The following is a 143,271-nucleotide window of genomic DNA, read 5'->3' as shown; positions in this document are numbered from 1 at the left end:
CATGGTAATTATCCTTTATATACTTCAAATCAAAACTTTAAATATACAAATAAGGATAATACTGACCACCTCTTTATCCCATAACCCCTGCCGCTTTTAGTTCTTGTTGTGTTTTAATGAGATATCAGCCAGGTGTTGAACGTGCAACATGCTCAAAAAGCAGTATTTTCTGCCCCTGCGTTCTTGGCCGGTGTCAGACACAATGGTGCTCGGCGTTATCTGCAAAAAACAACTTCATACCGAGCTGTATTTTATTTTGCCCTGGAGCGAGAAAATGCTCACAGGGCTTGTAGGAAGCGCAGGTCTTCAAAACGAGCGGGGGAACTTTGAGCATGAATCCCAAATGGCTGCAGACTTGTGCACGCGTCCAGCATTATGGGGTTATCCGACAGCCTTTATGTATTCACATACATTGCAGACACAAATGGTAAATTCATGGAGTTTGTGGCTTGCGTCCTCTCGTGTAGTGAGTTGTGGTCGAGGGGGGGTGGGGGAGTGGGTTCGGCAGCGATGGGTTTATTGAGTTGGCAAAAGAGCAGTGGAGCCTCAAGACTTAAACACAAAGTAAAAGTGAAATAAGTGTGTGCATTTTGGCGTGTGAGTTCGGCGCTTTTCATTTTGAGCCGAGAAAGGAGCCGCATGCCGAACCCCTCACAACCAACAGTGTGACATCGCTCCCTCCCTCGGTTTCTAACTGGGTCGCTAGTAGACTCCCCTTTTCTAAATGTCTGTGTGTAAACACAGAGAGATCAAACACACACCTCCCTGCAAGTCGAGTTCACAACCTAACAACCACCTGTGTAATTTTCTCTCTCACAGTTTAGTGGTAATAGTGGGGAAATGCTGCCAATCACTGGGCCAACAGCACCAGTGTGAAAGGCCCCCTGTTGTGACTGAAGCAGCCCTGCTTTGAGGCCGCTGTGTCGGCGCGGCCGTGCTCCTCCTGATCCAGGAAGTCCATTGGAGTTCATGTTCAAAATAATCTGAAGCAGGATTCTGCAATTCTGGAAAGCTGTTCCCAAATAACCTTTCATTTGGTGTCAGCATTATAACTGAGCCAAGCTAAGAGCAGTTGACTGTTGCAGTATGAAAAGAGGAACCGCATGCAGTCAAACAAATAATGTACTAAGACAGGGCCAATTTACAGGCTTGTAGTTTGGCATCAGGGGAACGGGCATCCCAAATGTAGTCTGCCTCGGTGATATAAATGGGTTGGAAGAAATAGGAGGGACACGCTTCTGTCAAATACGAGACAAGCAATGGCACCACAGATGCAGTAAATGATGAGTCATGGTGTCAAGTGTCACTAACCCTTCTGTAAGTATACCTGCCATCACCTGTGGCGGCTTTGCTGCCCCCCTCACAGTGGAGGACCTTGATGACAACAAGGTGAGTGTTATAATTATGCCCGCCAGCCCTTTCTAAGATGCTGAATCTAACATAAGTGGTGGGAGACAGCAGGTTAAGAGCCCTCAGTGGGAGTACTTAGTGCAGATGTGGTCAGGTGGGTTAGTCGCTGCCCGCAATGAATGAGCGTGCAGATATAATGTTGTACACACACATCCGTACGCGACAATCCCTCACAGACCTATGCACGGTGCACCGACACACAAACCCAGAGGCAGTCAGCCAAAGGTTAGCTTGTTGATTTAGCTGAAACCAGCCATGAATAAAAACAGAAGCAAGTGAGACAGGATTCTGGATTTGCACCGTTGATCTAAATTTAGCACATTTGCAATATGTGTTGAATTTAAAACGGTGTTCTTTAAGGAGCGAACAGGAAGGTCAGAGAGAAGACATATGTTCACACTCAGGTATGCATGCATATGTATGGAGACTTTTTTTACCGTTGCAATTTGTGCTGTGACAGCTCCTCAGGAGACGGTTATGACCTGGATTAACCGAACATTTACACCCACCTGAGCACACGCACGTCATCCGTCACTGGGAGTCAGTGTTGACCCCGAGCACCGTGGGAGTCCTCGGCTCCACCTGAAAGGGCAACATGGATGACATACAGCCAGACACAAGCTACACTCCATCTCGCGATCATTCTTTCCTCCCTTTCAGACGCACACGGGGCTGAACCCCTCCCGACCCAGAACACACATTAAGTTATGGTTCCATTTTCTACGTGGGGAGCCATTTGCAAAATCCGTTATCCTAGATATGCTTTTGATTAATGCAGCCCCATTGGAGATAAGAGCTGAATAGCTTAGCAGGGCCTTCCGCGGCCTCCATCTTGATACAATTATCATCTAATGTGACAGGTGACATTTCCCTCCACGTTTGGCCAGCCTCTTGTTGAGGATTCAAATGCACGATATTAAAGTGTAACTGAGAAATAAATAAAGATTCTCCTGTCTGCACTCACAAACACATTACATGTGGACCTGCTCTCAATGCCTTGGTGAATGCCATGCATATCTGTATGCAAAAGAAGAGGAATGTAGGCAGGGAGGGTTATTATGCAAAATGGTTTCACACAGATTTAATGAGGTAATCGAAGAGGAAATAGAAATAGAAATATGGCTGTCTGGAAGTCGTCATTCCGAACAACCGCAGCTGCACTGAGCGGTCAAAGGACGGTAGTTATCGACTCAGTAAATGAACCCAGGGTTTCTCAAGCTAGCCTTGAGCGCGCTCACATGAGGGGCGCCGTTTGCCACTTAAGACCTATGGCAAACATGGAGCTTTGCTTTGTCCGTCAAAGCACTTCCATAAAGATAAAAAATATACAGTTATTCTGATTATTTGTCAACTGTCAACGGAGAGGCATATTTTACAAATGAAGAACAAACTATAACATTGGACAAATAGGATGAAGTTGAACACATAATCCAGACTTTAAGCAACATTTGCAGCTGACAAATGCAGGAAGAACATCTGTGAGGTCATCGCGGTGTCGCTTCAATCTATTCTTGTAGAATAGCAAAGAGCCCTGAAGAGAAGGTTGAACCTGAAGTTACCTCACTAACCTCAAATCCTGCTTCGTCGTCCAGGCCTCGGAGCCTTCATGGAGAATCTCTTCTGATGCTTTGAAAAGCAAAACAAAAAGAGGAAGAATTTTTAAACACATGCACTCACTCCATGGAAATAAAAGCACTTCACACTCCTGCATTATTTCCCATCACATACAGAGAATCGCCATCTTTAAGTATAATTATAAAGGAAAATCTGAATATGCAAATGTTTCCATTATGGTTACATTATTTTCCTTCCCACTGTATGCTGCAAAGTATTCTGTCTACCTCTGCATTCAATAAAAATGGACTCATTTGCAGCGATCGGAAATTAGTCCATTTCCTTTCTGTCCCCCACAGCGAGCCGTGTAAAAGCACATAATGGCTTGCAAAGACACTTGACAAGCCAGTCTCATGGTCCCTCTGTTCACATTAACACACGGGTCACCTCTGGCCCACACACAACCACATACCTTCCTAATTAATGTAACACGGGGTAGAAAGAGGGAGGGCACCGCTCGATAGAGAGAGAGAGAGAGAGAGAGTGACAACATGAGGCTGCAAGAGAGAAAGCAAATGTGGGAGTAAAAGACAGTGAGGCGAGAAAGGTCTCGCTGTACACGCGAGACGCCCTCATTACCACATAATCTCTGAAAGAAAGTGAAACGACAAAGACGGCGAAGAAACGAGAGGGATGGAGAGTCGGGGGGGGGAGGAGATTAAATTTGCATTGATGAGGTGTCAGCGGGGCTCAAGGTTAGTTGTGTAGAGCTGAGGCCGGGAGGCAGAGGTGGAGCGGAATGGAAAGGAGGGAGGAACAGGAGGCTGAAGCACAAGGTTAGAGGTGAAAAGGGCAGGAAAGGGAGAGACAGACAAGAGCCGAGAGAAAGAGGGCAAGAGGTCTCAAAAACAGTGGTCATTAGCAGGCTGAACACAAACCCCAAAGAAAGGCGCACACACACACACACACACACATACACAAACACAAACACACACACCTCTCAGTAGGCTGAGCACATTATAATTCATATTTCACAGACATTCCCCCGCAGGTGAAGGGAGATGGAGATACGCAGACAAATAAGCAAACGTTGTTTATAATGTGTGCATGTGCACATCTGTATGCGCTCACATGTACGGCATGCCTTGTGAACATTTGAACACATTTGTGCACGCATGGGTGTGCATCTGAATAATCTGCAGATTAAACTGGTGATCCATCCCGTAACTGTCGAGGCGGGTTGGATGCAAAGTTTAACACATTACTGTCCGTTTGGTTTGAATCGTATTCGCAGCGGAGCTTGAAGAATGTTGTCTGATATCTGCAGCAAAGTACTCCCCAATGAGGACAGCGACACAACCACACACGGCCCTCTTCCTCGGCAACATGCTCAGCCGCGGCTATTTCTGTGTCCATCAGTCATCCAAGTGAAAGCCGTGTTAATAAGCATATAATGAAAAACAAGTTGGCCGTGCAGCCACACGAGGGCCCGGCCATTCCACCGGTGGCTCCGCTATGTTTCCACTCCTTTGTTTTGAGCAAATTGTCGGTCGCTGTTCCCCAACGGCCACTTTCCTCCAGCAGCATTCATGAACGATTGACACGGTAGAGGCTGGCGGAGTGGCACGGGGTCTCCAGAGCAGCCGAGATCAATGGTTGTCCTTTGAGCTTTCCTGCTTTTCGTGAGACACGGGGACCAAAGAAGGAGGTAAAACCAGATTACCATCGCATTAATAAAACAAACTGTAATCCTGAACAAGAGCGCAAACAAAAGGCTGCATCCGTGGTTTCCCCCAGGAACAGCACGCCCACACTCGCTGGGCGCCGCGTACACACACACACACACACACACACATGCATCTAGGCTTGTCATGGTAATTGTTCCTCAGAAAGGTTCATTCATCCCAGTTCAGCACGACGGAAGAAAAGAGGGAATGTGACTAGAGATGAGGAAATGCAGAACGAGGAAGTAAAGCAATGCACAAGGAGGGAAGGAGATGCATTGGAGGTAAGGAAAAAGGAAAGGTAAGGAATCAATAGGACAGAAATGAATACGAGACACGCGGGAGGACAGAGACATGAAGTTCTTATGTTGGTAAATCACAGCACAAAGCACGTCCAGGAACACAAAGCTGAGTGCACAGGGGATGTGACGTCATAGGCGCTGCACAGTAAGTAAGTAAGTAAGTAATTTATTTTCCATAAGTACATACATAACGTGTACATACTGACAGACATTAACAACAGAACAAATGTACGAATGGAGGACCGTCCAAAGACCGAGGTCTGTAGGCTCCTCTGAGATGAGGAGTTGGACGGCCCCTCCCCTAACCCATTTAACCAAGACCAGAGAGATGGTGGTGGACTTCAGGAGGAAGGCGACAGCTCCTACACCTCTGAGTGTCCTGGGAGTGGACGTGGACATGGTGGAGGAGTACAAGTACCTGGGCGTCTCCATCGACAGCCGACTGAACTGGAAGGCCAACATCAACGCTGTGTACAAGAAGGGGATGAGTCGACTCTTTTTCCTGAGAAAGCTTCGATCCTTCAACGTGTGCAGCAAGATGCTGGAGTTATTCTACCAGTCGGTTGTGGCCAGTGTGCTGCACTTTGCCATTGTCTGCTGGGTGAGCAGCATCGGAGCCGGTGACACCAGCCGTCTTAACAAACTGGTTAGGAAGGCTGGCTCCATCATCGGCTGCCAGCTGGAGCACCTGGAACAGGTGGTGGAGAGGAGGACGTTGAAGAAACTTGTGTCCATATTGGACAACCCGGACCACCCTCTCCACCACCTCCTACAGGGACAGAGGAGGACTTTCTCCAGACGTCTCCTCACGCTCCGCTGCCACAAGGACAGATACAGGAGAACATTCCTGCCGACGGCTATGAGGCTCTACAACAGATCACCTCTTGCCAGATCATAGTGCAATAACTGAATACTTACACTATGTTGATCTGCACTTCACACATCTCATTTGTTTGCACTACACACATACACACACATTTCATTTGCACTGCACACATGCACACACTTTGCATTTTGCACACTGTCTATGTTTAATATTTTTGTATTTGATTTGATTTGTCATTGGTGTTGTGTGTTGTGTATGCATGTGTGTTGTATATTTGTATATGTACATATATATTTTTCTATTTTGTATTTTACTTTGTATACTTCTATATCTTTCATCCCTGTTTTTTATATTTTGTGGGTTTTATTTTATTCTTGTGTGTTTGGTTTATTGGTGCTGCTACTGTTACAACAAATTTCCCCTTGGGGATTAATAAAGTATATATCTATCTATCTAACCCCCCCCCTCCCAACTACACAAGGACACAGACAGTACACACACATATGGATGAAAACATAAAATGTCGTATAAGCAACAACAAAAAACCAGAACAGGAAAAAGAAAAAGAAAACCAAAAGCAGCCCCCTGCAGTGCAAGTAGGAAGACACTATCAACGCGATTGGTGCAGAGTGCACTGAGATTTGTTATCAATTTTAAAGTCTGTAAAGTTTGCTCAAGGGCGAGTTGGCCATCGCTGACCTTTTGTAGGCTGTCATTTGTTCCTCTATATGGGTAAATCCCAGCATACATTTGTACTCTGATTGTTCAGATATCTGACTGTAGTCACAAATATCTTGTCTGACATTAAAAGTGATGGTCTTGTTGTCTGTTCCAGGAGCACAGTAAGTAAAGAAAGTGTGTGAGTGTGTATGTGCTCTTCTCCCCTCACTTGGAATTGATTGATTTTAGTCAGTAAAATGGTGAACGAAGCGGTTGGTACTCGTCACTGTACGTAGGGATTTCAATATTTCGACTAAGGTATGTATTTCTTGATGAGCAAAATGTCATGGTAGGTTGCACAGACCGATCCATCCATTGGAGATATACATGAATGCACATAGGTTCTAAAGAGGACGTGTCAACATAGATTATGAGGTCTAAAAAGTAAAAACAGGATGACACTTTGTTTCCGTGTCCTGATGCTGCAGGCAGGCAGGCGGTAGTTGAGATCTTGAAAAATATGAAAACAACGCAAATAAAGACGAGCATTGCACCACCTCAGGAACATGTTACTTTCCTGGCACAGAGCTGCGTCTGGCGCTGCATGCCAGAACAGAAATAGAGCCCACATACAGAGCCAGGGCGAAAGGAGTCAGGCCTCCTGTGGTCCGGGTCATCCACTGTGAGCAGAAGGCAAATGAGTGCATCTTCATTGTGATGCAGGGCTGTTGCTGTGGCTTGCTGGGTTTCTGGGGTCCTCTGCCGTGACTGGAGCATATGGCCCAACTTCATCAAGCTAACGATTCCCTCTGCCCTTCTCGTTCAACACGGCCAAATACAGCTTTACTTCACACAAACATACTAGCAGATACAACCAGATTAATATTCAGCCCATCATTCCAAGCATAAACCAGTGGGTTGGTGGCATGTTCTGAACTGACTTGGCTAGTATTTACTCCCATCGCATAGGGGACCGGTGAAGACCAGGCAGCTGGTGCATCTAAATATGTGAGCTGTCTCTGGCTTCATTCTCCTTTAAGAAGCACACATGTACCCGTCATAAGTAGGGTTTCCAGTGGAACAGGAATGTGAATGAAATCAAAAGCTTTTCCAAAGAGACCCTGAAAACATGTCATATTACAGAAGCTGGAGCCGCTGTGTCGCTGCCATCCAGGTCTTTGTTGACTGTTTTTTAAATGAAATAATGATGTGCAAATAGGTTTCTGCTGAAAGCCAATGCAACCAAATGGTTCCCCAACAACCACAGTCTGCCTTCCAATCTTCCTCTCCTTTTCGGTTATTTAATCTGTTCATCTCTGTGGATGAGTAGCTCAGACTCTGGAAGCAGACACGTCTCAGTAAAGCGTCGCAAACCTCTTAGAAAGTAGAAACAGAACGACCAAATTCAGTCTGAAGAGAAAACAGAATAGAATGGTCAGACGCAGAGGAAACGGAGGAGCGGAAACACACCGACACCAGAGGAATGCGTTGGTCAGGGTGGTGCTGGCGGGAGGCAGTGATTGGGCGGGGGTGAGGGGGTGGGCACTTGGAAAGAGGGGGAAATTAATTTCGCCGCGAGTGGGCTGTCAGAAGTGGCGATAATAGCAGGAGGTGAGATGATGATGATGATGATAGCCTTGACATGAGAGGGCCTTGTGTGGGCCGCCACGTCTTGCTCCTGTGCACACATGCACGTGCATGCAACAAGATGGTTTTGGCGCATATTAATATGATAAAGTACTCACAAACTCACCCAGATGCATGCACACAAGCACATGAATACGGGCACATAAAAACACCGTTGCTGTATCAGTCCTCACAAGTAAGTGAGCCCTTGCTGGGATGTCATTTCCCCCATTTCACAGATGTTTCATCCAGTGGCAGCGAGGAGCAACATTAAAGACGGATCCAGCCAATAGGAGGCCCACTCTTCCTATTTCTGTGGAGCTCACAAAGCCTCTACTGGAGGCAACCGGTGCTCTGATGAGAGAGAAAAAGATGGGCCTGGAGCAAACACACAGAGATGAAAACACTGCACCTGTTGGGTTTCTGCTTTTCAGAATTTCCTTCTCTTCTTCGATGCTTTTCCAAGATCTTGTGGACGCAAACATAAATGCACAAACCCCGGAACATTTGGAAAAAACCCTTCTCTCCCCTCTCTCTTCTGTCTTATCTTTTCCTGCCAGGTCCCCCCCCCCGGATTCAGTGAGTGAAGGATGGCAAGTGAAGAGATGGTATCTAGTTTTCCAGAACATTAGCACCCGGCATGGTGTGGTGTAATGTTGCGTCCCTAATGCCCACAGCCCGTCATGTTCACTAATGATGTTGAATCACCACCGCAGGGTGCCTGCTAGTCACTCTGGTGGTGTCAGTAGTGATGTTTGTCATGGGCACATTTAAGGAGAACACTTAGCTGCTAAGCATGGCGACGCCATTGAAGGGTTTCAGCAGTCAAGCAGACCACGCCGTCCCCGCTCGCCTCTCATTCAGCCGCACACTTTTACAATAATTAGGTGTTTTTTTCAGCTGAAGATGATTTGTTCTCCGCCTGTAACCATCTCGTCTTTCTTGTTATCCTCGTCTGTCCTCATTCACTGAACCATAACTTGTTCACCGGTACCTTGTCTGCCCTTCTCTTTGTATCTTTTCACCTGTCAGCATCTTCTGAGCTTTTTTTAGGCTTGCAGATTGCCTGCAGTTTTCCACTCCACTGACTTATGCTATTAATGTCCCTATTGTCTTTCCCCTCTTGTCTTCATGTTTCAGGCCATTATCATCGCTTGTTCCAGTCTCATATCATTTCATTTTGTATTCCTCTTTTACGAGGCACCATTTCTAAAGCTGGAGAGACAAAGAGGAACTGAGGTGGCTTTGAAGTGACAAAGGTCTGGGCGCTGAGAGCAATCTATATTCCAAAATGCTGTTCAAAGTCAGACTTTCATTCGGGCGGAATAGAGAGCACCTCTTAACTCAGAGCCAGTACAACTGTCAATGTTCTTTTACTTAAATCTCCTAATCCCTTTTTAGCAGTCACAAAAACTGTGGAGGAGAAGTCTTTTGAACACAAGGAGGTATTACAAAGGTTAATGTGTACAAAATGCAGTAACCTCCGCTAATAAGAACTGTGCACATTACAACATACATGGATTTGACTTAATATGATTGAAATATTTAAGAGCTAAGGTAAGGAAACACAAAGAAGATTTTGTTTCAGTTTTCACTTTGATTCCTTTTAAGAGCAATTTCCCAATAATGTGCTCCATGTTTTTTATGGAGAAACATACCTTTATTGTGTGGGGTTATTGTTTGCAGTAAGATGGGGTTGAATTCCTTTCAGTCTTTCAGAGTCTTTATTAGTTTTTTAAAGTGGCAATTACCCTTTAAAGGTCAAACAGCCAACCAGGCCACTTCCCTTCACTGGCACTTTTAATGACCTTGCTGTGGCACACATTAATGACCACGGGTCTGTGGAACCCTTGTGAGAGATGCTTAATGCTGCATTTACATTCAACCGTTGAACTTCTATTTCTGTTTCCATTGCTCACGGATCCAGTGTTACAGTATTCTCCCGATAAGTAGGAGCAGATCATTTCCCTTTGTCTACTAAATGTCCCGATGCTCTTCTGACTACGTGTTAAATGACACAATTAGTTCTAGATCTGTCAAAATCAGCATGCTACATGCTTTATGAACACATGAACAGTCAATAAACAGCAAAGCAGCCCATCTTTAATTCATGGCGTTGATACTGATGTGGAAGACTTGTATAAACAGAAAAACTAGACATCAAAGTGTTCAGTCGCTATTCCCGAAAGGTTGCTCCGCTAAGAACAAAAGCCTCGCTTGGCTTTTCCTTCCCGTCCTCTGGAAGAGCACCAGCACTCACACCGCAATCATAATCAGAGTAAGGGCTAGGGGCACACACACACACACACACAGGTGTCCACACAGATGGGTAAACACACATGCATTACACTAAAGACAGCAGGCATGAGGCAAAAACACAAGCACACACTCACCCATACTCCTGCCAATCAGCAAGCTTGTCAGATGCAAGGAATGACAGCTCTGCAATCAGCAGGTAATGATGGGAGCCCCGTAGAGAGGTGGAGAGGAGAGAGAAGGGAGGAGAGGAGAGGAGAGAGGAGAGGAGAGAGGAGAGGAGATTCAAGATTCAAGATTCAAGATGTTTATTTGTCACATACACACACAGGGTGTGCAGTGAAATGAAAGTGGCAATGCTCAGCAGGAATGTGCAAGGGCAACAAGTACACACTATTTACAAAAATAAAAAACAACACAATATTTACAGTAAGTGTGTGTGTGTGTGTGTGTGTGTGCCTAAGAGGGGCAGTTGTGTGGGTCTATGTGGGGGTCCTGGTGAGGTCGGAGTTCACAATCCTGATGGCCTGAGGAAAGAAACTCCGTCTCAGTCTCTCTGTTCTTGCAGCGTGACTACGGAGGCGCCTGCCTGACCGCAGCAGCTGAAACAGTCTGTTGTTGGGGTGGTGAGGATCCTTCATGATCCTGCCGGCTCTGGTTCTGCACCTCCTGGTGTACAAGTCCTGCAGGGTGGGGAGTGTAGTTCCAATAGTGCGCTCAGCCGAACGCACTACTCTCTGCAGAGCCTTCCTGTCCTGAGCGGAGCAGTTGCCAAACCAGGCTGTGATGCTTCCTGTCAGGACGCTCTCTACAGCTCCAGAGTAGAAGGACTGAAGGATCCTCTGGGAAACTTTAAATTTCCTCAGCTGCCTGAGGTGGTAGAGGCGCTGCCTTGCCTTTCTCACCAGAGTGTCTGTGTTTGTTGACCATGTCAGATCCTCGGTGATGTGGACTCCCAGGTATTTATACCGCTCACCCTCTCCACAGTAGTCCCGTTAATCCCCAGTGGTGAGTACGTCCTCTGTTGTTGTACCCTCCTAAAGTCCACAATCAGCTCCTTAGTTTTGGTGACATTCATGATGAGGCTGTTGTCCTGGCACCAGAGTGACAGATCAGCAACTTCCTCCAGGTAGGCCTTCTGCCGTTGTCGGAGATCAGGCCCACCACCACTGTGTCATCCGCAAACTTGATGATGGTGTTGAGCTGAACCTGGCCACACAGTCATGTGTGTACAGGGAGTACAGTAGGGGCTGAGGACGCAACCCTGGGGGATCCTGTGTTCAGGGTGAGGGATTTGGAGGTGTCTGCCCACCTGACCACCTGTGGCCTGGCGGTCAGGAAGTCCAGGATCCAAGCACACAGGGGTGTTCAGTCCCAGCTCAATCAGCTTGCCGGCCAGTCTGGAGGGACTATGGTGTTGAAAGCTGAACTATAATCAATGAACAGCAGTCTCACATAGCCCCCTCTGGCTGTCCAGATGAGAGAGTGTGGTGTGCAGTACCTGGGAGACAGCATCATCCGTGGATCTGTTTGGGCGATAAGCAAACTGCAGCGGGTCCATGGAGGAAGGGAGGAAGGCGCAGATGTAGTCCTTTATCAGCCTCTCAAGCATTTCATGACCACCGAGGTGAGGGCCACCGGTCGGTAGTCATTCATACATGCTGGAGAAGCATTCTTGGGCACAGGGACAATAGTGGATCTCTTGAAGCAGGCGGGGACCACGGACTCAGCCAGGGAGAGGTTGAATATTGTGGTGAACACTGGAGCTAGCTGGTTAGCACAGGTCTTCAGTACTCGCCCAGATATGCCATCTGGACCTGCAGCTTTCCTGGTGTTCACCCTCAACAGAGCCCTCCTCACACTGTGCTCGGTCACAGAGAGTGTGTGTTCATCCCCAGCGGTAGAACTCACCTCGGCTACGCTAACGGTGTTGTTGTTAGCCGGCGAGCTAGCGCTGTTGTTGCTAGCCTCAAACCGTGCATAAAATGAGTTCAGGTCGTCCGCTAGGGATGCGTCGGCACTCACCATTGCGCGGAGAGGTGGAGAGGAGAGAGAAGGGAGGTGGAGAGGAGAGAGAAGGGAGGAGAGGAGAGAGGTGGAGAGGAGAGGAGAGGTGGAGAGGAGAGAGAAGGGAGGAGAGGAGAGAGGAGAGGTGGAGAGGAGAGAGGAGAGAGAAGGGAGGTGGAGAGGAGAGAGGTGGAGAGGAGAGGAGAGGTGGAGAGGAGAGAGAAGGGAGGAGAGGAGAGAGGTGGAGAGGTGGAGAGGAGAGAGAAGGGAGGTGGAGAGAGAAGAGAGGAGGGGAGAGAGGAGAGGTGGAGAGGAGAGAGAAGGAGAGGAGAGAGGAGAGGAGAGAGGAGAGGTGGAGAGGAGAGGAGAGAGAAGGGAGGTGGAGAGGAGATAGAAGGGAGGAGAGGAGAGGAGGAGAGGAGAGAGAAGGGAGGTGGAGAGGAGAGAGAAGGGAGGAGAGGAGAGAGGTGGAGAGGAGAGGAGAGGTGGAGAGGAGAGAGGAGAGAGAAGGGAGGAGAGGAGAGAGGTGGAGAGGTGGAGAGGAGATAGAAGGGAGGAGAGGAGAGGAGGAGAGGAGAGAGAAGAGAAGAGGAAGAGAGGAGAGAGGTGGAGCAGAGAGGAGTTGTCACAAGGCCCTTCAAAGCGGCATAGGGGGACTCAATCTGAAATGAATCTCGGTGTTTCAATGATAGCCTGTCAGCGGCAGGTGCCTGCTGACTGACGCCCCCCCACCCCACTGCGCACACACACACACACACTCATCTCACTTTGCACTCACTCACACCACCTGGCCCATGCCATCTAAGCACAGTGGGGTCTCTCCCTCTCCATTTCCCTCTTCCTCAGGATAAGGCAGATTTACAGTTCATCAGCCTCTTTTGCACTTCCACGGGATGAAGATCTGTCGACACTGAAATGGCTGATGAATGGCTGATTGGAGCGAGGACCCACGCTGAGCACACTCACAGACCAATATAGATATGCAAAGACATAGTCTACAATTATGGGCAGGAAACATGAAATGTGGTAATCATAAAATCAGAGGAGATGCTGCAGCTGCCTCACTGCATACACTCACACACTCATATGAACAAACACTAAAATCAAATGTTAGCCGTAGAACTTTCTAGTGTTTGCTAGATCTCGACTGTGTGTCTAACCTCACTTCCAACTCATAACACCTTCAGTACCTGAGCACATTTAAAACGTTATGTCAATAGGTGTTACTGTCTTAATAACACAAATAATAAGATTAAATCAATTGAGTGAGTAGTGTTAGAGCCTTGTTAAGATTATATTTCAGCGCCCAGGCACACAGCGCTCTGCCAAAATGAATATATTTGAGCAAAAGATATATTTGGACCTAAAGCTTTGAGGGATTTATTAAGAACACTTTGAGGGCCAACATGTTTTTAAGTTGACAAAACATTCCCCACATACTACTTTTGATCTGGGAGGAGCAGGTTTTACAGATGCTCACAGACAACAATTAAAAAGACAGAGGCTTGAATTAGTGAACACTTCTCAGTTGTGTTGTGTTTCAGTGATCGCAGACTCGTCTCTGGCCTTCTCCAACGGCTCAGAGAAACAACATATTGTGAACGTTTAGCAAGAGGTTTTTAATCAAGTACTTTAAACAACAAATGTCCACTTTTGTCTTTGTTCAAAGCAGGTTGCAGTTCAACAAAGGGATTCTCAGTGGAGCGCTGAACCCAAAGTCCACCGAGCTCATTCCCCTCGAATGTGAAAAGCTAGCACATCCCAGATGTCAAAGTCAAGGAGGACAAAATACACTGTCTGTGTGTGCATCTATACAAGTCTAAGTGTGTGTGTGTGTGTGGGGGTGTGTCTAAGTGTCTGTGTGCGTCTGTGTGTGTGTGTGAAATTGATTGTGGCTGGACAGGAGGCAGGCAGGCAGGCGTGTGGTGGTGCCCAAGGGACAGGGCAGTGCTGAGCAAGCAATACTTCACCTGTGCGCGCACACACACACACACACACACACACAAACACACTCTGACCATTAACATTTACTCCAGTCACCCAGCCCATTGATCTGAGGCAGGAACAAATAGAAAGGGAGAAGAGTGAGAGAGCGAGAGCGCTCTCGGAAGGCGAGACAGGCGGCGAGGTCTTGACATAAAGATTAACCTTGAAGCAACAGTGTAAATGTGAAATAGAGAGGATCAAGTCACCTCAGGCTGAGCTGGACACATCTTGATTTGTTTCTCCTGCTCAGACGCGGGGACAATATGGATTAATCCATATGATGAATCCATTCTTAAGTTCTAACACATGTGTACTTTGAACTGTAACAGATGATGTGAATATATCAGAGTGTCCTAAATGAGTCCTAACTCACACACTGAAAGCATTGCATATGGTAATAGAAATAGGAAAGGTACTGCGTTTGAGCCCCTTTAACAACAATAGACAGAATTAAAAAAGATATGATGATCAATAAGGGATAACTCATATCTCCTTCAACATGCAGCCTTAAGGCGAGACAAAGGTTCAGCGGGCGACCTTTATGTGTTAACATCATCTCTACATCAGACATGCAGAAAACATCTCACATCTTTGGACTGGTAACATTTCAGACTGTGCCACGGTATGTATGCGAGTGTGTGTGTCTGTGTGTGTGTGTGTGTCTGGGAAGGTTGATTATTTTGACCAACTCAATTTGTTCATGCTGTCCAGCCATATTGAATCAATTTAAGTCCTTTTCATTCACGGTTTCAAAAATGTCTATTTTGTAGCTACATAAACCACAATTTATTCTGAGACAAAATGAGATATGGAGGGCTGCTCCACCACAAAATAAGATAAATGCTGTGCAGTCTAAATGCATTCAATTGCAAAGGGCACAGCCCAGTAGATATTCGTGTCATCCTTGTGAAGTCGTGTGACTGTCCTCGTGCTTCAAAGTAACGTACGGCATAACGGGCATATTCACCTGTGAATAAGGAGGAATCTTGATTTTACAGATCACCTGATTGGAAACTTACTGACATGCAAAACAACCTGAAAAATGTGTCCACATATTACAGTCATGTGTGCTGATGTGGCACTTTTAATGATTGTGATAATGATCCTGAACTAGGGATGTTAATAGCTCATTGTTGACGGGCAATAGGAATTGAAACAAATAATGCTATCAGCTGAACATTTTAAAATATATTAAAGACATGTTTTGTAAAAAAGCTGGACAAAACTCCCACCGATAGTGAACCCTAAACCTGAGACGTTGCTAAATTCCGGGTTAACGCCTTTCATTTGAGTCAGCAGGTGGCGACAGAGACACAGGAACTTAGCTGAGGTATTAAGGAGTTGACATTTTTTCAACAACAAATAAACTTTAAACACAATGCTTTAAACGTTACTGATGTCTTCATACTTATTGGGCCTCTGGGCTCATTCATACATTCATGTGTTCACAACAATGCACGCAACATCCTGGCTATTGCCTCTCCGGCATCGAACAGGGTCCGTTGACCTCTTGGCCCCTAACACTGCAGCTGGTGATAAAAGATGGATTTGTGCATCAGTCGTCGTTGCAGCTGGGTGGCTCTATAAACTCCTCCACCCCAGAACACGGTTCATTTACCGGTTCACAAACTGAAAGTGATGGAAGATTGGTTTATTAAATTCTGCATAAATTCAAGCCCAGCCCAATTTAAAAGGAGCTCATGTCGGACGCTGATCAAAGCTCCAACCAGCACTTTGTACTAAACTATACAATGCTGTAGCCCTAACAGTTCAGCGCAGTCTCAAAAATGGACGGCGACAGCTATAACTGTCATTACACAGACATTAAACTTTTAGTGCCACTGTTTGTGTAGAATTTCCATCAGAACAAGACCAAACTTCTTGGCTTCAGCTTAAAATAAAAAAGCAGATGTTTTTGACTATTTCAAAACCACAACCTTAACTTCCCAGCCAGCATTGTTTCAATGTCAAACCCGTTTATAGATATGCCTCCTTCATGTAATACTTTCAAGGAGGGAAGATTGTATTTCTCTCTCATTTTGTGCTCGGAGTATGTATTTGCATTTTAGGACATTGTGCTCGTTCCACAAAATCTCAGGGGCCGGGCTGCAAAGTAGACTGACAGATTGTGCTTTTCTGCCTCATGAATTGCTTTGGCAAAAGGTAGCCGGCTGACAAGAAACACTATGCAATAATAATTACGATGAAGGGAAGTATTGATAGTTATTTATGAGACAGGTCTCACATTAAACAGTCTCATAGATTAGGCGAAAATGCATTTAGTCTAAATGGTGTGATATAGTATTCTTCAATACTGATTTTTCACAGATTTGCTAACAACCCAAAAGGGATAATAATTCATAAGGGGAGAGGGGGGGGGTTCTGAGTATACCTGCTTGTTAACTAGTTGAGCTCTTTATAAATACCACACACATCCTCTTTTAATTAAAAACAGGGGTTAAATCCAGAGCACCTGTGCATGCAACTAACAAACAAAACTGTAACGCCCTGTTCTGCGTCTCCTCTGTCTTGATCGTTTCATTCCCTGCACCTGCCCTCAGCCACTCTTGTCTCGTTAGTGTCTCATGCCGTACACCTGTTTTCGGCCCTCTGCCTTTCTTTCCATTGTCTCCTGTCGGATTGTTGTCTTCTTTAGTCTCCTTGTTTCTGTGTTTTCTCTCTTGTGCCAATTCGCCTACGACCAGTGTGTCTATGTCCTTTTTCTCAGTAAAAAGTGTTTCTTGTTTCACTCAAACCTGGAGTCCAGCTGTTTTCCTGCACCTTAACTTCACCCGTGACAAAAACAAACAAAAAACAAACACAAATTTGCTAAAAGACAGAGTCCATTAATATACTCGTCACCGAGCAGAAATAAAGATTCCACAATAGAAGAAATGTGCAAGAATAGAGCAGTGTGTCCTTTTATATTACTCCGTTTTGGAGCTTTGAGGGACAAAAGATTCAACAAGTTCTCTATTGTTGCTTTTGTTTGTTCCCTGGAAGGATTAACGAGTCTTATGCTCTCCTATTGTTCCCTCCAAACGCTACACAGCATGATGAACTTCAAGGCACTTAGCTCCCGACAGGTACGCACTACAGCATGCGCGCCCACACATGTACTTGTAAATACACACATATATATATATATACACATACCTATATATATATATATATATACATACGGACACCGACGAGCGAGAGAGACGACCAACGGCCGGCGAGCGAGAGAGACGCCCGGCGGCCGTCGAACGGCTATATATGAATACATATATATATATGTCAGAATCAGAATCAGAATCAGAAACAGTTTTATTGCCAGGAATGTTTACACAAACGAGGAATTTTTTTTGGTGGAAGGTGCAACATTTGGACATGACAAACAAACAACAATCAACACGACAGAAAGACAACAAATAATGTGAAAGTGTTTGGGTGTGTGCTTCAAGTGGTGTGTTTTAGTTAAAAGTGTATGTTACGCGTGGCGTGTGTTTAAGTTCAAGTGCATGCAAATAAAGTGGCATGTGTGTGGAGGAGGCCTCAAGTTAAAGTGCATGTTAAAGTGACGTGTGTGGAGGAGGGAAGAAGAAGGAGGAGGGAGGAGGTGGGAGGAAGAGGAAGAGGAAGGAGCGGGAAGAAGGAGGAGAGGAAGGTGGAAGAAGAGGTGGTAGTCCTGGGGTGACAGTCAGTCAGTCCGGGTTCCATTGATGAGCCCGACTGCCGACGGAAAAACTTTTGGTGTGGCGGGTGGTCTTTGTCATGATGGACGCAGCCTCCTCCCGAGGAGGGACTCGAACAGGAGTGTCCAGGGTGGGAGGGGTCAGCGACAATCTTTCTGGCCCGCTTCAGTGACCTGGAAGTGAACAGGACCTGGAGGAAGGCAGATTGCAGCCGATAACCCTCTCGGCCGAGCGGATGATGCTCTGCAGCCTGCACTTGTCTTTGGCTGTGGCTGCAGGGTGCCAGACGGTGATGGAGGAGCAGATGATGGACTCAACGATGGCCGTGTAGAATTGTACCATCATTCTCCTGGCAGGTTGAATTTCCTCAGCTGCCTCAGGAAGAACATCCTCTGCTGGGCCTTCTTGGTGATGGAGCCGATGTTCAGCTCCCACTTGAGGTCCTGGGTGATGATGGAGCCCAGGAAGCGTAAGGACTCCACAGCGTCGACGGGGGAGTCACACAGGATGAGAGGGGCGGGTGGGGCTGCATTCCTCCTGAAATCCACAACCATCTCCACTGTCTTTAGGCGTTGAGCTCCAGGTTGTTCTGGCTGCACCAGGTCACCAGGTGGTCAGTCTCCCACCTGTAGGCGGTCTCGTCCCCACCAGAGATGAGCCCAATGAGGGTGGTGTCATCCATGAACTTTAGGAGCTTGACGGACTGGTGACTGGAGGTGCAGCTGTTGGTGTACAGGGAGAACAGCAGAGGGGAAGAACACAGCCTTGGGGGAACCCGTGCTGGTGGTCCGGGAGCCTGAGACGTGTTTCCCCAGCCTCACGTGCTGCTTCCTGTCGGTCAGGAAGTCTGTGATCCACCTGCAGGTGGAGTCGGGCACGTGCAGCTGGGAGAGCTTGTCCTGCAGCAGGGACGGGATGATTGTATTGAAAGCAGAGCTGAAGTCCACAAACAGGATCCTGGCGTAGGTTCCTCGGGAGTCCAGATGCAGCAGGTTGTAGGGAAGGGCCATGTTGACTGCATCGTCTACAGACCTGTTGGCTCTGTGGGCGAACTGCAGGGGTCCAGGTGTGCGTCCGTGATGGTCATTAGGTGTGACATGATCAATCGTTCAAAGTACTTCATGACCACAGAGGTCAGGCGACGGGCCTGTAGTGATTGAGTCCTGTGATCTTGGGCATAATGGGGACGGGGATGATGGTGGAGGCCTTGAAGCAGGCTGGAACGTGGCATGTCTCCAGGGAGGTGTTGAAGATGTCGGTGAACACGGAGACAGCTGGTCAGCACAGTGCTTCAGGGTGGAGGGGAGACGGAGTCCGGGCCCGCTGCTTTGCGGGGTTCTGCTTTTGAACAGCCTATTGACGGCTCTCTCCAGGATGACGAGGGTCGTCGCTGAGTTGATGGAGGGTGCTCCAGAGGTGTGAGCCCCTGATGGGCTGGGGGAGGGTGGGCTGATGGTCTGTGGCTTGTTGATGGGGCTGTGGGGGATTGTCTCAGGACTGCTCCATTGTCTTTCAAAGCGGCAGTAGAACTCATTGAGCTTGTCTGCCAGAAGCACATTGTTCATGGAGTGGGGTGATTTGGGCCTGTAGTTGGTGATCTGCCTGAGCCCTCTCCAGACAGAAGCAGAGTCGTTTGCTGAGAGCTGCGGTTGCAGTTTCTCAGAGTACAGTCGTTTAGCATCTCTCACCGCCTTGCTAAACCTGTATTTGGACTCTGTGTACAGGTCCTTGTCCCCACTCCTGAATGCCTGGTCCTTCTGCAGTCTTAGCTTCCTGAGCTCCGCTGTGAACCAGGGTTTGTCGTTGTTATAACTCACCCTGGAGCTGGATGGAATACAGCTGTCCTCACAGAAGCTGATGTAGGAAGTTACAGCCTCTGTGTACTCATCCAGGCTGTTGGTAGCAGTCCTGAAGACATCCCAGTCAGTACAGTCCAAGCACGCTCGTAGGTCCTCCAGAGCCTCACTGGTCCACTTCTTGAACTTCCTCACCACAGGTTTGCAGAGCTTTAGTCTCTGCCTGTATGAGGGAATCAGATGAACCATGACGTGGTCAGAGTTTCCCAGTGCAGCTCGAAGGACGGCGTGATAGGCCCTGCTGATTGTTGTGTAGCAGTGGTCCAGAATGCTCTTCTCTCTGGTAGGGCATTTAATTAACTGTCTATATTTAGGGAGTTCGTGGCTGAGGTTTCCCTTGTTAAAATCCCCGAGTACAATAACTAAATAGTCCGGGAAGGTCCGCTCCACCCACCGTATCTGTTGAGCGAGGGTCGCCTGTGCCTCGTGCACGTTTCCCGCGGCATGTAAACTCCGGCCAGGATGAATGAAGCGAACTCACGTGGGGAGTAAAAGGGTTTGCAGTGAATGATAAAAGATTCCAGGTCCGGCGAACAGTGCTGTAGAATCACCGTTACGTCGTTGCACCAGCCGTTGTTGAGGTAAAAGCAGATTCCTCCACCCTTTGTTTTTCCGGAGAGCTCCGTGACCCGGTCCGCTCGGAACAGCTGGAAGCCAGCGAGCTGGAGCGCAGAATCTGGTATCGATCCACTTAGCCATGATTCCGTAAAGCACATATATATGTATATATATATATTCATATATAGCCGTTCGCCGGCCGTTGGTCGTCTCTCTCGCTCGCCGGTGTCCGTCAACCACACCCAATTTCCATTTCCCGAGAGGTTAACCCTGCCTCCCCTCTGCTCCGCCAATCACAGGCACGCCCCTCGACCAGCATGCACACTGCCACACCGTGATTGGCGGCTTATATTTCCATCTACACAGAGCCACTTTACAGGGTCGCTACAATACGTTCCTCACACAATCACACATTACTGGTGAGAATGAAGTACTGAGTTTATTAGGGAAATTAAAGCTCTCTGGGCCTTCACGTTGTGAATATCGACAGATTTGCAATAACAAATCACACAAAGGAGTGAAAACACATGAAGAAGACGGAGGAAAAGTGATAGGAACTGAGGTAATAAAGAAGAAAACATCCAGGGAAAAAAGATGCCTGCGAACCTGAGTCAAAAGAGAAAAATGGGAAATGAATGGATGCAGATGAGATGCAAACAGTCATGACATCAGAGAAGGCAATGCAACCGAGAGATGGAGAGACGATGGCATTAAAGGATGAGTAATGCTAAATTTATTCCTGTCCTCCATCTACTCTGTCTAACTTCCCTCCATTCTCCCAGAGTGCAAACAGCTCTTCGTCAACATGAGATGAGATTTTAGCATTTTCCCTGGTCACATAAAACAGATATACTGTTATAGCCTTGCCAATAGCGAACGGCATGTCTTTGTTCTGCTCGACGTGAGAATCATAGAGATGCAATTTCCTTGACCAATTTCAATGTTTAACTTCTGACCAGCCACTTCCGGTTTTCTTAGATGACAGCAAGACTGCAAACTAACTTTTTTCACAACCATCGCAATAATTTCAACCATCTCAACACCGTCAACAATTTGAAATGTTTGAATTCAATTCAACCCCGGGACCTCACATATTAAAAAACTGAACCCTTTAAGGGAGAAAAGATTGAAGAAACCGCCAGCAGAGCAACAGAGGAGGATCTCTCTCCCCGGATGGACAGAAGTACAATAGATGTCATGCGTACAGAATGAACATCATTAGGGGAGGCTTTAGCTCAGTGGGGTAAGAGGGCCGTCCTGCAACCGCAGGGTTGTGGGTTCGATCCCCGCTCTCCCCATTAGTTGCAAGTCGAAGTGTCCTTGAGCAAGGCACTGAACCCCCAGTTGCTTCCCGGGCGCTTCACCGCAGCCCACTGCTCCTTAATAACTAAGGATGGGTTAAATGCAGAGAACTAATTTCCCCTTGGGGATTAATAAAAGTGTATATTCTTATTCTTATTCTTATAACAGTTACAATACTTGCAATGCTTATGATGGGGGCGGAGCTTGTTTTTCGTGACGGGGGCGGAGCCTGTTTTTGTTTAAAAAATGAAAATGAGAGGGGGAAAAGTCAGACGAGAACAAAAGAGAGAAAGAAATTGAGAAACTAATGAAAGCAGTAATGTAGTGATTGAATAAGTATTTATGGAACACATATAATAATGCAATGGTATCGGCAATAGTTAGAGCAATGCAATTTATAATTCAAATGTATAATAATAAATCTTTACTGTTATTCTTTAACGGCTCATTTTGGTCTTTTAGTTGTTGGATCGATTGATGTACTTCAAGAGAACACACAAAAGCCCCACACACCTATGGACAAGAAAAGAAGACATAACTCCTCTTCGTTTTCTTTCTCACACAGAAGCATGCCTTCATATAAGCGTTCCAATCTCCCTTTATATCCACGTCATGTGTGGCAGAAAGCATTGTAGAGCGTTGTGCATGAATGAGCTTTACACTACTTTGAGCTCAAGTATTATTCTGCTTGTTAACGACACAATGACGTGTCACTTGTGTTTTTGTCTCAGTGGCATTTGTCAAACCAGCTCACACTTCAAACTCAACTATTACGTTGATAAAAGGGCTCGGTTTGAAATCCTGCCTCTTTCTGCCTCAGCTGATCCTCCTCTGCTCTTTAAAGTGTGCAGCAACATACGCATCATTCTTTCTGTCAAATAAAGTGTCGGGGGGAGGGGGGAGAATACACAGTCCTCATCTCCTATAAAACAAGATTGGCACCTGGCAGAGAAAAGAAAGAAAAGCCGAGAGAAAAAGAACGAGGAAACAAACAAGACAAATATTAGAAGGTAGGGAGAGGATCAACAAATAGAATGAGTTCAGGCAAAAAATGAATAAAAAACTGGGAAATAAAAAAAAAATTTAGATGGATGTCTATGTTATGGAGCCACGATGCTGAGGAAATGTTGTGCATCTTGAAGGCAACTCTTCAAAATCATCTTCATAACTACGGTCCAGAATATACAATCAAACATCGCTCCCCAGAGCATGCTCCTTTCTCATCATGGGAACAGTCCCTAACGGGCTGTGTGTCAGAGGACACTCCCTCATCAGCACAGCAGACTAAAGGGAAGCTAGATTTCTCAATATATCGATGTTATATTGATGTTGTCATATATTAGATGTCGTCTTAGATTTTGGATATCGTATTATGGTAACGTGGCATGGGTGTTGTCTTTTCCTTGTTTTCATGGCTGCATTTCAGTAAAGTCATTTGAAGTTCTGACCAGACTTTTCTCGCCGGTCTCTTATTTTCCTTTCGCCAGGTAGTCATTATTTCCACATTGCTGATGATTATTTAGCAACAATTATACTCTGTAAATATTTCATAATAGCAACACTGGTCAACCCAACAATATTGTCGCCTTATCAATATCGAGTTAAGTGGCCAAATATATTGAGATATTCCATATTCGGTATCTCCCAGTCCATCGATTCCCAAATGTATTCAAATGAATCAATGTTTAAATGTGCATGTGGTGCCTATATTCACCTCAACGATACAAACAGGACCAGAGTAAATCATGCCTACGTGTATGTTGACTCAGCAGAGATAACATTACATGAGAAAAGCTAAGCGACAGGACAATACACGACCCGAGAGCCTGACCGCAGGACATGAAAATATATATTGGTGGTCATAAAACCAAGGTCCTGGACGATGAAAATTTGAGGGATCACCAAATTTATTACATTTTATGGGGAGGTTGGAAATTAATGTTTGTTCCAAATTCCATGGCAAGCCATCAAATATTAGTTAGAGATATTTCAGTGCGGAACAAAGTGTTGGATTGGCGCCATGCTGCTTCGCTACGCCACACATACGGCCTTCTGATAGCATTGTCATCTAGCACACGCCTTCACGAGCAACGGGACTTCTTCAGTCTGTTGAGCTGTGTGGAAATGTTGCCAGGTCCCAGCAACTTAGAGAATTACTCCTTTTCAAACTTGACACCAGCATATTAAATTGACAGAATTTCAGAATTACATACAGAGCAAGAGGCTGAAGATAGAGACAGACTAATGTTAAGTACTGAGAGAGAGAGAGAGAGAGGGCCTGTGCTCCTACAGTAAATCAGGTCTGACAATGTGACCTTTGATAGCCCCAGACAGAAAAGGTTACATGAACGGTGAAGAAAATGGGTCCATCTGTCACTTACCACCTAGCTATAAATGATGTCGTGTGTGTGCATATGTGTGTGTTTGTGTGTCTGTCTGTTTGAGGTCAAACGAACAAAGAAAACTCGCTGTATCTACGAAATGTACAATAAAATGTTTTCGGCGGTGCTGCAAAGACCTGTTAGTCTGCTTAGGTCATCATATATAAAAGGCATTTTTAGCCAGGGAATGTGAAATAGACCGACAGTATATATATATATATATATATATATATATATATGTATAAGTAGGTTATCTGCTCGTTGAAGTGGCAAGATAAGCATCACGTTAAAATAAATAAATAGCCACTTTGCTTCTGTGTTCCTCTCAACAATACAACACAATAGTGGTACAACCTTTACCAAATTCATCAAAGTCGTTGTTGCATTTGCTGTGTTAAAACATCCAGTGTCAGGTAGTTCTTCCCCTGGAAGTGAATAGTTCTACACATTTGCATTGTTTAGAATAAAAGAGAACCGACTACACTAAGTCTGCTCCATGAACAGAATATGAGAAGTAAAACGCCTCTCTGTGTTTATGACCCGGTTTGATTGCACAGGGATGTCTGGAGAGTGCACCACCACAGCAACGACCACAGCCAAGAATACAACAAGTAAAAAAAGCAGATTACCACCTTTATAGCAGCAGCATAAATTTAAGAAGCATTTGTCGGGCGGTTAAAATCCAAGTTCCACGTAATTACATTCAGTCATCAGCAGCTCTAAAGCATTTTAATAAGTAAATGCTTTGTTGGAGGGCATGATGGCTGCGCTTAGGAGCACACCTATTATTTCTGGCAACACTAATTTACATCTCAAGCTACACCAGTTGTCCATGTCCTTGATACTTCCTTAAGTCCCCCCTGGCCCCCTCGTGCCAAATGTGCTAAATTAAGCATACTGTATTTTACAAACCTCAGCGACCCATGCTATCTAATAACTACTAATGGAGGGAAACACAGGCATCTCATTAAGAGACTGCCAAAAGACACAAACACACAAACACACACACACACGCACACACGCAAACTTGAAGCAACTTTCCTCCGGCTAAGAGCCGGACATTAATGATGTTCCAGCTGGTTTGAACAACTATTTATTTATTGGGCTAGTAATTTTGCAGTGCAGGGAACCTGATGAAGGTGTTTGGGGAATTCTGATGTATTAATCAACCTGCAGTGTTTATCTTTTTTTGGAGGAGAGGAGCAAGGGCAGGACTTTTATATTATTCACGCATGTACACACGCATGCAAGCATGCGCAATTTTTCTGGAGTAAACAGAGGAAAAGAGGCTATTTAAATGGCGACTTGGTGACAATGTGCAGTGATTGACAGCAGGAGGAGGGGGTTGATGGGAGGATTCTGTCAGCGACTGATAACAGCTGTCTGCTTCACTCTGAGAGAGACAAGCAGTAAATGAGAGACAGGGAGGCACGCGCAAGCACACACACAGACAAACACACACACACATAACTAAACAGAGTGACCGTAATGCACCATTGCATATATTTCCAATTAAAGTTGTTGTTTGTGTCATTCACAAGTTACCTAATGCAGCCGGAAAAAAGTAGAGAGTCCATAATATCAATATCCATCAACACAAACAATCCATCGTAGCCTGACACTGCTCTGTACCCGATGCTATACAGAGATAGAAAGTCAGTCGCACACACACACACACACACACTAAATATTAAACATTCATCGGAGTGAGTTTGGGGTAATGAACGGGAGTCAACAATGAATTATGGATCATATTCTAATGGTTGACTTACCCCCCTCATTACAGGGATGCTAATGTGATTGAGAAACAAATGATTATCAGCCTTATTAGAAAGGGGAAAAGAGCAGCGGCTCACGATCCAGAAGACACCCACTGCTGGTTCACCTGGAGGAACGAATGCGGTGACCGAAGGGAAATGAGATACATGGAGGGATGGAGAGGGCATTTGAATATGTTGGACACCATCCAAGGTCTTCAGACTAGCGTATATATTTTGAGTATTATTATTATAATTATTATCACACATAGCTCAGGACATAGAGTGCAAAAGCTCATCAACTACAAAACACAGCTTGTTACTAATTCATGCGTTTAAATGTTTTTGTTAGGGTTTCTTCTAAAGGAAGAAATGTCTTCCCGCAAATGTGTTGAAAATGACAACTATCAGAATGAAATCCTCTCTGCAACACAAAATGCATTTAATAACAGTAGTTCTGCCACAATCTGCAAAGACCTACAGCTCCGAACTGATGTAATACATTGGAGTGCATACATACAAACCCTCAGGCATTTATCACCGCACTGGTCAAGGTGGAGACATCTCTGGCAATCCATCTCTCGCTTATTGGCACCAAAAGACTGGCTTTTATGTTTTGCCCAGAGATTTACGGGCGACTAAAGGCGTGCGGGTGTGTGTGTGCGTGCATAAATGAATACATTAGCAGCATATGCACACCTCACTGTCTGAAAGGGATCAGGTTGATTTGCTTATTGACACCTCACCTCTCTCTCTCACTTCTTCCCCTCACAATGTCCCTTCTCCCCTCCACCATCCATCTATCCCTCAATCCATCACGTTCCTTTAAAAGCCTGTTAGGAAACCCAATACCTTTCATGAGCACCAACAGATTAGCTTTTTAGCAAGAGGGGTGTGTGTGTGTGTGTGTGTGTGTGTGTGTGTGTGTGTGTGTGTGTGTGAGTGTGTGTGTGTGTGTGTGTAGAGAAACAGTGTGTGTGTGTGGGATAATAATAAAATAATCAAAGATGCCTGTGCCAGACAGCCACTTAGCTTAACCTATGGTGAGCCGAGCGTGTTAAAACACACTCCCACAGTCACACACCTGGTTGCGAGACATTACACACCTCACAACGCAGATATTGAAGGTTTGGAGCAGTTGAAAGAGTCTCATTCCAAAATTAGATATCCAGCATTAGGGAGAACTGACAGTGACAAAATCATTGGCCACATGAAAGTAAAGCCGGTTGTGGATTGTAATTAAAGTTATGAGTCATTTTAATCCCTAAATACTTGTGGTTTTGATGATAAAATCATTTGAGTAGTTGAAATGTTAACTGATGAATTTTAGATAGCATTAAATTGGGGTGAAATAACATGAAAGACATAAAAAAAGCCATTGATTGAGAAGGAAATCATATTGTACTTCACATGCTCATTGCAACGCTTTTGGTGAATTACATCCACTGTGGGGGAAGACGGCTTCTTAACCCTTGTGTTGCCTTAGGGTCATTTTGACCCGAATCAATATTACACCCTCCCCCCGCCTATGGGTCATGTTGACCCGATTCAATGTTTCACCCTCCTGTTACCTTTATATTTACTAACATAGTTTACCCTTTGGGTTCAATTTGACGCCAGCAATTAAAACCTCCAGAAAATTATTAGAATTAATATTGTTTTCCAAGTTTAAGTGTGAGGCACTTTATGTTTGTTTGTTGACTACCGAAAGAACACCGACATTAAACATTGAATGGGGTCAAATTAATCCGAAGGCGGGGGGAGGGTGTAATATTGATTCGGGTCAAAATGACCCTAAGGCAACACAAGGGTTAAACATCAGCTCTTATGTTTGAGAACATATTGACCTTCAGCTGAGCAGCCTGTCTGAATGTCAGCTAACATCACTGGTTACCAGTGGCTGCCGCATCCGCTTTAAAACATTGGTTCTTGCGTTCTGTGCTGTGAACGGATCGGCCTCGTCTACATCCAGGACGAGTCCACCCTCACACCGCCGCCCGTTCACTCCGCTCGGCATCTAACAATCGACTCCGTCTGTGCGGGCAAATCATTCGGTCTGCTGTCCTGGCTCCTCAGTGGTGGAGCGACCTCCCCACGGACATCAGGACAGCAGGAAGTCTCCACATCATCTGCCGGAAACTAAAAACACATCTCTTCTGACTACCTTGAATAAAATCAGAATAGCACTTCAGCGGCACTTGAATGGCACGTACTTATGGTACTTTGTAGTTTGGCTTTCTTGAAGAAATGTTACTTTCTTCATTCTTGTTGTTCTTAGTGTAAGTCGCGTTGGATTAAAGTGTCAGCTAACTGACATGTAATGTAATGTTACGTAATGTAATGTATTATGAACGAGGCTCAAATACTGATTAGTGCAGCCTTAACTCTTTGCAATATACTGAAGCAGCCTGCATTTAATGTTTTGCTTTCTACAATATGGCATGCAGTTAACCACCCTTCCTGCTTTTGACTATCAACATTAACAATTCATATGACATTAGATGATATAGTTCTGTTATTTATAACTTATAAATATACTTTAAAAATGTCCAGTATATGTGCAAATTATCTTGCAATAAAGGTTTTCATTTATTCATAACGAGTGTGAGGTGCACGCACACACACAAACACACACACAGACACACACATTAGGCACATTTATAGTAATCTTGAAGAACTTGCCATCAGTAAAAACAATAGTACCAATGTATTTCCCCTGGGACAGGAATGCAGTCCTATTAATCTATCACACAAACACACTCTACAGCGCACGCAAACACACACACACATACATACACACAAAGTTATTTAACCCACTATGTCTCTAGAGAGAGGGTCTTTAACAGTAACAAAACAGCATCCAGTCACTTACCTGCCTCCCCCTGGTGTCTACTCTTTCCATAAATCTGGAGAACAAGATTACGCTTGAAAGAAACCCACACACAGACACACACACACACACACGTATGCACACACACACACGCCTTTACCTAATACCCATCAGCTTTTGGGACAGAGGAAAATCTATATTTAATCTGAGAAGCTGAGGTGTTGTCGTTAGGCCTAACCCCTGTGGCTCACCTAATCGTGTGTGCGTTAAATTCTGTATGAGGGTTTGAGAAAAGAGAGAATATGATTGTATGTGTGCGAGCAACAAGTGCAGATGCGTTAGAGGTGAGGGAGGCGGAATCGTGCTAACACACACTTGAGGCTGAATTAAAGTTATCGATTGACCATGGCATGCTCTCACACAGAGAGCAAAGCTTAACCCTGATCAATGACTAATCTATTTGTTTGTTTGTCTGTGTGTGCGTTTGTATCCTCAATACCTCAATTTCTTTCTTTCTTGACAGCTGCATTAATATGTTCAAACTTCACGTGTTTTATAAGCATCTTAACCATTCACGTTGATGGAAAGAGACTAAAGCCATGCTGGGGCCTCCATTAAGCTAATGTAACATCAGCTAATATGCTCATAAAGACAATGTTAACATGCTGATGTTTAATGTTTATCATGTTCAGCATCTTCATTCAGGGTGTTGGCATGCTAACATTTATGTATTTGCACAAAGTCAATCTGGAGTTTTGCAGGTTTATGGTTCTCAACCAAATGCATTTCTCTAATCATAATTCCTGATGATGGTAGAGGAAAGGTTCAGGGATTTCTTTTTTTAAGAATTATAATTCTTCTTGCGCAGACATGACATTTCTGTAAGAAGTTTCGTGACAATGGTCAGGGGATTACCAAAGTATTCAGGATCCATCCTCTGGGCACATATATCTGTACCAAATCCCATGGCAGTCCATCCAATAGTTGTTGAGACATTTTTCATGGTGGCGCGAGAGGAAAAGTCAGATAATCGCTCAAATCTGTAGGATCCATCCTCTGGAGACCATACATGTGTGTACAAGATGTCATGGCCATCTGTCCAACAAAGCTAAACGAGAAACATCGTCAAGTTGCAGTTTACATCCATGTCTGTCTGAAATGTCATCATTTCATCCTGTTAGACCGAGTCCTGACCCAGACGCCGTGGTAACCAGACCTGGACCTAAAACCGATAAATAATTGAGAATCAATACATTTTGACAGAGCGCTTCTATTTTTAACAGCGCCTCTTTTCTAGCCTTTACAGCACTCGTCCAGCAGTCCAGGAAACAGACCGACCCATTACATGCGTTGGAAATCGCTACTCGGCCAATCAAATATGTGTTTCAATAAGCTTCTTGGCTCGATGGAGATTTACACACGCGAGAGACATAGGACAGGGCAGTCGGAGAGTAATACGCGAGCCAGAGAAGTTATTTCTCGTGGCGTTCTCCAAAAAGAGAAATGTGGCCAGCGAGACCAGAGCCTTGAGCCAAGAGGGGACACACTTTACATCGCTAATTCTTCCCACAGGAAGTTAAAAAGCAGAAATATGTCTCAAATGTTCAGAGACCGTGACGATTATTCAAAGCGGTAATGTGAATTTCCGCTCCGGAAATTCTCTCGAAATGGACCTCGTTGAATTTGAATTGAATACCCTTGTATTAGACATCGTGAGGTCACAGTGACCTTGAACTTTGACCACCGAGTTCTAATCAGTTCATCCTCGAGTCCAGAGGGACGTTTGTGACAAATTTTAAGAAGATATAGTATCACGAGATTGGGACCTAGGTGTGGACAGACAAATGTACGGGCAATATTTCTATATTCGATACGATTGTGTTGCAGTTTGGTGCAGCGAGCAGAGAGAGCAGCCTTCCCACAGAGGGGCAGTGCGACAACAAGCATTCCTTCTGCTGAAGTGTCCTTGAGCAAGACATTGACTCCCTGCCAAAGACTCTGTGGCTGAGACATTTCCTCTTCGGTAGTCAACAACAATTACAATAACTCAGTGTTTCCCAAATCACGTCAGTGCAAAGCGGTTCACTCTCCACAGTAGCAGTGGAAGAACCAGTGTCTTTTTGCCAGAAAGGACATCGGACAGCAGCGCAGTTAACCTATACGCAACATTAAACTAATTAGTGGCCACTGCCATAATTGCAAATGGATGGCAGCAAAATGACAGACAATCAGACTCCTTGCCCTACGATTGTATTCATCAGAGTGAAACCTCAGTCTATCATTTCGCCTCTGTCTACCTTCATTAGCAACTATTCTCATGTAATGACCGGGCACTGTGGCGGCCAATCAGACAAAGTCATGTAGTCATTTGAAAGGAGAGTGGTGGTACAGTTCGTGTGTCAGTGTGTCTAATTCTCTACTTTGTTCTCGGACATACTTTAATGGAACCGTGGAGCCGTGGAAAAGTTTGGCTCCTTTCACCCCATTTTGCTAAATCAGTGAGTGTGAAAAAAAAATATTGGGTGCAATATGGTATTACTCTTTATCTTATCACTTCTTGTGGAGAGGTACATGTATTTGAGACGAAACGACTCTGCTCATGAGCTTCCGTTAGCTTGCTTCTCTTGAAAGTAAAAAAACAAAACAATGGCAGATATGGACATTCCCCTCGCTCTCAACATGTATCCCCCACTGTAGACAGCCACACATGTGCCACTTGTATTTGTTTAGAGGTTACCCTGCTGTGTTTCTATTCTCCATTATTGGTTTATGGTCTTAATATCTCTGAGGTTAGCAGAGAATCAATAGAAACAATACGGTCTCTCTGTGTCAAAGACCAAGGGAACACTTTGAATCTGTACAAACTTGCTTCTACTGGTGTGTGTGTTCTAGTATGTGTGCGTAGCATCGCAGTACGTTAGCTAGAGGCCCACAGAGTTATGCCACATCCAAATCAGCTATTGACAAGAAGGACACATAACATAGTCTCCCCAGAGTTTATATAGGTATTCACAAGCAACAAGAGGATGAGGCATTGGTGATTTGATTAATTAGACCATCTCGGGGATATTCTCAGAAGCCTGGCAGAGAAACAGCCCCATCTACAGGATTTGAGTGTGACCGCAAAACTAACACAAAACCTCCCCCCTCATAAAGGGTTTCTAGCTAACTTAAAATTCCAGTGCATCTCTTTGTCTCAGCAAAACTTAATGACCCTCTAGAGAGCCACCCCAGGTGAACTTGCTGTAAGAGGAAACTACCTGTGTCTACTAAAGTACAGAACAATGCTGTCTTTTTCCTTCTTTTTTTTACAGAAAACACTGTCGCTGCAGATTTTGGAGGAGACGCTGCAGTACTTTGCCAGTGAAATAAAGTGTTCTCTTACACAGAGTGTTGACTTAGTGAACTGTATCCTGGAAGTGGTCAGCAAGGACTCAGCATTTCTGTAAGCAAGTTGCTGGGGTCCCCTCAACTCGAAAACACAAACGCATGCACACTTGATATACCCAACAGGAGAGCAAGCTCAGGACTTTAAATCACAAACACACACAACCTGGGAGATTGGCCGTGCTCTCACACGGACCTGCCTCTCAAATATCACTGAGTCCAGACAGAGGGGAAAGACATTTGCAGAACAAAGGGGAGGTTTGATCAGGAAGAGCTTGCTGGTGACACTCTGCCTTTTCACCCTTCTACAAAGAGAGCCCCTGTTCCTGGTGACTCCTCAAAAATTGACCCCCTCTTGAATCATTCATTGTTGCAGAAAAACAACAAAGATGTAGAAACTGGGGGGGGGGGGGGGGGGGTCGATGGATGGACAGGAGAGGCGGCTATCTGAAGTGGGTCGGACTGGAGTGATGAAAGGGAGGAGAGGAACGTTGCAGAGTAGAGCGGGGACAAAGAGACCAAAAGAGGAGTCGAGCGAGGAACTGAAAAGGAGTCACCTCGACAAGGGGTCACGAGTCATCCAAACTGACTCTCTTTGTAAGGTGCCTGAAGTGTCACCAAGCGGTTTAGATTTTACCCCACAATAAAACAGCAAACTGCATAAAATGTGCATTATAATGGGGTTTGCTTGCTTTAATCAACTCACGGATATCATCCAATAGTACGTGTGCGTGTGTGTGTGCGCGTGTCCAAAAGAGCTGGCAGCCATGCAGAGGTATGAGACAGATGTGTGTGTCGGTCATTACTGTAATCGCTCCATTTACTTCATCTACCCTGGGAGGGACGGCTGGTCAGCGCCATCTGGACACACAGACTCACAAGCACAGACATGGCACTCGCCAGCCATAGTTGGGTTTCACGGCTCGCCAGCCAGCAACAGGAGGCAAGCTTTGAGACGATCATTATGTGTGTGTGTGTGTGTATATGTGTGTGTATTTGTGTATGCATTTGCCATCTTTGTCAACCACCCCTTCTTTGTCTCCATCCTCCTTTTTTATCCATTTCTTTGCCTGCCATGAATCCAACTGCTTCAGTAAAACCAGAATCTGTCATGTTCCCCAGGGACTACAGGGGGAAATGAAAAAGACTGTTGAAGAGTAGAGTGTGGACTTGTTCGAGACACCCAGTGCCCGAGGAGACGATGGCCGTCATGGTTGGTGTGTGTCTGTGTGTGTGTGTGTGTGGTGTAAGACAGAGGGACGTCTAGCTCATCTACATGTAATTCCCTCCCCTGACGGAGAGCAGGGTGGAGGCGGTGAGTTGATAAGGAGAGGAGGAGAGGAGCGGTTGAGGGGAGCGACAGAGAGCGAGCCAGGCTGAAGCTCTGGACTCCAAGAGCGGCAAAATTATCGTCAAGCAACACGTAACCATGGAAACGGCAAATGGAGAGCTCGAGGAGGAGAGGTGGAGGGACAAGGAGGAGGAGAACATGAATGAGGGTGACGCTTCAGGTTACAACTACATAGCTGAGAGATAATAAAAAGAGGAGTTTGGATGGTGATTTGCTACGCTACATTGGAGCATAACATTACAAGCACTTACGGGTGACATTTCAGTCAAGAGCTGGGAGTTTAAAGATTGCTTGCGGATAAAAAATTTTTCCATTTGCTCTTTTACTCAACCTGTTTACATTACTCAGCGATGACTCTGTTCAGAACTACACTTGAATATTTAACACCAAGAGCCAAGTACATGTCGCTATTCTGCTTTTGCTCCTCTACTCCTTCATCACTCTATTCTCATTTTTAATCTGTAAGCTTGCTGCCCCTCCTCACTCTCCAAACCGGCAAACGCCCTCCCCTTTTCCCCCTTTTGTCTCTCCATTGGCTCCCTCTCCTGCTCCACTGTCCTAAGATCTCTTTTTCTGGCCTCCATCCTTCTATCCCCACAGAGCAGAGCTGACATTGGGCATGAGGTCAGACAGAGAGATGGACCGTCATGCTCCAGCTGTCAGCGGGCTCAAAATGGGCTTACATATAGTATGTGTGTGTGTGTGTGTGTGTGTGTTGTGTAGACACCCTCACTAGCCTTGTGCTCTGGCTTGGCAAACCCACACAAGCCAAGTCACACACTTTTGTATCCTTGTAATACACATTAATACCAACATACCGCACCCTTACATAACACATAGAGGGCATTAATGCAAGCTACATCATGGTGCAGACACACAACAAAAAGTGACTAAAGAGCATTCACAAAGAATGCACAACACACACTCACACACAAAGAGGCATGGAATTATAGAATTCAGAAAGGACAAATTCCCTTGGAGAACTTCATGGATTATTGGCTGGTATGACCCATGTTGCCAGTGTTGTGAACAATGGAAATACTTTATGCACTGCTGTTAATGAATGCTGAACACTTTTATGTAAAAAAAAAAAAGAAGAAAAAAAGGAATAAACCTCCAAAGGTCATATTCATCCAATATATACATCATAAGAATTAAAAGAAATCGCTTCCATGAATTGCATCTAATGTTTACAGCAGACATTAAGCCAAAGGGGAGTAATTAGAGAACATGAACATCTTGTATAATCTAATGGGAAATGGTTAAACTGCATTTAGACTGTAGGAATACTAAAGATGAGGACATTTTACATCTAGTCAATCATTAGGTTTTAACAAGCCTTCTATTCATAGGACGCTTATAACATCCATGTGTAGGCATCGCATAACCGTGTGTATGGATCAAATGTATCACCATAAGGCTAGCAAGACACTCTGCCTTCTACGATCAGCCCATTTAAAATCATATGATTACATTCATGAATTAAGGGTAAAGTCAAGGTTAAAAGGGTGATCATTGCTGGGGTATTTTAAGTGACACAGAGAAATGTCCCATTTGCCCATGTTTTATATCCATATGGCATAACATGTGTAATGGGATGTCATGGCTCAGGTCACTTTGGATTATATTTTCAGGGACGCTGTCAGAAAACATTGTACCACACTGCCCCCATGTGGTGACGATACACATTGCATTGACTGGTAGGAAAGGGTTCACAAAAGACCTGTTCTACAGTATTTGGATAATCTTGACAGGAAGATCTTTCTCTATTTTTAACCGCAGTTACCACATTTTATTTCATATATATATAAAATCTGAAACTTTAAACAATGCCCTAATTACATATCCAACTGTTCTGCCTTCACAAATTATACTACTTGTTACCAATACAATTTAAATACAACTAAAAACCTTTTATATGCATCATAAGTGTTATATTATTACCTGTCCTGGAGGTGTCACTCTAGTTGGGTCTTCCTTGAAGGCTCAGGTTTCAAGGTAGGGTTGCAGGCCACACAGGCTACCATTCACAGCCTCGGCCATGCAGGATAATGAAGCCAGCCCATACTGCTTTGTAACAGTGTCAAGTTAACCTAGCCATCAAGGTGTGGATCATTTTTCCAGCCAATAGCCCTCAGAGCTGGAGACGAGAGAAGAAACACAAGACTGAATAGAGTGCATCATTGTTACGATTAGAGAAACATCCTGTTTGAGCTTCTGATCTTGCTAGGAAGGACTAAGGTGAGTTTTAAAAACGTTATCTTTTACTTCACTCTGTGTGATTCTCTTTTCTATTTTCACATTCCCAACACACCAAATCCAGTCGTATTTGAAGCCTTAAGACTTGTTTTCTCTGCCAGCTGAGTCTTCATGGCTGAGGCCACCGGCACAAGCAGTAACAGTGGAGGGGCAGGAGGAGTGCGTGCGGCCCAGGACCCGTCTCTCAAAGCGGGGGTGATGTTGTCAGATGAGAGGGTGGACTTCCTTCGGGAGCAGGCCTTCTGTGTGCTGCGAGTGAAGACGGATAAGTGGAACCGCTTTATTGGAGCAGAGGAGAACCAGAAAATCATACTGGATTTCCTGGACCACATCTGGAGCAACAGACTGCTGCTCTTCACTGGACCTGGAGGGACATTACATGCAGGGGATGCTCAGGTAAGAAATACACACAGGTCACAGGTAAATTAACATAGGCCTAAAAAGTTAGGGCACCTTCTTTCATTTAGATGGCATTTTCTTTTTCAGCTACTTTTCTTGGCTTGTCAATTTCGTGGGCAAAATCAATAACGGTTATAGCCTGGAGTAAATATTTAACGGCATAGTTCATCTATTATTTTCTGTATGTTGGAAAGTATGTTGACTAATATCGCCGAGGTAGATACTGTGCATACACACAGACTGGCTTATGAGTCACATTTCACGTTCACATTTCTATTTGCCTGCGTGGCATTTAGACACTGATAATTAAACACAGATAGCAGCAAAATTCCTCAGACTCTGATTTTTTTTTTTTAAACAAACACTGTCGTGCACACACAATTAGATAATAAAAAGTGTATTTTCCTATTTAACAAGACATTAAGTTGACAAGCAGAAATATGCATTAGGTCTAAGACACAATCTCCTGTGTTGAGAGCTACACTCCATCTAACATACACATCCTTTGAAATAAGTCACTACTTATTTCTAGTGCTTTCAATGCAGTTGAAAGCATTCCTACTGTGTTTGCATCTGTGAAGACGTCCCCACCATGGAAGACCAAGCTACTGTGTGTGCTCAAGAAGGGCGTCAAGAGAATTACCCGACAAGGATTCAGACACCAACTCCGGCTGGGGGAAGTGCCTGGCTACCCCATGGAGCACTTACCTGTTGTCATCTCTGAGGTGAGGTGCGTGTGTGTGCGCGCGTGCGTGTGTCGTACACGAGGACAGCCGTGAGTATTTGATAACGTGGGTTTCCCCAACTCAGAATATTGCTAGAAGAAAAGGAATGATGCACGGCGGGTAGGCAATATACCTCACGTGTTTAACTTACGGCACAGGTGTTGGTGTGTGTGCTGTCCAACGGTCTGAACCACGAGGACTGGCCGCGGGTGGTGTCTGACGACATCCACAGGCACCTGGAGAAGCTGAGGAGCAGGGTGGTGACGATGAGAGGCCGCGCGGAGGGACGAACCCTGCTGCCCCTCCCTCTGTGCGTGGAGAGGGCGAAGCCTCGGGACATTGTACTCGGGTCAGTGCGCGCAAGTGGCTAGTAGCCTAGCTAGCTAAATGTGTATTTTTCGTTGCACATTCCTGACACAAAAAATGGTGTTCATTAATTAAGTTCCCGGAGATGAAATGATAGAGTTTCTACTTGTTTTTATTTCTAGTAGACGGTTTTGGTAAAAACCCAAAAGCAAAATAACACCACTCACCCCATGTCCTGTTTATCAAAAGTTGTTCGAGTCAATTTAACTTTAACCCAACTTGGTTTAACCCCACCATGACCCTCAACTCAGCCGGAAGTGACTTTACTCCTGCTCCTGCAAGGAATAGCAACAAAATAAAAATAAATCCCCAAAATAATAAATAAATCATTACAAAATGTTTGTTTTACCATTAACTTATGCTCGTTATATGAATTTTTCTATATTTAAAAGATTTCAATGGTAAAAGAAATACTAGCAAGATCCGGAATTTTACAAAAGAAAGTAAATTTGCGATTTTTGGTTGGCATGTGACTTATTATACTAGTATACGATTATTACTTGTTAGCTGTTAAAGTGGTGAATGGATGATGTATTTTTACAGGCAAAGACAGGAAAGAAGCATTGCACTGGCTCCATCCACAAAGAGCCAATGGGATGTTTCCATTGGATTATTGCAGAAAATAAGTTTATAATACTTGCATGCTTTTTTTCAGCGAGATAGTCTTCACAAATAAACACCACTTCTATGATTGTTGAAGAGTGAATGCAATGGGCAGAAGTAAAAAGCTCATGTTCGGCTATAGACAAACTAAATCACGGTTGCGTCAGTGCACGTACGCACAGCAAGTCGGTAAAGACGGACGAGCCAGCGTAATAACATTTTACAGTCTCATTTAGCCACTTGTTAGCAGCTGCCAAAACACGTAAAAGCTTAAAAAATTATGTTTTGTTCACTGACGTATTGGAACAAAATATTACAACCCCTTAAAAGATCTAATTTCAGGCATCTAACCCAAAACCCTTTTCAAATGTCCAGGTCATCCCTGCAGTACAATATATTTGTTATAGTTTTCTGAAACTAATTGGTGGTTGTGTCCAACTAGCTGAAAATATTTAAATCCTATTTGCCTCCTGTACGTTTATCATCTAAAACCCATATTAGCCATTTTCACCCACACCATCGCCCCGCTCTCTGTCTCCCGCAGCCCCTCTGGTTGGCCACTGGACCATGGCCTGTTATACTCTATCGAAACTCTGATAGTTCAGTGGTCTGGACAGATATGGAACGTCCTGAAGAAAGACTCTGGTATGGTGCTGCACCAAGGAGACCACCCAGGCCCCAGCGTGGAGCTCCTGTTTTGGGCCACTCAGAAGGAAAACCTGCTGGGCATTCAGTCACAAGTATGACACTGGTTCTGTGGAAGTTGGCAGGGATGAATTAAAATCAAATTGACTTTGAGTTCCATTAATAGAGTGTTTGATTCATAGACCATGTTTTGAGTCAACAAACCCCAGATGTGTTTGCAAGACAAAGCATACAGTCCACCAATGACCCCAGTAATAAACATGTCATAAAAGTGTTCACAATGTCCAGGTGTGCCTACTAAAGTGGTCAATGAGTGTAAATCCTATGGTTTTCCTGTTTTCAGATCCAGAGCCCCAAAGCGCAGCACATCATGGAGATCCTGAGAAGAGTCAAGAGCAGTTACTACTCCTCCTTCAAGGACATTTGCATCAAAGTCAATGAGGGTATATTACTCCTCATTTAGCAGTGCTAATGAATGATTTTCCTCATTCTATCATCTCTCACAGCACAACCTCTCAGTCAGTTTATATGTACTGCTCCTTCATCCAGAGTGTACAGCTATTATTAATCGTTATTCCTCAAATACAAAAATAATGTATTTGTGTTTTTCTATGTTTGTCTGAATTGTATACATTTACTGTAATGAAGCTTTTTATTGCATTTTTTTGTGCTGCATCATTCTCATTTAGAAGTTGTGGTCAGCGAGGCAATCACATTGCCAATTTAAGAAGACGACTAAGATTTTTATTCTGTTAAATTACCTCTCTATTAGCATTATGTTATATATTACTGCTTCTCTATGTGATTATCATAGCGGTGCTGGAAGCGGAGGACATAGATCTGTATCTACGCCCTCTCAGGAGACTGATCAGCAACCTAGAAGAGAGGACTTTCCCACAGGTAGACACTCTACTGCCTCCTCTTTTCCACACACTCTGCCTCATCTGGAGCTGTTCTCAGTACTACTGCACTCCACAACGAATGGTGGTCCTCCTGCAGGAGTTCTGCAACCTGATCATTGAAAAGGTATAGTGATGCATCTCAATGTATGTGTGACAGAGAGGGAAACACAATATCTATAAATGATATTCTTGATATAATTGTGTGTCTGAATCCAGGCCGTTGCCTACCTCATCCCAGAAGAGCTGTTTAAGATGGAGCTCGAGGAGGGGGTGGAGAGAGTCCAGATAGCCATCTTAGTTCTGCGCACCTTCAAGCAATTGTTTCACACTCACCGGCAGAAGATCACCGAGTACTACAGGCACAGCCAGGCCATCAAGCTGTGGGACTTTCCGGCTGCGCTTGTGTTCCAGCGTTCAGAGCGCATCATGGAAAGGCTGCTTATGATCAAGGTGCATGAGTTGGTAATCATAGCTCTGTTAGTGTTAGTTTAGTAGGATAATGAGAAATGTCCACATCTGTATGTAAGAAGATGCCAGAACAATTTGCCCGAAGAAGACATGATTTCCATCAACTGCTGTATATTCATTTATATGTATAGTTTATCTGTAGAACTGATGGTTTTTTAATCTGAATACCTCCATCCTGTCACCCTGACCTACCTGTTGGTTTTCTTCTCTTATCTCTAGGAACTTTTTGCAACAGCGCTGGACTTTATGAAACTGGAGAAGGTTGAACTGGGTGGATCCAGAGGGAAAGTCCTCAGTGAAATGGTGTTCAGTATGAGCGAAGAGTTCCATGACCGCTGGAGGGCCCTCAGAGAGAGCAAATACGACCCCCTGGACTATACTGATGATGTGAGGCCGACGCCGTGGGGAAATTGTGGTGCTGTCCCACTGCTATGTCATCAATAAACCCAAAGGGGTGTAATTCACAGCAATATAATATCAGTGGCATTGGCAAGCACAGCCGAATAATACAAATAAATAATAATTATTTGTTTTTGCCCCGCAGTACAGTTATTGAAAACTAGCAAAGTAAAGTAGTTGCTAAGCAACACGCAGGCGTCAGTGACAGCAGTCATTTTCAGTCAGCGCATTAATTTTATTTAATTTACTGGATATTTTACAGCAATTTTTCATCGGCTTCCAATGTGACTGCCAATTAAAACTGGAAGTTAATCAGGAATTGATCTGTGTTACAGTATCATAGACTTTTGGCAAGCGTGTGTTATTCCAGCCAATACTGATCAACTCAGCTAAGAAGATCTTAGAGTACACCATGAAAATCTGATGGAATAAACATTCGACTCACAGTTTTTTAATCAGGAAAGGGACCTAAAATATCCATAATTTCCTGTCTAATGTCCTCTTATGTCCAGGATTTTGTGCGGCACTACAGACGTTTCATGGAGCAGAACAGAGATTTTGACCAGAGGCTAGGAACGGTCCTCAATCTGGCCTTCCAACACTCCAAAAACCTCAAGTCAAACTTTAAGGTTTGTCTTTCACTCCATGTCCCCTTCAACAATTACAATTTCGTGATATGCTCCCATGTGACTCAGGCAAAAGGTGTTGATCAGTCACATTTTCTATGAGCATGAAAAGAGCCGCTTAAGCATATTAGCTTACACTAATCACAAGTATATGTTCTTTAACTGGAATTTCAATTTGTTGGTGGTTTAGATTAAAATCCAGGGGATCTCTAAAATCAGAACTATATTGCTGAGCATCATACGACCTCAATGTCTAAAATAAACTGCAGTATCGTTGTGTCCCATCTAGTTGTTGAAGATTTTCAGCACCCTGCTCGAGAGACCTCGGATCCACCAGCTGTTCTCTCCTAACTACAATGTGTTGTTGGACATGTTCAACCAGGAAGTAGAAAGCTGCCAGATTATCCTTGATCAACACAGAGATGGGGTACGAGACAACAACAGAAATAAATACTTTCAATGACTTAAAAATCTGAATATTGACACACTTCCTTCAGAATATACACAAATACAGCTGTATGAACAGACACCAGCCAGCTGGCTGGATGCCATAGCTTGGATGTCTGAGTTTAATATGAACCATGTGTGTCACCTGTGCTACGAAAGTCTTTGGAGAAGGTATTAACTTAAAGTAATAAGGATGACTGTTAATTCAGGCTTTGTGTTTCAGCTGCGGTCAAGCTGTACAGTCCTGGGGAAGAACATGCCGTCTGTGGCCGGAAACCTCAAATGGTCCCAGGAGCTTCGGAATCGCATCCTCACCAATCGGAGCAATCTGTGCCAGCTGGCCCATATGTACGAACCCACCACACTAATCACGCGCAGACATCATTATCTCACGCAACAACTGTCATGAATCAGATATGTTGTTATTTATTTATTTGTATGCGTGTTACTCGCATAACACAAAAAGTATTAAACCGAATCGCATGAAATTTGGTGGGATGATTGGTTATTATCCGGGGACCATTTGATTAGATTTTGGGATCAATCGGGTCAAAGGTCAAGGTCAAGGTCATGAAAAGGTCAACATCTTTTTACGATAGGACGGTCAATTTTTATCCAATTGGCATGCAACTAATGCCAAAATGTTCATAATTCAATGCCCAATCTTGTGATATGCGAAGGTATGCGCTCTACCGAGTGCCCATTCTAGTTGACTGATGTTTTGAACCCTCAATTTGGGAATTTTGGCCGTCGCCATTTTGTTTTTTGTCCGTTGCCAACCAGAAGTGACACGAGAGGATGGAGCTAACATAATTCTTAGGTGACCAAAAGGTTGAGTAGAGTCACATCGGGTTTGGGAAATGTTGCAACAAATAAATTGCTTGCATACATACACAGCGCAAGACTACGGTTTATTTGTCAAACATTTGTGTTTGACTTTTTCTTTGGCTTTCGTTGCCTCTCTCTGCCTTCCAGGCCTCTGAGGTGTGCTGAAGCAGACAATGTCCTCCAAAAGTGTGAGCGTGTTCTGGAGATTCTGGACCAGCACGACGAAGAGCTGTTCTCAGAGTGGACTGAGGGCCTGGAGGACATCTGTCAAACACACCTAAAGGAACCACTGCTCACACTGGACACAGACACGGGCCTGTTCCAGGTCAACTTCAGTCCTGCAGTAAGAGCATGGAAGATGCAATCACCAAGACACGAATCACAGTCAAGTGTTGCATACAGTGGGATAGGCTTTCGACGACACAAGTCAATCCACATTTAAACACAAATATGAGGTTGAATCTGTTAAATGTGTCCATCAAGTATGATTACATATCACTGATATGACAAAATGAGGAGATATATAATTCATGAAAGCTTTTACATTTGCAATATTTCTTTTCTCGGCATCAAGTAGCTGGCGTGTCTCAAATGACCAGAAGTAGCAACAATGTTTTGTTTACAATTATCTGATAAACTCAAATCAAACAAACAAGAGCAAGTGACAAGAGAATGAATATGTATAACCAGCAACATCAAAAGCAGGCACTATAATCCAGGGATTAACAATGTATCTGATGTACTATGAGCATCAGATAATGCAGCGTCTATGTGTGCGTGTAACTTTGTTTCAATGTTAATGAGATTGCCACTTTCAGATGCTGATCCCATCTATACTCATTATAAGGAAACAAAACAATGAACTGCTTTTTGGATTCATCAAATTCTCCTCCCGTCTCTCTGTGCCTGTCCCCAGTTGACATCGGTGCTCAGGGAGGTGAAGTATCTGGGCATGCTGAAGAACCAGAACATTTCTAAAGCAGCTCTCCAGCTCTACTCCAAACGGGAGAGACTCTACATGGTTGGTAACTCCGCCTCAGGTTTTGCATTGAATTAGTGTAAAACTTGACCTGTGATACATGTAGAAAAAGAGCAGAGTTTAAGTGTTAACAACGCAATGTATCCTGTAGTACACACAGACTCTGACCTTGGTGACCCAATGGTACAACCAGCTCCACAGCACTATCATGGCTATAGAGCTGGGGTTGGTGAAAGATGAAATGGATGGGACGAGGCGACAGCTGGATCCGGCCCTCGGGGAGCTGAGCTGGGCTCAGGACGATCTATGGGACTACATCCAGAGCACACGAGACCTGGTCAAGGTGCTGACCATTTCTTGTGTATTTTAAGGAGATATTTGTACTTCATTATCAATAACAAAAGTGTAATGCTTGTGAGTTTTTGATCTGTGCTCATGTTGTATTTTGCAGCATATTCATAATATTCCGATTCTTTTAGAGAAAAGATCCCGTCTCAGTTGCATGTTGTGCCGGAATATAAAAAGTTATGGTTTATTTGAGAGATTGTTCAATAGCAGTACCAAAAGCTGAGATGAAACTGTTGCCTGCCAATGTAACATGAGTCCTGGCATTCTCCTGCTGTGGTCCAAGCCAGCTTTCTTCAATCATAGCAAACACTCCTAAAACCAAAAGCCCCATTCAGCTGTCAGTTGAAGGAATTGTGATTACTGGTTGTCACATGGTCTATCTTTTGTATTTGCAGAGCATTTCTAGTCGTGTCCAGAAGAGTAAAGCTAACGTGGAGGCCATCCAGGCCCTTATGGGGAAATTCAGTCATCGTGCCATCATCACCAGAAAAAGCCGTGGTTTTACTCTCCTCGTCTTCTCTGACATTGATGAGAGTGTTTCCAAACAGCATACGCTCATCACTAGCACAGGGGAGAAAATACACAAGCTGCTGCAGGTATACCCACCTTACTCTTGGTGCTGGAGAGAAGGACTTGTGCACTACAGATCTTTCTCATATTGATATATATATCATTATCATATTTGTGTTCACTTTCCACTGTGCTCCAGGAAAGCCAGTCTCTGCTCAGTGTTTCAGACCTGGACAGCAGTGAGTGGCGGGCCTACACTGACTATGTGGACCGCATGATCCTGACAGGCTTCTCTAGTGCGGTGCGCTGCTCGCTGCAGTACCTCATGGACAACACGGATGCAGCCCAGTGCATATCACCGCTGTTTGAGGTCCAGCTGGTACTCAACAGCAAGGAGATGACCTTTGACCCCTCATTAGACTCCAGCCACAGCAGTAACTTCTATGATATTGTGGATACGATGGTAGCCAACATCACCAACATGGCATCCTTCATTCCCAGAGTGGCAAAGCATAAACAGCTGGATAACTATCAGGTGCTGTAACGATTAGATTATAGGTTTATACGCAGAAATGTATCTGCACCCACACAGGCCCTTGTCATATGCTACCTCACTTCTTTATCTTCTAGTGCGACATAAATAAAATGGGAGATTTGTCAGAGATGTGCCATGTTATCCGCTCACGGACACGTGGCGCTATCGCTAAAGTAAGTTGTATGCCTGCTCATGGAGGCTCATATGATGCTGACAGTTGTAAAGATTGTGCTGCTTTTCAGGTCAAAGAATACCAGGGGTCGTTTGCCAGCTACCGATACCTCTGGACCGATGACAGGTCAGAAGTGTATGGCTCTCTGGCATTTTTTGTTTTTACTTTTATCAAATTGCTTTATCACTGAAAAATACACAAAGAAAAGTCACTGTGCATATGTCTGTTCAGTTAAAAAATTCAATGTATCCGTAATATGGAAATTCGCTAAAGGAAATAATTCCTCCTTTTCACATCAACTTTCACAGGTCTGAATTTATGAGGCAGTTCCTGCTGTACGGTCACGTGTTAAGTACAGAGGAAGCCGAGCTGTATGCCGACTATGAGCTGAAAAAGAACCCACCCACCCTGGAAAACTTCAAAGAACAGGTGTACTTCGAACAGCCTTTAACCTGAATGAACTTGACCCACAGTTTAGGGTTTTTATGGAGCCGGTCAACTGTGGTCTCTGGTTTTTTCCTCTGTGATCGATGTCTGTGAGTCACTGCATCATTTCTTATTCCAGATCAACCTGTTTGAGTCTCTCTATGAGCGAGTGAGCACGATGGAGGACAGGAGGGTGTTTTGTGGCTGGCTACAGCTCGACACCAGACCCTTCAAGCACACACTGATGAACGTCATCAAGAAGTGGAGCTGGATGTTCAAGGAGCACCTTCTCAACCACGTGAACCAGAGGTTAGACACTCATGCACTTTTGTAAACACACTGAAATGTTTATTTCTACAAAAACAGATAAGAATTACCGGAAGAAAATAGAATACCGAGCAGCAAATGATTGTTTGTTTAAAAACATTGTAGATGTGCACAACTGTTTTATGGCTGTGGTCTATATATGAGTCGCAATGGCAAAACAGTTTGAAGCAATCGGTCTGTACTGTTCAATTAAGGGGATGTACTGTAGTAGTTACTGAAAGAGATGCTTTTTTAATAATTAATCATTTAATCATCATTGAAGTGACTTGTTTTCTGTGCCTCACTGACATCATCCTTCTTCCTCTCTTTCCTGCAGCGTGAGAGAATTATCGTCTTTTGTCCAGGACACGGCCCACGGTCTCTCTAACAAGGTGTCCGATGGCGACTACGCAGGCCTCGTGGACATCATGGGACACCTCATGGCCATACGAGACCGGCAGATCAGCAACGAGCAGCACTTCAAACCCCTCCAGTCGACTGCGGAACTCCTGAAGACCTACGGACAGCAGCTGCCAGAGAGCGTCTACACACAGCTAGAAGTGTGGCCCAATGCTCAAATTACACACATTTCTATAAGTGCTGGCAGATGTATACATTTATCATCACATTACATTCTCTCCTTCTTTTACCACAAAACACAGGAGCTGCCGGAGAAGTGGAAGAGTCTGAGAAAAATTGCATTCACAGTTAAACATGAAGTGGCGCCACTCCAATCAAATGAAGTTTCAGTTATACGAAGGAAATGTGTCCGGTTTGAGGTGAGCCTGTGTGTGTGTGTGTGGGGTAGGGTATCAACCTCTCACAAAGAACTCGATATCTGAAATCGTCTCACTTTCTTTCCTGCATTATGAATGACTGACCCACCCGAGTGTGCACTGTTATAGATGGAGAAAGGGAGAGCGTGCATAGAAACTGCAGCTTCGAAGTATCTTGAATGCAGGTTTTTTTTCATATTTTAGGTCAAGCAGCATGAGTTCAGGGAACAGTTTCGTATTGAGCCAATCTTTAAGATCAATGTGGAGAAGCAATATAAACTAATTGACAAGGTGAGAAGGGGGAGACTTTTACCACCTATTCAAAAATATCACTTTAAAAGTCACGCTTTTCAATGTAGTGCCTTCCCCTGTATATTTGAAACCATAACCATTCAAAACTAATGTTGTGCCTTCAGGCGAATCGAACGGTAGCCGTGATGGAGGCAGAAATGAAGAAGCTGCAGGACACAGCTGATCTGTTCGAGGTCAGTTTCCCAGACTACAAGCAACTGCGCCAGTGTCGCTCGGACATCATACTGGTCAAAGCAGTCTGGGACATGGTCATCTTTGTGAAGGTAAATGTTAATCAGCACATTTTGATTTCGTAGCTGTGTTTGAGTTGAAAACACAAGACAAAAAGTACTGCATGGCGAGGCTCAGCGTTGGACTGCGAGTTTCCACATCAGAGCATATCTGTTGACGACCTAAAAGACTGGAAGGGGAAAGACTTTCCAGAACCACAAACTAAATGCTCCCATTCTCCTCCCCATGCCAGACCAGTAGAGAGGATTGGACCAAAACTCCATGGAGCGAGATCAATGTAGAGCAGATGGACATGGAGCTCAGGCGATTCGCCAAAGTATGACAAGCTTCAATGGCCAAACATTAAAATGATACATCTTTTCCAGGGTTGAGAATAAGTGAATTCCTCTCATACTTCATGACTATCTCTCCTGCACGTTGAAGGAGATGAAGATGCTGGATAAGGAGGTCCGGGTGTGGGATGTCTACTTGGGTCTGGAGTCGACTGTGAAGAACTTGTTGACCTCTCTAAGAGCTGTCAACGAGCTGCAAAACTCCGCTGTCAGAGAAAGACACTGGCAACAGCTTATGAACACCACCCGGGTACGAGACTATCCTAGCTGCTGCTTCGCAATGTTACACACCAGCTGATTCACTAATGTTTCATTAATGATCAGTTCTTCTTCACGTACTCTACCCTCACAACCATCCTGCCAGCTCATGTCCAGGCCTATAATGACCAGCACAGTTCAGTGAACCCAATTAGTGGGATCTGAAATCTGATCACACTCATGATCGCCGTGTGTTCCTGTTGGTCCGCAGGTCAGGTTTGTGATGGGGGAGGGCACCACCCTGGGAGACCTTTTGGAATTACAGCTTCATCGGGTGGAGGATGAGGTCAAAAACATAGTGGATAAGGCTGTTAAAGAAATGGCCATAGAGAGAGTAGGTATCATAAAAACCAACCTGTTGTGGAATAGTGTTCTGTGTGTATAATTTGTCGCATAAATGTTTTACCATTTGCTTGAAAAGTAGATATAAAGAATGAAATCCACGACTATTATGCAGAAATTAGATAAAAACATCAGGACAAGTTTAGATTTTTATGTTTTTCCTCATCTTCAAAGGACATTTTGTCAAGAAACGTTTCCTTTTATGAATTTAGGTGCTGGCAGAGATAACCCAGACGTGGAGTGTCATGTCGTTGTCATATGAGACTCACACCAGCACAGGAACCCCTCTGCTCAAAGCCGATGAGAATCTGATAGAAATACTGGAGGACAACCAGGTGAGCCTGATAACTAAACTGTGTTTATCTAAACTGATATATAGTAGATTAATGTGTATTATTACTAAGTAATGTATTTTAATACTGAACTGTGCTTTGATGTCCGTCTAAGGAGGAAACTAATCTAAACCGAAAATCCACAGAAACATATTGGAGGGTTATTAATAGTTTAATTTATCTGAAAATACATTAAAGAGGGTTCTTACAGATCATCATCCGAAGCTCCTCCCGTTTCTCTCTCTTCAGGTGCAGCTGCAGAACATCCTGATGAGTAAGTACGTAGAGTATTTCCAGGCCGAGGTGAGTGGCTGGCAGAGGAAGCTGATGGTGGCTGACCTGGTCATCTCCTCCTGGATGTCTGTCCAGAGGACCTGGGCCCACCTCAACAGCCTCTTCACCAACAGCCACGACATCCGCTGCCAGCTGGCCAACGATGCAGAGCGCTTCCTGGGAATTCACACTGACCTCCAGGTACCACGCCATGCATGAGAGCACTGGCCACCATGCGTCCACCTCACTGCATCGTCATGCTGTGGGGTTTCACTCCTACTTTTCCTGCACAGAACTTGATGACTGAAGTGGTGCAGAACAGTAATGTGCTGGAGGTGACCAACCGGCCTGGCTTCCTGGAGAACCTGGAGACCTTGCAGCAGAGGCTGTCTGTGTGCGAGAAGGCCCTGGCCGAGTACCTGGAGACCAAGAGACTCACCTTCCCCAGGTTTTACTTTGTCTCGGCCTCAGACCTGCTGGAGATTGTCTCAAAGGGAACACAGCCCAAACAGGTGACGGATTACGATTCGATTATGTTTTCCAAGAGTACATATAGAAAGATAGTCAGCATATTTTAGTTATGAGTTCATCATATGTTAATAAAGATAAGACTGAAAGAAAAAAAAAGTCATTTACTTTAAATTCCAGTCGAGAGATTGTGCTTCCGTAAACAACATAACCTCTAAAGTGTAAATGAGATTATAGTCCATGTGTGTGTTTTTCCAGGTGACCAGACACTTGCTGAAGCTGTTTGACAACATAGCAGATCTTCGCTTCAAGGACTCAGACAGAGGTGGAGGAGGGGACGGCGATGGGGAGGCAGTTGCTATCGGGATGTACAGCCGAGAGGGCGAATACGTTCCATTCTCTGAGCCATGTGTTTGTGAAGGACAGGTATAAAACATAAGAATTGGTGCGTTACACTGCTGTACTTATTATTCACTATGGTCTCGCTATAATTAATAACTTTCTCTCTATTATTTGATTTTTGCACAGTTTGTATGTGTGTACACTTCCCATGTGTAATACTTTTCATGCCTTTTTCAAATATATAGCATTGAATTATATTAGTCCTCATACTTTAAGATGTGTTGTCTTTCTTCAGGCAGAGTGTTGGTTGAGTGCCTTAGAGAGCACCATGCGTTGCACAGTCCGAAAAGAGATCCAGGAGGCCGTGGCTGCCTATGAGGACAAACCACGAGACCAGTGGCTGTTTGACTACCCTGCACAGGTATGATGATGGACCGTCTGTAGAATGATGGCTTTACCTCTAAGAACGACACACCAACAGTCTGTTATCTGCCATCGGTTTTCTTTTGCATATCCACAGGTAGGGTTGACTGGTAGTCAGGTATGGTGGGCCACAGATGTGGGCATTGCCTTTGAGAGGGTGGAAGAGGGATTTGAGACAGCTCTCAAAGACTACAACAGAAAACAGGTAGCGCTATCAATCCAGAGCGAGATATTGTGATGGTTGTTACGGTTCAGTGATGCATTCTGTTTTCTTGTCAAGATCACACAGCTGAACTCACTCATCCACATGCTGCTCGGAGATTTAACTCCTGGAGACAGACAGAAAGTTATGACCGTCTGCACCATTGATGTCCATGCTCGAGACGTGGTAGCCAATCTCATAACTCAGAAGGTAGGCTGAAGTGAAACATATCTGCTGGATTACCCCTTCCTGTTGGTTTTACTGTCTGTGTCTCTCAGGTGACAACCGGCCAGGCCTTTGCATGGCTCTCCCAGTTACGCCACTGCTGGAATGACGAAACCAGACACTGTTACGTCAACATCTGTGACGCCCAGTTTCAGTTCAGCTATGAATATCTGGGGAACACTAACAGACTGGTCATCACTCCGCTGACTGACAGGTACGCCTACTAGCACTGTATGCTCCACCAATGCACAGGTTGTACGCATTAGTAAAGATGTGTACGCATTAGTAAAGATGTGTACTTTGAAGATAGAGATGGTTAATGACCCCGTTTGAACAGGATCAAGATAGACATTATTAATGCACTCCCTGTCGAGTCCATTCTATTAATGTAGCCCAAAATAAAAAATTTGCCTCGGGGGGGGGGGCTCTGTTCTCTTAATCATCGCTTTTGATAAGGAGAAACTACCCCATATGAAACACTTTCACTGGGACATTTTGTTATCAAAAATCCATCAAAGAGCAACAGAGGAGGGATCCATCTCCCAGGATGGGCAGTCGTGTAATAGATGTTTGTACAGAATAAGCATCAGAATAAAATAAAATTAGTGGTTGAAAGTTGGTATCTCCCATGCAATTAGATGTAAAATGAGTCTAAAGAAGGAAACAAGTGTTGCAATGTCCTTTAATAAAATAATGGCAACAAATACATTAGTCCATTGAATCTAAAGTGTTACTATCAATTTGGGTCCTGACTTTTTCTGTCTTTCAGGTGTTACATAACCCTGACCCAGTCCCTACATTTGACGATGAGTGGTGCCCCTTCAGGCCCAGCTGGCACCGGTAAGACAGAAACGACCAAAGACCTCGGACGCTCCCTGGGCATCATGGTATATGTGTTCAACTGCTCAGAACAGATGGACTACAAGGTAGCACTGGCAATACAGATGTTCTCCATGGTGGCCATTTATGTCATATTGTCGTTTATGTGCATTACCCTTGAGCTTAACCCCTCCTGTCTCTGTCACATGTCTTCAGTCCATAGGTAACATTTATAAAGGTCTGGCTCAGACTGGGGTGTGGGGGTGCTTTGATGAGTTCAACAGGATCTCAGTGGAAGTGCTGTCAGTGGTGGCTGTGCAGGTCAAGACGATACAGGATGCTGTACGCAACAAGAAGCAAAGGTGCATGTGGAAATAATGACGTGCTTCATAAACAATCTAGATATTCATTACTTCATTTGTTTGCTAATCCAGTCTGAGATTTCTCTACTGACCTGTTTGGTTGTGTGTGTGTGTGTATGCGTGTGTGTGTGCGTATGTGTGTGTGTGTGTGTGTGTGTGTGTAGGTTCCATTTCTTGGGAGAGGAGATTGATCTGAAGCCCTCGGTGGGGATCTTCATCACTCTGAACCCAGGTTACGCTGGCCGGGCTGAGCTCCCAGAGAACCTCAAGGCTCTATTCAGGTCTGCTATAAACTGAGATTTTAACTGCAATAGTAAACAAAAAACCAAAGAGGACCAATTAGAAGCGTGTTTGCTTCCTGCTCAGGCCGTGTGCCATGGTGATCCCGGACTTTGAGCTGATCTGTGAGATTATGTTGGTGGCAGAAGGCTTCATCGACGCTCGTCTGCTGGCACGCAAATTCATTAGTCTCTACACTCTTTGTAAGGAGCTGCTCTCCAAGCAGGTACATAATGCCACTTTCTACTTAATGTAAAGGACACTACATGTATTCTAACTATTCCTTGTGCTCTTACATTTAGCACCTAAAGACTGATCCAAATCTAGTGTCTCTATTTTAAGCTTATAAAAAGGTATTAATCATCACAGCCCACTTATTCCACTATACTCTTTTGCACATAGTAAACATATATATATATGAAGTCAACTCATCTTACTTTTATTCAATATGTTGTGTCTTTGCGCTGCTCATTGTGATTTAAATATCATCTACTGAATTGGAAGAAAAAAACCCTCTAATGAAGAAAGTGCTTTCATTGCTTGAATTGTTCATTCCCTTTAACTGTTAGGATCATTATGATTGGGGTTTGAGGGCCATCAAATCAGTCCTGGTTGTGGCTGGATCTCTGAAGAGAGAGGACCGGAGCCGACCTGAGGAACAGGTAGAGTGTGGAACAATCATACGGCTCGCAACTGCATTTGCATCGTGGCATTCAAAATGTCCTTTCCTGCCCAGGTGCTGATGCGGGCTCTGAGAGACTTTAACCTGCCCAAGATAGTGACCAGTGACGTGCCGATATTCCTCGGGCTCATCAGCGACCTGTTTCCTCAGCTGGACGTACCCAGGAAGAGAGACCCTGAGCTGGAGAACGCTGTGCGTCAGTCAGTCAGTGAACTGCGCCTGCAGCCGGATGAGAACTTCATACTTAAGGTGCCTCATAAGTGCTCCTCTGCTTTGTGAGGAGTTAAAATGCCTCTTTTTAAGTCGTGGTGCCAAGAGATTTCAGTTGTATCATTGTGTTTATTAATATACTTATAGTATAATTATAGTTCTCAATTGTGATGCACAATATACTTAATTCTTTTGGGAACATGAATGGAGTCACCTGAGTCCCCTGACTCCTCACACCTGAGTCCCCTGACTCCTCACACCGAGTCCCCTGACTCCTCACACCGAGTCCCTTGACGCCTCACACCTGAGTCCCCTGACTCCTCACACCTGAGTCCCCTGACTCCTCACACCTGAGTCCCCTGACTCCTCACACCGAGTCCCCTGACGCCTCACACCGAGTCCCTTGACGCCTCACACCTGAGTCCCCTGACTCCTCACACCTGAGTCCCCTGACTCCTCACACCGAGTCCCTTGACGCCTCACACCTGAGTCTCCTGACTCCTCACACCTGAGTCCCCTGACTCCTCACACCTGAGTCCCCTGACTCCTCACACCGAGTCCCCTGACTCCTCACACCTGAGTCCCTTGACTCCTCACACCTGAGTCCCCTGACTCCTCACACCTGAGTCCCCTGACTCCTCACACCGAGTCCCCTGACTCCTCACACCTGAGTCCCCTGACTCCTCACACCAATGACGAGCAATAAGCATTACGAGCCAATCTTCTCACTGTTGGTCTCATCTACTTATGTAGATCATATAAAAGCATCAGTGTTGAATTCAGACGGTTTCATAAACTGTTAGTAATGAAAAGTATTGGTCCAGTATGATTCAAAGTTTGCGTTTCTTCAGGTGACCCAGCTGGAAGAGCTGCTGGCTGTCAGACACTCTGTGTTTGTAGTGGGCGGACCAGGAACTGGAAAAAGCCAGGTTCACTTCTAAATACTATATGCTATATGTTACTGTTCTCATGTCTAGAGACGATATTCTAGAGAGATGATACATGGTGTGTCTTATATTTATATAAATAATGTTTATTCATCAGATCTTGAAGACTCTCCATAGAACCTATGCAAACATGAAAATGAAGCCTGTGTGGAATGATATAAACCCGAAAGCTGTGACCACAGACGAGCTGTTTGGATACCTGCACCCTGCTACCAGAGAGTGGAAAGATGGTGAGGAACTTGAGGATTTCACTCGAAATTTTAATAAACTGTAAATGATGATCGAGGGAACCGATGTTTACTCCACATCGTGGATCGCTGTCGATCAGGAGTTATTTTGGTGCCACGATCATAATTTATTCCCAAGCCTCTTCGCTGAACTTATTTGAATTTATTAGAGTTTCTTTTTCTGATACATAGTTAGATCTTATTTGAACAGTTTGGGTATGAAATTATTTGACATGAGTTTGCTTTAGTGCAAAATAAAGTGATAGAATTTGACATGTGTTTTGCCCCAGTGATGGTGTGGTGATGGTATTGATGTGCCACTCTATGTTTTACTCTTTACTTTAGGTCTGTTCTCCTCTATCATGAGAGAGCTCACCTCAGTGGGTCATGATGGACCCAAATGGATTGTTCTGGATGGAGATATTGACCCGATGTGGATCGAATCACTCAACACAGTCATGGATGACAACAAGGTCAGAGTGCATCTTTGTTCTCTGATTGTTTCCATTCTTCTAATGAATGTATGCTTTACACAAAGGTTTGAACATCTGTCCATGTCTACATTCACCGACCCAAAGCACTAACAAAAGTTTGAGCATACATTTTTGCCAGTCCCTTGCTGCTGCTGTATATATTTCAATATTCTACTCCGTCCAGGTGTTGACGCTTGCCAGTAATGAAAGGATCAGCTTGTCCTCCTCCATGCGTCTACTTTTTGAGATCTCTCATCTGAAGGCTGCTACTCCAGCTACTGTGTCCAGGGCAGGGATCCTCTTCGTCAACCCTCAGGACCTCGGCTGGAGCTCGTAAGACACACACACACACACACACACACACAAGCACACCTGTGAAATCATGGACGGTTGTTTAGCGGTGCTGTCTTAACTGTATTTCCAGGTATGTGACCAGTTGGATAGACACCCGACTGGCCCAATCGGAGCGAGCCAACCTCACGATTCTGTTTGATAAGTACGTGCCGTACTGCCTGGAACAAGTCCGCTGCAACCTGAAAACCATCACTCCCATACCGGAGCACAGCATGGTGCAGGTGAGAGCACACAATATGCTCATTGTGTATCGACTGTGGCTCAGTGGTAAGCAGGGTCGTCCTTCAATCAGAGGATCGGCGGTTTGATCCCCGGATGTCGACGTGTCCTCGGGCAAGACACTTAACCCCAAATTGCCGACGGTGTATGAATGTGTGTATGAATGTCAGCTACTCCTGACAAGCAGGTGGAACCTCAGGCCCTCCCATCAGTGTATGAATGGGAGTGAGTGGGCGAGTGAAGACAAGTAGTATGAATCACTTTGAGTGGTCGGAAGACTAGAAAAGCTCCACACAAGTAGTACAGATCTATTACTCATCGACGGGCCAAAGAGTCTCAGTCAATGTGTCACAAATATGCAAAGCTCTTGATTTCTATGTTGTGCTTTTTGCATATTATCAAAGCGCAACGTGTCACTTTGTAACATCCAATCAGATGTCACATGTTTGTGTTTTGGCCAATCAGACGCTGTGTTCCTTGTTGGACTGCCTGCTGACAGAGGACAACACTCCTGCCGACTCTCCCCGAGAACTTTATGAGATCTACTTTGTCTTCGCCTGTGTCTGGGCCTTTGGAGGGGCTCTCTTCCAGGACCATGTGTGTGGTGACTAAATGTTTGCTTGATGAGCAAACTCCATTTTTACTGTAGTGTTTTACATGGTAGATAACTAAAATTGTTATGTTTCAAAACAATAATATATTTTTCCCCAAAAACTGGTCCAGCTGAATGACTATCGGGCCGAATTCAGCCGCTGGTGGTCTAAAGAGATGAGAGCCGTGAAGTTTCCTTCCCAGGGCACCGTCTTTGACTATTTTATTGACTCAGAGACAAAGAAGTTTACTCCCTGGAGCGACAAGATGGAGCCGTTTGAGTTGGAGCCTGATATACCATTACAGGTAATGATGAGTGTGGGGGTGTACGTCATGTTTCCCCTCATTACGGAGCTCGTTGTCAACAAGCCCTTTCAGTCAGGTCACCTGCTTTGTGTTTCAGACTGTTTTGGTTCACACTCCAGAAACCATTTGTCTGACCTACTTCATGGACCTGCTGCTCCTGAGAAGAAAGCCTATCATGTTAGTGGGCAACGCCGGAGTGGGCAAGACCATCCTGGTGTCTGATAAAGTTGCCAAGCTGAAGGAGGACTTCATGGTGGCTAAAATCCCCTTCAACTACTACACCACGTCAGCAATGCTGCAACGTAAGAAATACAGGAAGGAATACAAACACATTGGGTGGATTTGTGCTGACTCAAAATAAATAAATGATGTGCATTTTCTGGCACAGTAGTGCTTTGTGTAGTGTCACGTGTGTAGAGGAGTATATGGAGTTATTTTGACTTAACGTCTTGACGGTGCAGTATCTAAATTATTCCTGAAAAAGGAGCTCTTTTTTAAGTAGGGTATTTAACCCTTGCCCTGTTTCTATTTTATTCTATGTATTTAGGCATATGATTAAACAAAGAGAAAATTCCGGCTCCCAATAAGATTCTGACACTGCAATGTGTTTGCCCTTTAAGATTACTGGAAATAGATAGCATTCATTGGAATACCAACTTTCATTTTAAATCACTGAACTTTAAAATTGATATTCTCTTGTGTTTTTCATTGCCTGTTTCTTTACTGATGCAGACTGCATTTTGAAATCAATAACTTATTCCTCATTTGCTGCAAGCTCTGTGGCGCCCGCAGTTTTTTTTCTTGTCATTTTGATCGTCTGTCTCCTGCATTACGTGGACCTCAGGTGTCCTGGAGAAACCCCTGGAGAAGAAAGCTGGTCGTAAGTTTGCTCCTCCCACCGCAAAGAGACTCATCTACTTCATAGACGACCTCAACATGCCAGAGGTGGATATTTACGGGACCGTCCAACCGCACACACTCATACGCCAGCACCTTGACTACAACCACTGGTAAGACAAACGCAATACACACAAGAATCTCCTTTTGCATGAATGCGCAGTACAGTGACACACCAACATCTGGAACACATGTACTGTGCAGTGAAAATACTGAATTTAATCTAAGTAGACACAACCTTTGAAGGTATGACAGGCAACGACTGGTACTGAAGGAAATACACAACTGCCAGTATATCACCTGTATGAACCCAACAGCTGGAAGCTTCTCTATCAACCCCAGACTACAGGTATAGACGGTCACGCATACAGGCATATGGCACGTATACATACACGCATGTACACAAACTATTATTGCCATTGCTCTTTCTACTACAATTACTTAATTAGCTTTCTAAGCATTTTTACAAAGTAATTTACTAAGGTGCAAATGAAAATAGAATGGGTTTAATCAGCCATGAAAGCAAAAAGCAATTAAGTTACACCATAATTATAAACAAGCAAACAAAAAAGTAAAATCAAATTTAGAATGTCCTAGAAAGCTAATTGCTAATTATAAGGTTACATTATATAATTAAAAGTTACATTTAGCAAGTAGTTTGTCTCTGGTTGTCTTAATGGCTGCTTCACGTCTCTCTTTCATCCTTTCAGAGGCATTTCTCAGTGTTTGCGGTACATTTCCCGAGTGCTGAGGCATTAGCAACCATCTTTTCCAGCATCCTGTCAGCTCACTTCCTTCAGGGAGGATTCAGCTACGGTGTCTCCCGCTCAGTCGGAAGTCTGATGCAGGTGAGCTTACAGCATCACTACAGCATCAATACAACATCAATACAGCATCACTACAACATCACTACAGCATCACTACAGCATCAATACAACATCACTACAACATCACTACAGCATCACTACAGCATCACTACAGCATCAATACAGCATCATTACAACATCAATACAGCATCACTACAGCATCAATACAGCATCATTACAACATCAATACAGCATCACTACAACATCACTACAACATCACTACAGCATCACTACAGCATCAATACAACATCAATACAGCATCAATACAGCATCATTACAACATCAATACAGCATCAATACAGCATTACTACACCATTACTACAGCATCACTACAGCATCACTACAGCATCACTACAGCATCACTACAGCATCACTACAGCATCACTACAGCATCAATACAGCATCACTAGAGCATCACTACAGCATCACTACAACATCACGACAGCATCACTACAGCATCAATTCAGCATCACTACATCATCTGCATTGAAACCGGATTTCTACATTACAATCTATGAAAACATGGATCTACCAACATATCACTCTATCCATGCAGTAATAAGGTCCATATCCCAACTGTTTCTAAATCCGTCATCTGGTTCTGCTTATCCAGGCAGCTATCTGTCTGCACCAGAAAATCAGTCAGAACTTCCTCCCGACAGCAATACGCTTCCACTACATCTTCAACCTGCGAGACCTGTCCAACATTTTCCAGGTAACACACAAAAAATGTCACATGTTTATAACTGAATCACATGATTACTGATTCTGTGGATGCCGATGTGAAGGGTATCCTGTTTGCCTTGCCGGAGAGTGTCCGGTACCCCATGGACCTGGTTCACCTGTGGCTCCATGAGAGCTCCAGGGTCTACTCCGACAAACTAATGGAGGAGAAAGATGTGGAACTCTTCAACAAAATCCTGCTGGACACTGGCAAGAGATATTTTGAGGTAAGAAACAAGGTCCATACGGACCCTTTAAAATGTCAAGACATATCCAATGCTCGGCGATAAATGTCCGTGAATCCACACAGAAACCCTTTTTGGCAGATCCAAGAATGTAATAACACAGAAGATGTTTCTAGGCAATCTGCAGAATGTCATACTGTGTAGTTAAACATAATTGCTCTATTTCTAACCAAAGAAGAGCAGTTTAGTTGTAGCATGTTCTGTATTTTCTTGCATTTTTCATATCTCTGCTTCTTCGAATTTCAGGGAATAGATGAGTCCATCTTTATCCACCAGCCTCTGGTGTTCTGTCACTTTGCCCAGGGAGTGGGAGAGCCTCGCTATCACCAGGTTCGAGGCATTCATAAACACTCAAGCTAGCTACGATTTGGACTTTCAAGCATCCATTTATTCTGTATTAACCGTGGTAATAAAAGAGATGAGTTTAATTGTTTTGGACTTTAATCAATTTATTATGTAGATTAACTGTTGCTCACATCTTCAAAAACGTTATGGCACAAATTCAGCTGTCATGTCTAATCTGTCAGAAAATAAATGAGGATGAATGCAGTCATTAGCAAACTAATTACCTTTCTTCTCTCTATGAGGTTTGAATTGAAAGTTAATTGACTCAAGTCTTGATAAGAACTTCATCGAATGACGCATCAGGAAGTTACCACATCGTTACTTGGGCACAGCTGTCCGTACTCAAGAGCCAGGTTGCTTTATTTGCCCGTCTTGACAGGCTTCAGACTGGGAGAAACTCCAGAAGACGCTGGCTGATGCTTTGGAGCATTATAATGAGCTGCACGCTGTCATGGATCTGGTACTTTTTGAAGAAGCTATCCAACATGTGTAAGACACAGAGACGCTGCAGCTTTACAGATACCTTCTGAGCACATGTACAAGGGAGGATTGACACAGATTAGCTCATATGAAGCATACACACACGATTACATGTCCTTTGTTTGTGCTCAGGTGTCGTATCAGTCGTATCCTGGAGGCCCCTTATGGTAACGCTCTGCTGGTTGGTGTGGGAGGCAGTGGGAAGCAGAGTTTGTGCCGGTTGGCTGCCTTCCTCAGCCTGCTGGAAGTCTTCCAGATCACTCTGCGTAAAGGTTATGGCATCAATGACCTAAAGGTTAACATGCATTCACACACATTTGATATGAAATGCCACCCGTGTCTGGAATGTAAAACTTAGTGCTTGACTAACCAGTATTATGCCACACTTACGTTTCTTTTGTACCTTTTCTGCAACCCCCTCATCTCCAGAGCGATATAGCAGCGTTGTATATAAAGGTCGGAGTGAAGAACATCGGGACAGTGTTCCTTCATACAGACGCCCAGATTCCAGATGAACGCTTCCTGGTGCTCATCAACGATATGCTGGCCTCAGGTTTTGCTACTCTGACCTACAATTCCTGCTTTAGTGTGCAAAAATATATATACAGACGAAAAAAACCTCAGACAATTTAAATTTCTCAGCATTGTTTTTTTTTTTATTGAGAGCGGAGACAAATTGTTCAGAGGTTAGATACATATCAAAGTTAGTGGTGGGAAAAGTATCTGTAAATATATATATTTCATAACTGGGGTGGGACATGGATCATGATGATTCACTCCCAGGTTACACTGGCTTTGTATAAGCACTTTAATCTGATTTTAATGCACTTTAAATGAGATATAATAAATAATAATAAAGAGATCTTTAGTCAAATACACATTTTGAGCCAGCATTGTTTGTGTTATTTAGGGGATATTCCAGATCTCTTCAGTGATGAAGAAGTGGATATGATTGTGACATCGATCCGGATGGAGCTGAGAGGATTAGGACTCATAGATAGTCGAGACAACTGCTGGAGCTTCTTTATTGAGAGGATACGAAGACAGCTCAAGGTACTGCATCATTAATATTTGTGAAATGTAATATGACAGCTGCATTATTTAAACCCCTTTTTCTCATATCATTGATTGTCAAATACGTCTGTCCACCAGGTCGTCTTGTGTTTCTCCCCGGTTGGGTTCACATTACGAACACGTGCACGAAAGTTTCCGGCGCTGGTGAATTGCACAGCCATAGACTGGTTCCACCAATGGCCTCAGCTCGCCCTGCAGTCTGTCAGCACGACTTTCATAGAGAAGATACCTGGACTGGAGGTGTCAGCTCATTCACCCAGCATTCATATTCACTTTATTTAAAGATGAACTTCTTCCTCTTCTCTTCAGGAGTTCAGGAATAGAAACGTGTATCTTTAATAGTAGAAACGTAATGTGAAAATGTAGATAATACGCCAGTTGTATCCATAAATATTATTACATGTAATTATACAGCAGAAGGGAATTATAATAAGATGTGTTGATGATATTATGTATATTAAGAACAATTTAGTTACTCTAACTGATACCTGCCAGTGTAATAATTCCCCAAATGCCTGTGCGTGTTTATCCTATGCAGCCAAATGTGCGTGCATCTATCAGTGAGTTCATCTCCTACGCTCACACCAGTGTCAATGAGGTGAGTTGTTGCAAAGCACCTGGGGGATAACCCCTCCCGACACCTTCTCTGACATTGTCTCTCGGTCGTACAGGTGAGTGTCAAGTACCAACAGAATGAGAAACACTTCAACTACACAACCCCAAAAAGTTTCCTGGAGTTCATGAAGCTGTATGGAAACCTGCTGGGGAAGAAACGCACAGAGCTGACCCAGAAGATGGAGCGCTTAGAGAACGGCTTACAGAAACTGCAGACGACTGCGTCACAGGTCAGACAATATATCTACTTTGTCCGTCTCCATGTATTCTCCTGACCTGTCACACCATTTCATGTTGTTTTTGAACCCCTGTGTGTCTTGCTCAGGTAGAGGATCTAAAAGCCAAGCTAGCAGTGCAGGAGGTGGAGCTGTGGCAGAGGAACACAGACATAGAGGCTCTCATCGCTAAAATAGGACAACAGACAGACAGACTCAACCAAGAGAGAGCTGTGGCGGATGCAGAGGAGCAAAGGGTGGGTGGGTGTGTGTGTGTGTGTGTGTGTGTGTGTGTGTGTGTGTGTGTGTGTGTGTGTGTGTGTGTGTGTGTGTGTGTGTGTGTGTGTGTGTGTGTGTGTGTGTGTGTGTGTGTGTGTGTGTGTGTGTGTGTGTGTGTGTGTGTGTGTGTGTGTGGGTTCCATTTCTTATGTTCTAATGCAAAAGTAAAAATAGAAGTGAAGTCCTGGATCAGCAAAATCATTTTGAGTTTACTTTCATGCCACTTGTTTAGTTTACACCACAGCTAAACTTGCAACAATACGTTGGGAGTAAATAGTCGACTTCTCACTCTTTTGTGTCGTTGCTTTGTTTCTTCAGGTGGCGGCGATCCAAGCTAAAGTGACCAAACAGCAGCAGGAGACGGAGGACGACCTGGTCAAGGCTGAACCGGCCCTACAGGCAGCCAACACAGCACTCAATACACTGAACAGAGTAAATCACTTGTGTATACATACAATATACCTGAATCCAGCGATTTATTAGGGCCCAGGTACAGACAACGGAGGGCTGGAAATGCCCTATTGAAACTTTATTGAAACTGTATCAATTCGTATTAGTTTCATTATTCACATGAAGGGCCTTTTTGACAGACTTAACATGCTTGAAAAAAGTATTTATGAATGTTATGGTTGGCTTGGTTGGAGGCGTGAAATGCCTCAATAGCGCCCCCTACAAACATCTAACTTTCAAGAGCCACTGCCTCACTCCATAAACGTTAAATTGTTTTTGAGAAAAAATGCTTCTGGACCAAACTAGATTTTATTTAGAATTTTTTTGTAAACACATTTATTTTAAACTCCTCCTGTAGCGTAGGTCTTATTGCTCCCAAATTAGTTGTGCACCATCAATGGATGAAGAAGATTTTTATATGTTTCACTCCGTTTAAATCGACCACTACTGGGGTGAAACAGGAAGTAATCTATTGAAACAAACTCCTCCCACTCGCCTCATATTGACAAAACTCAGCACACGCATTGGAAAAGCTAAACTATGGCAAAGGTGCAAAGGCCTGCTCATCGCTGCTTGCGACTTTAATTATATTAGTTTTATGTCATTTCATTTAATTCATTTTATATGAACACTTTGCTAGTGATGCAAATATTTCAAAAAACTGCAAGGTTGTCATGTGAGTGTGTTTGTGTGATTCCAGTTGAACCTGACAGAGCTGAGGACGTTCCCCAACCCTCCAGCTATCGTTACCAACGTCTCAGCAGCTGTTCTGGTGCTCCTGTCTCCCCAAGGCCGAATCCCCAAAGACCGAAGCTGGAAGGCTTCCAAGATGGTCATGAGCAAGGTGATCTTTTACGGCCATGTATCGTAGAGTGTTTTTTTAGATTAATGGCTGGCAACCACAAAGCCAAAAAGTCCATTACAAATAAATATTCCCCTTACCGCTGAAATAACATTGTCACATTTTACACTACTTATTGCTGTTTTATTTCTCATGTATCTTTTTCATATTTTTGTGATGATATATTGACTGCCTTGTAGATCCTAGTTTCCTGATTTTATTTAAATTGTATTATTATACATAACATATTATCTATTTTTCTAAAAGGCTGTATTATACTGAATGTTTTACAACCTCTATATTTTATTAGATTTTTGATCTCAGAGAAGCACTTTGGTAAAGTCTCTTTTTCCGTTTTATATAAACGCTTTACTAGACAGTTGTCAAATTGTGTATTTTTACATGATTTAACTTTTAATAATTCCAGCTCATGATTTAAAATCATATATGGAGATCATGAAGTCAAACCATTTTATGTAATCCACACACACACACACACACCTCTGCACATGCAGGTGGACGACTTCCTGCAAGCTCTGGTGAACTTTGACAAAGAGCACATCCCTGAGGCCACAGTGAGATCTGTGAGAGACGACCACCTCAGTGACCCCGAGTTCAACCCCGAGTTTGTGCGACAGAAATCCTCGGCTGCTGCGGGGCTCTGTGCCTGGGTGATCAACATCGTACGCTTCCATGAGGTACACACATGTCACCAGCTGGCATACATGTTTAGTGTCAATCGATCTAAACCGGTGTGTGAGATGTTTATCAGTGTTCCTGTTTTTTTTTTTTTTTGCGATCAAATGTTTTTATTTAGCATAATCACACAGGATGGCGTAACACCAACACATGGTGCCCTTTCAAATTACAAACAATATGCTGAGAGCAAAGGAGTCTCTCAGAACCATAAAGCAGATAGGAAAGAGGGGGGGGGGGACATAAATATACACACAACACAAGAGACAGACAGACAGACAAATAACATTGATAGGGACCAAGGACATGTTCAATTAGAAGTAAGGGGCGATAGCACACATCTACAGCATATTTTTCAAAGAGTCAGCAATGTTGACCCAAGTGTCCAAAGTCTTTTCTGATGCTCCATTTATGCGAGCTGTAGAGATCTCCATATATACAACATCCAAAAAGGAAAGCATCCATGTTCGAACAGACAAGTCATGAGGTGGTTTCAACGGGTTGCAATCATTCTCTTAGCAGCTGTAAGTCCAGCAAATGCAACACGCATTTGGATTTTAGAGAGCTGAAAGTCTGAATCAAAACATTTAGAATCAAAACACTGAGAGTGACAGGCACAGTAACATTAATCAAGACAGATAACTTGGATGCAATATTGTTCCAAAACTGACAAACAGGGGAGCAATCCCAGAACATGTGAAGATATGTTCCTTGAGTGTTTAGTGGGCAGAAAGTGCATAAAGGACTGGTAATTATTTTCATGTGATGCATTTTCACAGGGGTGAGATACGTCCTATGAATGAAATTGTAGTGAATCTGCTGATGGTCTGGATTGCGTGATACTTCTGAGATATTAGACCATACATCATGCCAGTCAAAATCAGTGACCAAGTCTGGGCAATCACGTTCCCAGACCCTCTCAATAGGAAGGCTGAGGCGGCCAGGTGAGTGTTCCTGGTTTTTGATGATTTTATGTTTCTCTTCCCCCAACTATTGCTGCCCTGGATAGATTTTTGTAAGTACAAAGTTTACCGCTTTGCTGTGTTTATATATCAGAATATAAAATACACAATGTATGCATGATATTTGATCATATAGATAACGTTTTCTGGTTATAGTTTTGTCTGCATGTCTTACAACTGACATGGAAGTTTACTGATTGCACTATATATACATATATCTCAAAATGCAATGGGTGAAACTGGTCTGTGTGTGCGTGTTTGTTTTGTCTCAGGTTTTATGTCAGGTAGAGATGAAGAGGATGTGTTTGTCTCAGGCCAATGCTGATCTGGCTGAGGCGGCCGAGAAACTAGAGGCCATCAGGAAGAAACTGGCTGTAAGTCTCTTTAAATGATTGTTCCTTTTCTTTTTCTTTATCTTTCTTTCATCTTCTGTCTTTGCATAAAGTTAAATATATAAGCCTCCACTACCACTCCACATTCTCCTGCAGCAATATCTCTCAAATTCTGATTGCTCCTGGACGTATTTTATTATCCGGTTGAACTGGCGGTATAATAGCGGACCTTGCTAAGTGCATTCTAGAGAGGTTAATGTGTGGTTTCACAGTGCTATTTAAATTTATTCGTCAGGTCATTTACAGCATGCACACAGCATTCAAGATATTTTATTAAGGAACATCCAGGAACACAAATCATCATATTTTCTCTCTTAGGAGCTGGACTGTAGCCTGGAAACTCTGACAACAGCCTTTGAGAAAGCCACTTCAGAGAAACTTTGCTTTCAAGAGGAGGTCAACCGCACCAACAAGACAATAGAGCTAGCCAACCGGCTGGTCAAAGGCCTGGCGGTAGGCACAGCCAAGACCAATGGGAGTTTACTTTGATACACTTTTCTTAATGCTGAATTTAAACATTTTGTTTTAGTGCAGTATGTTGTATACCAAATATGTTGTGAATAAGAGTTGCTTATTGTACAGAGTCTCACTTCATGTGTTCTGTTTCTCAGAGTGAGAATGTACGATGGGCCCACTCAGTAGCTCAGTACCATGAACAGGAGGGAACTCTCAGTGGGGACGTCCTCCTCACCGCAGCCTTCATCTCATACGCCGGCTCCTTCTCCAAGAAGTACAGGAGAGAGCTGCAGGACAACCTCTGGATGCCCTTCCTGCGCAGCCAAAAGGTACAATCCTACAATGATGAAGTGTTGTGTTGTTCATTTAGACAAATGAGGTCATTGATGACACCCAAAATGCCAAAACAAGTATAAAAAACCCAAATAAAGGCTCCCCTGTACATCACTGTCCTAGTTATACAAGAACACTCCCTGCCCTGTGACGGTTAAACCACTGACGTCAAAGGATGGAGTTACACACATTTGATGCATTACTCACAAGACAATTAGTCATGGTTTAAATCATCTTGAATACATCCGCCTGTTTTACACTCTGTAGCAGTCTTGTGGGGACACAACCTCTCGAGAAATGAACCGTTCTGTGAACTAATTAGCTGGAACGCTTCGTCTCGTCGTCACTAGTTCTCTGCTGACAGTCGTTGCAGAAGAAAACCTTCCAGTACACAAAACACGGGCCTTCCTCAATTTGTCTGGAGAGTGAAACTGATCTTGCTGTCTTCCATGGTCTTTTAATTGGTCGTCAAATGCACTTTGACAAAAGAAATCAAATGTGGTCTGTCAAGAGGTATAATCAGGACATATTGTTAGTGAAGCAGATAAACATTGCTTTCTTTGGAAATCACTAACATTACAGGAGGAAACAAACAAATAGATTTTAAAGGTGATTCTACTCCTTCTTAAAGGATCGTGAAGGTCAGGAAATGAAAGTCAAAAAAGAAAACCTGTGTGAACAGAAAGACGAAACTAAAGTGAACAAGCATTACTAAAACATTACAAGACCACTGATCAGAGCATTTTCTTAACAGATGAGGAATGTGTACCTTCCTCTCAGCATGAAAAGCACCATTAACTCAAATAAATTGGACTGGAGAGGAGAAAATAGGCTCCATAACATGATGTGTCCATACGGGGATGATGTGCAGAGCTAACCACTGCACCGCCATGCCCCCACTCCCATGATGGCATCTCTTCTTAGTTTGCTCATTTCTCCGTCAGATGCTCATCCCCATGACAGAAGACTTGGATCCAGTGTTGATGCTGACTGATGATGCGATGGTAGCCCAGTGGAACAATGAGGGCTTACCGGGAGACAAAATGTCAACTCAGAATGCGTCCATCCTCACAAACTGTGAGTAGTGGCAGTAAATATACAAATACAATAATACTATATTACATCACCATGGTGATGGGAGTCAGCATCAATACAAAAGTGCAGTGCTAGGTTTGCTCAATAGTTGACTGTGGACGTGTGGACCATGTGTCGCTTCAGGTGAGCGCTGGCCTCTCCTCATTGACCCTCAGCTGCAAGGCATCAAGTGGATCAAGAGTCGCCATGGCAGCGGCCTCAAGGTTGTCAGTCTCGGGCAGAGAGGGTGAGTGTGTCCTTATTCCTATCTTACATCCTCAGGTAGAGATAAAAGCTTTCTATACAGACCCTGAATTGCTGCTATATATCAGATGCTCTAGCTCTTAGTGCCACTTTTATTTTCTCTGTCTGGGAGACCAGACACTAATTGTTGACTTTTTCTTTTTTCATTGTTTAAATGTTGTTCCAGCTATGTAGATGTGATAGAGCAGGCTGTCGTGGCAGGGGACACTGTGCTCATAGAGAACCTCGAGGAGACCATTGACCCTGTTATTTACCCTCTGCTGGGACGGAACACCATCAAGAAGGGAAGGTATGGACACACACACATGTGAGCATGTGTACACACACGAAACAAACCACCGTTGGTTCCTCTCCGCTTGGGCTTTACACTTCCTCCCTCTGTACCGCTGTCTCACAGTTGTATAAAGGTTGGGGACAAGGAGTGTTTCTTCCACCCAGGCTTCCGACTGATCCTCCACACCAAGTTGGCCAATCCTCACTACAAGCCAGAGATTCAAGCCCAGACCACGCTCATCAACTTCACTGTGACCAGGGATGGTCTGGAGGACCAGCTGCTGGCCCAGGTGGTGAATCAGGAGAGGCCAGACCTCGAGCACTTTAAGGTGGGCTCAGTTAGTTATTAGGATCCTCTTCCCCTTTGTGCAGTTGAAAAATTGTTATTGGTCCTAAAACATTAGGATCCACTGTTTGGCGGTTTTCCCAATACAATATACTGTATTATGAAAGTAGTAGCATTTTTAAGATTCGATAACTTTACCGCTTCAATGGACACTTTTCACTATAATATTAAATACAATCCAACGGTACTGTTGATATGTTTTCTATTATTGATACATCTGTTTAGTATATGAAGAGGGATGAGTAAGCAATTCTTCAAAATGACCCCACCTGCCCGTGTACGCTCCCTGCAGAGTGAACTGACCACACAGCAGAACATGTTCAAGATCGAGCTGAAGCTGCTGGAGGACGAGCTGCTGTCCAGGCTGTCTGCTGCAGAGAGTAACTTCCTGGGTGACAACGTGCTGGTGGAGAAGCTTGAGACCACCAAGCACACAGCTGCCGAGATCGAGATGAAGGTAACGGGGCAAGTGTGTGTGCCCAGTCGTTACAGCCTGACGTGAAGGTCACAATAAGTTCACTTGTTTTGAATACTTACCTCAACATGTTCCTGTTCTCAGGTCCTGGAAGCTAAAGTCAACGAGGTGAAGATAAACGAAGCCAGAGAACTCTACCGTCCGGTGGCCGTCAGAGCTTCGCTGCTCTACTTCATCATGAACGATCTCAACAAGATCAACCCCATGTACCAGTTCAGCCTCAAGGTCAGCTCTCAACTGAGAGACCGAATTATAAAGAAGCCGACATTCATATTATGATGAATTTATATACAATGAGCATCACCAACTATGTCATAATTCTTGTTCTCAGGCCTTTAACGTGGTTTTCCACAAGGCGGTGGAGATGGCCGAGGCTTGTGAGGATGTGAAGAGCAGAGTAAACACGCTCATAGACGGTGTTACCTTCTCCACCTTCAACTACATCAGCAGGGGTCTATTTGAAAGAGACAAGCTCACCTTTACTGCACAGCTAGCGTTCCAGGTGTGTGTGTGTGTGTGTGTGTGTGTGTGTGTCAGCGTCAGAGAGAGTGTGTTCCATCCCTGACTGTCCGTTCTCTTTCAGTTGCTCCTGATGAGTAAAGAGATAGATGTGCGAGAGCTAGACTTCCTGCTGCGTTTTAACATTGACCATCACTACGTCAGCCCCCTGGACTTTCTTTCCAACTCAGCGTGGAGCGCCATCAAGGTGCACGCACACACACATCCACACGGGAGGGTTTTTTTGCCCGGCTCAAATTTGGAAATGGAATTGTGCCACTGCAACCTGCTGTGTCATGTCGTTGCCTAGGTGATGAGTTTCACTGATGAGTTTCGTTGTCTGGATCGGGACATTGAAGGTTCTCCGAAGCGCTGGAAGAAGATGGTGGAGTCTGAGTGTCCTGAGAAAGAGAAGTTTCCTCAGGAGTGGAAAGGGAAAAGCTCGCTGCAGAAACTCATCATGATGAGAGCCCTGAGACCTGATCGGATGACCTACGCCCTGAGGTGAGGAAGGGTTGTTCTCCTCTTATGTTAAGTGTGCTTACTCTTTTTGGATTATCGACTTTTCTTGACATTTTCCACAAACCCAGACTATTTCTGCTCTTCCTGTTATACCGTAGGAACTTTGTGGAGGAGAAACTCGGGGTGAAGTATACAGAGGGCCGAAAGACTGAATTTGCTAAGTCATTCAGAGAAAGTGGTCCAGCCTCCCCCGTGTTCTTCATCCTGTCCCCTGGAGTGGACCCACTTAAAGACGTGGAGTCACTGGGTACTGGAAAGAGAGTGGAGTCACTTGGATGGATGGATGTAGTATAATCACATGAAGATTGTTCACAATGGGAGGTTTTTATCTACATCAACACATTTCTGTTCCCAGGGAGGAAGCTGGGTTTCACTATCGACCTTGGGAAGCTTCACAACGTGTCCTTGGGCCAGGGCCAGGAAGCTGTGGCTGAGGTTGCCATGGAGATGGCTGCCAAGGAGGGCCATTGGGTTATATTGCAGGTCTGACTTGAAGAGAGATATGTTTATAGATAGAAATCATATTTATTTTTCTTCTAGGTAATCAATATGTGACTGAATCATTCTCTCATGTTCCATGCTCCCTTTTCATAAGAATTCATTACTGAAACTCTCAATACTCAAAGTTCACCCCGTCACTGCCCTGCACTTGATTTTGATGATGTGTTCTCATTCACCTGCCTGTAGAACATCCACCTGGTGGCGCGCTGGCTGGGTTCACTGGAGAAGCTCCTGGAGCGCTGCTGTGAGGGCAGCAATCCGGACTACAGAGTCTTCATGAGCGCTGAGCCGGCACCAACACCCCAGGAACACATTATCCCACAGGTAGGGATGCAGTGTGCATGCGGTAAAGTCACCAGTGAACCAATCATTTACACATGGAATGAAGGCAGGCGCCCATGTATATTTGATCTAGGTGCTACAGTTCTACACTGTTAAGTAGTGGCATTACATACAGATTGTATGTGTTTTCCTCAGGGCATTCTGGAAAACGCTATCAAGATCACCAATGAACCTCCGACGGGCATGCATGCCAATTTGCATGCTGCGCTGGACAACTTTGACCAGGTGAGTGTCGACGGAGCGCTTTGTGCCACAAGTGCCGTTTGTTTCTTCATTGCCCCATCGGTCTCTTTCTAGGACATCCTGGACCAGTGCAGCCGGGAGCAGGAGTTTAAGACCATCCTCTTCTCTCTGTGTTACTTCCACGCCTGTGTGGCAGAGAGGAGGAAGTTTGGATCCCAAGGTTGGAACCGAAAGTACCCCTTCAACACCGGAGACCTGACCATATCGGTCAACGTCCTCTATAACTACCTGGAGGCTAATGCACAGGTGGGCTGTGCTGTTGATGCATGTGAGTGAAACAGATGATGATTGTACAGCAGTGGCTTCCATAATGATTGTGATAATAAAAGGTGCCGTGGGAGGACCTGAGGTATCTGTTTGGGGAGATCATGTATGGAGGACACATCACCGATGACTGGGACAGACGGCTCTGCAGAACATACCTGGAGGAATACATGCAGCCCAACCAGGTTTGTACTTTTGTTTGAGAGAAAGCCAAAGCGATTGTCTGGATGATTGGGGTTCAAATGCGGCATGCTCAGCTGTGTTCTAGCACAAGAGCACCAAATGTGAAATGTGCCAGGTGTAGCTTTTCTATTTAGTGCAAACTTGACGTAGTTAGCCGCAATTTGGCTACTTTTGGGCCAGATATTTCACATGCAGATGAAAGTTTGTCTGGCAAGCAGTCATGCCTGACGTAGGCCACCGAGGACCGTTTTAGCTTCTAAGAGATCTCAGGCTAAACATTCGTCTCTCTGTTGTTTTCTCTCAGTTTGACCGGAAGCTTTCTTTGGTTCCGGGGTTTGTTGTCCCCTCCAACCTGGACTACAAGGTAACTAGAGGTGGATATCTTCACACAGTTTAACTTTCATCCTCAGCTGTTCTTCAGTTGAACACGTCACTGTTCTGAACACAAGTGTACACAAGCAGTAAAGCTGTAAAACACTTTCAATAAAAGTACAACATTATTAACATTGGCGTTTGTGATAAACAAATGAAAAAAATAGATGCCATTCACTTTTTATTTTTCTATATGTCCAGGGATACCATGATTTCATCGATGAGATGCTGCCCCACGAGAGCCCAGTGCATTATGGGTTGCACCCCAACGCAGAGATTGAGTTCTTGACAGTGACGTCAGATAACCTTTTCCACACTCTGCTGGAGCTGCAGTCTCCCGACGCCGTGATGGGGGAGGGGGCCTCACAGACCCTGGAGGAGAACGTAGCTACGCCATCAACCCACACATCTAAAATAATGATAACACTAAATCATTTTTATCTATACTCAATATACCACGCCCCCTCAGGTGAAAACGATTTTAGATGAGGTGCTGGAGAAGCTGCCAGAGGAGTACAACATGTCCGACATCACCTCTAAGACAGCTGAACGGTCCCCTTACATTCTGGTGTGCTTCCAGGAGTGTGAGCGCATGAACACACTCATCTCCGAGATACGGCGCTCGCTCAAGGAGCTGGACCTGGGACTCAAGGTATGCTTCAAACCAGTGGTTCTGAACTGGTCTGGCTGCGGGACCCACCATCGCCCCACCATGACTCGCCCCGACCTTAATCAAGGATCATTTCCAACTTCTCAAAATGATTAAATAAAAAAATGGTGCAGTGGGAACCTGAGAGAGTAAAGAATATCTCAGTAGAACAGCACAACAAAACAAGTTAGAAATATTCCCTTTTACACAGAATTAATTTGAATTAAAAACCTAAGTGACTTTCATACACAAACAGAGAATAAAAAAGTCCAACCACTGAGAAATTGTTTCAAAAATACCCAAATAATGTTACTTGCTGAAAATACACACTGAATCTATAACAACCAACGCTGCACTGTGGAAAAATTCAGGGTCTCGAGGGGCAGCTCAACTCAAAATAAATTAAACAAAAAGTGCAAAACAAAAAGATTTAAGTTTACAAAATGTACTTTTCTTCTGATTACCTTATCAGTGGGTAAATAGTGAAAAACATTTGGCTTTGAAAAAAATAAAGCAGCACTCACTTCAACCTGAGCTGTAACGCTGACATAGACCTGAGTCTGGAGGAATTCATAATGGGAGAACTGGGGATGTTTTTTTGCTCCTGATAAGAGTCTCAAAGTCTGGAGTTGGAGCGGACGAGGCCACCTGAGGTCATAGTCGTGTCGTAGTGAGGTCATGCTCAATGTCCAGTCTGACTCTTTAGTCTTCAGGGAGAAGCCACGCCCACAGAGACAGGTGCTGCTGAATGGTGGGAGTGGCAGGATACTCGCTTTGCTGCACCAGAACGTGAGATTACTCACGCTAGTGAAGCGAATGTAAAAACCTGTGTGTGTCTCTATGTTTGCGTACAGTACACCCCTCTTGGTCTGACCCACCAACCCATCCTGCCCCCTTCATATGAACAGCGCCCACACTGTCGTGTAAACAGGGTACTGGGGCTGTGTGTGTTAGTAATTGCTCGAGTCTCTCGTCTTCCATGTGTGTATTCAAAGGGTGAACTGGCCATCTCCTCTGAGATGGAGAAGCTGCAATCAGCCCTGTTCTTTGACAACGTCCCTGATACCTGGACCAAGCTGGCCTATCCCTCCACCTACAGCCTGGCTATATGGTGTGTGTGTGTGTGTGTGTACGTGTGTGTGGGTGTTTAAAAATGTATAGCAACACATTTCAATATCGGTTTTACATTACCTTTAGTTTAAATCTATCTGCAGTAGCTTTTTTCAGTTTTCAGAACACTGGCATGACTCTAACTTGTGTGTGTGTGTGTGTGTGTGTCAGGTATAATGATGTGTTGCAGCGTTGTAAAGAGCTGGACAGCTGGACCCAGGACTTGTCTCTGCCGAGTGTGGTCTGGCTGTCTGGACTATTCAACCCACAGTCCTTCCTCACTGGTAACGCTCAGATAGGAGCGCTAACGAGGCGTGACTCAAATATATTCTCGACTCACGACTCTCCCATTATCTTGTTTTCTCTATTTTCCAATTATCCTTTTTTATTTTGTATGTTGCTCTGACTTTCCAGCGGTGATGCAGTCTCTGGCGCGTAAGAACGAGTGGCCTCTGGATAAAGTAATCCTGACGGTGGATGTGACCAAGAAGTTTAAGGAAGAGTTCAATCAACCCGCCAGAGAGGGCGCCTACATCTATGGCCTCTACATGGAAGGTAGACGAACACGGCCTCGCGGTCTGAGCGGCAACATGGAGAGTCTTTTTATGTTACATCTCCTATCTCTTGGACATTGAGAGTGAAAACTTGTTTTCCCCCCGTGGACATGTTTATCATTCCCTCCCTTTCTGTGATGTTTAAATTCCTGAGATTTGAACATAGCATTGGTCCTGTTCTCATCGCTTGTGTTCTCCTCTCACAGGTGCGAGATGGGACACTCAGGCTGGGGTGATTGCTGAAGCCCGTCTAAAGGAACTGACCCCCGCCATGCCCGTCATCTCCGTGCGAGCTGTGCCCAATGACCGCCAGGAGACCAGGAATATCTACGAGTGTCCGCTCTACAAGACCAAGATCAGAGGACCCACCTACGTTTGGACTTTCAGCCTCAAAACCAGGGAGCGGCCCGCCAAGTGGGTGCTGGCCGGCGTGGCTCTGCTGCTCAGTGTGTGAGAGCAGCTGAGATGTTATTTCATTGGGCATCGCGTTGTCACCTCAGACGATTTGTCATTCATATTGTCAGATTTAGAAAACGTATGCACATAGACTGGAATGTTGAATTTCTTCTTTTTATTGAAAAATGATAAAATATACAGAAAGAAATGCACACGCGCTAGATCACAGTCAGAACCGATAAAGTCCAAACTTGTTTTGAACATATCAAATCTAAACTACAAAAGAACTTTTAAGCAGGAGAAGAAGAAGAACACAATATAAATCAGACAGTGTGTTGTTTTGCAGTATGTTATGCAGCGGGTTTAATAGCGCATTAAATTACACAGGTGAAGTCATTCTGACGACATGACGAGACAACCTCTGATTGTCTGTTCGCTCCTTCCTACTTCACAGTCCACGTGGGTATAGGATCCATCCATTCAATAAAAAAGAATTAACAAAAATGTGTAAACCAGCTGTTTTTAAACTGGAGATTCTAATGCACGTCCTGTAGCTCTGACACTACATGTGCTAACAAGTCAAAATCATTCAGGTTTGGCCTTTGTGTATTTCTCCGTGTGTTCTCCGTGTGCGGATGTCTAGTCACTGTCAGACCAATCTAGCTCCATCATGTCCATGGCGGCGGTGGCCATGTTGATCTTGGTTCCGTGTCGCACGCTGCAGCTCTTCACAGAGTTCTGATTGGACGAAGCCCGCATGCTCACCTGCACCCCCGAGTGACCGATGACCCCGACTTCACCTCTAATCTTTTGGCTGATGGCCTTGCTGCGGTCACCTCGGATTCCCTGGAGCACGACTCCCATGTCACTCCTGCGACCCCTGACCCCCAGCTCACTCCTCATCTTCATCACTCCCAGGTCGCCCATGTTCATGTCCATGTCACCGAGTCTCTCCATCTCCCCCATCTCCTCCATGTCTAAGGACAACATGTCCCCCAAGCCCCCCATACTTCCATGGAGACCCTTGAACATGGTCGGGAGCCTCCCTCCCTCTATAGCGCCCTCTATCCCTTTATCATCCTTCCTGTCCCCCAACTTGTCTATCTCCCATCCTCCTTCCTTCTCCCCTTCAGCCTCTCCAAACCCACCCGAATACCCTCGGACTATGGTGGTCACCCTGCTCCTCTGCATCCCTCCTTTCTCCCGGTCCCCCTCCCCCCACGTCCTCTCCTCCCTCTCAACCACACCGCCTGGGAAACTCCTGAGCGTCACCTGCACCCTTCCTCCCTCCATGCCCCCAGTCTCGTCTCTTTCCCTCTGCCCCCAGCCTTTCTCCTCCAGGGTTCCTTCCTCGTCCCCGTCCTCCTCTCCCAGCCGCCCCTGCAGCCCTCGGAGCACGGCGTGCAGCCTCCCGCCGTCGAGCGAGCCCATCCCCCTCTCCAGCGCCGCACTGCTCCCCCTCTCCGTGTCTCCATTGCTGAGGGTGCGGAAGAGACTGCTGACGCCGGCGCTGCTGACGCCGGCGCTGCTGACGCCGGCGCTGCTGACCGTAGCGCTGTTGGAGTCTTGAGAATGCGAGCGGAAGAAGGAGCCGGAGGAACCGATGGACATCGGTGTGAAGAACTGATGAAGTCAGGGAGAAGGGAAGAAGAGGAGGACAAGTGTCATTATAAAGAGTATTTGAGTAAATATAAACCTGTTCAGAGCGCTAAAAGAACATAAATCAACTTCCACTTACCGGTGAGATGTTTGAGCGCTCCATGAGGAGGGAGGTGGGACTGGGAGACATGTTGGAGCGCTCCACCAGCCTCTCCTCCCACAGTTTGAGCCTCCTCTCCCTCTCCTCCAGCTCCTTCTCTTTGGAGTACAGCTCCCTCTCCAGCTTTCGAAGGCGCTCCAGGGTCGCCTCGATTTCACACCTGGAGTGTGACAGAATATACGTCATCGATTGGGACTGTGTAGATGCAGACGGGGCTTTAACAGAAAGTTAACCACAGGTAAAGATAATCTGATGAATATTACAGGAGCACATGCTAAATTGTTCAAACACGCTACTCTTTTAAAAGTTAATGTTCTCAAGATCTGTAATGTACTTGTACACGAGTGATACTGTGGTGCTCTGCACCTGGACACAGGTTACTCTGTGGTTCCAAACTACCAAACACAAATGGTACACACAATAACTTGTGTACTCATTGCCGCTGTTTATGCGGTTAATTTTACACATGTATGTACTTTTACATTTTGTAATTACAGGACATTCTGCAATGGTCTGTCCATGCAGGTCAGTCAGACTGATATCCTTCAGTTCCACCGCAAAAGACATTTTTCTCAAGATTTACAACAGTTTTTTTATTTATTCTGTGCATTGGATGAGGGATCATGCTGTGCATCAACATTATTACTTTTTTTTTTACACTTTTATTATATTGTGTACTTTTTAAGAGAACTAGATTTCCTCTCTTTTTATATAAACACATGACATACTAATGCTCAACATGTCTGTGTGCTATGGAACTGTATCAATGTTAATGATGATAAGTGACACTGCACACTGGCTTACATTAGAAGGATAAACCTATTTTTAACTAGAACGGGCACTCGGTAGAGCGCATACCTTCGCATATGACAAGATTGGGCATTGAATTATGAACATTTTGGCATTAGTTGCATGCCAACTATGGTAGAAAGACGATTTTGACCTTTTCATGACCTTGACCCGATCAATCCCAAAATCTAATCAAATGGTCCCCGGATAATAACCAATCATCCCACCAAATTTCATGCGATTCGGTTTAACACTTTTTTAGTTATGCGAGGAACACGCATACAAATAAATATATATTTTCAATGCAAAGGTAACTAGAATGGGCACTCGGTAGAGCGCATACCTTCGCATATCACAAGATCGGGCATTGAATTATGAACATTTTGGCATTAGTTGCATGCCAATTGGACAAAAATGTATCGTGCTATGGTAAAAAAAGAGTTTGACCTTTCCATGACCTTGACCTTTGACCCGATTGATCCCAAAATCTAATCAAATGGTCCCCGGATAATAACCAATCATCCCACCAAATTTCAGGCGATTCAAGAAAATTTTGACCTGTTCATGACCTTTGACCTTTGACCCGATCGATCCCAAAATCTAGTCAACTGGTCCCCGGATAATAAACAATCATCCCACCAAATTTCATGCGATTCGGTTCAATACTTTTTGAGTTCTGCGAAAGATTTTGACCTGTTCATGACCTTTGACCTTGACCCGATCGATCCCAAAATCTAATCAACTGGTCCCGGATAATAAACAATGATCCCACCAAATTTCATGCGATTCGGTTCAATACTTTTTGAGTTCTGCGAAAGATTTTGACCTGTTCATGACCTTTGACCTTTGACCCGATCGATCCCAAAATCTAATCAACTGGTCCCCGGATAATAAACAATCATCCCACCAAATTTCATGCGATTCGGTTCAATACTTTTTGAGATTTGCGAATAACACGCATACAAATAAATAAATAAATAAATACACGGCGATCAAAACATAACCTTCCGGCATTTTCAATGCGAAGGTAATGAGTGTGTTCCAGTGTCCTGTGGCAGACCACGTGACGTCACATATCTAGTTTACTTGACTTCCTTTAAAATATGTAGGACAGTACTGTGTGTTCCCACAAGAGGTCACTGAGTGGTGACTGTCCATGAACCTGCATCCACAAACACAATCAACCCACAGCAACTAAATATAGACCGACATGACGCACAGCCATACCTCCTCTTCCTCCTCCTCCTCCTCCTCCTCCTCCTGTGTTCCTTCCACACCTCCCTTTTCATTCATCCCGCCCCTTCACCTCCCTCACTCTTCCTCACTCCTCCTCTTTGCCTCCCCCTTTCCTTATCCAACTTTTTCCACCCGTACCCAAAACTTCCCTCAGAATTTATTGCCTCGTTGTATTCATGTTAAAAATGCACAGAATCTCACACCTCGTCTCTTCTGCTCCCTCCTCCTCCTCCTCTCTCCCCCCCTGTCGACCGACCTGTCTCCTTTCCTGCCACCCGCTGTATTTCTCCCTAGTTCAGTTTTTCAGGTTTCACATGCACCCAATAGCTTTCTGAACTTTTCATACTTGATTTCTCCTCCACCCCCCTGTCTTTCTCCCCGTGGTGGCGCAAGGGCAGAGTAGAGGAGCAGAGGAATCTCTTCCATGGACACTTTCCAGAGAGCTTATTATAGACCAAAGTAGAGCACAGGGTCACACATACAACTTCTCTCCTGAGCTGTCGGGTCCACCGTGTATGTTAGCACGTGTGTGACTATGTTGAATTTGTGCGTGGGTGCATATTGACTTTTATTTGAAGTACAGTAAATCATAGACTGCATTTGTCATTCTGAACAAGACTTTACTTCATACACTTTAAAAATGACCTGCCTCATTCCCAGACGCAGTGCAGTTATGTATACAATATTGTGTGTGTGTGTGTGTGTGTGTGTGTGCATACCTCCACTGGTCCTTGTTTTGTAAGAAGGAGTTACACTGGTCCGGTAGCCTGCTGTCGTTGGCCATGGTCTCCAGGTTCACCAGCACCTGCTTGAACTGCGGACGCTCCTGCAGACGCATGCACACAGGATCAATCAGCAGCTGACGCAGCTGGTTTTCATGTCTTTGAAAATGTAGTCAGAGACATTTTTAGGAGATTAACCACTGTAACCATTGTCCATTTTGCTTACCTTTGGGTCTGCTTGCCAACATTTTCTCATCAGCTCTGCGAAACTTCCTGGACAGCTGGTAGGGATGGTCAGCCTCTTTATACACAAACACATACAAGGTACTTGTACTTGTACATACTTTTTATTTTAAACAACTAAAAAGTACCACCATGTTTTTAAAAATAATGAAACCTTTACTAAAAACTATTTACAGCCCCTGAAAACGTGTCTTTAAATCGAAAGGTGTGCATGTTAAGGAAACAAAAAGTATAGCTAAAGCTGATGATCAGTGTTGCAAATATTTAGTCATCAACAAGTATTTGGCATCAGGACTGTGTGGGTCTGGATTTATCAGATTTAATTGACAGTGGCCGGAAAACAGGAAACAGCCCCACTGCTGTCATTTAAAATCAAATGTTGCTGAATCCTGATTGGTTGTCAGCAGTCCAAGTCCCACCCATCTCAAACTAGTGAGAAGAGCTCAGAGAAAAAAAGAAATGCCGAAAACTTTATGTGAAATGTCCAACGCTGCCGGCGCACTATGAGACGGGGCTGTTTCAATAGGTTATCTGTGTTTATAAGATGCTATCACACATTATGAACTGCTGAGTTCTTAATCTAAACATCCTTTAATTTGCACTCAATGGATACTTTTGAGAGTGTGTGGGTCCATGTATATCTTTCTACAACATGTAAACTGCAGTAAGAACTCAAAACCTCGACGTTGCACTGAGTCCCTGCTGAAAAGATCCCATCACAAAGGTCTGAATGAAGCCGGCACACAGCTCCACCGCACAGGCCAGTGAATGGAAACAGTGATATTTCAGGATTAATCCCCAGAGAAAAGTGACTCTAAGTGGAGAGAGGGCAAGTAAGAGGGTCAGGAGGAGAGGCAGAGCAACGGAGGGGGAGTCAGAGGGAGACTGGGAAAGGGAGAGAGAGAAAGTTATTTAGGGAGAGTATTTGGAGATTAGCCAACAGCTACGCAGGAATCAGGTTCTCAGAGTTGTTTGTTGAACCCAGTGTGTGTGAGGGGTGGGGGGATTCAGGCACATCAATAACTGCAACACATACACCATATAAACATCATTCCCGCCTCCCATAAACCTCTTGAATTAACCCTCCTACCACTGCTCTCTCTCTCTCTCTCTCACAAAGGCTTTAGCCAGGGGGGGGGGGTCTGGCCGAGCTCCGCTGCTGTGTATCCAGGCCTTACAAGAGCAGAGAACTGACATCAGGCCTAAAAATACCCAAACTCAGCCTCACCAGCTCGCAGTGGAAACCATGAGAGCATCGCATTGTTGCTCCATCTCAAACTCTAATGAGTCGACATGCTGACAGTGTGTTCAGAAAGGTGTGCTCACGTGTGTGTGTGTGTGTGTGTGTGTGTGTGTGTGTTACCTCTTGTTTTTCCACCACCAGCCATGCAACCTGCAGGCCTTCAAAACCTTTGAAAGGAACCTCACGAGTCAGCATCTCCCACAGCACCTGGCCACAGGACAGACGATGTGGGTTCATTCAGACGTGTTGCTCGTCTTTTATTTCATGCAACTCGCCTGAATATTTGTGAAAATGTCTTAATAAAAAATTCAAAAATACCCAATACAGTAAAGCGGAGAATATTTTAGCAATAGCTAAATACTGAAACCAAACCATACTTTTATGATGCATTACTTTGAGGAAAATAAACCTTTGTTTCAAAATGTTTCCTAATTCAACACAAACTTCTTAGATGTTAAATGTCATAGATAGATAGATAGACAGATGGATAGATATACAGATATACAGATAGACAGACAGATAGATAGATATATAGATATACAGATATATAGATAGATAGACAGATAGGTAGATATATAGATAGATGGATAGATAGACAGATATATAGATAGATAGATAGACAGATAGGTCGATATAGATATACAGATAGACAGATAGATTGATATATAGATATATAGATATACAGACAGATAGATAGATATATAGATATATAGACAGATAGGTAGATATATAGATATATAGATAGATGGATAGATAGACAGATATATAGATAGATAGATAGATAGATAGACAGATAGGTAGATATAGATATGCAGATATACAGATAGACAGATAGATTGATAGATAGATAGATAGATAGATAGATAGATAGACAGATAGATAGATAGATAGACAGATAGATAGATATATAGATAGATAGATAGATAGATATAGATATACAGATATACAGATAGATAGATAGATAGACAGATAGATAGATAGATAGATAGACGGATAGATAGATATAGATATACAGATAGATAGATATATATAGATAGACAGATAGATAGATATAGATAGATAGATAGATAGATAGACAGATAGATAGATAGATAGATAGATAGATAGATATATAGATATAGATATACAGATAGACAGATAGATAGATATATAGATATATAGATAGACAGATAGATAGATATATAGATAGATAGACAGATAGATAGATATATAGATATATAGATAGATGGATAGATAGACAGATATATAGATAGATAGATAGATAGACAGATAGGTAGATATAGATATGCAGATATACAGATAGACAGATAGATTGATAGATAGATAGATAGATAGATAGGTAGATATAGATATACAGATATACAGATAGACAGATAGATTGATTTATAGATAGATAGATAGATAGACAGATAGGTAGATATAGATATACAGATATACAGATAGATTGATATATAGATATATAGACAGAAATATAGATAGATAGATAGACAGATAGGTAGATATATAGATAGATAGATAGATAGATATATAGAGATATAGATAGATAGACAGATAGATAGACAGATAGATAGATAGACAGATAGATATACAGATAGACAGAAAGATTGATATATAGATAGATGAGTACTACCGACTCACCACGCCATAGGAGTAGGTGTCACAGGTCTCCGAGACAGGAAGGCTCTGAATGACTTCAGGAGCCATCCAAGGAAAAGTGCCCACCACCGTCATGTGTGTGGTGTGAGACAGGAACTTAGACGCCCCGAAGTCACAGATCTAAAACCCAGACAGAGTGCAGTGAAGAAAACATAGAAACACCCGGGTGCCTGAATTGAATTAAAAAATGCTGATTTGTTTTTGTCTGTCCATCACAAGACACACACCTTGAGCACTCTGTCTGCTGTCATTACCACTGTGAAAGAGAGAAACCAAAGCTGTGAGACATAGTAACACAGTACAGCCAACACACAAATGGCGAATACTTTAGACTTAGGAAAGGAGTTATTGTGCTCAGTGCTTTACCGTTCCGGGATTTGAGGTCTCTGTGAATGACTTTGACTGGAGCTTCTGCGTGGAGGTAATGCATCCCTGGAAGGAAGTCGAGCATCAATACCTGGCAACGAACAATACTACAACCGTCTGAGGTTTATTCAGATTTTTATGGGGGTGGAATTTCCTTCCAGCATCTAAAGGCAGTGAGTAGAATTTAAAAGTTAGTCTCCACTCCAGCTCAATGAGCCCAATGTCTGCTTCAGGAGGCGCTCGCCAGCAGGTGAAACACGACCTCAAATTCACTCTTGTTTGGGAACTGCCGTTGGTCCTGTTTGGTGTTTGGATCTCGCTATATTTGGGTCTTTTTCTACGCCGTGCCCACTAGTTTTGTAGATTCCTCTCGGATGAGTGCTGACGAACTGGTTGTTTCTTCTTATTTATACAGACAGACACAGTGGGTCATAGATGCTGATTGAGAGGGATTATTGTTGTTTTGAGCTTCAGGTTAACAAAAATATTCACTGAGGCTCAAAGTTACTGTTGTGATATCTATTTTTAATTAATGTATTTCCCTTTTTACCGTGTTATTACCTTCAAATCTATCAAAGACAACATTTACAAATCTAAATGTTATATTATTGTTCCACCACTAACTGCCCCAGTAATCAGCCAGGTGTCATTTACCAACTTTTCTTTCCCCAGGTTTAAAAAGTATATTTCAAATATATATACGTCCAAATGTATATGTTTTACTGTTCTGTATATTTATAGTTTTAGTCGTTTCTTTAATTCGGCCTAATGAGGTTGTAGCAATTGTCTTTAAATTAAGTCTTGTACATGATGACTTGAGTGTGACAGTCAACAGATCACTGGTGAGTGTATGAGTGCTCCTACCTCTGACCGAGAGATGTGTATTATTATTAATGATAATAATAATAATAAAACGTGTACCTTTGGCTATCTCTATGGCCCATGTCATGATCTGCTCCATGTCCATCTCCTCACTCTGCTCACTGGAGAGGTACTCGTACAGAGATCCTGCACTGGCATATTCTGCCAGAATACACACACACACACACACACAAACACAAGCCACTGTCATTATAGGAGAACAGGGCTACGCATTCATTTGAAAGAATATATATATATATACACTTTTATTTATGCAGTTACAGCAGATTTCCCTCCATGTGTGTAACAACTATGTTACTTAGCTGACATAAATTTGAATAAAAATGACTGAGATGCTAAAAACGAAGTGACAGAAATTAGTCCAAACTAGTTTGTGCAGGGCAGTTGTTTACATGAAAGTATTATAATGTTTGAGAAACATCACACACAGTCTGGCACAGCTCAGACACCTACACAGAGGAGCTCTCAAATCAGTGGGAAAGATCACAACCTTCACACCCTGGCTGTCTAATCCAGATTATCTCTTGAACTCTTCACCTTTTCTCATTTTCGTGTTAAATCTGACCATTCAGTAGAAGAGAGAGGAGGATGTCAAATGAAAGTTGTCTGGTGAGTCGAACATGGACAAATCTGTCTTTTTAAATGTCGGGCAAAATGCATTTTACTGGCACCAAACTTACTTTTACGTACTGTACTCTTATTTTTAGTCAGCATTGGGTTTTATTAGACTCAGCTCCAACATAGTTGTTGCTGGACAATTCTGTGGTGGTGTGTCGGATGACCCCATCCAGGATTACAACCACATCCAAACATGCTGGTCTCAGTTACAAATGTCCTGCCAGGAAACGCACAAGAACCTGCCTACACACACCGATCCTTCAAACAGATAGCTAAAAAGGAGGCATGCTAACGTGTTCGCATAGGCTAAAGGAGCATGTGCTAACGTGTTCGCAAATTGTGCCTTGAGGATCTAATACACACAACAGTAATAAAGCTAACACACACACACACACGTGGATTCTGACCTGTGATAATGCCGTAGTTGGGAGATTCCAGCACGGCTCCATAAAACTGAATGATGTTCTTATGACTCAAGACACTGAGAATCTCAGCCTGGACGAGCAGACAAGAACAGATAGAAACAAAGGGTTATGAACAACTTCATTCACGTCCTCCATCAGTTTTCAAATATCTGACATTGGCAAGGAAACACGATCCTCAAGAAAATCATGTGCCGATCATTCCTGAAAGACTGTAAATTTACTAGTTAGAGTTTCTATTCTAAAGTTATTATATTACCGCTGAGGTCTGAACCTCTTTCATAACACAGGTTAGTCCCCAAACACAGACCGTGCACATCACAGTGACCAACATGCCATTAATCTGAGCAGGTCTGTATTTGTGGAATATGCAACGGTTGCCAAGCAACATAATACCTAATCATCAATTACATTAAATCAAACTGAAATATAATTTTTTTTAAAAAGAGCATTTTTTTATTCCCACATGTGAGATTAGCAGTATTTACATCAGTTTATGTAAATCTTTTTGCACATTTAGCCAAGTAATGCTTTTTTAAAATATACTTTAACTACATTTTGTTGCTAATATGTCTAATAAATATACATATCACAAGTGCATTTAAAATAATAATCAGAGTAAAAACATAGTATGATGTTGCAATTTCTCCTTGAGTAAAATACTTCTTCCACCACTGTGTGAATGTAGCGTGTTCACCAGCAGCTCCATTTCACATGAAGTGTTGCAGCAAAACGATCCATTAAGCTGCAGTTCTCCCATAATCCATCAATTAGTATGTTGTATATATGAACTGCACAGACACACACACACACACACACACACACACACAGTTGTGCATCCCTGCCCACCCTGCATGTGTTTGTGTTAGCGTGAGAAAGTGAGTAAGAGAGAGAGATAACTCAAACAACAAATCAAATGTAGTCCTCCTCTGTTTTATGCAGTCAGCCTGATGTACATGTATAAATCTGCTGCAATAACAAAAACACCATGTGGCCGATTAATCCACAGAGCACACTAACTCCTAACAGTTTCCTGGCATCAGCCTCCATCAGCCTCCATCAGCCTCCATCAGCCTCCATCAGCCCAAACTAAATCACATGCACGGGACTGTTGGAGTCCCAGCGTGTCGTTCTCATGGAGAACAAACCTGGACTGAACTGCGGTGCATAAAGCCCCAAATTCCTACACACGTCTTCTTAAAATACAAAAGGGAGGAACAAGGGAGTGCTGGCATAAATACAACTGCTCCATCCACACATAGTGGGCAGAGGAGGGGGATGAGGATAAGTATGTTTAAGATAAACACATCAGGGAGGGAGTGAAATAGGGTTCGGCTGTCCAAAGACAATCTGGAAAATAAGTGTAAACTAATGTGTCACAGAGAAGTTTATAACTTCTAAATACTCTGGATCCTAAATTTAAACTTGTGTGCGTCTCTGAGAAATACATGTATGATTGTTCTGTTTGTTCTTGTGTGTGTGTGTGTGTGTGTGTGTGTGTGTGTGTGTGTGTGTGTGTGTGTGTGTGTGTGTGTGTGTGGGGGGGGTCTCCTCTTACCTCTTTGTCAATCTTTAGAAGTTTCTTCACAGCCACTTCCTTGTCCTGGGATATCCAGAGGGCTCTGTAGACGCTCCCAAAGCTGCCTCCTCCACAGTTCTCGTAAAAGAGCAGGTCCTCATGCTTTATCTGCACAAACGACGAGCCGGGGGACGACATGGCATACTGACTCACGCTCGCACAAACACACACATGTACACACACACACAGCACCAAGGTGTGCACCCACGACCGCCAACGCTGCCCCAAAAAGTATACAAGTCCCAGATCAGCACGGAGAGCGAAGGATAAGAAAGGAAGAGAAGAGGGGTCGTTTCCTCCACAGGGTCAGAGGGGACGCTGTCAGTCAGCAGAGTGCCAGAGAGAGGAAACCAGAAAGGGCTGGAAAGAGAGAGAGAGGTCTGCTCCCTCTGAGTCAGGAGAAGTCACCAATAGAGTAGAGAAGGTATTACATTGCCTGATAGTGGTGATCCAGTGTAACTACAACAAAAAAAGCTCACACACAGAGCGAGAAGATGAAGGAGAGGTGAGTGTTTAAGTGTGTGCAAGTTACGGTTTGCAGTGTGCAGTCGGCCTGGAGCAGACGCACTGTTCAAATATGGTCACTGGCATCCAGGGGATTCCTTCTTCCTGGATAACTGTGTCTATATAAAGCTCTACACACACCGCACACAGAGAAGGAGAGAGAGATAGAGACAGAGACAGAGAGAGAGAGAGAGAGGGCCTATAGCGTGTCAGACATAGTAAATCAGTGAGCAACGAGGTTGACTGTCTCAAATATCTAAATCCATCGTTCAAACTCTGCATCTAAAAACAAACCCACTCACCAGAGAAGCCGGGTCGGGGACATCGTGTTACTCAGCCTGACAGGAATGACCCGGTGACATCGTCAGGCACGACAGCCGTGCTGACATCACTGTGCAGGGAAAGGTGAGAACAGCGATGGGAAGTTAGGACTCTTCTCAGTCTGTCAGCAGTCAAGTGCTAGAGGAGCCAGAACAGTGAGTCAAGGCATGAATAAAACATGACTCCTAGGAGCTGCGATGCCATGAACCACGACACCCCGGAGGACACAATTGTTGGATATAGAAAATAAAATGGCTCATCTGCAAGTAGGAATTATTGCATTAGGGTGTTGTTCAAGGAAACATTTAAAAAAGCTTCCTCCTGTTGGAACCGCTTTGAGTATCTGTGTCAAATTTTCTTTTCATCTTTGAAATAGGATGTTATTTTTATTTTGACTATATGGAATGAGATCATCAAGGGAGCATGAAAGTCACTATTGCCACTTAATTCATTCAGATTAAAGCCGTTTAACACCATCACGTGTGCACAATGTTGTCTATTTCTAATTCACATATCGCAAGTTCCCCTTTTCACACAAGAACAAATCTCATATTATACAGATATCCAGACTTTTCAAGCTCCACAATGCAGTTTGATTGTGTGGTCCATTAGACCCTCCCTGCCACATCATTTAAACTCCACTTCCTGTTTGCCCTTTAGCTGAAGCCGATCTGTGTATGAATTAAATATGTTGTATAAGTTGAGATGCATCACCATCCTCTTTCTTTCTCAGAACTCATTTTAAAGAATGTCATCAAAGCATAAGCACTGTTAAATTAGCTATTTTTATTTACACGGCAGATCACACACACACACACACGAGTACAGTTACAGGCTGTTCTGGACATACACCATCACATCAGAAGCTCCGGAGTTCAAAAGGAAAATAAAGAACACGCTCACAATCTACACCCACATGTATAAAACAATTTCACGGACTGAGAAGACAACATTTCCCCTCAAAAGTATAAATTGCCTATCAGACTCCTCATCTTGGATCATGGCTTTCAAATGAAAGGAATACAATTTGGTTATACAACTGACCTTCGGACAGATCAGACCAACTTCATCGACTAGAATAATTCATGTTGTCCGATAAAAAAAGGAAATGCGATACTGTAGTAACGAATTTGAACACTGTTGGCAATACAACTCGGGTTTTAATTAAACTAATACTCTGTTTAGTAGTTGCGGCCGACTAGTTAAGGGACACTGATATTTACTGAAAGGACATCAAGTCCCAAAGATTTTCAAAACTTGTATATAATCACTTAGTTCATGGAGTAATACTTAAGTAGTTTCAGATTTCATATCTAACAGGAAATGAAATGCAGAGTCTGTTTTATGGGGTTTTCTGTGTTTTCGGTCTATGGGTGGCCCATCAGGAGAGGGAGCTTTGCTTTACAGGCAGGTACAGTCATATATTGTAAACTGGGGCTCATTTGGGGTAGCACAACATAACAAGACTCTCCGATAGAAATACACTGTATAGAACGCAAAGCCTATGAAGTTCAGTCATGCAGGGTATCGATTCAAGTTCTATACATTACAGTTCTATCCAACAGGTCCCAAACAGTAACAACTACTACGCTTAAAACCCTCAGAGACACGGAGACAAGAGAGCAGCTGAACAGGTTCCGCCTGTCCAGGAAGAAGAGGCGTTTAACGGCACAGCACTGAGTCCTTGGTCCATCACAGCCCACGGCGGTGCGAAAGTCATCGACTGATTTGCTACTGAACGGCCAGGTGTGTTATTGTATCCAGGTCATGTGCGTGTCGGGGGTTTGTTATGCTAACGTCACAGAGAAGGCGGTGATGGTGGAGGAGGTGGAGCTCATGTCCGCCGAGGCTCCATCCTGTAGGAGAGCTGCGTCAGGGCCCTCTGGTTGTCGATCACGCAGAGCTTCCTCACGTAACTCCGTACGTCGGCTTGGTTTTTGTTCGGTTGGCATATCTCAGGATCTGATGCAGTAAGAGAGGAAACAGAAGTCAACAAATACATAATGGAAATATGTGTGTCAAGGCAGCATGTAAATGTGTTGAGAGTAATCAGACTTACTGAACGGTTGGCTTCTACAGTGCCGCACTTGCCGAATTGTGTTAGCTATAATACGCTGATGAGATGAGGATAAGAGGCTCTTTAGATATTACATCCAACTTGAGTAAAGAACAGTATGACGCTTAAAACATGAACATAATCATTCAATTTGTACAGAAACTCACCATTTTCTCAAAATTGACCATGTTGTCAATGAAGGTCTTGTTGCCCTCATGTGTGAATGTCATGTCTGGAAAGAAATAAGTGAAATGTATTAAAGCTTAATGTCCACTTCTGATAAGTCAATGATTTAATAAAAAAAAACATTAAATGAAAACAAATTGAAAAATACTTTAAATATGCATTACATAATGCCTAAAATAAATATTCTGCTTCCCCTCACCCAATACTGCCCGTCATAATGAATCTCCAAGACTTTGGAGCTTTTATTAGTGCAGGGTTGTCATCCACATTACTTTTTACTTTCAAAAATCTATTAATTGGGTTGAACTTGACAGAACGTTAGCAAGTAAACAGTTGCAAAACACATGTGTCCCTCCTGATGATGTTCCATGTTTGGCGTGGGGATATACCAACGGGACTGGTCAATTAAAACATGCTTTGCTGAAATTGCTGTTTTATTTTTTTTACTTAAAGTAAAAAGTAACTCGTTTGCTTCACTTTATCTAACCATGTTGCCGGACCCCTCGGCTGCTCCACACGTAGTCGTACCTTTGAGAAGGAGGGGCATGAAGGGGATGATTGGTGCTTCCAGTTTGGTGACGGTGAGTCGGTAGGAGCGGTGGTTCCTCGATGGGTCCTGTCATATAAACAGTGTCCATTTTTAAAGACATTTGGAACTCAGATCACCCAAATTACAAAAAACACATGTTCTCCCTCATGACACAGCTGTGCTCTGGTTTTAAATGATTCACTCGATAGATTTCTGTTGCCAACCCGACACAATAGTGGTGAATGAAACGTCATGCAACTCACCATCATACTCTCAAACTCGGCATAGAACTTCTTAAACTTGGTGGGGAGTTTCTGTGAGAAACAGAAGCCCAGTGACATGAATGTAGCACGTTTAGCAACAGTTGAATACAGACACGGTTCCCATGAGACACGGACACAGATATTAGATAAAGTGTACCTCCCACGTCTGGCTCAATCTGCTGACAGCAGGGTTGCTCATCCCCATGATGATGGCAAAGAATGAATTGAGGTTCTTAAACTCCCGACAGCTGTGGACACACAAGCGAGACATGAAGTGACTCTCGTCATCTGAGTGTATGAACCGGCATCCGATGAAGTGTGTGACCGTCTCCGGCCGCTGCCACTCACTGTGCTGCTATCTTGATGAACTTCTTGAGGAGCTGGACTCTCTTGCTGAGCTGTGAGCAGAGGCACACCTCGGTGACCACCCACAGCTGAACGTGGTTGAACCTCCGCAGAAACAGGTCCAGATTAGCCGTTGTTCTCCTGAAGCTCTGCCGGCCAAACGTGTGGTAGAGCAGCTCATGCTGGAGGGGAGGAGGGAGGAGACATGAAGGGGAGCAGGTTTGGAGGTAATCCAGTGGACAGGTACTGCCACCTTGCATCTATGAGGCATTACTCCTGTGTGTTTTTATTGCAGCATCAGAATAGAAAAGGGACGGTTACAAAAAAAACAGCATGTCGGGAAAGGTTACACTTCTATGGTGTCCAAACCTGACTCTTCTTTCAAAGTGTCAAATAAGACTTCACAGGTTCACTGTGCATGCTTGTCTTCTGCTGCTGATCAGGAGTTGTTTTGAAAGAGTGTGTGTATGCACATGTGATGATACCTCATGCACACAGCTGAAGAGCTCCCAGTCGTACAAGGTCATTTGGTAAGCCAGGTCCTTGGAGCTCATCAGCTCAAACGTTGACATGGAGCCTGCAGACGGACCTTCCTGTTCTGGAAGAGGAGTCTGAGACACGGTCACAAAAACACATCAACACACACACTAATCTTCACATATTAATGAATCAATGTGTAACAGTCAAGACATTTGGCTCATGGCTTTTTTCAAACAAGGTCATGTGACAAAGAGCCGTTGTATTAGTGCCTACGACTCACATTCGGCATGGCAAGCTTTATTGATCACTGTAGGAACTCATGTATGTACATGCATCACCAGCATAATATAATCACAACAAAGAATGCATGCAAGGTATTAGTGTAAGACCGTGTCATGAAAACTAGAGTGGAAGTTCAAAGTCAACAGGAAACATGAGTCTCCTACCAGACTGCTGAGCTGGTCCCGAGGACAGGCAAACAATCGGCCGTTGGTGCTCAGGGTAGAAAACACTGAAACGTCATTGGGCTTCAGGATTTGTTTTTCTGGAACAGAAATAGGAGGTAGTTATGATGTGTTCCTACTCTAGGATCATAAGGTAACACAAGTCTCAGTTATCAGACTTAAAGCCCTGCTCCTTGCATACATATCCACATGGTCTACACAGTTCACAGTACGCATCATGTCTTCAGGGTATATTCTCTAACAAGAGGCCACTGAGCTAACTTATAACCTGTTTGCAGGTAATGTGCTTTGAATTGTTCTTTCACATCTAAATCATTCTGCGTTCTTACCGCATGCAGAGCTGAGGTGGACCAACACAAGCTCATCAGTGGTGCCCAGTTTGTCGGCCACGGCACTGATCACTTCTCTTCCAGTCGCTACCACGGAAACCCGGATAGTGGTGTATGTGTGATCCCCACAGTACACCTTCAACAGGACTAGACACACACAAAGGAAATGGTACTGAAATACAATACTATGGTATGTGATCGGTTAAGAGAGTCGGAATATATACACACACACACACACAGACACACACTTACTGTCATCGTGATTCCTAATGGGCTGCTTCTTCTGCAGCCTTTCCTCCCCATTGCTGAATTGTCGTATTAGAGTTTTCTGTTGAATTACACAAGATAGTGTGTTGTCAACATCCACATTGTCATTGAATTATGTGGGAAACTGTGAATCTGAAAATACCTTTTTTAAAGATTTTGCTTCTTCCGAACTATAAAATATGAAAACACACACAAAAGATTTAATAAATGTAGTTGGTACTTCAAACATAATCGTAAAAGTTTAATATGCAGCAGCTGGGAAACGTACTGTAATTTGACGACTTTCTCAAGGTCAGGAACCAACTCTTTCAAAGCTCTCAAAATCCGAGAATCATTCGATAAACTCCCATACAACTCCTACAGGGACACAGCGGAGGAATCAGAGTCAGACCAGGCATAGGATCTGTGTAAGTCACGTTATTCACTGCATCTGAAAGCTTCTTCTCGTCACCTCAAGGAAAGAGATGGCAGCAGGCTCCTCCTGGAGCAGGTATGTGTGTGTGCTAGCCCAGCGCAGGGTCAGAATGAGGGCCCTCCTCTTGCTGTTGAGCGCGTACTCCATCCTCTCTTGTTCAGAACCGGGCGGAGATGTCGCATGGTAGGTGCTCACGAGGTTAAAGATCAACACAAAGGGGGTAACACACAGGGGGACAGACATATCTTGTTTGTTGAATGCCGATCTGATTCTCCAAACCTGTTCAACGTTACAGCAGCTAAAACCAGATTATTACAAAGTACATGATAAGAGCTACTTGACCTGATATTTCATCCCACTCAGTTAACCCTCATTAACCCATCGACCACAAAGTCTTCTGTTTATTATGTGTCATCATCAGCGCAGCAGTGGCGAAGCACAAGTTGCTGAACACGTGCACCGCAATGACTAAGACAATCAGAAAAGACATCTGTTATCACAACTTGTTACTCTGGTGTGAAGCGTTCACTCGGTGAGCAGTTCATTAGTGCTGGATGGTCGACTGCTGCATCAGCACTTCCACAAACAGAACTGGGGAATGGCACAATGCGAGTCGGTGTCAGTCGCGCGGTTACACTGGGTATGCAGGCGGGTTGAAGACAGTTCTACATGCGTGTGTGCACCTACCTGATAAGTACCATTTCCAGTATGGATAAAGAAGTAATAAATGTACATAAAGAAAGACAAAAAGGATATTGTGCCATGAGTAGAGGGCACAGCCGGCTGTTGGGCATGAAGATACCGTGCATGAGGACGAAATCGTCCACTGCTGGGTCTAACAGATGAGAAGGAAAACCGACGGTGAGGGAGGAGAATCAGAGGGAAATTAAGAGATTCAAGAGGTATAGAAAATGCCCTCATCAATAATCCATTAAGTTTGGTTATCCGTCCCTCACCCTCTTTCATTAGAATGCCTTTGATAGCTTGACTGCACTATCTCTGGTGATCATCTATTTAAAATTCATTGCGCATAATAACATATTAATTTTCTATTTGGCTACCTGGTTCACCGTGATGTATGTCCATCCTCATGGCCTCCAGGAAGTGCTCGAGAATCTTCTCCGGTGTTCCGGATATCACAGTGTACCTGTGAAAGGTGAGGTGAGAGACACAGATTCACTCGATTGTACACCTCCTCTCTCAATATGTACGAGAGAGCCGTCACGCTAACACACGTACTTGATGCTCCCCAAGGCGGAGGCCCGAGGACTCTTTTCTAACACCAGCACCGCCTGTTCATGCTCTTTCAACCTCACTGTGTTGGCTTCCACGTCCTAAAGACACAACATGTACAATATCAGTCAAAACCATTTTAAATGTAATACAGCTGCTGTACCAGAAGAGGGAGACAGCATCAGTCAGGCAGCATCACGGGCCTTTAGTGCAGTGAGATGCGTCAGGCAGCCCAATGATGGAGCTTCAGATAGAGTTCTCCAGACTGCATCTTACTGTTAACTTACAGAACGTTGACGTAGCAATGAATTCATGAGTACACATTGCTGAGAGCTGTACGTGTAACAGTTTGGTACGACGGTGGTAATTTGGTGCTGCTGTGACGACACTTGTATCCCATCAGAGGGTAAAGGTCATCTGCCTACCCTGAGGATCCTGTTGAAGTCTTCCTTGTCCACACGAAGGAAGTGACAGTTGTCCTCTCTCAGCACGATGGAGGCGGCACGAGGTGAATCTGTAACCAGGGCCAACTTCCCAAAGTCATCACCCTCGTGGAGCGTACACACCACGCCCTGAGACAGACACACACACACACGCATGAATGCACACATAAACCAACACACTCCAACACACAAACAAGTTCAGATACAGACACGGTTTATTAGTCATCATAAGCCCTGAAGAGAAGTCACAGGCGCAGCAGCACACAACACCGAGATGAATAATCCGCACTGGTCCGTGTGTGTGCGCAGGGTGCGTGTGTGTGTACAAGTGTGATCAATGCGTTGTGCAGTGGTTGTAAATCAGCGTGGCGTGAAAGTGTGTACGCAAACAATCCCTTAAGCTATTTAAATCACACAAGACGAGTCATGGCGAGTCTGCCGTACTCCACTGTTGGTGTTTCCCGGACCCACAGGGCAGATGCTGCTGGTCGGCTCCATGCAGACATGATCAGCTGCACAAAGCCATTACATGCAGATGACAGATATCCAAATAAAGCAGAACACTCTAGCAATGTTCATGTGTTAAACAAAGAGTGCACACACACACCTTGCCATAAATAACCACATTGACAGAGCCCTTCTGGATGATGTACCATGACGTGCCCTCCTCTCCTTGGTTGAACACTGGAAGATAAAGAGGACTAACATATATCAACCCCACATACATTATTAAAACATATATCGTATATAGTCACATTTTTAAGTTTTCTTTGGTAGCAACGTAATCCAGTGATTTCTGCACATCAATGGGGTACAATGCAAACAAGAACTGCTTATAGATGATTAATCATACTTTTTATTGTTGCCAAGTTGCCAAAATACAAGCAAAAAAAACAAGACATAAAATTGGAGGCGACAGCTAATTGCAGTAACCGAGTTGTCTCAGTGTTTGCGCGGGCTTTGTGTCCGCCTTTGAAAACCCCTTCTGTTCACTGTGTGCACCAACAGAAATGCATCCGAGGTCAAAGTGGACAAAGCAAAGACTCACACACGGTTCCAGCTTTTGCATGCGACTCGAAGATCACGACGCTCGCCAGTTCCCTCTTCACCTACAAACAGAGAACACTGCTCAGGTCATACTGGACTGAGCTGCAGACACATGTGCACAGATCAGGGTTTTTAAAGATGACTCAAAGAAAGACCTGGGGGTCCTTACTGGACGTCATGACAGCACATGGAGAGTTTTGCTTTCTGAGACTTTTAGTTTGCTGACATTTATATTCATAAGCACTGTGTTCACTCGGAAGATGAGGAATAAAAACAAGTTAGATGGAAAAGCCCATTGTTCGCAAATCACTTTGAGCTTCTGGAATGGGCCCCATGTGACTCATTCTCATAATAATGTGATCACATCTAATACACACAATGTTGACTCTAGGACTACATGGAGCCAGAAAACAACAACACAGACTTCAGGAGTCCTCCAGGTGATTCATTATTGCCTACACAGGGCAGATTAGTTTAAAACAGTCTCCCATTACACTGTTAAGAGAAATGCTAATGCTAGTGACTACAACTTCTTCTTCGGGTCCTAAAAACCAAAAGACCGTGGCAACGGGTTCTTATCGATCAACAGCCTTCTTGGGGAATCTGTACTGTCCCTTTAAAAGAAAAGTGGACTGGCTGACTCACTGTGTTGGAGAGGTGAGTCAAGGCTTTGATGTGAAGCAGCTCATCGTAGATGATCTCTAGGTCATCCCCTGTCCTCTGACCAGGCCTGCAGACACACACATAGTTTGTCACGATCAACTCATCATGACAATTTCATGAATGCGTCACCTCTTAAGACACTGCAGTAAAATGAATGATAACACATCCTGGACGGTGAAATAACATTGCAGTGAGGAAGGTATCAATACAGAGGGTTTGTTCATATTATTTCCCATGGTAGTCGGTTTAGGATTACATTTGGTTCAGCATGCCAACTCACAAACTTAATTGAAATATGAAAAGAATAGTGTCAGGGAAGGTGAAATGGTTAAATAACCATAAAGTAAAGTAATATACAATATATAGATTAAGTAATGTGTTGTCAATGTTCTGTATTATTTATTATTAACTGTTACTGACGATTTCCTGAGGATCATGCGCAGCAGCGCGTCAGGGCCAATCTGAGCGAGGAGGAGGATGGTCTCTGGCAGTTCTTCCTCGCTCTCCCTCTTCTCCTCCTCACTAGGCAATGGTGTGTCCTCCTCCTCATCGTCAAGAAATCGGTAGAACAAATACTTGTCCTGGAAGCCCAGCTCCTGGTCCACTGAGGAGCAGACACACACAGATGCTGCATGACCCCACACTGTGCATGCAGTTGTTTTCTTAACTCTGAACATCATTTGAGACATTAAAATATACTCTTCGCTTAAATTCCATGCTGTGATTGATGTTCAGAATTAGTAAAACCACCAATCCAAGTCAATAGAGGTTAGGGGAGTGACTATTGTATTGTGAAGGCAATGTTGCAGTGTCTTGAGACTAAGCAGCAGACACTGAGCTGCAAAAGCAACAGAGAAAGCAAAGGCTGGAGTTACCGTGGTTGAGCACCCCTTCTTCTAGTAGCGCCTGCCACATGCCAACAGCATGGGACCGTGTGAGAACACAGGCACTCTGCAGCACCAGCCAATCCACCAGCTCGGTGCCGACACAGCATTGTCTGCAACACACACACACACACACACACACAACAATCATTTTCTAGAGCTGTTGTATGTATAATTCTGTGTCAACACACAGTTGTAATTGTAGACAAACATGCTTGTACCTGTATGTCTTGAGGTGGTACTTCCTGTCTCGAATCATGTGTGGGGCTCGGGACAGGATGGCGTTCCGGAGAACCTTCCCGGCTCTCTGCAGCTTCTCTGAGGGGATCTACAGAACACACAGTGGGACATGAGGGGAGCGTTGGGAAGGGTTTGTTAACTGTAATCCAAGAGGCGACACTTATGCCGACTCCAGGCTGTAAGGCACAGTCAAATGTATCGCTCTTTAAGGGACGCATGTAAATGTGTGCACTGACGGTAAATACTTGTAACGTACAGTAAAGCAGCAACAATACAATCCTCGAAGTAAACACATTTTAATAAAAGAACACAAACACATCCTCTACAGACGACACCTGCACCTTTGAAAGAGGAAGATGTGCATACACAAACAGCTGCTGTTGAAAACAACAAAGGAAGGCCAGCTAATTGGGCAGATGGGATATTTTGCTTGCATTAGCATAACTTCAGAGGATCACAGATGTGCGTCATCACTTGTCCATTCTCCGAACACACACACCTCCCAAATTCATTCTGGTATTCTCATTCATTTGTGTGTCGTGAAGAAGGGCACCGCTCTCCGGAAACGTGCTGGCAGAGTTTATTTAAAAGATCAAGTTGCCACGCTGAACAAGACGAACCCTTCAGTTCCAAGCAGTGGGCTGGAGAGAGAAATGTACCTTGTTGTGAGCTTTGTTTGCGGAGTCTGAGTTCATGTTGTCTTTGTCGGTGAGTCCTGAGGAGAAAAATAAATATTGTTCAGCTGAATTGAAGACTTTTACAGAATGCAGATACTTTCCAATTTATTAACATAAAAATACAACAGTGTGTAGCTTAGATGCTATAACCGGCTCTACATTGAGCCGACATTGTGTGTGTGTGTGTGTGTGTGTGTGTGTGTGTGTGTGTGTACTCACTGTCATTGTTGGATCCACTCTCCATAGCTCCATAAGGAGGGGCCAACAGTCCAGCCAAGCTCTGACGATACTTCTACAAGATAAAACACACACGCATCAGAAAAGATGGAAATCTTGAAAACATTTACGCCTCGATTAGTTTGATGCATCACTTATGAGATATCATGTATCGCGTCTGTCCCTCTCCAACGCACAAACAGCGTTACTTTAAAGATCGTGCCCCTCCAAACAAAGCCCTTTGTACAACCAAGACCATTTACATGCCGAACAACTCACATGATCTCACACACACGCTCACAGCAGCATTTAACCCGGGTTGATGAGAGCAGGCAGAGCTGCTAAATGTGTCGAGATGCTGCTCTTACAGCGGTTAAGAATAATACAAAACATTATTTGGCGGGACACTGAGATACACACAACATTTAATTTGTAGCCTGAATGTGCCATTGCTCTTTTGCAAGGTCATAACCCAGCAACCGCTGCCTTCTGAGACACAGAGAGCATCTGTTTGACCTAAAGTCACAAACACCCCCTTGTCTTTGTTTTTCTTGCACACACAGAAACAGGAAAAACAAAGTTAAACAACCTCCTTTCATACAAAGACAACAGAAATAAAAGTATACAGCAACATTACAGGTCAACAGTATTGAGCCCACATACACACCAAACACTAGTTGCACAGACTCACCAGAGGGAACACACTCCTAATGCTGGAGGGATTGAAACCCAGAGAGCTGCCCTCTGCTACTTGACAGCTCACACACACACACACACACACAAGCCACCGGATGGCATCCTGCTCAAAACAACACTCTCTCCCTCCCTCTGTCTCCCTCTGTCTCTCTCCCTCTCTCTCCCTCCCCCCAAACACACACACAGTTGCCCCAGTGTCTCACCCTCCTTTCTCGCTGCGATCGAGCCAAGAGCCAAACCACTTTTCTCTCACAGGTTACCACGGTGATCTGAGTCTGTGTATGACCGGGCTACTCTCGTGGAGGAGAAAAGGAGAAAGAAAGGAGTAGTAAGGGTGAGGATGGAGAGGGAGGAGAGGAAGGAAGCTGGAAAGAGGAAGTGGGCAGGAGGTATGAAGAGCAGGTGAAAAGCAAAAGAAAGTGTGAAAGACTTGCCACAGTACAAGCCAACCAGTTGGCCATTTGATGTCCTCTGTGTTTACACGGACATGGGTCAGAAAACACACACACACACAGTTCAACATCAACACCGTGTTTATTCATCCATCTTTCGCTTGGTGTTAGAATTATGGAGAATTATGTTTCCTTTCATCTTTTCATCAAACACATGACTGCATTCATCCTTTGGCTTTCTAGTCCTTGTCACACACAAGCACAATGCACACACACACACACACACACACACACACACACACACACACACACACACACACACACACACACACACACACACACACACACACACACACACACACACACACACACACACACACACACACACACACACACACACACACACACACACACACACACATATATTTGATCTGAATTAGATTTCAAACAAAGACAACCTTCGGGCTATGTTTTCTGTTCTTTGTCTCCTGACCTCAAATAGACAGCAGGTTGGGAAACTGAGTGCACTTAGTTGACAAACCAGCACACTCCAAGCCCAATACCAAGAGCATACACAAGTATTGTGTTATCTCGCTTTTATATCTTCCTGTGGGAGTAGTGGAAATATCACGTTTCAGCAAACTCAATTTCCATTCATCCAGGTCAAGGTCATTCACTTTTCTTTCATTAAAATTGCCACAATTATTATCAGAGTAATCGGATTTTTACCATCAAAAAGGCTTTTCTTTTCTTTTTAGAGAAAACCTTTTCAAAGACGGTTTGTTGCCCACAGTTAAATTCATAACAACATATTTGTATTAATACCTTAAATCATAGAGTTTAGCTCCTTTAAAATGACCTTTGAAACAGTTTTACCCATGTATAAGGCATGACCACGGGCAGCTACTAGAAACCCACATTTTAAGGATGAAATCATGCTGCATGGTATAATCAATATATAATACACATACATTATGTGTGGATATCCGTCCACAGTCAATCAGAGCTGTAATCAGACCCTCGTATGCTTTACTTCATCACAGAGGGAAACTGTTATGTTTCAGTAGCAATTAGAAACAAAAGTCTACCTAAGATATTCTATTGATTTAACATTGCACTCCAATAACATTGTTGATTCCAGTGTGTGAAGCAGGTTGATGTGGCCGAGCTACTGAGATCTGGTAAACTCACTTCTGAGGTGTGAATAGAGATGCAGTCCTCTGTGGCTACATACCACGCTCTTTCTAAGCCCGCCCAATGTTTAGCGGTCTAATCAAATGTTAACATTATGATATAAATTACTCTCTGCTCACATTTTGAATTTCACTGGGACTTAAAGTGAGTAAGTGTCCTTCAGCGATGTTGATCGAGACACTCATAATCTTTCTGTAATTTGAGCCTGAACTCTGACATCAAGGTGAACAAGAACAAGCTAAACTAATTCCCTACAGTTAACAATAAAATAACCCATGAAACTTATGAGTATGAAACCAATAATGTGAGTCTCAAGGATTTGACAAAAAAAACAAAGTGCCAGAGCAGAGCAGCCCCGTGTCTCTGGGTGCCGCCTGGAGCCACAGTGAGCCGATGCTCTGCCAGCCTCTCTGAGAGGGAGCCGGGGAACGGAGAGAATAACCTCGACATGGAAGCACACGGAGCGGCAACCCCGACAAAGACAAAGCCAAGTTACCGACCGCTGAGCCCTCCCATGTGTATGATACCGTCCCCGTTAGTAATATTCGATATATCTGCTGAGTTTCTGGACATAATCTAAATCAACAGTGTAATGTTTCGATGTGTTTTTTCTGATGGAGGTTGAATCTGCAATCTACCCAGAGTATCCAGGAGTACCAATCCTATTGTTATGTCGAGTGTATTTGTGAATATCTACTGCAAGGAGAAGTAATATATCTTATATATTCATGAATACAGATCATTGTAACTGGTTCTTGGGCTCAATAGACCAGCTTGACTTGAAATAATAGGAAAACCACAGGTGGAAGTAATAATGTTGATTACCGCTTTTCCTGCAGTGAGCCGTGATGATGGCTGCTGTGAAGAAGGCAGGCTTTCACTGTACAGTTCTACAATTTCTTCATTAAAAAAATCTTAACGAGGAAGAGTCAAATTGCCGTAGGACGCTAAAGAGCTTCCTGTTTACTGCTACGACACAATCTAAATGTGTTGACATCGAACCACACGTACCTGAGCACAGGAGGAATCCCTCGCACACAGCTGGTGTATTCATAGAGGAATCATATTTAGATTCAATATGCACTCGACTCAGACAATAAAGAAAATGGCCAAGGGATCTCTGCTCTCGGTACTTTTATATTCCCGCCACACTGCCAGCACCAAACACATAACACATAACTGTAATTATCTTGATGCATCTTCCCTTGTACTGTACTTACTGTACACAGCCACGACACGCTCTGAAAACAATATCCATGCAGCACAACACGTGAATTGCACATACACACTCCTCTCTCTGGGCCTTTATGACCTTAGAGTCTTGTGTATCTAACAGGTGGAACAGAAAGGCACCGTTATGGTGGACAGCCCTCTTGTGGCTAAAGACGCCATTACAGGTGGTGTGGAAATTTCCGTCTCAATAGAGAAACGTTTTTCAAAGATGGAAAGCTTTCGGTACGCTACCAAGACAGAGTTCAGGCTGAATCATCGGCTTCCAGCTCATCCTCCCAGCTACATGAAGTAGAGGTGCTCAGACGGTTTGTCGCTCACCTCCCAGAGGCTCTTGAATTCCCTCTGTTCGATACGGAGCAGCTCGCTGGTCTCTCTGCTGACGATTGTAGCGTGGCGTGGCGTGTTGTCCAGGATGGACTCCCCGAATGCCGTCCCAATCCCAAGGGAACAGATAGTGACTGCATCCTGCACACAAACACAACATATTATTTGGGCTACTGATAATTAGAAAATGAATGTGTCAATATGCATTTCTATTTCAGGCTTAATCAAGATTAAATGAGTCCTTCCACATAAGAGTAATGATTATACTTGTTATGCTTTTGGCTAAACATTCTTAACTACTGGAGATGCACCTAAACTTAAACTGCATTATATTTTTGATTAAGTATTAGTTTTATACTACATCAAAAAACTGTTCAAATGCACATTACAATTATTATGAACCCAATGTCTTGTTCTGTCCAACCAGTAGTTCAAAACCTCACACAGGCATTTGAGAAGCTCACACAAGAACAATGTTAGACCTGAACACTAAACAGCAGTAGCAAGAACATATATAAAACAATTGCTATGGAAAAATGGACAGATATGAAGAGCAGACTGATTAAATTATGGTTAATAATGCAAATAGTTTACAATATGGAGGGGCCTGGTAAACGGAGCCTTGTGTTATGAAAACATCTCTGGGTGCTGTGTATAATTGAACAGGCCAGAGGCTAACGCGCATAAACGTGTGCACACACACACACATTCCCACAGTCCAGTGATTTAGACAAATACCTTTTCAGCCTTTTCAAACTGACATTTCAAATATAGCCACAGAAACTAGGCCACCAGTGGCACTGCAGGGCTACAGAGATGAAAAGGACATTTCACAACTGAGTGGCTTCTTATCTGGGAGCAATTTCTTTCTTTCCCCAAACGTCCCCCTTCTCCTCTATATGTCCTGAACAGTATAACCCTGTTTCCACGCTCCGCTGTAAAGGGTAAAACATGCAGCAGAAAGCTCAGTGGACTGGTGGTCTGCGCCGTGGCAGCTTCGCTCTGGCAAACATAAGCAGGAGGACATGGGCTGATTCAGAATAAGGCAATATTTCAAATTTGGTATGGGTCACAAAAACATCATTTTCCGTTTGAATATTCTGAATGAGGCCTTATTCCAAATGAGGCATTTTCCAATTCGGGCATGTGGGATATGCCGATATTATTTGAGTTTTGTTCACTGGTTGTGCACGGTTGCATATAAATGGGAATGATAATGTTCATTAGGAGGAACAGGAAGGCAATCCCGGCACTCCAATGTCTTAAAGACAAGGAAGAAGGACATTTCAAAAAGCCTATATTATAGTGGCTCAATCCTTAAAGGAGGCCACATGTTTTAAGGATGAATTCCCGTGAGCCATATAAACAGCTTGTAGGAACAACCTAATAATAGGTTTGATCTTACCTGGTGGTTGGCAGTTTCTGACACTTTGACATCCAGAGAACCGGACAGGACCGCATACCAGCTGGTGCCGATGTCGCCCTGTCGGAACACTGCGGACAGGAACATGCAGAAAAAAATATAAAGGGCAGTTTTTTATGCACTTTTACATAAATAAATAAAAAAATTGAGCATGAATATTTTTAAAAGCTTCCTTGTGTTACTGTGAAACAAAGCTAAACAATATCCTAAAAATCAGTATGCTAAATAAGTTTACATGTAAGTTATGTTTCAGATATTATGTAGATAATTATGTTGTAAAAAAGTAAAATTAGAAAATCACCTTTTCCCTAAATGGACATATTTTATATTATCTATTATCTACTTTGCCAACTCTATTGTACGTTTAAAAAATAAAAACAATAGTTGCAAATGTTTAGAGCTGAAACAACAAGTAATAATATATATTTATGATGGACAACATGCCAGACATTCAGTGGATTTAGCTTCTCAAATTTGGGGGAAATGTTCTCTCTTTTATTCGAGTAAGAACATCTGTTGAATATCTAAACTAAACAGTTTGAAGACCCCATCTTGGTCTCCGGGAAACAATCAATGCATTTTAAAGATTGAACAATAATTTTAGTCAGTTGAATCAATATTTCAATAAGTAACATCTATATTCTACGCACGTGTTAAAAAAGGCTCATTTGTGTGTACACATCAATTAAAATAACCGTACTTTGCATTCCAATGCTTTAACCAGTCCTAAGAAACAGCACCGGGCTCTTCTGCATGATAACGTTTACTCAATATACTGAATGATGATACTTTAACTATACTGAAAAAAAACATATTGTCAAAACCCAAACCGTATTATTTAAATTCCTAATCCAATCATTTATGAACTTGTGTGTATACAGATGCACATACACGTGATGCCTTTGTCCAGGCATTCATAAAAGGCACCGGCACAGATCTGCAGTAGGAGCGGAGGTGGGAATCGGTGGAAGGCTTTGACTTCTCTCAATCTGGTCAGGATGATATCCACATCCTCTCCGGAGCGCTCAGAGGGCCTGGGCAGGGAACAACCATCAGAACATTCAACATCAGCTGTTGCACAACCTCACCAGTGGGTTTACATGTTAACGCCGAAAACTATTGAGACAAAATGATGAACTACATGACATAACTTTCACTGTGATGGATTATCTCTTTCAAGCGAGTCTTTTGCTGCATGGAGGATAAGAAATCAATCAAAAATACACAATATGCTTTGGAAGGCGGTTAACAGCAACGCTAAATATTTGCAATCGCCAGTCAATGGACTAAAATCCGAAAATATGGTTAGGATTGACCTTCAGAGAGAAAAGGAAGCTCCGTGGTTTAGTGTTACCCATGTGTTTGTGTGTATGTGTGTGTGTGTGCGCTGCTTCATTGTTCGACCCGGTGTCTTTGCGATGACAGTGGGAGGCTGCAGGCGTTACTTCTCTCGGCTCAGACCCCCCACAGGGAGTTGATGCACGATCTCATTTGTACTGCTGCTATTGCTAATCTGCTTAAATCTGAACACACACACACACAAACACAGAATCACGTCATTATTGGACGTCTACATGGAGGAACCCACAGAAGTTTGATCTGAGAGCTTAAACATTCTGCTTTGCCATTTGGTGGAGAAAAACTACAGAGTGAATACGCCTGTAACACACTCTGCAGTGAGCCCCATTCATCCACTGTTTCTCATCCTTGCACATGTGTGTTCATGAGGAATAACTAATGTCTTCCTTCACAGAGGAGAGGAAATCTTGCTCCTTCCTTCCCCCCAGCTCTCTCTCTCTCTCCCTCTGCCTCCCCTCGACACTTCTCTCATCTCCAGCTATTTTTCTCCTCTCCTCTTTCAAGACTTCCCTCTCCTTCTTTATTAAGCTACCCATTTTCCCCTCTCCGTTACTGGCACATCCTCTTTTCCCTGTATCCATTAAGACACTCACACGCCTGCACTCAACATCCGCCGAATAGGATCCCTATATTTCTCCTTTGCAGGCTCGCAGGCAGCGATGACTCCCCTCTTACCCACACACATGTACAAACAGAGATAAACACATGTATTTGTGTCCCCGAGCAGTCTGCCACGAGCTCTTGGCTATTACAGATGAGGCTTTGTCTTCTCTCTCTGTCTTTTTATTCTTTTTTTGGTCTCCGACTCATCCTCCAATCATCCTCCTACTGCCCGTGCATTGACCTTCGGGGCTCCGACAGAGCGTCACATACCAGTGTGGGCTGGGGATTAATGGTGTAGACAGGTGGACTTCCACACACTGCCGTTGGGAGAGACAGGGAGGTTAACTCTGCAGGTTGAGTGGGCAATACCAGCCTCACCCTTCACCTATACGTCCACAGTGAAACTGTTAAGATCCGTCAGTAATAACCGTCTGGTTGAATCCTTGTCCTCTTTGTCATTGTCCTGCGCTTGCTCTCTCGCTCCCTGCCTGTCCAGAGGAATCGGCCTCCCCTGTTGGTGAGAGACGGATGTGACCTGAGAGCGGTTCACCTTCTCCTACTCTCCCTGCATCCCTCTTGACTTCTCCCTTCCTCGGCCCACTCCCATGTATGTCAGCAGAGATCTCGGCTTTCAAGCACAAATGATGTCCTCATGCACACACACACACTGAAGAGAAAATCGAGAGACACCAGAAGGTTCTGCAGATTGTTTGAGGAAACATCCATCTGGGGCAAAAAAAACATTGTTTCCAGATAAATACATAATATGCGTGTAATATTTGTGGCAGCCAGCCAACACATCAGAGAGCCGCAACACAACACATTTCCAAACTGGCAGATTAACACATTACTGTCGTAGCGATACCCTGAATTGGATGCGTGTGACTTTCCACACCCATCTGCATGACCGCTAACAACCTGTGATGCTGTTAAAAACAGAAGAATTCATCAATCTACGCATCCAGCCTCGTCATAGTTGCAAATGAAGCTGAATAATATGCATATGGGACCAGAGGTTGAACTTTCTCTTGCACGTTGCTTTGGTTTGGGACTGTGGGCGCCGATGGTTCTGTGATTCTATGTTCCTGTAGCCGAGGGACATTAAAGCTCAACTGGCATCTGGACCGGTGCTGTGTGTGTGTTGACTGGACCGTCCTTTACCTGCCTGGGGCAAAACAAATCTCATTTTAGCTCCCATACTTCACACTCGCTGGCAATAAATGTCTTCGGACAGATAAATTAGAGGCAGTCATATCTTAACCTCTGTCTTTCTTATAGCTCCCCCTGTCCCCTCCTCTTACTCTTCTCATCAACAGTTACTGGAGACGAAAGAGCACACACGAGCACACCCACACATACTGATGGGTATTGATTGAATGAGGTGGTGCACATAGCTGAGAAGCACCGAGTAGTCTACAATATCCAAGATACTGTCCAGTCTAATCTTACAACCTTGGCTGCCCTCACTGACCCCTGCATATCTGCTGCATGAAGTTTAAGATATACAGTACTGCTCTGTAGTTGTTATATTTTCAGTTAAGTCAAACTTAACTAACGCTGAAACAATTAACTAATCGGAAAAAAAATAAAACAGGAAAATGAATCCGCAGTGAATATACTTGCATTTATTTCTTCTGGAAAAAAAATTGTGGTTCCAGCTTCTCAGATGTGAATAGCCAGAGATGTTTAAAGTATTTTATGATAACAAATTGAAGATATTTTGATCTTGATGATAAGCAATTGCTTATTGTTATTTCATTTTATAGACCAAAACAGTTAATCGAGAAAACAACAATCCTATGCTCTCTGGGGCTAATTTGTGATTTGTGATTTTGAGCAAATTTAAATAAATTAAATCGAATTAAAATATGAAAATCCTTAGTGGTTGCTGCCCTACACTGAAATACTTCCAACAATGACAGAGCATAGCAGCACTTATTTAGTTTCATTTCAGGTGAGGATGAGCAGACAAGATGGTAGCTTCAGGTTGCCAATAGTAACGTGGCGATGTGTCATCGTGAGGTGTGGAGGCGACAGTAAGTGTGGGTGTGAGTTGTGAGTGTCATATCTTATGTATCATTGTTTGTTTTCGGTGTGAGGTGCATCATCTACAGCAATTAGTGTACAGCTGACCTAACATCCTCTTCATCTATTCAAGCCCTCTCCCTTTGATATTGTGTTTTTTTGGGCACACACCTTTAATATTAATTGGACAGATACAGTAATGAAGACAGAGGACTGCAGCTTCCGCATCTACATCCTCACATGCAGCATTGTGCCACAAATGATGGAAGAAGAAGAAGAAGAAGAACTAGCACATGTCTGCCACACATCCTTATCTTGAGAAAACCACCAACATACAGGCCATAGTAGTATTTTAAAATGTATCACTATTGGATTTAAGCCGAAAGACGGAAACCATGTGCGCCTAATAATCCATATCGATCAGCCCATGCAGTGCGCAACATCCCGCTGAACCTCGAAGCCACCAACGCCTTTTTGACCGTGCAGATGCTGGAGAGAGAGGGTGTGATGTCGCTCGGCCCTGCAGCCGTCAGCAGCGCTGTCCGAGGGCTGTTTGTTCACTGGAGACACACGGTCACCTCCAGTGGGCTCAACACGAAGCCCGTCGTGCCTCCACTGCACACTCACAGTCTGCACGCGCAGCGATCGCCGGTTGAGACCGATCACGTTGACGCGGATGAATGAAAGAGCGGTGGAGAAAAATCGCTGTGTGCGCGCGCGTGTGTGTGTGCGCGCGTGGCGGCGTCTCGCGCATAGCGTATAGTCACTCACCGTTTATCCAGACAGCAGATCCACTCCGCCAACGGAGACGAGTTGGGGGACATCTGCACCGCGACCATCTTCCCGGTCGTGTGTCGGTGAACGCCGTGATGCTCGCGGAGGAGGCGTCCCGGTTGTCGGTGGTCGTTAATGAACGAGCGCTCCGACTGCGCCCCCTCCCCGCCCCGCCCCTTTGCTTCGAGCTGCTTCGCGCAACCACAGACTGATGCTGATGCTGCTGCTGCTGATGCTGATGCTGATGCTGCCTTCATCGTGGCATGCCGGGACTTGTGTCAGTCTGTCTTCGTGGGATTTTGGAAATCAACTGTATTACAAAAAACAACAACATTCACTTCAGTACAGTGCGTGGATGAATAAGGGTAGACTTAACGTGTCAGTTGTAAACCTATTAGTATAATATATAGTGAGCCTGCTAAGGCTCAGAAACACAATTTAGACCTACTTTTATCTGCTGAGCGATATCAACAATCTAAAATTATTAAATTGTTCAATAATTGGTGATGACACCACATGTGCTTTCAAAGGATATGTACATTCGTGGTATGTACATGGGTGGTGAGTGCAGGGTAGTCCCCGGTCATCTGCTGACAGCATCAAATCAACAGAGAAGCTGTGATGCTCAGAACATTACAATGTAAACAATCAATACGTTGATTTTTTCAACAAGCGGCTTGTTTCACAAAAGTGATTTGCCAGCAGTGGTCACATGCTGATCACAAATAGTGGCAACGAATCATTGACACTCGCAAATTACTAATACATCTGCAGTCCCAAAGGGTTCCTGCACGCTCATAACATTTGATTGTCATTCAAACTGACTGGTTACACATCTCAAAACTCACAGGCGAGATCCCTCAGAGCAACACTGCAGATTGGACGTTGCAAGTTTAGGGGAAAGGACTCCTGGTTTCCCATTCTTCTCTCAAGTCCTGAGGACCAGAGGGTAGTTTGCCGGGTTCAGACCACACTATAATTTTATCTGTTACAATTGTCACTGTCAGGCGAGGCGATTCTAGCCATAAAGTCATGCTGTGACTTGGCCAAGTGACATGACAGGCTCCAGGTTGGCCCCCGTTTGCGTGTGATGTCATCAAAAAGGAGGTGCAAGGAACCAACTTCCACAAACAAGAATGTAAACAATAACGGAGGTGCGATGCCTAGAAAAAGAAAGAAAGAACGAATCTGCCATGTTTAAATTTGCACGTGCAGGAGGAGTGCCCTGTGATCCTATTGGTCGAAGTCGGGACGTCACAAGGCTTCCCGGATACTGCGTTGGTGGTCGTCCACGATGACGCCTTTAGGTTAGCCTATAATCCGGCTGATATTGTGCCGTCTGAAACCGGTAGATTCTTGAAAATGCTCTGTAACGGGGTCAAAGGAGAGCAGTTCCCTTCTTATATGCAGTCTGTGAGCAGAGCGCACGACGGCGAAAGCAAGGCGTCGCTTCTGCTTCCTACAGTAACAACCACGCACAGTGCAATGCAGTGTCAGGGAATCTCTGTTGCTCAATGTCAATAGGATGCGTCACCTTCCAAGGCATTGATGGATGGCAGGGAGCATGAAAGGGGCATGAAACATATATATATATTAGTGCTGTGAAAAATAACGCGTTAACTCAGTTAATTCAATTACAGGTTTAACTAGTTTTTTTTTTTTACGCATTTAACGCATGCGCAGAATGAGCTTCCAATCTGTCTGTTGTTGGTCGTCGGGACGAAAAAAAAGTCACTTGCAAAATGAGCTTCCAATACACCACTTCAATCTGAACTCTGTCCGCTCTCATGCAGACGGTCTGTTCATCGGTAATGATCCTTCCGCAGGTTCACCTACGGAAACCTTGTTACGACTTTTACTTCCTGTAGATCAGGGTCTCAACACGTCGATCGCGACCTGCCAGTCGATCGCGGCGTAGTGTCGGTAGATCGCATGACATTAAAAGATTGGCCCGCCCCTGACATGTTCTCTATAGCACGTCTTTGTTCTTTTATTAAACTAAACGTCTGTTGTTGATCGTATCTCCACAGCAGCATGTCATCTCTGTCTCTTCGCGTTGCGTTAACACTTATCAATCTCCGTCTCGCGCGCCACAGAGCTCCGTGCGCGCGCATCGGGACCGAGCAAAAAAAAAGTCACTTGTCAATCTGTCCACCTTTAGATTGTATCATGGTGGAGTTAATGGTTGACAAACAAGAGAAAAATGCTCTGTTTAACCCTCCTGTTACCTTTACATTTACTAACATATTTTACCCTCGGGGTCAATTTGACCCCAGCAATTAAAACCTGCAGAAAATTATTAGAATTAATATTGTTTCCCAAGTTTAATTGTGAGGTACTTTATGTTTGTTTGTTGACTACCTAAATAGCCCTTTAAATAAATAAAAAAGTTGATATTTCTGATATGTTTGACTGAAAAACAGCCTGAAAAACAGCCTGGGGTCAAATTGACCCCAAAGAACACCGACATTAAACATTGAATGGGGTCAAATTGACCCGAAAGGTAACAGGAGGGTTAAACATTCTGTTTAGGATGAAGATGTATTAATGTTCCAGATGGAAGAAAACTGCTAAATAACTGCTGAGCTGCAGCATCATTGTATAGAAGAATGTATAAATGTATATATCCGTCTTTTGTCATAAATCTCTATGTTCTCACAAAATATACCGAGAATATCGGTAATATGTGATTAATCATGATTAATCCGATTAAAAATTTTAATCGTTTCACAGCCCTAATATGACATTTTAACTGTATGCAAATAAAGGAGAACTGGGTCAGGAAGGAGCAAAGTGATCTCCTGAAATCCTGACACAAGAAGAAGGGGCAGAGGGCTCGCACTATCTTGACCACTGAGGATTTAAACATGACCTGTGCGCTAATCATTCTTTAAAATATATATTCTTGAAAAAACGACTACAATGAGATGACAGGATTTAGTAAGACCCACATCTTGTTGTGAAAAAGGAGAATAGGAGCCAAATTTCTTTCAAGCATTCTGTATTAAGTCGTCCATATAAGACAATGAAGCTGTATATGTATATATTAGTATATGTATATAAAGCTATATATCTTGTTGTTCTTAGTTTGTACTCTAGGTTGAAATGCACTTATTGTAAGTCGCTTTGGATAAAAGCGTCTGCTAAATGACATGTAATATATGAACATTGTTTCTGTATGCAGAGGCATTCATGTGCCTAAATAAAGATCGGTGCACGATGCAGCTGTTGTGGCCTTGAAGGAAGCCTCATGTGAATGATGTATGAACAGTAACAAAGCATGCAGTGTTTGACTTGTTTTGTTTAAACCGGAGAGAGCTGAGAGAGACTAGAGCAGCGAGTCACCGGATGACAGCAGCCAGCGCAGTGAAGGCAGCGAGTCAGCGTGAGGGGGAGGGAGTGTGCAGGGAGCATGAGGCATCGCCTAAAACTAGAACGTGTGTCCCATGCATGAACTATGTGATGCTAGGGAGCGGGTAATTTCATTATTTAAATTTTCAATTAAATTTCATTTCATTAAATTCATTACATTTCGTGAGGGGAATTTAGGGATGTTCTGTGTGTTTAGTGCATGCTATGAAAAAGCACGGCAGGTCACATGTAGGATGAGGATTGTTTGCAACATGATGAATGAGACACACGGGAGGCGAGAGGACTACTGTTCCACCTCAAGCTACTCACACTCCCTCTTTTTCTCCCTGCCTCCTGCATGCAGACGTTGTAAATGCCATTACTGTACTGCAGCAGGTGAATTATAAAGTGTGCACCTGTTGCAACTATGTGTGTGTGTGCATGTGTGTGTGTGTGTGTGTGTGTGTGTCTGTGTGTGTGTGTGGATGTTTCCACTTGCCTTACTGCATCTGTTCGGAATAGCACTTAAGCACGCATGACTGTAATACTGGAGGGTGATTGAACATATTGTTAAAATGAAGTGTGTGGGGGGGGGGGGGGGGGGGGTCAGCCCCAGCTGTTTCAGAACTGGCAACATTACATTTTTAAGATGCTCTTTCTGAAATCAGGAAATAAAGCTAAATGACGAGAGCATGAAAAAGACCAGTCATACTTGGCATTTATAATGAGTTGTGCAGAATGTATCCACACACTGATCTAATGTTGTGCACCGACAGATATGCTAGAGAGGTTCAGGTCATTTATGTTCGCTTTCTCTCATTCCAGGCTTCCTGATTGTTTTCACCTGTCATCCCACCTGTCTCCTATGCTCATCAGTGTCAGCCCCGCCCCTGATTGGTCCCACCTGTGTCTTGTTACCATGTGCTTAAATTCCCCTGTCTCCCAGTGTTCCTTGTCAGTTCGTCTTGTCTTTTGCCATGATCAGGTCAGGGTATTTTGTGCTCTTGAAAAGTTTTTGATCCCTCACTACGTGAGCGCTTTCATTTGCTCACTGCAGAACTGAAAAATAAAGTACTTACAAATACTTTATCTCTGGCTCCCGGGTCGTGCAATTGGGTCCTACTTCCTAAGTGTCTGAGTTCGTAACAGAGATGACATACTGATTTTCTCCCCAGACGCTAAATCTCATGTTAACCATGTCCGCCAGGTTTTGCAGAAACTACTGGAGAATCAGCTATATGTCAAGGCAGAGAAGTGTGAGTTCCACACAGAAGAGGTGTCTTTCTTAGGATACATAGTCTCACCTAATCATATCCAAATGGATCCTGCGAAAGTCAGTGCAGTATCCCAGTGGCCCACACCAGACTCCAGGAAAAGGTTCAGCAGTTCCTAGGATTTGCTAACTTCTATAGGAAGTTTATTAGGAATTTCAGTTCTGTTGCTGCCCCTCTGCATGTTCTGACTTCTCCTAAGGTTCCTTCAAGTGGACCCCAGGCGGATCTCGCTTTCCAACTTCTCAGAGATAGATTCACATCAGCTCCCATACTCACCATTCCAGATCCCCAGCGCCAGTTTATGGTCGAGGTGGATGCTTCCAATGAGGGAATTGGAGGAGTACTGTCTCAACGTTCTGCAGAAGACAACAAAATGCATCCATGTGCTTACCTGTCGCGGAAGTTGACAACGGCAGAGCGGAATTATGATGGGAAACAAGGAACTGTTAGCTGTAAAAGCTGCCCTCGAGGAATGGAGACACTGGCTAGAGGGTGCAGAGCAACCGTTTTTAGTCTGGACAGATCACAAGAATCTAGAATATATAAGAAAGGCTAAGCGTCTCAACTCCCGTCAGGCCAGGTGGACACTTTTCTTTAGTAGATTCAACTTCACACTCTCTTTTCGTCCCGGGTCTCAGAATCAAAACCCGATGCTTTGTCTCGTCTTTACGATCCCGAACCACTTGCGGTAGAGCCCAAGACCATCCTTCCACTTAACCGTGTGATCGGAGCCTTTTCCTGGCAAGTGGAGTCAGACGTTAAAGAGGCAAATGTCATGAATCCAGCACCTAGCGAGTGTCCCAACAATCTGCTGTTTGTTCCTGAGGCTCTTCACTCCAAGGTCATCCACTGGGCTCACTCATCTGTGCTTTCGTGCCATCCGGGAGTAGCAAGAACAATGTTCAGGATTCAACAACGTTTCTGGTGGCCATCCATGAAGAAAAATGTGGCAGAGTATGTAGCGGCTTGTCCAGTGTGTGCGTGTAATAAGACCTCATCTCAAGTTAAGATGGGCTTGCTCCAGCCGCTGCCGATTCCCCAACGTCCTTGGTCACACATTTCGATGGATTTTGTGACAGGATTTCCTTCATCCAGAGGCAAGACTACGGTTCTAACAGTGGTTGATCGATTTTCAAAGATGGCTCACTTCATCCCATTGACCAAGCTTCCTCTGCCAAAGTCACCGCAGAGGTCATGATGAATCACATATTCCGGATCCATGGATTCCCTAATGACATTGTTTCCGACAGGGGTCCACAATTCATTTCCGCTTTCTGGAAAGAGTTTTGTCGACTCATAGGTGCCACCGTCAGCCTGTCATCAGGATATCACCTCAGTCAAATGGACAGTCGGAGCGTCTGAACCAAGAACTAGAGACTACGCCACGTTGTCTCGTCTCCCGAACCAGACCACCTGGAGTGACCACCTCACATGGGTCGAGGTTGCCCACAATACCCTTCCTACGGCGGCCACAGGTCTCTCTCCATTCCATTGTGTCAATGGTTTCCAGCCTCCACTTTTCCCTAACAACGAGGAAGAGGTGATGGTTCCATCGGCACATGCCATGATCAGACGTTGTCGCAGAGTTTGGGCTGGTGCTCGCCAGTCTCTTCTCCAGTTCAACTCGGATGAAGGCTGTTGCGGACGTTCATCGCAGGGTCGCTCCCTCCTACAGTCCAGGCCAAAAGGTTTGGCTCTCTACCAAAGACTTACCACCCATGTCGCCTCAAAGAAACTGGCTCCGAGATTTGTGGGTCCGTTTCCAGTGTCCAGAGTCATCAACCCGGCGTCGTACGCTTGCAACTCCCAGGACCTTGAGAGTGCACCCAACGTTTCACGTTAGTAGAATCAAGCCGGTGTGTGAGAGCACACTTGTTCCCGCCCCCTCCACCGCCCCAGTTCTTTGAAGGGGTGACGTTTACAAGGTCCGTAAGCTACTGGAGGTCCGTAATAGGGAGGGCAAGCAATTCCTGGTAGACTGGAAGGGTTACGGTCCTGAGGCTAGAAGCTGGATAGCTGCTTCATTTATCGTAGACAAGACTCTTATCCACGACTTTTACAATCAGCCTGGGCCATCAGGAGTTGGCCCTAGAGGGGTACTGTTGTGCACCGACAGATATGCTAGAGAGGTTCAGGTCATTTATGTTAGCTTTCTCTCATTCCAGGCTTCCTGATTGTTTTCACCTGTCATCCCACCTGTCTCCTATGCTCATCAGTGTCAGCCCGCCCTGATTGGTCCCACCTGTGTCTTGTTACCATGTGCTTAAATTCCCCTGTCTCCCAGTGTTCCTTGTCAGTTCGTCTTGTCTTTTGCCATGATCAGGTCAGGGTATTTTGTGCTCTTGAAAAGTTTTTGATCCCTCACTACGTGAGCGCTTTCATTTGCTCACTGCAGAACTGAAAAATAAAGTACTTACAAATACTTTATCTCTGGCTCCCGGGTCGTGCAATTGGGTCCTACTTCCTAAGTGTCTGAGTTCGTAACATCTAATCCATTTAAATTTAATTTGTGAAAGGTTTTGCTATTGTCTACAAAAGCTGTTTTCTACTGCACTAAACACAAAAGAACCCCATCAACATAAGATGAAGATCGTTTTTTATCGTGTTTGACTCTGGTGAGAATTGAATCCATAACTCTCACAGTGTTAGTGCAAAGCTTTGCATATTCATCAACACATAATTGCATCATTATTACTAATGTTGTTAAAGTAATATATGTGCAGTACACCCCTCCAGACACAAAGTGGCAGTATTATTGTTTATGGATTCATAGATGCACCAACACGCCAGACTGAACTGTGTAGAGCTGCTACATTGTGTTTTGCTCATTTAAACTGCTGACTTGTGTGTTCATTCCAGCCCAGTGGAAAGAGGGAGTGTGTGTGTGTGTGTGTGTGTGTGTGCATTTAAATGTTCAAAGGATTGGTTGAAATTCCCTCGTGAAGCTGGGCAATTCTAAATATGGTTGACGGAACAGATAACCATATGGACACATGACAGTCTGCCAAATACAGCCAACATGACACACAGACACACACACACACACACACATACACACACACACACACACACTCAGCTGTCAGTCAGACAGTTTCTCAGTTTAAAGAAGCCTCTGTCCTTTCCACCCAATTACACTCTTTAAATTAACAGTGTTAATAAAGTAGCAGTTCATCAAAACATTATTAAAATGCTAATGACTAGAGCCAGATTTTGAGATATTTGAAAGTTTAAAACAAGTATTACATAACCATGTACTAGTTGATATGGTTGTTGAATACAAATGGGAAACAAAACAATTTTCAAGATTTAGTTAAATGAAAAGATCTCATAAAAGAATGTACTGAGTGGTACACGCCGTCTAGCTGCACGTAAAACGCTGCGGTCATTAAAAGGTGTGGATTAGAAAAAGTTGAGAGGAAGTTCATTCTTATATGCACCCCCACCATCCCGTCACCTGCCTCATCATCATCATCCAGCTCTACAGAAAGACTCCACACAAACCCAAACAAAACAGCAGTGTTGTGGCCTGCTGCTGGTTCGAGCTGCAGCAGGGTTGAGGATGATGTCAGCACACAAAGCTTCCTGTATTTCTCAAATTACCCGCAATTAAATATCAAGACCACTGCTGAGTTAAATAGAATTTGCGCCTTGCTGTTATTCCCCATCAACTTTAATGTACTCCTCTCACTTATTATGATTGCCACTCTCTTTCACACTTCCACTGATCCCACCAATCTAGGTTACATTTCCTCCTTCAGTCTGTGTCTTAATCTACTCGGCCTAACTCACCATCTTGCCTCTAACTCCAAGTTTACTTTGCCACCCACCATAACATCATCACTGCCTCATGTTCCATCTACTTCAACTCACTTTTCCTCCTTCCCCTCCCTCCTTTGGTTAGCCTCATTCAGAAGAAGGCTTTTGTGATTGGCCAGTATTTATATCAACTAGGTCCCAATACCACCTGGGACAATGGTCTCCAGTCAGATCCAGGTCACACCAAGCAGAACCATTCTTTCGGCTCTTCACGTATCAGTCCGGTCCAGTTCAGTCCAGTCCAGTCCATCTGCCACAAAAGCCAGCTTCACAGACAGACATCGTTACTGCACCGGCTCCCCCACCGGCATCGTACACAGGTAGGAACACACACAGACATCAGCAGGTGCTGCATCACTGCTCGTGTTTGCCTCACACAGGTATACAGTGTGAGATGTGTGTGACTGCATCCTGCATCCTGCAGACAGGTGACTGTCCACACACAGCTTACCTCTGAGCCCAGCAGAACCTCTGGCAGAGTGATACTGGTTCACACAGCAGACGGCAACGCTGGCAGTGATGCTGAAAGACAGGTAAAGGTAAGTGCATATACCAATAACCTGCATGATGTACAGTAGTGTAACTATAGTTGATTATACAGTGATGATACATTACTGGCTATCATGGAGAGAGACACACAATAAAGCCATGTGTGTGCGTGTGTGTGTGTGTGTGTGTTATGACAGAAGGCGTCACTGACATTATATTCGCCTTCACGCTGACTGCATATGCTCATGTATCACAGTAGCTCGAGCTGAGACATGTAAAGACCGCTGAAGGTAAATAAATGCCAGCGCGCAGATGCAGGCTGACTTGCCCCAGTGCTGGGACCTGCTCACCGTCAGCGCCGCGCAGTTACCAGAGTAGTATACACAGGATTACCACAGGATAATCCAGTGACAGTATTTAGAGACATGAGTCGCCATCTGTCTGTATTTATCACAGCGAGGGAGCCGTCGGCACCGCTGACTTCAAACAAACACGTGACGGAAAGATGAAGCTGAGAGGAAAGGCTACGTAGCTATTCGTGAACACTGGATATTGATTAAGTTCAATTGGCGATTTGTTTGCACTCAGCATCTGTCACGACCTTTAAACTGCGCGCGCACTGCAGCCAGGTTGGTGCGAGATTTGCTGTCTTCAATGCTGTCGTACATCTCTGCGGCTCTCATTTTGCATTTCGTGTTTTAGTCAGCATTAAGGTTAATGGCATATCATTTGTTTCCTGGTTTACAGTAGTAATAGGTGAAAATACAAAACACACCGTCTATCACATGGTGGTCGAGTAACGGTAATTAACGTAGATAGTTGAGTAAACAGAACTAAAACGAGCACATTGTAGCTTTGTTTCTTTATCTGACGCATAATGTCAAGGCTGTAAAAGCAAAAAGATCTCAAACAAAACGACTGTTGTTAAATGCAGATTTCCACGGGAGATATTTAACACGTGCCCGTGGAGCTCCTGTATCCATCAATTGTCCGACGGCACGTGAACGCAGCGGTTGCCCAAACAAGTTAATTGTAAGTAGCTGTGTCACAAGAAATCTCGATGGCTACGTTTGGGGGTTTCGACGGTGCTCACAATTGTTAATCTTCCAATTTCGTAAGTGTGAAGGAACATGTGAATGTTGATTTGAATTATCGCTTTGATAGCTGCAAGTTTTGAGTATGTCACTTGATAGTTTGTCTAGGCATTGATTTGCATGAATGATTTTTAGTCCCAGTGCACCTCAATGACTATGTTGCACTTTACCTTTTCTCAAACCACTCTTCCAGGAGACTCTTGCTGTGGTGATGTTGAATCTAAGGATTCCCTGATGACAATGAAGTTTCCATACCGAGAGCCTGCCTTTGTCACCTTCTGTCGTCAAACAACCTCTTAAACACGCTTAAAGCATATATTCCAGCATAGTCCTTGCCTTATTGCTACCCTTCCACTGTAGCTACCAGCAAACTCTTAAACACTATCCATCTGCTCAGCATTTAGCTTTTAGCTGTGAAAGGCTCCTCCATATTTTTTTCTCACTTCAGAGAACTTCCATTCCCAGATGATGCGGACGGACAGCAAAGGCCGGAGCGCCTCCCCTCACAGGATAACCTATAAGTCTGGCTTCCACGCCATCAAATGGTCATTTAACACTGCGACCAGTCTACAAACGGGAACCAAAACGGCTTCTGCCCAGCACTCTGCTGTGAACCCAAACACGCTGCCATCCAGCCTGTCCCACACCACCACCATTGCCAGCACAGGCAGCAGAGGGAGAGTTCACAGCAACAGGGGGACCAAGATCAGAAACAACATCTTCCTACAAATGGACAACCAGCAGCTGAAAAAAGATGTTGGTCCAGTGCAGAGTTTTGGCTCCACATCCCTCCTTTCTTCCCATAATCCCACTCTACAGCTCCAAACTTCACCTTTCTGTGCATCCAGACACTCTGTCATTATCCCCTCGTCTGTTCTGAGCACTGCGGTCAACATTTCAACTCCAGAATCTTTCCTGCAAGATAAATCATCCAGATCAGAGGAGATAGAGGATATTGACAGAGCTGCTCTGGCTCAGAAGTTTTCTGTAACACGGAGGTTGTTTGAGACCAAGGTGATGGAGGACGGAGGTGGTGGAGGGCAGGTTTCAAAAAGTATTTCTGGCAGGGAAAGCAAGGGGACTGCAGGTGGAGAAGAGGAAGATATTGAAAAAGAGGAAGATGAGAGTGGGAAAAGGAATCACACAGAAGAGGATGGCTGTGATGAAGACGAATCCATAAACCTACCCATCATAAATATTCCCTTCCCAAAGCCTACTGCACAGGCCTCACTGACAAGTCACGATAAATCTAGTGTATCGGATGGCCCGAGTGAATCATCCAACAGATCTCCCTATCTTGACAAACATGGTGGAACCACAGGATCACAATCCAAGGAAAGCAGGACAGCAAGCGCACCTCGTGACCTCTTCTTGACTCCTGAGGAGCCAGTGAGGGCAGAACTCGTCGACGTGAACAACGGGTCATCGGAAAGTGACGACAATGAAGAAGAAAAGGAGCAGAAGGAGGGCAACAATTGTCTTGAAGACGAGGGGGTAAAGTACATGGATAATGTAGCAGCAGAAACTGTGGAAGTTGATTTTTCTGAAAAGCCCAGCCTGGAAACATCAGGACCCTATGTGTTGGAAAACGGAGTGGAGCTGAGGGAAGGTCGACCAGTTGTTCCCTCAGGCGAACACCAGAAGGAGTTATCAACCAGCATGTCACGGAAAAGAGAGACCGAGAATGACGGTGAAGGGGGAAGAGACAAGTATCAGCAGGTGAAGGAAGAATGGGAGGGTGAACGGGAGGGGCAGACCAGACCGCTCTTGGCTGAGAAGTCAAGAGAAAACAGGAGCAAAGGGGAGAAAAAGACTGTTGGAGAAGTGGGAGAAAGTTCTGCAAGGGCCGAGAGAGGCATAATGCAAGAGGAGGACAATGATAAGGAAGTTAAGACAGACAGTGAAGAGAAGAAAATAACTGAGAAGGAAGAAGGTTCAACATCTGAGCTGCATGAGGAGGGCAGAGAAGGTAGTGACGGTATAGAAGGAGGCAAAGGGGACCAGACCGGAGCTGCGTTACTCGGTGGGATTGAGAACGAGGCGTTTGTGGATGAGCCGGCATCTCCCTCTCACCCAGAGCATTTAAGACGGGAATGGGAACACTCTGTGCATGATGATCGGCCTTTATTGCAATATGAGGAAATTCCTGGAGTGACTGAACTAGAGGAGGATGTTGAGGATGCAGCAGAAGAGCAGCAGAAGAGAAGGGTCAGGTTCACCTCGGCACCAATCAAGGTAAAGGAAACTTTTTTGAAAAACAAATATACAACAGCCGAATTATTAAAATGTATTGTTCACTATTCGACAGCTGCAGGGTGTCACTTGTCTCTAAATGTATGCTTTTATGCAAGTTCTTTATCGCAAGAACCCCCCACCCCCCTCCATCCCCCTTCTTCGTTCTGTCGGCACTCAACTCGGAGGTGCCTTGATATAAAAACATTCCTGTGGGTGTGTATGGCATTTATAGCTCATCACAAACTATTGGAGCAGCTCCCAGTGTCTGTGACTGGAAGTTGTATTTGTGTGTTTTCTTTTCTTTTTGCCTTTCATTCTTATCATGGATGTACAAGTTTGCTGTCTGCACTTCCTGGTTCTCACACTCGGGCATATTTTCCAACATAAACAGTATCTTGTGGTCTCAATAGACGCAGATGGCTCTCTTGGCAATCTGCTCAGTGGTGAACACGCGTACAACAAGCCATTAATGCATTAAACATCATTTTCCGTAGGCCGAGACTTCACATAGGTGTTGACGTAAGCCCAGGCGGTCGCAGTGATTAAATTCTATTTTGAACACTGTCTTTTAGGTGTACAGAACTTATTCTAATGCAGAGTACGACAGACGCAATGAAGACATTGACCCGGTGTCGGCCTCAGCCGAGTTCGAGCTGGAGAAGAGAGTGGACAGGATGGATGTCTTTCCAGTGGACATAGAGAAGGGTGTGTAGTCTGTCTTCCTTTTCTTTTATATGTCTTTTTAGTGTCTATATGTGTCTCCACATTAGTTCCCAAGAAGGAAAGAAATAAATCACACAACTCGTTATATCTGGTGGGATGTTTGGTTAATTTATTATTTAGTGATATAACAAATAATATAGAACAAGGCTGACGTATAATGTATTTTTAAAAATCCCAATTTTCTCAACTTATTTTAAGAGGTTTGTCCTGAGTTGTTTTTGGTGGTGCAACAGTCTCCCCCTGACTAATGTTGGTATTATGAAGATAACGCGCTTATGTTATATCTTCCTTTTCTAGGAGATGAGGGTCTGGGCATTAGTATCATAGGAATGGGTGTTGGAGCTGACCAGGGTCTGGAAAAACTGGGAATCTTTGTGAAGACGGTCACTGAAGGAGGAGCAACACAGAAGGATGGAAGGTACATTTCAGCACCGGTCTCCTGTTCATGGGAACTGAGTTCAGTTCTAACAACGAGAGACTTTTCTTTTGTGTCTGTGTGCGTTAGGATTCATGTGAACGACCAGATCGTGGAGGTGGATGGGGTGCGTTTGGTTGGCGTCTCCCAGCTGTTTGCAGCCACAGTCCTCAAGAACACGTCGGGCCTTGTCAAGTAAATTATGTTTCTGTACCTTTCCTTCTATTTGTGTACTTGCCGAGTGGTAGAGCTTGAGGTCGTTCCCATGAGTGATTTGGAGGCTATGTATCGTATTTGTGAGGTTTTTTTTAAAAATCAGTCTGTGTCAGACTTTAAATGTTTTTTACGCAATTTAAATTATTTATAGATGAAAAGAAAGATTAATTTACATTTGATCCACCTGGATGGTTTTAAAAGGACCACACTTGTTTTTTTTTTTAAGCTTATCAACTACACATGATATAGACATGTCATTCCAACCATTCTTAAGCATATCACTGTGTACCACGTTAAATGTTTCCTCTTTAAATCCACATTAACTGCAGTTTATGCAAACGATGACAACAACATACAGCAACAACACATCGGCCTCTTTTCACTAAAGACATGTTGCCATGTCACGGCAGGACAAAGCAAAGATATAAATGATAAAATGACATCTGAATAGCTGCTTCAGTTTCAGGACTGTAACTTACTAAGTGTTAATTAATGTTATTTGCAACACCTGTGCGTTACCTGGATGTGGTGATTGCTCACAGCTTTGACTGATTTCTCTGTGTGGCTGCAGGTTTCTGATTGGGCGAGAGAAGGAGGGGGTGGAGAGCGAGGTGGCACGACTAATCAACGAAAGCCTGGAAATGGATAAAACACCCAGTGAGGTCTGTTTGCTTAAAGAAGGGGCGCTTCAGTCGTGTTATAGTGTAACAGGTATATGAGGGTTGATTGAACTGTTTTCTGCGTTTGTTTTTTTATATGAAGAGGGAAAGAGCAAGCGGAGATGAGGATAATGACAGTAGCCTTTCAGAGAAGTCGTTGGAAGAGGAGGAAGACGAAGACGAAGAGGAAGACGCGTCTTTTATTTCCAGTCTGGACAATGAACAAGTCTACCTCAAATACCAGCAGGTATGTAACATCAATTCATTCATTAATACCCATAAACCAGATGTTTACACCAACCTTCTGTATGATATTCGGTCAATACTTAATTTTAAATGGGGAAAGAAAATCCTCTGAAAACAAATACCGACCCACGAGAAGTTTTAAAACTAGTAAAGGTGTACCTCTACTCGTATACATTGTAGTATAATCAAATGTTCACACTTCTTCTTTATAGATTCAGTCCAAATTACGACGCAAAGCAGCCCGACTTCAACGTACTAGAGAAAAGGTAGGTCACTCATCTGAGATTGAGAGCTGTCTGTCTCTCTCTCTCTCTCTCTCTCTCTCTCTCTCTCACACACACCAATTACTGCACTCTCTTTACTACTTTTGCATCCACATTTGGAACAGTCTGACCCATTTAAGTGTGTGAGATGGCTCGGTGTGGAGTTACTGGGACGTGGGCCGTGTTCCAACACTTCTCCACGTCAGCCCTGCTTTTTCTGCCTTTGCCTTGAAGTAATCACCGCTGTGACATAATTGGGTTGGCAAAAGCTGTTCAGTAGAAAATCTGTCTTCTACCCAACTGTGGTAGATCAGTGAGTTATTTTGATTGTTATATCAAAACTTCTTTAAAGTAAGAGGATTTAATAAGTGTATAAGAATAGTATTTGGTAAGTGTGACATAATGATAAACAAGCTTTTTCTTTTCTTTTTGGAAGCACTTTCCTTCCCCTTGTGCATATGACATATTACAGGCATTCATCAAAATATGCATAATATATTATTTGTACTCTGTCTACCAAGTTAAACGTGTTGGCGGAGCAGCAGCAAGTTGATTGGGAGAGCCAAAAGATTGAGCTGGAGCAGAAGGTGGAGGATGGAGAGGACAAGGCTGAGAAACTAGAGAAGTACGATGTTATGACTCTTTGATTTGTGACCCTTTTACGAGAGCACATGGTATTATAGCTGCGTTGGCCATGGTAGACCGGATGATGGATCATTTGTAAATGATATACTGATCCAGGTTGAAGACTTTATGGGAGCCTTAAGCCTGCTAAAAAAAAATCATGTTAAGAAGCATTATGACGATGTCAAAGCCTCCTCACTTTATTTATCAGGTATTGGCAGGAGGCCCAGACACTATGCAGAGTTGTGAGCCAGCGACTGGCTGATGCCCAGAGCCAATCAGACAGCTTGGAGATAAAATATAACAAAGCCAAGAGACTGGTCAGAGAATACCAGAGCAGGTATCTATCTAACCCACTCAGTTAATTTATCTTGACGATATGGAATAATATTGTTAAATGACTGGGATGTTTTTTGTGTGCTAGTTAAATTGCGCTTATTGTTTTTCCCCAAAGAGATGAGGAAAGGGAGCAAAGAGAAACAGACTTAAGAGGAGAAATGGTGGAGAGAGAGAAGCTGCACAGAGAAACGGTTGAAAGACTACAAATCCAGGTGAGGGGAGATCAGTCCTATATGGATTTACTTTACTGTCTCTGTAGTCATTGTTTCACACTGCTCATCACAGATAGCTCAGCTGGAGAGAAAAGAGGCTGCTCCTGAAAGAAAGAACCACTCTGTGGACACTTCAGTCACAGGTAAGCAGCAGGATGACCGTCACCGTGAAGTGGACTGCTCATGTGTCTCTTTGACTTTGTGTTGCTACTGGCAAGTACAACCACTATTTTAAAGTGTTCACCTCCTAATTCTGTGTATGGATTCAGAGCAGGGAAAATGCAAAGTGTTTTGTGTCTTTTCAAACAATGCAATTGTAAAGTGAGGAAATACAATGTGTTTTGTCTTGGCTCCAGACTGGTATATGCCACTTCCTGATACGCGACTGCTCGACTCGAGCGCTCACAAAGCCAGAGCTCAGCTGGCCCAGAAATCCAAGCGCCAGCCGCCCTCTCGAGACAAACTCCGAGAGAGCTTTAAAAAACAGGTAGACGGTGCTGTGAACTGTGACGGAGCAGCACCTGATTAGATGTTTCTGACCGCACCCTTCTGTTGCTTTTAGGAACGAGAAGTTCAGAAGCCCCAGGAGAGCGACTCCCCGTCTGCTCCGACAGCGACGCAAAGGAACGATAGAAGTGACCTGTCCAGCTCCTCGTCTTTCCCGGCCCTCAGCCCTCGGCCTCCCAACAGCTTTGTCTTCACTCCTCCCATCTACATCACGGACGATGTCACTCCCTCACCATGCAAATCTTCCGCATCCAGGAAGTCCAAAAGGAAATTTCCCGACCTCAGGTGCACAGTCTCTGTCGTCTTCTTCTGTCTTAGTTTTGGGGTCACACACATTCCCTTGTTTAATAGTCTCCCTGTCGGCTGTCCTACATGTTTGGTGTCTTGCCACAGTAGCTGGAGGAGAAGGGACACAGAGCGGTCTGCTGGTGGTTTACTTGTTCCTGATGCTTTTAAATAACTATAGTCCGTTTCTTCTCTCAGTGGCCTTCGCAAGTCTCTGAGCAAAAGGAGAAGTGACAAACTCAGCCAAAGGACCATGAACAGGTCGGCTAATAAACAAGACCACAAAATGGGTTTCTGTCTGGCACTGAATATAACTTTCTTTTATTCCTGAAATAAAAAATGTGCTTAATCGTCACTTTTTAATAATTGCCGATTGTAACCATTGTTCTCTCCCAGGGCTTCGTGCGGTGAACTGGGGGACAAGCCTGCTGTCGTTTCTCCGTCGGGTTCGTTGACCTCCATGCCTTCCTGCCTGCCCTTTCCCTGGTTTGGAGAGCGAGGGAGAGAAAAAGAAGTGGATGTTGAGAGAGGCAGGAAGAGACTTCGCTCTGTGTCCAGCAGCAGCTTACCGTACCTGACCACCACAGGGAGAAGAGACCAGGTGAGACCAGGTGGACCGCTTTCCCTGCAGGCCGTCCTCCTGCTGTCTGATGGAGATACGGCTCGAGATATCTTTCAGATAAACACGCTCGTGTGCGTGTAAGCATGCCACATCTGTGAGGAGTGTGCAGGCAGCAGAGGTTTCTTTCTTTTCTTCCTTTTCTTTCCCAGAGTATTGACTGTCCAGTGGAGTGCTCCGGCATGGTGGGTCATGTCTCTGATCTCTCTCTTTCTGGACGCACTCATGCTTTCACCGTTTCCTCCACCGAGGTGAGTCTCCTTCCCTTCTACTTTTCCATGGAGCACTCTGCCAAATGTTCTCTCCCCCAAGCCTACTTTTGAAAAGTTTTATTTGTCTTAGTTTCCTCATTTCTTTCCTTTCCGTGTTGTCTCTGGGGTCCTGTCAGACATTGGATGACGACACCGTTCCCACCAATAACAACAACCAGTGGCAGAGCCGGCCTGTGTTGCAGTGGGACAGGCAGCAGGTGTGTCTGTGGCTGATTGCCATGAACATGGACGAGTACACGTCTGAGTTTGCAGCCAGAGGTGTGGACGGGACACAGCTGCTCAACATGGACAGTGAGAAACTCAAGGTGAGCCGTGAAGATGGAGTGGGAGGCACAGGTTCACCATTAAATAACCCATTCTAGAAAAATTGTATTGTGATGCATGTTTTGTTTTTCTAGTTCACATATTCATAACGGCCTTAACTTATCGGCTGTTTAAGTCTATAGCCGGAACGTTTTGGGCTTTGTTGTGTTTGTACCATGGACATTTAGTTTTTGTGTTTTTTTCTCTTTCTATTTGTTAAATATGTACAAACTAACTGTAACATCTGAATGCTATTGATCTAATTTCTGTTAAATACCGGCTAGTATAAATATTTAGAGGTTAAACAAATCTGTGGCTATTGGCAGAAGTATATTTATTTGAAGTATAACATAACCTGGAAACTGTTTATTTAAAGAAGTGTTGCAACAATGCATATTGAGTGGGACGCTTCTGTTGATGATATTCTTGTTGGTGTTCCTCAATAACCTCACATGTCTTTGATATATCTGTGCTGCATTGTCTTTATCTGACAAATAGTAGATGGTGATACTTTTCTGTGATATACCATCACCATTCTGATGTATTTATGTATTAACAAGGCTCTTCTGGTTATAATTACATCCTAGTGGAACTGCCTCTGTCCCCATTCTGTATTTATTTTAGTTTATAACATTAAACTCTGATTTAGTTGTGTCCTTAACCTGTAGAGTCTTCTGCTGACATAAATGCTGTTTCTTCTTCTGGTGTCTGCGGTCAGGCTCTGGGGGTGTGCAGTCAAAGCGACCGGTCTGCCCTCAAGAGGAAGCTGAAGGAGATAAAGAAAAGGGAGGGAAAAGAAGAGAAGAGGCTGGAAAAGAAGAACACTGTTTTGAATAAGAAGGGTGAAGACAAAGAGAGAGCCAGGGTGATGATGATGAAGTCTATCCACGTTGCCAGAGGCAGCAGAAGCACCCTAAGAACCGAGTCCCTCTTGTGAAAGGGGAGGGGTGATGTTGGAGCTTTACCAGCAGCAAGGGGGCGTGTTTGCAGCCTAACTCGCACAAAAATGCACTTGAACCTATTTCTATTTAGTCGATAGAAACCACGATATGTACTGCACACATCCTAATGACTATCTTTAGTATTCACACTGGTTGATTGTAATCAATGGATCATTGGACCAGAGCAGGTTGACTCTACCGCCAAAGTTCAGTCGCAGCAAATATGTGTCTGTAAAGTTTGCCAAACTACAGGGATTTCATCATGAACCTAAATGTATCCCAAGAATGATTTTAATATTTAACGACGTGCTGCTTTAAGCACTCAGGTATTGGCTCTAAATGTTTTTTTACTGTCTTAATAAATAACTTTAAAGCTCTATTTGCATTTCACTTGACCTCCAATAATCACACACACGACATGGACGGGACAATGTTTAGAATTTATTTTTATTTTGTTTACAGACTGTGAATTCTGCAGAGGCTTGGTAGTATACTTGAAACCCGAGTGCTCAACAACTGTGATAAATTGCAGTTAATCCACATAGTGCAACTGATCGATCCACAGTTCCAGGAGCAGTGGCTCCGTATGCATTGATCACTCTTTGGTTTGTAGGTCACAGAACATGAAGTTCTCCTCATGAAGAATAAATACAAAACAATCCTGCAAACGTAATTTTTTTTTTTTTAACAAAAACTCTCTATAATCCCACTTCTCCTCCCCAGTCAACACTGAATGTAATAAATGTACAACACAAGCTCCAAAGCCCTGACAGACTGCAGTACCATCTCCACACTGCAACACTCCTTCTAGTGATTCATAAAGACTTCAGCCAAGATCAATTCAGCCCTCAGTGTCGACTGCTTCATCAAGAATTTAGTCCTACAACTTTTTTTACATTTTTATGATATTAACAGACCACATTGCAAAGACTAGGCAGGATACAAAATCTGTGAAACTGGGAGTTCATCAGGAAGCGACAGCAAAGTCCCATTCTCATTGGCTGTTAGGAACAATGTTCCTTGTTGTGATCCAGGGCTGCTTTTCCAAGTTTTCCCAGTTCCCATTCCTTGCGTTTCTTGCCCTCTCCTCCCGTTTGATGCAAACAGCATGGTAACTGGGAACTCTGTCTTCATATTTGGCACGCCTAAAAAAGCCACACTGTGGAGCAGACAAAATGGAAATAAAATCAATATTTAGTTTGGGGGAAATGCTATTTAAAGGAATTTAGAGAAAGCAAAAGATGTTGAGACATTTAACATCATCGGTCTGTTTGACAGGCGAGAGCCAAGATGCAGTGAATCCACTGAGGGGTGTAGGCGAGCCATCTGCACTCTTAAAGAAAGGAAAACATTTCTTAAAGTTGGAGAAGGAAACCGTGACATCAAGTAACTGCATGTGTGATAGCAACGAGAGATAGAGGAAGTGAGGAAATCAAAGAGATGCAGATCAGCCCCCATGGTGTAGTCCTCACCACCTCCCCTGGCCATGCAAGTAAACCGTAAGGTTTCGCACATAATCACGTGTGAAAATCTTGCAGAAATCATTCAGCTTTTATAACAGCATCCATGTCAGTGTGAGAATTGCCCACTGCCCGCCTCAAACCAGGAAGCAACGATTTCATAGAGAGAGAAGGTTTCACTCATTCATGGCAAGCCGGGTCATTTTACCCTCTCTTTTTTATGCATTTGATGTCAGTCCCTCTTTTTCTGACGGGTCCTCTTTATTCTTTTTCTCAAAGACTCCACACTGAGGAGAGGAACAGTGTTAGAAATTGTGTGTATTTGCTGTTATGGAGACCTACAGTTGCTCCGTAGGTGATACTTTATAGACAGCTAGGTCTTCATAAGTCATGAATATGTATGTGTTTTTATTAGTGGGTCAGCTGGGCCAGCCCCTTGTCCTTCAGTCCTACCTTCCACAGAAGGAAAGCCAACAGGGCCAACAGCAGCAGCCCGAATAAGATGGACAGCACGATGATCCACCATGGCATTCCCCCGGAGTGAGCTTCAACCCTCTTTGGGAACACCGTCAGCCTCACCTGGGGAAAGAGATACAGTGGCCGAACATCTGTATTAACATGTCTGATTCAAATCTCGTTTTATTCTCACTATATAGCTTGTGATCTATACACTAGTACACTAGCTCGGGTTTATAATGTTCATGCACTACACTGACATCAGCAATATGTCATGCAATAAATACGCGTCCCTTTCTTGCACCACAAGCTGTCACATATTGCAAATACTTTTTTCTATTAGTGTTTGTTTACCTGTGTCTCAGAATTTTCTAGCGCTGCGTTCCTAGCGCCATCGACATGCAGAGAGGCCTTCACTATCACCTCGGCATGATGGAGCTTGGAAAAACTCTGAAGAGAAAAAGAAGATTAAGTCAAATACGCATTACTACCTTGCTGTGAAAACCTGTTTCCCTTTAAATAAAAACAGTTAAGTAATTATAAGTTAATAATGCAATTAATATGACTAAAAACTAGGGCTGTGAAACGATTAAAATTTTTAATCGGGTTAATCACAGGTTTTTGTGGATTAATCATGATTAATCACATATTACCGATATTCTCGGTATATTTTGTGAGAACATAGAGATTTATGACAAAAGACGGATATATACATTTATACATTCTTCTATACAATGGTGCTGCAACTCAGCAGTTATTTAGCAGTTTTCTTCCATATGGAACATTAATACATCTTCATCCTAAACAGAATGTTTAACCCTCCTGTTACCTTTCGGGTCAATTTGACCCCATTCAATGTTTAATGTCGGTGTTCTTTGGGGTCAATTTGACCCCAGGCTGTTCACTGTCAAACATATAAGAAATATCAACTTTTTATTTATTTAAAGGGCTATTTAGGTAGTCAACAAACAAACATAAAGTACCTCACACTTAAACTTGGGAAGCAATATTAATTCTAATAATTTTCTGGAGGTTTTAATTGCTTGGGGTCAAATTGACCCGAGGGTAAAATATGTTAGTAAATGTAAAGGTAACAGGAGGGTTAAACAGAGCATTTTTCTCTTGTTTGTCAACCATTAACTCCACCATGACACAATCTAAAGGCCTCTAGTCTTCCTCTAGCAGCTGCTGAGGCAAACTGACTGTGTGGGTTTTCTTCATGAACTGGGCCGTGATGAAAGGGACGGCGGGGACACCGCTGCAAAGCTGAAACCTCACCGGCTCGGACAGGTGGACAGATTGACAAGTGACTTTTGTTTTGCTCAGTCGCGATGCGCGCGCACGGAGCTCTGTGGTGCGCGAGACGGAGATCGATAAGTGTTAACGCAACGCGAAGAGACAGAAATGACATGCTGCTGTGGAGATACGATCAACAACAGACGTCTAGTTTAATAAAAGAACAAAGACGTGCTTTAGAGAACATGTCAGGGGGCGGGCCAATCTTTTTAATGTCATGCGATCTACCGACACTACGCCGCGATCGACTGGCAGGTCGCGATCGACGTGTTGAGACCCTGATCTACAGGAAGTAAAAGTCGTAACAAGGTTTCCGGAGGTGAACCTGCGGAAGGATCATTACCGATGAACAGACCGTCTGCATGAGAGCGGACAGAGTTCAGATTGAAGTGGTGTATTGGAAGCTCATTTTGCAAGTGACTTTTTTTTCGTCCCGACGACCAACAACAGATGGATTGGAAGCTCATTCTGCGCATGCGTTAAATGCGTAAAAAAAAAAAAACTAGTTAAACCTGTAATTGAATTAACTGAGTTAACGCGTTATTTTTCACAGCACTACTAAAAGCTTAATGTATGTGTTATTAGTTTAGTAAGTCTCACAACCAATTTGTGTTTCCTTTTAACGCTGCAAAGACCCGAGACGACAAAAGAATCAAGAAAATTAAGAATCTCAGCCAGTCGGGACCGTGAGGCTAATTCTAAATACCTTAAAGTTGCCGACATAAAAAATTAGAAAAAAAGACATAATTTTCCTGGAGTCTGTTTTTACCTCTATAAAGGTGCTGTTCCAGAGGCGAGATTTGAGAGTGATGACTGCACTGCTGTCCAGGCCCCGTAGGGGGCACTTGATCGTCACACAGTCTGCCCCATCGTCACAGGACTGTCAACAAAGAGAAGGAGCACAGAGTGACCACTTGTTTCCTCTGCTACCGGTTGTACATCATGTCTGGTAATAGAACGTGGTGGTGTGGTGTTACCAGAGTTTTTGATTTTTTCTTGTCAATTAAATGTGAAATCGAGCCCTCGTCACTTCCCCGGGTGTTTGCTGCTGCTCTTCTCATCCTGCTTTTTGGTTCCTTCAAGCAGAGAGAATATGCAAATATGTAATTAAATGAAAGCGTCTTTATTTGATCAAATATATCTATATATCTATAACCACATATCTCTACTGCTATTTAAAAGACACCAAGTGAAAAAGTATACACGCAAAGCTGAGCGACCAACACATCTTATTGTGATGTTTTCACTGACCATTTTCAGAGGGTTGACCTCCGCTTTAGGGGAGCACTCTAGCTTGTCTACTCCAGTGGAGCTGATATCCATCAGGTAGAGCAGCCACTTCCCCTTCACTGTCTTTTTTGGCCAGTGGATGTCGAGGGTGGCGGTGCCAAAGTCTTCCAAGTGCTTCCCGAGATTGATTATCTGCAAATCAAGACAGGATCAGTGTCCCACCCCGGATGATATAGTATTATTAAATCCTAGAGAACATGTTGACGCTGAATGCTGGAGTAATAAACATTGAGATAGAGCCACTTCTGATCTAGCAGCCGTCCTGTACTCACTCTGAACTGGTGTGTGATGGCACTGCCAATGTCACTTTCAACCTTCATGTCCGACTCACTTTTGACCTTCCCTGTAAAGTAGACCTGAGACGGCTGGGCTTGTCTGGGGAGACAGTCAACTGTAGTTAGTAGCCGTAATATGTGCATCATACTCGTGTATATTTGCATATGAGATGCATGTGTGTGCTTCTTACCCTGATAAGGACAGCTGCAACATGATGACCACCTTCAACTTTGCTTTGATTGGGGCTATTTTCACCTGGACACTTGTCCTGTCGGATCAGAAATCACACACAGGCCAAGTCAGAAACTCCTAATGTAGGCCTACTACAAATGTTAATGAATAATTAAGATGAATGCAATAAAGTATATATAGTCTTATTTATTCATTGAGACTATTGCAAGCTTAATGTACTTACGTTACGAGCTGAAGAGTAATCTCCAGTTCAGTAGTGTTGAGAGAGATGCCTGATGTGCTCAGAATAATGTAGAAGGTCGTCTACATGCACAAACAAATAGACATCAAGGTTTCACAGGGCACCTTGTGCAGAGGAAGTAGACATGGTCCAAAAGGTGAGTTCCTCTCACCGCTGAGTTACGTCTGAAGGGGTTTCCAAGCTCACAGTCAGCATTCGAACCATTTTTATTGGCTTTACAGATTACCTCCAGCTCCTGAAACCAATAACACGGTTCAATCAGAACCACATTAGAACGTGTGTTCATGTGCGAAGGAGAGAGAGAGTGTTTGAGAAAGAGAAACTCACAGTAGGTGCAACGCGGGAAGCAGAGTAGGTTAGGGAGCGAGGGAAGGTGGCGATCAAAGAGGCTTCGTGTGCATCGTCTCCCTCCAGATTGGACACTTTGACCTCCAAGGTGATGTTCTTCTGGTCACTGAGCGTGATCACCGGCACGCCGCCCTTCCTTCAGACACACAAGGTATGAGCCCAGAGGCCACGGGAGAAATTAACATGATGCTCTTTTTTTTTTGTGATCAAATCTTTTATTGGTTTTCGAGATATGCACATGCAAAGGAAAATATGTACACATTGTACGTACACAATGGTACTCAGACAAAAACATAAAAATAACAAGTAAAAATAAAAAATGAATAAAAATGAATATATATATATATAAATACGGGTATACATGCAAAAACCTGGAATTACATACTCCAGGATCTTTGTCAAAAAGAGAGAAACCATTTTCCAAATCAGGGTTACTTTTTTACACAACCAAAACATGTGCATGAAAGAGCCCACATGTCCTCCTGTACAAAGGGTACATATTGGTGATGGGACTGTTTTCATTAAGAAACTTTTCCTAGGTGTATAATAGGTTCGATGTGAAAAGTTTAGGTGAATCTGTTGATGGTTGGGGTATTTAGAAGTCTCTGTTATCCCTTTCCAGATATAATCCCAGTCCAGTGGGGTATTTCTGTCATGTGTTCAAGGTCTTTGACCCAAACCTGTTCAATAGGAAGAGGTCTGTAGAATGATACACAGAAAAATGAGTATAGTTTGGATACTAATCCCCTGGTTTGGCCTTTTGAATTCATAATGGGATGCAGGTGATGTGATCCCAGAGGATCATTCCATGGTACCCCATATGTTTTCATTGATGCTCTTAGTTGTAAGTAAAGGAAAAAGGATGAACCAGGTATGTCATATGGAGTACGTATATCATCAAAAGCCTTCAAACCATTCTCATTAAAAATATCTGCGAGTTTGTGTATCTTTTTGCTCGTCTATGTTGATGAAGAGAATGGGACCCCCACCAGTCAGTAATAGACAGTTATTAAAAATTGGAGCGCGAGGTGCCATTTAACCCTTGTGTTGCCTTAGGGTCATTTTGATCCGAATCAATACCCATTCAATGTTTAATGTCGGTGTTCTTTTGCCTCACACTTAAACTTGGAAAACAATATTAATTCTAATAATTTTCTGGAGGTTTTAATTGCTGGCGTCAAATTGAACCCAAAGGGTAAAATAAATATAAAGGTAACGGTCAAAATGACCCAAAGGCAACACAAGGGTTAAGATTTGTTTTGGTCTCTTTTTCCGCCATACGCCATTAATAGTGCGAAAGATATAATTGGGCCAAGTGAGAGTTTCATTGGTTTGGCGGCATATTAGAATAAACCAAGTCCTCTAACCTACGTGGTGAGGCAAGATTTTCCTCAATTGGTTTCCAAGAGACCGATGCCTCTGGGTTCAACCAAATTGAGATTGGTCTCAAAACAAAAGACCAAAAATAATATTTAAAGTTCGGTACTGAGAGGCCACCTTTATTGTTATGCCTTTGTAGTGTGGACATCTTAACACGCGGTTGTTTTTCTCCCCATATGAATTTGGAGATTAAGGAATGAAGTTTATTCCAGTAATTAGGTGGTGGAGATAAGGGTAACATAGATGCAAATGTAATATATCCATCTTCACAATTGAAATCCGAGTTTGTAGCGATTTTGAACTCTGAGTCCATCTGTTAAGGTCTGTTCAATACATTTATAAATGTCCATGTCATTTTTTGAGATGATTGTATTTAGGGATTTGGATATTTTAATTCCGAGATATTTGAAATGTTTAACTATGGGAATATTAGAAGGTAGGGAATGTAGTATTATATATTGATTTAATGGTAAAAGAGCTGATTTGATCCAATTAATGTTATAACCTGACAAGGTACTATAATCTGCAAAGGTATTCAGAATATGAGGAATGAATGTAGGGGCTTTGTCAATATATAATAAAATGTCATCAGCATATAAAGAAAGTTTATGACTGGTGTTATTGAAAGTTATTGGATAGATAGATGGATGTTCTCTCATAGTTTGAGCAAGTGGTTCAAGTGACAGAGCAAATAAAAAGGGGCTAACGGGACAGCCTTGATGACAAGAACGTGTAATATGACATAATAACATGTAATATTAACATGATGCTCTTGAGGAGAAGTAGCGTTTGTCCAGTCTTCTGACCACTCAAAGCGCTTTTACACTACATGACATCATAAACCCAGTCACACCCATTCATACACTGATGAGCTCCACAACAGCTAAGGTTCCACTACACATGCACATCAGCAGTAACTAATACATTCACACACCATAGGCACAGCAACAGGAGCAATTTTGGGGGTTAGTGTCTTGCTCAAAGACACATCGACATGGGCTAGCGGAGCCGGGATCGTACCGCCCATCCTCTGACTGAAGGACGACCCTGCTCACCACTAAGCCACAGTCGCCCCAGCTGACAGGTGTGTGTATTCTCTTACATTTCGAATGGGGTGAATATGCCGCCATCAGTCGTCCTGTGGCCGTAGCGATAATTCACCTGCAAGTTGCTCTGGCAAACATTGTCGCCGCCACACCCTTCCATCAGGAAATTCACCTACAATCACATTCACACACATACACAAAAAGATTACGTAGATACATGCAGGAACATCAAATCTACTATTCGTTTATATAGTCTATCTTCCATGCACAAGCACCTGCGACCGAGTTTTCATTGGCTCATTGGCGTCGAGGATAGGTGGTACTTCAGCAGTTGAGCTCTGTCTCCGTTTACGGCTGCCGTCCTGGATTTCCACGGACACGTCGATGGGGATCCCGTGCAGCTTGTCTTGAATATCACTCTGTAAAAGGACACATTACTTACCACCCAAACATACACTTTAAAGAAGAGAGGAGAAAGGAAATGTCCAGAGAGAGCAACTACCTGTATGAAAAGCTTACGCTTAATGCACTTTTCCTTTCCTGACATGTCCATGGTGATGGTCCCTTTGGACTGGTAGGGATTTTCAGAGGAGTCAGAGAAGGTCGCTCTGGACGGAAGATTCTTCTTCCTGTGCTCAGCATCTGCCTCGAGGGAGAACACCAAGGCTAGAGGGGACGAGTAAAGAAAGACAGATAAATCTTTAAAAGGACTGCGTATGGCTTCTTCCTGTTGATGAGAAGCAAAAAAACACTGTAAAGACGACATGTTGCTTTATTTAAAAATAGACGGCTCCGCTTACTCAGACTTTGAGCGTAGTTCTTGGCAGTGAAGGTGAAGCACGCATCAACATCCAAGCTGGGAACACAATGCAGTTTATTCAGACACAGAACTGGCATAGGGTTTAGTAGTTGTTCCTCCTCATAAGTTAATCAAAGTAAAAACTGAAAAAAGAGACACAAACCAGAACTTGTTGCCACATTTCTTTTTGGTGAAGTCGATTTCATTCGGCGAGAACTTGATTTCCTTCTTGATGCTAATAACTGGGCGAGTTCTGGGGAGAGAGAAACTCCAGTGAGCAAACGCTGACTATAACCACGATGAGAGATGGACAGTGTACAACGTGCTGTTCATTCACCTGAAGAGAAAGACGGAGTCAGAGAGCGATCCGACCGCCAAGTCAGGGTAGGCGTTCTTATCCATGTCCAAGTTTCCGGACAAAGAGTAGCCAAACAGAGTCACTCCAAAAGCCTGGCCGGACAAAACCTGAAGCAAAAGAAACACACATTTTTAGTACAGTCACTTACTGTTGAGTATGTATTCATCAAAATGTGTGCCGAGCATCAGAATAAAACCAACTGTCATAACTTTAGTGTGAGCGACAACCTAGCAAAAGTAGCATTATGCTGCTGGTATCATTCCACATCAATCATTCATTTTTTAGCTCTTTTTCTTTAGAACTCGTGGCGTTTTTTTTTTTTTTTTTTGAAAAAATATTACATTTTTGGACTAAATGTGTATCGATTTTCCCCAAATGCATATTGTCGAAAAAACTAAAAGAAAGAGTCAAGATGAGCTATTCTACCAGTTTATTTCATACCTGTGAGGCTTTTTCAGACCTGAGACCTTTGGCTGCTCCCTGGTAGATGTAAACATTCCCTGCACCATGATTGTCATATGGAGCTCCCACTGCAAAATCTGAGAGTAAGAACGACACCAGTGACTTACAGTGTGGTTATACAGGAAAATATATTTCATTCATAGAGGGTTTAAAGAACGACCAGCTGACAGTGTTATACATAAGCACACACACACACACACACACACATTGCAGCCTTACCATCGTAACCATCCTGATTGATGTCCCCCAGGTTCTCCACCGCCAGGCCAAACATGGAGTCCTGAGGTCCGTTTATTCTGGTGGGGGTCACTGTGTTCCACTTTCCGGCTTTGTTGACATAGACATAGACGGCTCCTCCTATTATCCCATCCTTCTCAAAGTACTGGGGTGCTCCCACCACTATGTCCAGCCAACTAACAATCAAGCGCATTGTATGTTAGTGAGTATGTAGAAATACAGCGCGCGCCTTTCAGAACAGAAGTTACCGGTTGTGTGCATCGCCGCGCGCCACTCACCCGTCCGCATTGAGATCCAGCACGGCCACGTCGTAGCCGAAAGACGAGGCTAGCCCTTCTCCTTCCAGGGTGAACTCTTCCAGCAAGATTTTGGTTGTATCATCGCCTTTCTTCAGCAGCACCACACTCCCACTGTGATTGGCTCTGGGAGCTCCTGCCACCACGGTGAGTTGGCCCTTCTTGGTCAGACCGCTTCCAGAGTCCAGAGAGAAGCCTGGGACAGAGACGAAGGAATACGTGGCGACATGGTCAGAGGTAGTCGGGTACCTGGATATGCTTCTTTGTGACGAGAGAGCAAATGAAGCAATGGTGTTAGATTGGCAGTGAATGGATGAAGAGAGCGAGCTGCATTGTACCAAGGTAGCTGTTGGGTGGGGCGGGAACCAGCTCAGGGTTCTTTTCGTCCTCATCTCCAACCTCAAAAGGACCGTCGTCAAAGATATCCATTTCTATGAATGATTCGTTCTTTTGTTCCAAGCGTACCATACCTGGAGGAAATGAGAGCGGGTTAAGACGAGAGATATCTTGCTTGTAAAACGAGGGATGCCAAACCCATTACACAATAATCCTAATTTGCAGACATGTTGAACACATAACGGAAAAAAATCAGCACTGACAAATTCCTTTGTCATGTAAAAAAAATCATAAATCATATGAAACAGATTGATAATAAAGGACATGTGCAGTTATGCTTTCTCACAGACAATCTTTCAGAACTTACTTACTACACACACACACACATTAGACTACCTTTCCAGTTGTACGCTCCAGGAGCCCCGAAGATGAGGTAGTGGTAGTCCTTGTCGAATGTGGCAGAGAGTCCCTGCTGGCAGGAGCCAAACATCTCGTGGCCTCTGGGCCGGCTCTCACAGAAATGCCAACTCCCTCCCTCTTCACCCGACGCGGGATCAATAGTCAACGACTGACTCAGCACGTAGCAGCGGCCGATAATGTCGCGGGACTCGAGGGCTGTGTTTACCCGAGCACGCCGCTTGTAGCGATGGGCACATGTCTACCAGGGAAGCCAAAAACACAGTCAAGATGAGGTGATGTTGTTTAAAGAGAAAAGGATTATGTTAATATGACCAATTACAGTTGGGATGTGAGAGTGATTATCCATTTGAACTCCAATTCACATCAATTTCATCTTTAGTATTTTTAAAGCCAGATAAGAAAATCATCATATTTTTCTGAAGGGCTGAAGCTGATGATCATTTTCATTATCAATACATGTATAAGACTGTGAAGTCTATAAAATGCCTGTTACATTTTCCCAGTCTAATGCCACCTTCAAAAGTCTTATTTGTATCCAATCAACAGTCCAAAACCCGAAGATGTTTAACAATATAAAACTGAGAAAAACTAAAGAATCCTGATAATGGAGAAGCTGAACCCAGAGACGTTTTGCCAATTTTGCCGAACAAATTACCCAAACGATTAATCGATTATCCAAATAGTTGCTGATTTCTTTTCTGTTGATTGACAAATCAACTTTGTAAACTAATCGTTTCAGTTCTAAATCTGAGTTTGTAATATCAAATTATTCGATGTCAATGTTGTCGTCAGATACAAAGACGGACAGTCTCACCACAATCTTGCCTCCTGGGCCCTGACTGTTGACTGTCACTCCCATCCACTGGTTCTCTTTGCTTTCTGTATTTATATCCTCTGCAGAGATATACAGAAAAAAACATGCATTGGATATTGTACCTCAAAATATTGGAGAGGGGGGGGAGGTGTAAAATACCTTAAATATTATTCGAGAAATACACAGGTGTCAGCAGATGTCTCACCGTCGTTATCAAAGATAACTCTGTCACATTTCAGTGAGTCGGAGGTTATGGTACACTTGTAAAGTCCTCCCGTCACTTCAGAATTTTGATTCCACAATTTCTTTGCTCTCGGGGCACCAACCAGCAGCCTGCAACAGACACACACACACACACACGAGTCCGTTGGAGCGCATGCAGCTCCATCAAATGCACATTGTGAAAGAGGCTCAAGCTGGGACACTCGTTTTGGTCAAGCACTGAGAATGAGAATCATCCTGGCATTTATTCCACTTGCACATTGTGTGATCACACATTCACACATACCAGTCTCCTGTGTCCCGCAGCAGCAGCCATACACACACACAAACACACACACAAACACACACACAAACATCCGCCACCATCATGATGTTCCATGTCCTCACGGTCCAGCTGAGTCAAAGACCCCTTTCAAATGCCAGCTGTGGTTGACTGTGGACCAGGCTTTCTATCTCTGTCCACGCACACACATGCACACACACACACACACACACACACAGAGACAGAGGCTGCTATTGTGAACCAAGGACAAGAGCAAATGTCTTGACGATGGTCATCCAGTTCCCCGGGTTTCCTACAGAGTAAATCAAACAGGCAAGGATGTCATCCTTTGAACTGAAGCAATGGGGAAGTTTACACTGTCAATACGCCCATCTCTCTCTCTCTCTCTCTCTCTCTCTCTCTCAGCACATTGTTTTCACCAGATGACATAAAGCAACGCCATTTTTTAGCTGGACCATAAAGCATTCTCAGATGTGCACCCGTCTGGGAAGGAATCTGCAGAGATGTAGTCAGAGTGAAGAGCTGAAGTCTGGAGTGACAGGCATGTTTGCAGCGTAGGCCTAAACACTCACTGTGAAGAGAGAAAACATGTGAAAATATGAAGCGTAACGGCGTGAATGATCGTGAAAACATCAGCAGGCATGATGGGGATTAGCAAACAACTAATACATCAATTTATATGACATTCAAAAATATGGCTGTGTAAAACTGTTTCCAGTGTTGTCTCCAGTCTTATAAAGCTGCAGTGATGAGGTGGATTGAAATGGGTTTTAGAGGTATGAAGTATTAGGATATTTGTTTAAATGCATTCCAACAAGTCATCCCAAAGGAAACAAACTCACACACTATTGATCCAATGTGAACCACTGGAGTGGTTATCACACCCAGTAAATGTCCAATGCTGCTTTTGTTGTAAACTACTAGGGGGGGAAAGACACTTGACACAGAAGTCAACATCTTGACCTCCAAATGTGTTGTATATCCAGAGGTCCATGTCATATGTTCTCCACCTTCTCTCTCCACCCGTCTGCCAGCATCGACCTGCTGAGTCTGAATACCAGCTGATATTCAGTGCAGCTGTAATCCTGATTTATGTTTCTCTCAGTGTTCTTCCTTCAGCCATCAACTCTCTCTTTCCCTCAGTTATTTGCCTTCTCTCTTTGATGTTGGATATCCTCAACTAACCTGAAGGGAAGGGCGGGGGGAGAGTGCTAAATCTGACTCTCATACAGACCGTACTCTCACACACAGAGTTGACTGAAATACGAAACTCTCCAGTCTTCCCATCTCCTCATCTTCCATTTCGACAATCTAGACTCAACATGACATTGACATTACTATTTAACGTGCCTGCATGTCTTTCCCACAGTGTGTCCCTATATCCTTTAGTCTTTTTGCTACATCTTCCTTTCTCCGGAGCAAGTTATATTTCTCAGAAACACACATTTCGAAGTCTCGATCCAAACTCTTAAACTTCCCTAACCTCTCACTCTGTCTCCCTCCTCTCTCCAGTCTTGATTTTATGATACAGACAGCTCCATCTGGCAATTATGACAAACCACGGAATGCAACGCACAAACTGACACATGTACACATGCATGTACACAATCCCATTGGCTTCTGTCCTCCTGCAGGCACATGTACGACTCATCCCTGTTGGGCATGAAAGACACTGGAGTATATAAAACCGATGGAACGTTGGCACGCATGGCTGGCAAAGTATTGTTAAGCATTGAAAACACCCAGCAGATGTTGAAATCTAAGTTATTTACCTATCTATCTATCTATCTATCCATCCATCCATCTATCTATCTATCTATCTATCTATATATCTCTCTTTTCTATTCTCTTGTTAGGAATGTTTCAGCCAACACACTGAGCTCTCTAACACTCTTCTAAGTGAATAACAAGTAGGCAACGCCTCAGTGCTCAGCCACAACATGCATCAGCACCATTACAGTTCAACACACTCACATACGTGCACAAACACACATGCACGCATCCACAGGCAGCACATCAATGCATGTGCATACACACAAATACACAGTCGACAGAGAGAGCACATTCCGCCTCTATAACAGCGGTATGAGCAGCGTCACGCGCAAAAAGAAACATGGCCTACTGCTTGGACATGCACACACACATTCAAACTTGTGTTAACACGACATGCGGCTGATGGATCGGACAGCAACATACTGAAGTGAGACTTGTTTCACAAACTATACGACTATGTGGAATATAGCTGTATTTTTAAAAACATAATACCATTACTTTTCCCAAAGACACCATTTTTTATTAATAGCTCATTTTGTTTGACTAACAGTCCAAACGTGTGCGTGTGTGTACGTGTGTGTGTGTGTGTGGGGGGGGGGGGGGGGGTGCAAGTGCAGCACTTGTAATAGTGTGTAAATATGTCTAAACACCACATGTAACCTCTGTGGGGAAGGTTACAGAGTTGAGTGTGCTTAACAACTCGGGGTCATTATAGGTCACAGTATCTTCCATGTGTACACACTGTGGTGACCTTTAGGCATTTGTTTTGCAAATAAATAAATAAAATACTTAAACATTCATGCATCAATTAAAAAAAAATCATTTTCTTTTGATAGTTTAAGTACATACTTTTCATAGTTACTAACTTTGACTTGAGTATTTTAGAGTGTGACGTTACTACTTTTAATCTGAATACTTCCTCCACTAATTATGGACCAGAAAAAGTCCTTGAATCCCAAACACAGACTAACTTGTTGATGTATTTCTAGCAGGTCCATTATAGTCCAACAGACTCACAGACTACAGGATTCCTCTGGGAGTTAATGTGCACACCATTAAAACCAGTGGCCACTCGATGGCAGCTCGCCTTTATGCACATAGACACATCTCTCCGAATCAACGCCCATAAAAATGCCACAAATGATTCAATGACATGTTTTGCCACTACGAGCCAGAGCTCGTTGTCCCCTAAAAAAACACTCTGGGAAAAAGTCTGAAAACAAAGACCCGAGAGAGAGTTGTGAGTGTGCGCGCGCAGTCACGTGCTCGTGGGCAGAAATCTGCTGTGGAGGTCCAATAAAACCTCACAAATAGGTAACCTGGAGGAAATATTAACACGGGGCAGGGCTATCGTTAAACTTACAACATATATGTAAATAAGTCCTGAGCTTTTCTGAAACAGTTTGCTTAATCCTTTGAAACTACCTGCGACGCACCTGAGCTCGCTGCGTCGCATTTGGGCGCTCGTGACATTTCTACAGTGATTTATTTAAATGTATTTCGCGTGGCTTCTTCATCTGCCGTAAGCGGCTCTCACGCGTAAAATAAACGCACAGTCGTCAACATAGCGGTGACATTGTAATTGCATGGTTACTACATGAGTTATTTCAAGAACGTGTGACCAATAAAAGCGTAGTTCCGATGCAAGTGCGAACCCGACACGTTGCCGCTTTACAAGCCCACTCACATTCTCTTATCCTCCGGAGCGACCTGATGGTGCATGGCGAGAGAGAAGCCGAACAAACTGCCTTTGTCTCCGGTCTTCTGCAGGACGTTGTCGGTGTCCAGGTTGAACGCCGACAGTCGTCCACATCCCAGGAGGAAGACGACCGTCCACAGTCCACAGGTGGTCCTGCCCTCCATGAGATGCACTGCAGCACAAACAAGTCCACTGGGCCGGGGAAGAGGTGGTCCTCACTGGAGGAGGTGCAGAGTGAAACTGGCTGCTGGAGGGGATGAATGTTGTGCACTTTACTTCCAGCTGCCCCTCCCTCTGGACAAGCACACACACAGACACACACAGACACACACACGCACGCACACACATACACTACCCCACTGTACCTCACGGGAAATTGCTTTGTAATCTGATGTATATCGTTAAAGTATATTTCTGTTGGAATACTTGGATATCTATTGTCAAGTTTCTTTGTCGTTGGAAAAGATTAATACCGAATTGTTTGTCTGTTTTTTGTGTGCAACAGATCAGTAGCCTACTGACCAGGGGTCAATGAGACCTAAAGGCTTTGTTGAAACACATTTGCAGCAATAAGGTTGAGCTTCTGAGGGTAGAGCTCTCAGTATAACACGATAATAACGTTACACTTGGAAACGGGCATTAACCCTTGTGTTGCCTTCGGGTCATTTTGACCCGATTCAATATTTAACCCTCCTGTCGCCTTCGGGTCAATTTGACCCGATTCAATGTTTAATGTCGGTGTTCTTTCGGGAGTCAACAAACAAACATGAAGTACCTCACACTTAAACTTGGAAAACAATATTAAATCTAATAATTTTCTGGAGATTTTAATAGCTGGGGTCATATTGACCTCAAGGGTAAAATATGTTAGTAAATATAAAGGTAACAGGAGGGTTAAACATTGAATCGGGTCATATTGACCCGAAGGCGACAGGAGGGTGAAACATTGAATCGGGTCAAATTGACCCGAAGGCAACACTAGGGTTAATCAAAGCTTGTGCAATGCTTCACGTTCTCACAGTGAATTATGTTGACTGACATCCTTTCTGGTAACAACTGAGCTGAGACAACAGGCTGGGACAGGGAACATTTAGCTCAGCAATTAGTCAATATAGTCATTTTGACAAAAATACCAATATTTATTTTTGACCTTGGACAACAGACGATAATATCAATGTGTGAAAAATAGAGACTGAGATAAAGACAAACACTTTGACCAAAGGAACAGAAGAAATAGAGACATGGAACAGTGTGTTTGCAATACAGTAGCTGATGGCTTCTCCAAACCGCGGCCCAGAAATCCAGAGCGAGCAAAGTAGTCAGAAGTTAGAGTTACAATCCTTTCTGCGTTCTCACTCAGATTGTTACCATCACCACCGAGCATGTGTCTCCTGGACTGACTCATTGGATAAGTCACAGAGCCAGAAGCACCCAGAGACTACTGGGCACAGACCATGCACATTAACACACTCCCTAGATGTTTTCAAGGCATTCCAATAAACGCTGACCCAAAGCTTGTCCCCACAACACAGCATTTCAGCAGACAACGCCGACTTTGTCTGCACATTGAGAAAGAGGACCGACAGAAAGGGAGAGAGAGACAGAAATGGCCCACATACAGTAGAAAAGGCATAAATAATGGTGGAAGGGGCGAGTGCAGAGAGGGGGAAACGGACAGGGGAAGAATGTGATTCAATGTGCAGGTCTGTTATCTACTTAAGTCTTTATGATCTACAGTGAGGATCAGCCACGGGAATCAACATTTATTTTTATATCAGATTTTTAATTAACAGGTAGGAAAAAAAACAGTAAAGTGTGGCTCTGTCTGCCAAAGTTCAGAAACAGGAGTCGGCCATATCACTGATAAGAAGCACAGTTTGTAAATTGAGAAGAGATGTTAGCGCGCCCTTGGTTTTTGTGTCTGCGTGTGTGTGTGTGTGTGTGTGTGTATTTTTTGTATATTATTGACACAGTGACCACTGAAGGACCACCATTAATGCACTTATGTTTGACATTGAATCACAGAAAAAACAACATTCTTCACTGCGTTCATGTTATTTTCTCAATCGTGTATCCTCAACATCACAGCCTGTCAACACGGTTTCCCTTCTTTTCTTCTCCTCCTATACTATCCCCGAGGTGAAAGAGATTTCACACATCTTGTCTACGCTTACATTTCAGCTCCGGTGGAGCATCTTCCTCTTGATGTTCAGAAGCCAAAGAACAGATCGGAATGAAAGAAAGAAAAAGTAAACAAGTAGTTCCTAACATTGAATATAAAAGAACATAAT

General features: G+C 43.9%; 5 protein-coding genes across 12 annotated transcripts; 2 read left to right on the top strand and 3 right to left on the bottom strand.

The window, feature by feature from the left end:
* Positions 1–38,434: 38,434 nt before the first annotated feature.
* On the top strand, positions 38,435–73,374 carry dnah9l (dynein, axonemal, heavy polypeptide 9 like). 2 transcript variants are annotated; one of them, XM_056420667.1, is made up of 89 exons: positions 38,435–38,542; positions 38,791–38,890; positions 39,262–39,473; positions 39,566–39,799; positions 40,037–40,204; positions 40,729–40,845; positions 41,132–41,269; positions 41,513–41,637; positions 42,265–42,460; positions 43,034–43,138; positions 43,248–43,439; positions 43,840–44,040; positions 44,154–44,489; positions 44,585–44,662; positions 44,732–44,787; positions 44,970–45,090; positions 45,227–45,396; positions 45,731–45,953; positions 46,056–46,172; positions 46,374–46,460; positions 46,586–46,744; positions 46,945–47,028; positions 47,136–47,294; positions 47,514–47,636; positions 47,857–47,979; positions 48,226–48,450; positions 48,543–48,761; positions 48,976–49,143; positions 49,355–49,480; positions 49,580–49,687; positions 49,763–49,894; positions 49,963–50,123; positions 50,679–50,835; positions 50,945–51,090; positions 51,255–51,371; positions 51,457–51,595; positions 51,939–52,031; positions 52,106–52,300; positions 53,113–53,190; positions 53,306–53,438; positions 53,781–53,908; positions 54,093–54,241; positions 54,333–54,483; positions 54,947–55,078; positions 55,205–55,378; positions 55,476–55,680; positions 56,223–56,388; positions 56,522–56,624; positions 56,986–57,123; positions 57,755–57,856; positions 57,930–58,091; positions 58,356–58,439; positions 58,834–58,943; positions 59,067–59,229; positions 59,364–59,487; positions 59,845–59,987; positions 60,087–60,248; positions 60,547–60,606; positions 60,680–60,853; positions 60,949–61,095; positions 61,436–61,549; positions 62,268–62,411; positions 62,924–63,106; positions 64,114–64,119; positions 64,339–64,440; positions 64,777–64,911; positions 65,070–65,243; positions 66,192–66,324; positions 66,466–66,568; positions 66,752–66,874; positions 66,983–67,187; positions 67,497–67,661; positions 67,764–67,904; positions 68,011–68,181; positions 68,263–68,385; positions 68,488–68,681; positions 68,798–68,946; positions 69,055–69,182; positions 69,387–69,524; positions 69,678–69,767; positions 69,840–70,031; positions 70,115–70,234; positions 70,537–70,596; positions 70,806–70,988; positions 71,074–71,256; positions 72,249–72,364; positions 72,535–72,647; positions 72,778–72,918; positions 73,124–73,374. In XM_056420667.1, the coding sequence occupies exons 1-89, from the start codon at positions 38,450–38,452 to the stop codon at positions 73,369–73,371; spliced, it is 12,768 nt and encodes a 4,255-aa protein (XP_056276642.1). In that variant the 5' UTR covers positions 38,435–38,449; the 3' UTR covers positions 73,372–73,374. The 2 variants fall into 2 exon arrangements, with proteins under 2 accessions (XP_056276642.1, XP_056276643.1); XM_056420668.1 differs by lacking the exons at positions 38,435–38,542; positions 38,791–38,890; positions 39,262–39,473; ... (59 more) ...; positions 62,924–63,106; positions 64,114–64,119 and adding an exon at positions 63,712–64,048.
* A 99-nt stretch (positions 73,375–73,473) lies between these two features.
* Positions 73,474–85,391, bottom strand: LOC130197783 (mitogen-activated protein kinase kinase kinase 13-A-like). The gene is made up of 11 exons (XM_056420669.1): positions 84,808–85,391; positions 83,235–83,322; positions 82,249–82,350; positions 81,328–81,393; positions 81,189–81,217; positions 80,944–81,081; positions 79,426–79,512; positions 78,046–78,120; positions 77,817–77,923; positions 75,052–75,232; positions 73,474–74,936 (listed from the first exon to the last, which is right to left on the bottom strand). Exons 1-11 carry the CDS (start codon positions 84,964–84,966, stop codon positions 73,953–73,955), a joined length of 2,016 nt encoding a protein of 671 aa, XP_056276644.1. The 5' UTR covers positions 84,967–85,391; the 3' UTR covers positions 73,474–73,952.
* A 1,028-nt stretch (positions 85,392–86,419) lies between these two features.
* On the bottom strand, positions 86,420–106,478 carry LOC130197844 (rap guanine nucleotide exchange factor 4-like). The gene is made up of 30 exons (XM_056420772.1): positions 106,411–106,478; positions 102,544–102,686; positions 101,635–101,723; positions 100,224–100,370; positions 96,394–96,466; positions 96,157–96,212; positions 95,479–95,585; positions 95,249–95,370; positions 94,794–94,977; positions 94,356–94,440; positions 93,712–93,772; positions 93,271–93,347; positions 92,646–92,792; positions 92,227–92,321; positions 92,049–92,134; positions 91,744–91,822; positions 91,024–91,174; positions 90,841–90,929; positions 90,715–90,742; positions 90,558–90,633; positions 90,306–90,452; positions 89,959–90,056; positions 89,518–89,643; positions 89,036–89,214; positions 88,845–88,935; positions 88,688–88,738; positions 88,424–88,511; positions 87,877–87,941; positions 87,713–87,767; positions 86,420–87,615 (listed from the first exon to the last, which is right to left on the bottom strand). Exons 1-30 carry the CDS (start codon positions 106,476–106,478, stop codon positions 87,488–87,490), a joined length of 2,991 nt encoding a protein of 996 aa, XP_056276747.1. The 3' UTR covers positions 86,420–87,487.
* Positions 106,479–115,084: 8,606 nt separating this feature from the next.
* LOC130197847 (neurabin-1-like) lies at positions 115,085–125,673 on the top strand. 6 transcript variants are annotated; one of them, XM_056420781.1, is made up of 20 exons: positions 115,085–115,174; positions 115,279–115,393; positions 116,631–118,672; positions 119,245–119,377; positions 119,693–119,813; positions 119,901–120,005; positions 120,598–120,688; positions 120,789–120,932; positions 121,144–121,197; positions 121,716–121,819; positions 122,030–122,158; positions 122,273–122,369; positions 122,443–122,512; positions 122,726–122,856; positions 122,932–123,161; positions 123,360–123,422; positions 123,558–123,762; positions 123,933–124,031; positions 124,169–124,357; positions 125,074–125,673. In XM_056420781.1, exons 3-20 carry the CDS (start codon positions 116,903–116,905, stop codon positions 125,290–125,292), a joined length of 3,954 nt encoding a protein of 1,317 aa, XP_056276756.1. In that variant the 5' UTR covers positions 115,085–115,174; positions 115,279–115,393; positions 116,631–116,902; the 3' UTR covers positions 125,293–125,673. The 6 variants fall into 6 exon arrangements, with proteins under 6 accessions (XP_056276756.1, XP_056276757.1, XP_056276754.1 ...); XM_056420782.1 differs by lacking the exons at positions 115,085–115,174; positions 115,279–115,393 and adding exons at positions 115,799–115,972; positions 116,278–116,375; XM_056420779.1 differs by lacking the exons at positions 115,085–115,174; positions 115,279–115,393 and adding an exon at positions 115,799–115,972.
* A 51-nt stretch (positions 125,674–125,724) lies between these two features.
* Positions 125,725–141,201, bottom strand: itga6b (integrin, alpha 6b). 2 transcript variants are annotated; one of them, XM_056420787.1, is made up of 26 exons: positions 140,969–141,199; positions 137,209–137,336; positions 137,004–137,083; positions 136,166–136,427; positions 135,772–135,903; positions 135,416–135,629; positions 135,120–135,313; positions 134,880–134,977; positions 134,418–134,545; positions 134,244–134,333; positions 134,082–134,137; positions 133,784–133,947; positions 133,557–133,700; positions 133,338–133,453; positions 130,835–130,991; positions 130,659–130,742; positions 130,490–130,569; positions 130,265–130,342; positions 130,071–130,173; positions 129,760–129,930; positions 129,486–129,584; positions 129,278–129,388; positions 127,567–127,662; positions 127,210–127,335; positions 126,965–127,043; positions 126,367–126,455 (listed from the first exon to the last, which is right to left on the bottom strand). In XM_056420787.1, exons 1-25 carry the CDS (start codon positions 141,142–141,144, stop codon positions 126,975–126,977), a joined length of 3,156 nt encoding a protein of 1,051 aa, XP_056276762.1. In that variant the 5' UTR covers positions 141,145–141,199; the 3' UTR covers positions 126,367–126,455; positions 126,965–126,974. The 2 variants fall into 2 exon arrangements, with proteins under 2 accessions (XP_056276761.1, XP_056276762.1); XM_056420786.1 differs by lacking the exon at positions 126,965–127,043 and having other exon boundaries at positions 125,725–126,455; positions 140,969–141,201.
* Between the last annotated feature and the right edge of the window lie 2,070 nt (positions 141,202–143,271).

This window comes from Pseudoliparis swirei, chromosome 8, assembly GCF_029220125.1.
Source record: "Pseudoliparis swirei isolate HS2019 ecotype Mariana Trench chromosome 8, NWPU_hadal_v1, whole genome shotgun sequence".
Classification (NCBI taxonomy): domain Eukaryota; kingdom Metazoa; phylum Chordata; class Actinopteri; order Perciformes; family Liparidae; genus Pseudoliparis; species Pseudoliparis swirei.
Note: the sequence above shows the minus strand (reverse complement) of the source record. Positions and strands in the feature narration are given on the sequence as shown.

Excerpts from the sequence above, each read along its gene's own strand:
- LOC130197847 (XM_056420781.1), top strand. The coding sequence starts at position 116,903 with ATGATGCGGACGGACAGCAAAGGCCGGAGCGCCTCCCCTCACAGGATA. Across the intron at positions 120,006-120,597 it reads AACACGTCGGGCCTTGTCAA|GTTTCTGATTGGGCGAGAGA; the intron begins GTAAATTATGTT and ends GTGTGGCTGCAG. Across the intron at positions 122,370-122,442 it reads TTGAAAGACTACAAATCCAG|ATAGCTCAGCTGGAGAGAAA; the intron begins GTGAGGGGAGAT and ends TGCTCATCACAG.
- LOC130197783 (XM_056420669.1), bottom strand. The coding sequence starts at position 84,966 with ATGTCGTCCCCCGGCTCGTCGTTTGTGCAGATAAAGCATGAGGACCTG. Across the intron at positions 82,351-83,234 it reads CAACTACGGCATTATCACAG|AATATGCCAGTGCAGGATCT; the intron begins GTCAGAATCCAC and ends GTATTCTGGCAG. Across the intron at positions 75,233-77,816 it reads CAAAACAAGGACCAGTGGAG|GTGTGAAATCGAGGCGACCC; the intron begins GTATGCACACAC and ends GTCACACTCCAG.
- LOC130197844 (XM_056420772.1), bottom strand. The coding sequence starts at position 106,478 with ATGGTCGCGGTGCAGATGTCCCCCAACTCGTCTCCGTTGGCGGAGTGG. Across the intron at positions 96,213-96,393 it reads GAGTGGATCCAACAATGACA|GACTCACCGACAAAGACAAC; the intron begins GTGAGTACACAC and ends TTTTCTCCTCAG. Across the intron at positions 94,978-95,248 it reads AGAAGGGGTGCTCAACCACG|TGGACCAGGAGCTGGGCTTC; the intron begins GTAACTCCAGCC and ends TCTGCTCCTCAG.
- itga6b (XM_056420786.1), bottom strand. The coding sequence starts at position 141,144 with ATGGAGGGCAGGACCACCTGTGGACTGTGGACGGTCGTCTTCCTCCTG. Across the intron at positions 135,904-136,165 it reads TGGAGCGTACAACTGGAAAG|GTATGGTACGCTTGGAACAA; the intron begins GTAGTCTAATGT and ends CATTTCCTCCAG. Across the intron at positions 129,931-130,070 it reads CCATCACACACCAGTTCAGA|ATAATCAATCTCGGGAAGCA; the intron begins GTGAGTACAGGA and ends CTTGATTTGCAG.
- dnah9l (XM_056420667.1), top strand. The coding sequence starts at position 38,450 with ATGGTGCTGCACCAAGGAGACCACCCAGGCCCCAGCGTGGAGCTCCTG. Across the intron at positions 48,762-48,975 it reads AGGGAACACAGCCCAAACAG|GTGACCAGACACTTGCTGAA; the intron begins GTGACGGATTAC and ends GTGTTTTTCCAG. Across the intron at positions 53,909-54,092 it reads CAGTCATGGATGACAACAAG|GTGTTGACGCTTGCCAGTAA; the intron begins GTCAGAGTGCAT and ends TACTCCGTCCAG.